Source organism: Manis javanica, chromosome X, assembly GCF_040802235.1.
Source record: "Manis javanica isolate MJ-LG chromosome X, MJ_LKY, whole genome shotgun sequence".
Lineage (NCBI taxonomy): Eukaryota > Metazoa > Chordata > Mammalia > Pholidota > Manidae > Manis > Manis javanica.
The window spans coordinates 100,379,551-100,523,729 of record NC_133174.1 but is presented as its reverse complement, the minus strand read 5'-3'; the positions used below and the strand labels follow the sequence as shown (position 1 = coordinate 100,523,729).

Genomic DNA, 144,179 nt, shown 5'->3' with positions numbered 1-144,179 from the left:
ATTGCCCTGGCTTTGGTACATGGTACCCTCTAGGACACCTGGAGAGCCTGGCTGTACTTTCAGGCTTTTCACACTATAGCCACATGGAAATTGTGCTTTCTTCTAGTCCACTAAAGTTGCCTAGTTGGTTCTACACTTTGTCCAGCCCCCATCTAACAGGGGAGGGGAATCTAATACAGACTAACACTACAGTTGACTTACTGCTGCAACACCAGAGCCTAAGACTCCTTAACTCACTTTGACGAACGTCATTGATACCTCTGTCTGGGATAGGGTTCTGTCTGCTGGCGGGGTCTAAATAGCCAAGTCAGGCAGGTCACTTCACTACCTCTTACTACTTATAAAGCTCAATGTAAAAGCAAATACCACTTTGAAGTAATAATTGTTTTTAAACCACTCTTACGCATTTTTGACAGCACTCTATACTTAATAGGAAAACTATATACAACAATTATCAACTTATTAACACAGAGTTACAAAAATATTTCTCATAGAATTCCCAAGACAGGCAGAAGACTACAGATGGACTCTTGTCTTGGTATGTCCAACCACTGGAGGGACATGCTGAATGAATGGGGGAGGGACAGCAAAAATGGAGTGAAATATGTTCATGAAGAGTGCCAAATGAGCAACATTGTGGTCTAAAAATTAGTGAAAGGTGTAATTAATTATAATAATAATTATGATTTTAGAATCACCTTTCTTACCATTTTCCCTCAGTACCAAAGTGCCAGAATCTTCCTGCCAAAAACTGTGCTTTGTTTTGCCCATATACCCACATCTTAACTGGGGTGTCCCAACAAGGGCCTTGACAACTTTTTCCAGGATTGGTGTTTGCTTTAATAGGAATGATTTTAAGTTCCAAATTTCAGAGAAACTGGATCAATGTCAGGCCCTTATTTGTCCCTTTTATTTTTTGCCAGGACTTATTGCCTCTGTTCTAATATTTGACACCAAAACTTCTCATCTGGTTTCTACCCCTTGTAACATATTCTGTGCCTGAGTTCCAAGTCCATTTTGTCCCGTGGTGTTTCAGAACTGCTTTCCTAGTTTCATACTTTCCCAAACTTTCACTTTTGTCTGGGTATCTCACTGTGGCCACTGTCTGACTCTGCTGACCTTTGGTATCTTGACCTGGTTCCAGACTTCCAGCTTTGCCATAACCATCTGTTGCTGGCATCTCCATCAGACATACCCTCCTTGTATATCCAGGTTTCTTGGACATCTAGCCATGGCATCTGTTTTTTATTCCTAGACTTTTGTCCTGGTGCTTGATATTGTCAGCATCCATGTTCTTAGTTTTGACAGAGTACCAACCTGTCTTTGGTTTGCCATAGGTAAACTGTGTGATAGGCACACTCCTAAGCCCTTTGAGCATTCATATGGATATGACCTTGCCTCCAATTTCAGGGACTTCCACTTCACTCCTCTTTCACTCATCCTTCCTGTATCTATACTCTTAGGTTATCCCAGGTTTCCAACTTTTCTAAATTCCTCTCTGTGGGTAAAATTGCAATATTTCCAGAATCTTGTATCTCCATACAATAGGTGTTTCCAGGGGGTGGAGAGGAGTAGCCATCTCCATATGAATAGGTAATTACAAGGGCTAGTGAGGGCTTATCTGGACCAAAGAGGTTGGGTGGGGGCTTCTTCTTCTGCAGCTTGGTGGTGAGAGACGCTGGGGAGCAGAAGTGAACAACTGCTTATAAGAAATCAACTTTATTTCTCCCTTTGACTGATTCAGTTTCAAAGGTATTTTGCTCCAGGATTTTCAACCCGGAGTTACACTCTCCAACAAACATTATCTAGCTATATGCCCTTATTTCTCACCTATACATTTCTAATAAACTAGTTCATGTTAATAGTTATCTGATTATCCCTTTTCACCCTGCAAATCTGTATGCACTTTAAATATGGACTTATCTAGAAAATGTTTTTACTTGAAAAAGGGGCTCTGGGGGTAGGCAGATTGTACTGAACTAGGCAGTTGTGGAAAGGCTTTGTGTAGCTGAGGCTTTGGTGCTTCTATTCAATCACATTAGCCTATCTATTTTTTAAATTAATTATTTTTATTTTTAATTGTACAGTTTGGTAGTGTTAAGTATATCCACATTTTTAAGCAATGGATCTCTAGAACTTGTGCATCTTGCAACTCACACTCATTAAACAACAGCCTCCTTTGTCCTCCCCAGTGCAGGGCAACCACCATTAGTGGTATATTTACTTTTGAATGGGGTTGGCCTCTGCTCATTATAAGCTCAAATCTGTATATTAAATGAAAACCACTCTCTGTTTTCCTTTTTAACCCCAAATGATGTACAGTAGTTATGGGTACAGTGGCCCCCCAAATTTACCAATTCTATCACAATAGGCAGAGGTGAACTAAGTAACTCTGCCAGTTGCCCCTAGTTTTGAAATTTGATGAACTCTAGAGGCAAAAATGAATGTTGTGGAAGTCCACTTTTTTTTTCATGGTTCCCTTGAATCTTAAAAGCGCTAAAATTTTTCTCTAAATGATAAGAATTCAGCCAAATATCAAGTCTAGGCTTTTCCTCCTGCCTTCATATAGTTGACATTTTCAGAATATAAATGTGACAAGAGAGGTTTTAGGGTGCTGATCACATTTCAACAATAAAAAATAATGCCATTAAGTCCATTCAGTGATAGGTGTGAGCTTTATATAGCCTTTGTATTGGTCTTTTGTAGCTGAATTAATATGAGAAGATAAATGTCTCCTAAATAGTACATGGATTGCCTTCCACATTTGTGAAGGAAAAAATTCCAAGAAAACTGAGGGAAAGTTTGCCTGCCTAGAGGGTTTAGCTTTTAAATCCTTAATCCAGTGAAGGAAGCTCTGAATCATCTGCATGTGTTACAGTCCCCGAGGTACATGAGTAAATCCCTAGAGCCAGAAAAAGGCTTTAAAGATGAGAATGGTCCAAAGGTTTCACTTGCCCATTCTTTCCCTGTGACTGTCTGAAAAGGTGACCTGTGTCAAATACATTAGTTTCATCTTGTATCATTTTAAATTACATGACTATGATTTGCTTACCATTCTAGGACTTCCAACAGGAAGCTCTCCCATATATGAAAACTTTCTATATGAATTTTCTACTAACCCACATGTTCTTCAAGAGGAGAACATCCTGACTCAATTTTTCAAAGTCACACCTGCCCTCTGATGCCTATTTTCTCTTCACCCTGAAGTATTCAGAAACACTAGGGCTGCTTTCCATGGCCAATTCTTTGGGACATGGGTAGCATCAGGGAAGGGGGTCATTCAACAGAATGGGACTTAGGAATATGAGGATTCAGATATTTAAAGTCAACACAGAGAATGGGTTAGAAGTCCAAGGGGTTAGACAAGGTGTGAGGGCTCCAGCAGTTCTTAAAGAAATGGGGAAGGTCACAAATCCAGGAAGGCATGGCATTTGAAGACCAGAGACCATGGTTACCTTTTAACCTTGTACCTCAGTTGTTATTATCTATAAAATAAAGGACTTAGATTGATCAATGTTGTGGGTTGAATTGTTTGCTCCAAAAAGATATGCTGAAATCCTAACTACCAGTACCTTAGAATGTGGAAATAAGGTCCGAAGCAGATGTGACAAGTTGATGTGAGATCATACTGGGGTAGGGTGGGGGTCTTTAATTCAATACACTGATGTCTTTATAAGAAGAGAATAGAGACACACAGAGAGAACTCCATGTGAAGATGGAGGCAGAGATTAGACCAGGAAGCAGCAAGCCAAGGAATGCCTGGGGCTACTGGAAGATGGAAGAGCCGAGGAAGAGTTCTCCCTCTTAGGGGCTTTGGAGTGTGAGAGGGTAAGTTCCTGTTGTTTCCAGCCATCCCAGTTTGTGATACATTTTCAGAGCAGCCCTAAGAAACTAATTCAGCCAACATTATATATTGATTGTAACTTTTCAGAGCTCATTTTGGAGAAAGCCTCATATTTTGCCTAAGAAGTGACATTTTATTCAGATCCATGTGAAGAAAACAATGTTTCCAGACTGAGTGGTTATGGTGGAAGATAACATGCCTGTTCTAGATCCACAAAATTAATGCTTTTTCAAAATGCCTTAATGCAGGGGAAGAAAGGAAAGTAAATGTCTGCATAATGTTTCAGGTCAAAGCAAAACAGGAAGCAAGAGTGAGAGGAGCCTAAGTCTGCAGTCATGAAAAGGAGACTGGAGGACCTAAGAGAAGAACAAGACACCTTTTTATTTGACTCATTATGTCATCCCTCAAAAGACCAAATTCAGGGTCCAGAGTGAGAAGGTATCATATGGAATGTGTGCAGATATCACAAGAAAAGAAGTCTCCTTCCTTTACCTTGATCCATAATAATAATAAATGATGATGATGACGCTGGTGGTAATTGTTGTGAGAAGCAATCTGCCATACATAGTCTTTGCATGCTCCTGTGTGCTCCTGCTGAGGGTGCCAATAATGCAAAGCTCTGACTGCTCTCTACTTGGCCTATTTCTCAGAGCTGCATTTGCAGAACACAACCCTGAGAAATGAGGCAATTTCTCTTCCTGGAAAAGAGCAGCCTTGCTTACTGCCTACTGTAAAAGCTATGACTTCCCCAAGCTCAATGTTCCTCAACAATGATGCAAACCCACAGTGTGTGCAGCATCTACCTGAGTTCCTGTGTGTCCTCCCTGTGGGAATTGAGGACAGAGGGAACCAATGCAAATATGCAGATGCTCATGTTTCTTGCTGCATGGGAGTAAAATCTTTTATCCCTGAACCCATAGTTTCATGTCTTCTGTCAGCATCCATGAACCTGTAGCAAGCTAATTTGTTAGCTTGCCAGTGGGGTAAAATCCAAGACCCTAAAAATAGTGAGATAAGCTGTCTCTATCTACTGTGGATAATAACTGTAATAGATGACACTAATTTTTTTTTGAAAGGGCATCTCTCATATTTATTGATCAAATGGTTGTTAACAACAATAAAATTCTGTATAGGGGACTCAATGCACAATCATTAATCCACCCCAAGCCTAATTCTCATCAGTCTCTGATCTTCTGAAGCATAACGAACAAGTTATTACATGGTGAACAAATTCTTACATAGTAAGTTCTTACATGGTGAACAGTACAAGGGCAGTCATCACAGAAACTTTTGGTTTTGATCACGCATTATGAACTATAAACAATCAGGTCAAATATGAATATTTGTTTGATTTTTATACTTGATTTACATGTGAATCCCATATTTCTCCCTTATTATTATTATTATTATTATTATTATTATTTTTAATAAAATGCTGAAGTGGTAGGTAGATGCAAGATAAAGGTAGAAAACATAGTTTAGTGCTGTAAGAAAGCAAATGTAGATGATCAGGTGTGTGCCTATAGACTAAGTATTAATCCAAGCTAGACAAGGGCAACAAAACATCCACGGATGCAGAAGATTTCTCTCAAAACAGGGGGGGTGAGGTTCTGAGCCTCACCTCTGTTGATCCCCAGTTTCTCACCTGATTGCCCCCCTGCGACTGTGCCTGTCTTAGGTTGTTCCTCCCTTGAGGAATCTTACCTGTAGATGACACTAATTTTTAAAAATCATAACAATACCACTCATTGAGGGCTTACTATGTTCCAGCATTGCTTATGAACTTCACATTAATTATCCGAATAAGAAGTCAAATGAGTTGCTCAAGGTCACATACTTTGAAGGTGTCTTGAACTTTATCATCAGTATTCTTCCTTCCTTGCTAACATCCTCCTTTACTCCTTATTTCTACCTTCTTATTATAATTCCTTGTTCTCACAATCAAAAAGATTATCATACAAAATTGATGCAAAACTCACTTACCCAGAAAACTCTTTGGTATCTCACTTTTCTTCTTCTTAATATAGTAGTTAATAGCCCCAACTTTGGAGCCAGTCTTCACTCACTAGCTAGGTGACTCTGAGGCAAGTTATATAATCTCTCTGTGTCTCAATTTCCTCATTTGTAAAATGGAGGATAATAACACTACCTACCTCATAGGGTTGTTGTGAGTCTCAAGGGGGTTAATATATGTACAGCGTCTACAATAGTACCAAACATATAGCAATGGTTCAATTAAAATGAGCTACTCTTCTTATTCTGCTCCTTTTCTGAAGGCAGAATATTCCTGAATCATCTTTTCTACCATAAAAATTTCTGATTGATTGTGATTGTAGTAATCGTGTTCAATCTCATCATATTCAACTGAGTGCATACCATTTGCAAAGTAGATACTACGTTTACATAAGAATGATATTCCATTTCAGTCAAAGAATGTATCATATCAGGGACCCAACACAGCTAGATGCAACAGGAAATGCAAAGCAAGTTGAAGGCATTGCTTCAGCCCTAAAGAACCTTACTATCTATCTGAAGAGATTAAGTAAACATGCATGAAATCATTAAAGGAGAATAAATAATGATTGGTATGATATTGCTCATATAAATTCAATATGAATTTAGAGAAGGGTGACAATAGTGTGTCCATAGCAGGCCAAGGAACTTTCATATGGCAGAAGTAAGAATCATGCTGAGTCTTTTTTTTGAAGAACATTATGTTTACTAGACTCCCCACATCACCAAGTCCCACCCAGAAACCCTATTACAGTCACTGTCTATCAGCGTAGCAAGATAAGTTAAAATCACTACTTGTCTTCTCTGTGCAGCAGAGCCCTCTCCGTGGCCCTCCCACACAATATACATGCTAATCGTAATGCCCCCTTTCTTTTTCCCCACCCTTATCCCTCCCTTCCCACCCATCCTCCCCAGTCCCTTTCCCTTTGGTAACTGTTAGTACATTCTTGGGTTCTGTGATTCTGCTGCTGTTTTGTTCCTTCAGTTTTTCTTTGTTCTTATACTCCACATATGAGTGAAATCATTTGGTACTTGTCTTTTTCCCCCTGGCTTATTTCACTGAGCATAATATCCTCTAGCTCCATCCATGTTGTTGCAAATGGTAGGATTTGTTTTCTTCTTGTGGCTGAAAAATATTCCATTGTGTATATGTACCACATCTTTATTCATTTACCTACTGATGGACATTTAGGTTGCTTCCATTTCTTGGCTATTGTAAACAGTGCTGCGATAAACATAGGGGTGCATCTGTCTTTTTCAAACTTGGCTGCTGTATACTTAGGGTAAATTCCTAGGAGTGGAATTCCTGGGTCAAATGGTATTTCTATTTTGATCTCATTGAGGAACCTCCATATTGCTTTCCACAATGATTGAACTAATTTACATTCCCACCAGAAGTTTAGGAGGGTTCCCCTTTCTCCACAACCTCGCCAACATTTGTTGTTTGTCTTTGGATGGTGGCGATCCTTACTGGTGTGAGGTGATATCTCATTGTGGTCTTAATTTGCATTTCTCTGATGACAAGCAATGTGGAGCATCTTTTCATGTGTCTGTTGGCCATCTGAATTTGTTCTTTGGGAAACTGTCTGTATAGCTCCTCTGCCCATTTGGATCATTTGCTTTTTGTTTGTTGAGGTGCATGAGCTCTTTATATATTTTAGATGTCAACCCTTTATCGGGTTTTTTGTTCTATTGGTGGTGTCCTTTGTTGCACAGAAGCTTTTCAGCTTAATATAGTCCCAGTTGTTCACTTTTGCTTTTGTTTCCGTTGCCTGGGGATATATGTTCATGAAGAAGTCGCTCATGTTTATGTCCAAGAGATTTTACCTAAGTTTCTTTCTAAGAGTTTTATGGTTTCATGACTTACATTCAGGTCTTTGATCCATTTCGAATTTACTTTTGTGTACGGGGTTAGACAGTGATCCAGTTTCATTCTCTTACATGTAGCTGTCCAGCTTTTCCAGCACCAAACTGTTGAAGAGACTGTCATTTCCCCATTGTATGTCCATGGCTCCTTTATCGTATATTAATTGGCCATATATGTTTGGGTTAATGTCTGGAGTCTCTATTCTGTTCCACTGGTCTGTGGCTCTGTTCTTGTGCCAGTACCAAATTGTCTTGATTACTGCGGCTTTGTAGTAGAGCTTGAAGTTGGGGAGTGAGATCTCCCCCACTTTATTCTTCCTTCTCAGTGTTGCTTTGGCTATTTGGGGTCTTTGGTGGTTCCATATGAATTTTTGAACTATTTGTTCCAGTTCATTGAAGAATGCTGTTGGTAATTTGATAGGGATGGCATTGAATCTGTAGATTGCTTTAGGCAGGATGGCCATTTTGACAATATTAATTCTTCCTAGCCAGGAGCATGGGATGAGTTTCCTTTTGTTAGTGTCCTCTTTAATTTCTGTTAAGAGTATCGTATAGTTTTCATGGTATAGGTCTTTCACTTCCTTGGTAAGGTTTATTCCTAGGTATTTTATTCGTTTTGATGCAATTGTGAATGGAATTGTTTTCCTGATTTCTCTTTCTGCTAGTTCATTGTTAGTGTATAGGAAAGCCACAGATTTCTGTGTATTAATTTTGTATCCTGCAACTTTGCTGAATTCCGATATTAATTCTAGTAGTTTTGGAGTGGAGTCTTTAGGGTTTTTTATGGACAATATCATGTCATCTGCAAATAGTGACAGTTTGACTTCTTCTTTACTAATCTGGATTCCTTGTATTTCTTTGTGTTGTCTGATTGCCGTGGCTAGGACCTCCAGTACTACATTGAATAACAGTGGGGAGAGTGGGCATCCCTGTCTTGTTCCTGATCTCAGAGGAAAAGCTTTCAGCCTCTTCCTGTTTAGTATGATGTTAGCTGTGGGTTAATCATATATGGCCTTTATTATGTTGAGGTACTTGCCCTCTATGCCCATTTTGTTGAGAGTTTTTATCATGAATGCATGTTGAATTTTGTCGAATTTTTTTTCTGCATCTATGGAGATAATCATGTGATTTTTGTCCTTGTTTCTGTTTATGTGGTGGATGATGTTGATGAATTTTCAAATGTTGTACCATCCTTGCATCCCTGGGATGAATCCCACTTGGTCACGGTGTATGATCCTTTTGATGTATTTTTGAATTCGGTTTGCTAATATTTTGTTGAGTGTTTTTGCATCTATGATCATCAGGGATATTGGTCTGTAGTTTTCTTTTTTGCTGGGGTCTTTGCCTGTTTTTGGTGTTAGAGTGATGCTGGCTTCATAGAATGAGTTTGAAAGTATTCCCTCCTCTTCTATTCTCTGGAAATCTTTAAGGAGAAGGGGTATTATGTCTTCTCTATATGTCTGATAAAATTAGTGGTGAATACATCTGGCACGGCAGTTTTGTTCTTGGGTATTTTTTTTATTTCCAATTTAATTTCGTTGCTGGTAATTGGTCTGTTTAGATTTTCTGTTTCTTCCTGGGTCAGTCTTGGAAAGTTGTATTTTTCTGGGAAGTTGTCCATTTCTTTTAGGTTTTCCAGCTTGTTAGCATATATGTTTTCATAGTATTCTCTGATAATTCTTTGTGTTTCTGTGGGATCTGTCATGATTTTTCCTTTCTCCTTTCTGATTCTGTTGATGTGTGTTGATTCTCTTTTTCTCTTAATAAGTCTGGCTAGAGGCTTATCTAATTTGTTTATTTTCTCAAAGAACTGGTTCTTGGTTTCATTGATTTTTTCTTTTGTTTTATTCTTCTCTATTTTTTTTATCTCTTCTCTGATCTTTATTATGTCCCTCCTTCTGCTGATTTTAGGCCTCATTTGTTCTTCTTTTTCCAATTTCGACTATTGTGACTTTAGACTATTCATTTGGGATTCTTCCTCCTTCTTTAAATGTGCCTGGATTGGTATATACTTTCCTCTTAAGACTGCTTTCGCTGTATCCCACAGAAGTTGGGGCTTTGTGTTGTTGTTTTCATTTGTTTCCATATATTGCTTGGTCTCTATTTTAATTTGGTCATTGATCCATTGATTATTTAGGAGCATGTTGTCAAGACTCCATGTATTTGTGAGCCTTTTTGCTTACTTTGTACAATTTATTTCTAGTTTTATACCCTTGTGGTCTCAAAAGTTGGTTGACAGAGTTTCAATCGTTTGGGATTTACTGAGGCTCTTTTTGTGACCTAGTATGTGGTCTATTCTATAGAACGTTCCATGTGCACTTGAGAAGAATGTGTATCCTATTGCTTTTAGATGTAGAGCTCTATAGATGTCTACTAGGTCCATCTGTTCTAGTGTGTTGTTCAGTGCCTCTGTGTCCTTACTCATTTTCTGTTTGGTGGATCTATCCTTTGGAGTGAGTGGTGTGTTGAAGTCTCCTAAAATGAATGCATTGCATTCTATTTCCTCCTTTAATTCTGTGAGTATTTGTTTCACATATGCTGGTGCTCCTGTATTGGGTGCATATATGTTTATAATGGTTATACCCTCTTGTTGGACTGAGCCCTTTATCATTATGTAGTGTCCTTTTTTGTCTCTTGTTACTTTCTTTGGTTTGAAGCCTATTTTGTCTGATACTAGTACTGCAACACCTGCTTTTTTCTCCCTGTTGTTTGCGTGAAATATCTTTTTCTGTCCCTTGATTTTTAGTCTGTGCATGTCTTTGGGTTTGAGGTGAGTCTCTTGTAGGCAGCATATAGATGGTTCTTGCTTTTTTATCCAATTTATTACTCTGTGTGTTTTGATTGGTGCATTCAGTCCATTTACATTTGGGGTGATTATTGAAAGATATGTACTTATTGCCATTGCAGGCTTTAGATTCGTGGTTACCAAAGGTTCAAGGTTAATTTCCTTCCTATCTAAGAGTCTAACTAAACTCACTTAATATGCTGTTACAAACACAGGTTCAAGGTTAATTTCCTTCTTATCTAAGAGTCTAACTTAACTCACTTAATATGGTGTTACAAACACAATCTAAAGGTTCTTTTTGTTTCTCCTCCTTTTTCTTCCTCCTCCTTTCTTTATATATTAGGTATCATATTCTGTATTCTTTGTCTATCCCTTGATTGACTTTGGGGCTAGTTATTTTATGTTTGCATTTGCTTAGTAATTAGCTGTTCTACTTTCTTTACTGTGGTTTTATTACCTCTGGTGACAGCTATTAAACCTTAGGAACACTTCCATCTATAGCAGTCCCTCCAAAATACACTGTAGAGATGGTTTGTGGGAGGTAAATTCTCTCAGCTTGTGCTTATCTGGAAATTATTTAATCCCTCCTTCAATTTTAAATGATAATCTTGCCGGATAAAGTAATCTTGGTTCGAGGCCCTTCTGCTTCTTTGCATTAAATACATCATGCTACTCCCTTCTGGCCTGTAAGGTTTCTGCTGAGAAGTCTGATGTTAGCCTGATGGGCTTTCCTTTGTATGTGATCTTATTTCTCTCTCTGGCTGCTTTTAATAGCCTGTCCTTATCCTTGATCTTTACAAATTTTATTATTATATGTCTTGGTGTTGTCTTCCTTGGGTCCTGTGTGTTGGGAGATCTGTGCACCTCCATGGCCTGAGAGACTTTCTCCTTCCCCAGATTGGGGAAGTTTTCAGCAACTACCTCCTCAAAGACATGTTCTATCCCTTTCTCTCTCTCTTCTTCTTCTGGTATCCCTATAATGTGAATATTGTTCCGTTTTTATTGGTGACACAGTTCTCTCAATATTCTTTCATTCTTAGAGATCCTTTTTTCTCTCTCTGCCTCAGATTCTTTGTATTCCTCTTCTCTCATTTCTATTTCATTTATCGTCTCCTGCACCATATCCAACCTGCTTTTAATACCCTCCATCATGCTCTTCAACGATTGGATCTCCAACTGGAAGTCATTCCTGAGTTCTTGGATGTCTTTCTGTACCTCCATTAGCATGTTAATGATTTTTATTTTGAACTCCCTTTCAGGAAGAGTCACGAGGTCCATGTCATTTAAATCTTTCTCAGGACTTGTATTAATAATTTTACTCTGGACCCGGTTTCTTTGGCATTTCATATTTGTATATGGTGCCCTCTCCTGTCCAGAAGCTCTACTCTGGAGCTGCTCAGTCCCTGAAGCAATGTCGGAGGTCAGAGGGGAGCGGTATTGGTGCCTGGGAGGAGGAAAGAGCTGTTTCCTGCTTCCCAGCTGCTATGCCTGTCTCCACTGCCTGAACTAGTGGGCTGAGCACACAGGTCTGTCCCAGAGCAGCCGTATATGGATCCCTGCTTTCCACAGGCTGCTGGAATCTCAGTCTCTCCAGGAATTCTGCCTGTATTAGCTTTCCAACCCCATAATCACACAAGTATCATGAAAGCACCATGATATGTAGGTTTGTGCTTCCAGAGCAGATCTCCATAGCTAGATATTCAGCAGTCCCAGGCTTTCCAATCCCTCTCTGTTCCATTTCTCTTACTTCCGCTGGTGAACTGGGGTGGAGGAAGGGCTAGAGTCCCGCTGGGCCATGGCTCTTGTACGTTACCCCGTTCTGTGAGGTCTGCTCTTTTCTCAAGGTGTGTGCAGTCTGGCGCAGTCCTCTTTCCTGTTTCTTTCTCAGGATTAGTTGCACCGACTATATTTCCTAATTGTATGTGGTTTTAGGAGGAAGCCTCTGTCTCTCCTCTCATGCCGCCATCTTTAATCCCTTCAACCATGCTGAGTCTTAAAGTGTGGGCAACATTTACTGTGGCAGAGGGGGAAAATGTGAAGACTCTGAATTTACACACTTTTTAGTTTCTACAGTTCTTTTCCATACATAGACTCATTTTATCCATGTGTTCCCTTAGGATCAACAGAGAAGGCATTCTTATTCTCGCCCATAGGCAGATCCTGATGCACTGAATGGGACGTAACTTGCCCAAGGCCTAGAGTCAGTAAGTGGAAGCCACTTACCACTTCAGCTCTTGCAGAGCCTCTTCGTGCAAGGACTTTACACCTGTTAATCATGATTCTCATACAGATATAAAGTGAACATGTGTTCAAGATTTTATTTAACTCATTATTAGAGTGAGAATTGGTAAGATGCTACAATTGGTTCAAAGGAGTAGTAACAGATGCACAGATTTATATAGAGTAAAGAGACATTGAAATGAATTTAAAAATAGATAGGAAACTGCCTTTCTCCATGGGGGCAAGTGGAGGGAAGTCAACTGAACCTCCACCAGACAGAATTTATTTGCATGTCTATGGACAAGAATTATTCATTACTATCAGGTGGCTACAAGTTGCAGAGTTATAAAATAGCTCCAAGAAAATGAAAGACTGTGTTGAGGGGTGGAAAAAATTTCCCTCCACCCTTTAGGTTCCTTGGCTGGTGAATTGATGTAAGAAAGATTAACAGAGAAAGACAAATTTAATTACATATGTATGGGAGCCCCATGAGACTCAGACCGACAGGCAGTCAGGCAATTGAGGCTTAAAAGCCACAGAAAGACAATGGGATGCAGAGAAGAATTTGATCCCCAGGCCCTGCTGAGCTTCCCCCCAGCTTACCAAACCTAGCCCATACATATTCTTCATAGTTTTCTCTGGTGATAATTCTCTTCTTGAGCCAGGCCCTCTATCCAAATTCTTTGAGGCAGTTGATGGGGACGTAATAGCTCTTACTGAGTATCTTGGGCTTTGATTGACTTCAGTTCAAAGTCATCCACACACCAAAGTGGCACACTTTGGAGAGGCTTGTTTTGGACCCCTTCAACTACAATTAGGCAACCTAGAACAATCTGCTCTAAACAATGCATAGTTTCCATAGGAGACACCCAGTAATCTTTTTTGCTTATTTCAATTTTCCCTATTTACCTGATTTATAGACATAAACAGAATACAAAGGGAGTAATAGTAAATGTTAGAAGGCCATTGTCAGGTGGGAGATGAGGGCTAGGGGTACCTGGTTCCATACCTTAAGATCCCAAGCTGGTCTGGGGCTTTTTAGAACCACAACTTAGTCAAGATTGAGAGAAGCCATTTTGTGCTAAGAAAAGTCATTCAGAGAGATCTACTCTAAGCCAAGCCAGTTTTAAGTTCAAGGGAGGCTTGAAGGTAGGGTTCCCATGTTGCTAAGTGGTAGATGGTGGTAGGTGCATTCCAGGCTGGCCAATTTTATAATATCCAGATTCAGGGATTCAGATCACTATTTAATTAAGTTTATATCTAGAGCACCTTTTTCATTTCTAAAGAAAGTAGTAATTAATTTTATGGGCTCAACATGGATATACTTTCTTTACTACCAGAAACTACAGCTACCAGGTGATCAAGGAAGATGTTTTATTGGCATCCTAATGAGGGGTTTGCACAGACATGTACTTATGAAAATTGCATTTGTATCCATATATGTGAATATATAGCTCAGCCCTTAAAATGTAATTATGTACTTATGCAAGGTGATACAAATATTAATATACAGACTTGGCTTTACATGTGGGCAGCCACCTACATGAAGTGATCTGAGGGATGATTAAAAGACTCCTTGCTCCCAGATGTCTGCCTAGTGATCCGCCTTAATTTATGATGTTCCCACCATTGACGTTATTTCTTTGGAGAAAGAGCTCCAGAAGACACATGTTAAAATGCAACAGGCTCTTTTAAAAAGCGGGATGAGGAGGTTTAGAATGCAGGCAGATAGGTCAGGCCTGAGAAGGATGCCATGAGGGTAGCTCTGGAAAGTGCCCCAGGAGGTGCCATGGGAGCTCTAGGCACCTAGAAGGAATATCAGTGACAAGCAGGGCAGGAAAGGAAGACTGCAAGTATTAGAAGACAAAACTGATGCTACCACAGAGTTGTGATGTAATAGTATTCAATGATATGAACACATTAAGAATTACTCTGTAGTGTGGTGACAAATGGCAACTCTATTTATCGCAGTAATGTTTATAATTGTCGGATCACTATGTTGTACTCTTTAAACTAATATAATATTGGAAGTCAATTACACTTCAATGAAAATATAATGAACTTTAAAAACATTATTCCATTAAAACAAAGAATTGCTCTGTAGAAGAATTTAGTTTCAAGAAGTTAAGTCATATATTATACGACAGGCATCTAATGTTGGTATGTTGTTGAAAAGTATTTGGCAGAGAACTGATAGTCTGATACAAAGCTGCAAATCAGGTATTACCAGTGAGAGCAGTAGTGGGAAAACTGGTTTATCATCTAAGATTATCATCTAAGTATTATCTGGTACTTATCTACCATTAAGTAAAAACATTAACATAACTGAATATCTTAAGTCCAAATATCCAAGAGAGTTCTTTACATCATCTACATCCTCATCAATCTTTGGTTCAAACTAGTGTTAAGTATCTGTTGGTACACTGAGCAAATGAATAAGCCCATACACAATCCCCTGCCCTCATGGGATTTATAATGGTGCAGACAATTCTGTGGTGAAAGTAGAGTAAACAATCAGAACTTGAAAACTTAACAACTTACACTATCTTAATATATTACATGTTTTCACTGAGTACAAATAAGAAGGTAGGTACATTTACCAGAGAGTTGAGCAAAGGAGCTTGAATAAAGAATTACTGCCACTTTCTTAAGACTTATCTGATGGAAATAGACTCCCAAGAGTTGATTAAATGATGGGAAAATGAAGCTCATAGAATGGGATTGGGTGCATTTTCATAGACTGTTCAGAAGTAGGAACTAAATTAATGGATAAATGATACTACATGTTAGGGGAACCCCACTTCCCTTTACCTTACATTTCCTTAATGGAACATAAAGTTAGAGGGACACACATGGTCTCCCTGTCCTTGATCTTCCCTTACCTTCTACCAAATGAAGAAAGATTTACCTGAATAATGAATTTTTGAAAAGAGATTGAGGATGCTCTGCTCTGTCATGCCCTGGTCTTCTGTCTGAGGGTTTTATTGTGGTTTGCTCTTAGCTCGTGGGAGAAGGCCTGAGCTTGTCCCCCTGAGCCAGTGACTAGCGGGTTAGGCTCCCTAATTCAGGGGTGGAGGAAGGTACTAGTAAGACAGTTGAGGTTTCACATCTCAGTTTTGTCCCCCAGTCCAGTTTTGTAACTGATATTTTAATCTCCTGACTCCATTGTCCATGCCTTAGTTGCTTTCAATTAGGAAGTGGGAAGGGGGTATCACTGATTGTTGGCCTAAAACCCAACAGTGCAATGGGTAAATTTATCAGGAAGAGTGAAGAGGGCTGATAAGACAGATAGAAAACTTGCACAAACCTTGTGAAGAAGCTCAGACTTCACTGTCTTCCGTTTTTTTGACAGCAGTCATCTCAAATATATGCTATTTAGTCCAGTGTTTCTCAAACTATCTATAGTGAAAGACTACTTTCTTTTTCTTTTTTTTTTCTTTTTAGATTCCAATCCATCATGGACCAATGCTTTTTAAAAAATACAATAAAGAAAGAAATACTATAAAATATTAAATAAAAACCAAACAAAATACAAGCCCTAAGTTTTTAATCATTAGGTTCAACAGACATAAAAAATATTGTTACATTCCTATAAATGTTTTTAAAAGCTATCTCTCAATTTCTGACTTATCTCATTGCAGACCAGTAATATCTGGTTCATGCACCAACGCTGGTGGGCAGCCTACAATTTTTAGAAGCTTTGATCTAGTCCACTTTGGTTCAGGGACTCATCATCCTCCTATAAAAATGGGACACAGAGTAATACGGAGGTTAAGAGTACAGAGGCTGGTAACAGAATTCCAATGCCCAATGAATGAGTGGTGGAGTCAGTAGTAATACCTCCCTCATAGGGTTTGTGTGAGGACTAAGTGGGAATTTGTGTAAAGCACTTGACTGTTGAGCCTTTCATAAGTGTTCAGTAAATGCTACCTTTCCGAACCAATGTCCATCTTGAGTGGTAGGCTTCTGCTTAATGTTTTGGAAGAGGCCTGAATGGGTGTAAGTAAATATCCCATTTCACAATTCAGTTTCTGAATGAGTCAGATTGTATTATCTTCTAATAACTGGGGTAATTGGTTCTTTGTTTTTTCTTTTGCCCAGAGGCTGACACAATCTGTGCAACTGCATCAAGGGGCTTGAAGACTGGCTGTCAAGGCTGTAGTGGTTCATCCTTGAGACATAAATGTGACTCTCCTGGGTAAGTTCTAGATAAATAATCTCGACAAAATTATAGCCATAAATAGCATATATTGTCATAGTCAAATGTCCAACCTCAGTAGATCACTGTGTATGTTTTTGGGGGCATTTATAATGTTTGCTAGTGCTGCCTAATATTGTTTCCTAAAGTACTGGTGTTATTTCCTCTAAGAAAAGGAGGCTTGGAAGGCATTCAAGGAACTGGAGTAACTTGAAGTCAGGAGGGGTAAGTTGGGGATGCCCTGGAGCCTATAATGTACCTGACTGAGTTGGGTCAGGAAGCAAAGTGTGCCAAATGGCCTTGTAACAGGGTCACCCAGAGATTTATACTTGTCAGAGAGGCAGCTGACTGTTCCAGTCCCATCCCCACATTGTATTTCCTAGTCTGCAGTTTTCCGATGCCAGCTGAATTCACTTCATTATAAAAAGTAATAATAAAGCTATACCTGAACGGCGTGGAACATTAACTGTTTCTTCATATCAATCAAACAAACATGCTTTTCAGAAAGGCACAGCTAATGAAAGTCTGACTTGCTCTCACTCTCTGGTCTATCCACTCTGTAAGGGCCCAAACTGAGGTGGTTCGGGTCACAGGGGCTGTTTAGAGCACACTTTGGGCTTCACCGGGCCACTGAAATTCCTGCGCTGTGTTGAACTGAAGCAACTTAATTTTTTTTTTTGGTATCATTAATCTACAATTACTTGAGGAACATTATGTTAACTAGACTCCTCCCTTCTCCAAGACCCCCCCCCCCCCACAAACCCCATTACAGTCACTGATGAAACAACTTAATTCTGTCCAGTTTGGGTGGCAAAGCTATGAGTTGCATGTTCCAAATGTACTTCTAGACATTGCAAAGTTGACTCCTGTGTGGTTATAAAGGGAATACTATTTATTGAGAGAGGCAAGCCAACATTCTCAGAGATTACCCTTGCTTTTTAACAGAGCAAAGAGGCCCAATGACATTGGAGGACAAGAAGGAGGTGGGCAGTAGTGAGAATTCAGGGTTTCAACAAGTGGGATGTTGTGTTCATCTCTGAATTTAACAATTGTGAAGCCCCATGAATTCTCACCCATGGCAGGGAAGAGGGCCTAAGAACTACCAGAAGGGAAGGAAATTTGTTACACTGTTACATATATATATATTTTATTAAGGTATTATTGATATACCCTCTTATGAAGGTTTCACATGAAAAAACAATGTGGTTACTACATTCACCCCATATTATTGTCTCCACCCATACCCCACTGCAGTCACTGTCCATCAGTGTAGTAAGATGCCACAGATCCACTATTTGACCTCTCTGTGCTGCACTGTTCTCCTTGTGATCCCCCACATCATGTGTACTAAACATAATACCCCCAATCCCCTTCTCCCTCCCTCTCCACCTGCCCTCCCACACCCCTCCCCTTTGGTAAGCACTAGTCCCTTCTTGGTGTCTCTGAGTCTGCTGCTATTTTGTTCCTTCAGTTTTGCTTTGTTTTTACACTGTTATATTATAAAGAAACCTGAGTGATTAGTAAGACATCCCCCACCCCTCAAACAAGGCCATCTGGCAGATCTTTGGCAAAATTTAAAATGTAACATTAACGGTCAAATCCTAGTTCAAAATTAAAATCCTTTCTTGTTCCTCATCTAATGAGTAAAAACGGTTTATATTTACCTGGAATATGAACTGCAAGTGTCTATCTCATTGTCCTTGATTTTTTTGAGGTGAGTAGGAGGATAGCTATTTTAACAACTGAAATAAAATCAGTCTCCCGCTGCTCTCAGCCTCTCCCTGGGTGGTTTGTCATAGCATTTTCATTGAAATGAACCGTTTCCTGGTAGGAAGCTTCACCTGAGTAATCCTGCTCTCTGTAGCACATGTTCAAATTCAGTTTGGGAGACAATGAGAAATATTAGAAGAGGCATTTAAGGGCAAGTCAGTCTTTTGATAGGCCTGAACCAAAGTGTGTTCCAGGAGGCCTCGTGGTTACTTGTGACATTTTCTAAAAGGGCATGGCATAAAGCAGCCACTGGTGAGTGAGAACCTTGGTTCTGAGCCAATGGCGTCCTTGGATGGCTTAGGCCACAGTGAGAGAATAGTTGGCTAAAATATCCTTACAACTTAGAGCTGCCAAGCACACTGCAGAAGCCACTAATGGTCCCATGGCATTTAGCCCCCATCTACACCCCAAATTCCATATGCCACAGATGATTCACCTGACTGTGTTCCTCCTACCATATGAGCTGTTCTTTTTTTTTTTTTTTTTGGTTCACTCATTTATGCTTCATATTAAGTGGCATTAGCTGTGTGGGAGTCTTCTTTGGTTAACATGGGACAATCCTCTGAAGATTTTCTAGTCTTTATTTTTGGCCGAATGAACCTTCTCAGCAAGGAAGAGTCAAGAGTTCTAATATTTTGATATTCCTCTCTCTCTTGCCTCCTTGTGGTCTGGGCCTCCTGAAGTCCTCTGAGAGTTAATCCAGACCTCTAACCAGATTCTTGAACTGTCACTGCTTTCCTGGTGTCCTCATGTTTCTTGAACTTGGCCTAAGTGCAGGGTGAACCCTCTAGATACGGTAACTGTGGAGGAAAGGGTTTCAAAATCTTACTTGACTTTCAGAGGAAGTTCAAGGACCTCTTAACCCATTCTTGAATTTGAAGATTTGGGATGAGTATACTTAGCGGTCTAAAAATAGTTTTGGGGAAGCAAGGCTAGCCATCTTGTTACTAGCGTAGACAGAACATTTTTATTATACTTAACACTTGTACAATGTTTTATAGTTTTCAATGTGTTTTAACATCATTTATTAAATCCTCCCACCTTGTGAGGTGAGGGAGTAGATATTCCCATAAGGAAACTGAAGTCAGAAGGTTAGGTAACTTCCTCAAATGAGCTATTCCAAAGTCTTTCACCTGGAGAGGTAACTTCCAGCACAGAAAGGGATTTGTTTGTTCACATAACTGCGGGGGTACCTGGCAGCACCGAAATAAGAAAAAGTTGGCCAGGAATCAGGGCCTCAGAGATTGGGATACAGGTGTATTAGTGACAGAATTTGCTCTCCACTCATCTTTATTTCTTCTTGCCTCTACTTGGATTTAATTCTGCAGACAGGTTCTCTTTATATGATTAGAAAGATGGTGGGTAGTAGCTCCAGTCATATAACCTTACAACTCATGATTACAGTGAGGACTACTTTTACTTCAGACAACTTGGGGTAAGGATTCCAATTCACTTGGCTTGGGGGTGTGCCCTCTCCTTCAGCCAATCACTTTCCCTGGGCAATGCAGCGCTTTGGCTGAGCTAGGCTTGCATCACGTGCCCATGCTTGTCACTGACACTGGGACTGACAGCTTCACCAGGAAGACAAGGAATGGGGGCACAGTTTCTTAAAGGGAAAGGGGTGATGTTACTGGACAGAGAAGAATGGGAAAGTGTATGGGGTAGACAAAAACCACAACTACCGCCACCCACTACATCAGGATTCTAGAAAATCCACGTCCTGCTCCAAAACACTGCATTAGGAGAGAGTGGGGAGAAACAAACTCCTTGAACATGCAGGAGGGTGTTTAAGGAATTTTAGGTGGTTTTAGAACCCTTAGTCATTATTTTTGAGAAGTCATGATGAAGAGATAGGCCTGGAGATATGAAAAGTCTGCCCACAACCCATAATTGAAATGAGGAAACTTGTCTTGATAAGAATGATGTTTGGAAAGTTAAGAAAGCAGCAGTTCTCAAATAACATAGTCTGAAGAGCCCCTTACACTCTTAAAAATTATTAAGGACCCCCAATATCTTTTATTTACATGAGTTACGGCTATCCATGTTTTTAAAATTAGCAATTAAAGCTAAGAAATTTAAAAATACTTATTAGCTTATTTAAAAATAATAATGAATTGCATGTTAATAAAAATAACATTTTAATGTAAAATAATCATAATTTCTAGTTTCAGGAAGGACATTCTCAAGTGGAATGGCATTTCTTTTTCTGCAAGTGCATGGTGGTAAAGATTACAATGACTTGTATAGTTTCATGTCTCTGCCTTGATCCATGCTAAGGTACTAGTAGTTTTACCCACCACTACTTTTTCATTAGCAGCACAATGCCAACATTCTGAAAAAATCAAATAATATTTTAGGATTATTATGAAAGTAATTTTGACCTATTCAACCCCCTAAAAGGGTCATGGGAACCCTCCATCATTTGTGGACCACACTTTGAGAACTAGAACTGCTGCAGTAGGGAAGATCATCAAATAATCCATTTACCAAGCTAGACCAGCATCAAGTACTGGCTAGCAACCAGCCCAGTTTTGTATAAAGCAAGTCATTCTGTGACATTTTAAAAATTTCCTTCTTTAATAGAAAAGTAGGCCAAGGAATCAAGAGAGAAACAGTATCATTGTAATGAAATCACTTTGGAACTGTTTTAAAGTCTTGTTAGGTTTTCACAGTCATCAACATCAGAAAGCATACGTTAAACAGGCACTTCTCTAGAACAGATCCCTGTTTCTTCTAAGGGTTTAAAATGTAAGCCAGAATATGTGGACAGAACTCCCCACAGGAATAAAACTGTAAGAGAAGCAGGTAGCAGAATTAAAACAATTAAGAAAAGAGCTTAGATTTAAATAATTGAATTTATATATCGAATCCTCAGATCTGGTTTTTGCTACAGTCTTGTCCATTATATTATCCTCAGTAGCAAGTCATAAAGACTGGTCAATACAAACAGCACAAGGGGCTGCATCTGTCTGGAAGTTCATACCCAAAAAAGAGACCATTAGTGACTCTTTCTTAAGCTGGACGTGATGTGAAACACGGTTTTTCACAGGCTGAGCTCTGAGGATGATATATCAAATCTGCTTGTGATTTAAAAAAAAAAACAGAGTTGAGTAATGTATTTGCATATAGCTCTAACCAGGCATTTGGTTAAATTGGGATGGCATCCTGGGAACAGGTCAGGTAATTTAAAAAAATGTATCAGGCCAGTGGACAGAGTTTCAGGGCACAGGACTTCTGGAGGCAGAGTTTTGCAATTAGAGATTTATTTGTGTGTTTATTTAACATCTGCCTTTCTCATTCATCACAGTATCCATAGAGGCTGACAAGTAGTATTCAGTAAATATTTGCTGAATAAATAAATAATTGATTGCTACTACATGATCCCATATGGTATGACCTATATCTACCTTCCCAGCCGCATCTCCTACCAGGCTCCACCTGGCCATCTGGACTCAAATCAGTGATCTTATTTTCATTCCTTGATTCCTGCACCATACGTTCTTCTGCACAAGAGCCTATGCTGTTTCCTTTGCTTGGAACGGTCTCCCACTCTATTCCCTAATTACTATTATTTGTCTTATATATCAGCTCAAGTTTTAGGTTTAGGTTCCTCAGGAAAGCCTGTCTTGAACTGCACAAACATTCTCTTTTAAGTGGCAAAAGCTAGCTGAAGTGCAGGTTTCCATTTGTTTGTGTGGTTTGCTGACTGATGCAGGTAGCTATCCCTGCCTGATTAGACGGTAAGTTACAAGAGGCAGAGATCTGTTTTCTCTCAGCATAATCGATCACAGCACAGTGCCTGGGACATGGTAAGTGCTTCATCATTATGTGCTGAATGAAAGAGCGATAAAGTGGAGTGTGCAGTTCCCTGGGCATGTAAGACATCTAATACCATTTAGAATGGAGAAGGGACATGGAGGAGCTATTGCCTATCCTCCCATTTCTTCACTTCTCACTCCCTTTATTTCCCTGTCCAGTGTATTTGCTTTCTGTGGTTACTCAGCTGAAGTGGCCAGAATCATTTAGAGCAGGGGTGGGCAATCTATGACCCCTGGGCCAAATGTGGCCCACAGCCGGTTTTTATTTTTTTATTAAGGTATCATTGATAAATACTCTTATGAAGCTTTCACATGAAAAACATTGTGGTTTCTACATTCACCCATATTATCAAGTCCCCTCTATACCCCATTGCAGTCACTGTCCATCAGTGTAGTAAGATGCCACAGAGTCACTGTTTGTCTTCTCTGTGCTACAGTATCTTCCCCATGACCCCCCCACACCATGTGTACTAATCATAATACCCCTCAATCTCCTACTCGCTCCCTCACCACCCCTTTTCCCTTCTTGCAGTCTGTGAGTCTGCTGCTGTTTTGTTCCTTCAGGTTTTGCTTTGTTCTTATACTCCATAGATGAGTGATATCTTTTGGTACTTGTCTTTCTCCACCTGGCTTATTTCACTGAGCATACCCTCTACTCCATCCATGTTGCAAATGGTAGGATTTGTTTTCTACTTATCCACAGCCTGTCTTTGTAAATAAAGTTTTATTAGAACATGTCTATACCTTTTCATTTACATATTGTCTATTACAGCTTCTGCTCCACAGCACCAGAGTTGAGTAGTTGCAACAGAAACTGTCCTGTGTCCTAAATCATGTCCTAAAATATCTCCCATCTGGCCCTTTACAGAGAAAGTTTGCCAACTCCCTTTTTACAGAAATACATATATTTTTTAAAAAAGCCCTATATCTGAGTTTAACTTCCTGTATATTGCTGGACTTCCTAGTTACACACTTAAAATGATCACTGTGCGTGAGAGCTTAATACAAAAGGATATTAAGCAACTGAAAGTTTTTGCACACACTCTTCACAAAAGATGTTCTTTGATTTGTAGCCAGAGTTGCACCTTATAGAGCTTACAGATTTTGAATTCCTTGCATAATAATAGCTAACATTTATTGAGCACTTTCAATGAACTGGGTTCAGTTCTAAACACCTTACATGGGATTATCTCATGTATTCCTTACAACAAGTCTATGGTGCACCAATTATCATCATTATTACTGCTTTACAGATGGGGACAGCAAGGCACAGAGAGGTTATGCAACATGCCAGTGTCACACAACTTGTGGAAGTATCTGAGCAAGAATTCAGTTTGAAGGACTGTGACTCAGACGGGACATGTGCTTTTAACCACTTCATCATCTTATCTGTCTGAATCTTTTACTCCAAAAGAGCCACCCTGTTTCTGGTTTACAAATACTAAGACAGCTTAAGTACTATTATTTCCAAGTGGGACCACTTAGAATTTTGAGGCTTGGAGAGTAAGATGTGGAAAATCCCAGTGCTTGTCAGAGTACCAGACACATAAAATTCAATCAATATGTGTCTTTATTGTTGTTGGAGGTGTGATGATGTTGAAGAGGAAGAAGATGAAGACAAAGAATTCTCTACTAGGAGTTTCACCTCATCCTAGGTCATTGCCAGTGAATGAGGAAATAGTTCCAGGTATATTGGATTCACTGCTTAGGGATCTGGCTACTTCTGAGCATGTGAAAGAAAGTAGAATCGATATTTTGATTAGGTCTTCCCTGTAAACAAAATGGAAGATAGAAGCAAGCAGTAATTAATTGATGTACTGAATCAATAAGTCATACTCTTTAAGATTTAAAAATAATGAGAACATAGGTATAGAGAATTGACTGGTGGTTGTTGGGGGTGGGAGCAAAGTGGGTGAAGGCAATCCAAAGGTACAAACTTCCAGTTATAAAATATATAAATCGTGGTACTGTAATGCACAGCCTGGTGCTATAGCCAGTATACTGTATTGTATATTTGAAAGTTGGTGAGTAAATTTTTGAAGTTTTAATCACAACAAAAAAAATTTTGTAACTACTTGTGGTGATGGATGGTAACTAGACTTATTGTGGTGACTATTTCACACTGTATATATATATGAATTGAATCAATCATTATGTTATACACTGGAAACTAACATGATGTATGTCAATCATACCTCAATTTATAAAATGAGACCGTATTTCACTAAATGGAATGGGACTGTAGAATCTAACCTCTCTCATTCAGTTGTCTGATACGATTTAACGGACTTCATCAGAACAGCTCCGTCATGACTGCCTCCACAATCAATCTTCAGCTCTGTTTTATTCTTTCTGTATCTTGTTCATTGTTGTAATTGGTGTTGGTTAGTTCCATGAGGCACATGTCAAACCATACCCTCCTCTCATAAAATGGTCATATGATCTGACATCAATCATTGAAAGAACAGATGCCCAAATTTCAACAAATTGAGATACCCCCCAACAGATAGACCATATTGTGCTTCAGTTTGTGCACAAAGCTTTGCTTCTGCTTTCTGTGATGGTAACTGTACATTTGGGGTTAGCATTGGCAGCAGTAAATTTCCCTGTCCTTTTCTCTGGTTTTTGTGACAATCAATTAAGATCGTTTCAATGCCAGTAGTCTGGTTGTATTCCAGGATTTGGTTATAGGTGAATCTATCATGACAGTTAAGGCTAATTATAGCGTGTGACTGACCCCCACACATTTAATTAGCCAAGGTAACAAGTTTAAGGAATGCCCAGATGTGTTGTGCAACGCCCACTAACAGGCCCATACTGTTTTGGTGAAAAGGAACTTGTGAACCTACAGGAATTTTCAAGGCAGCCAGATTTAATCAAAAGTTGCCATTGCTCAGTTCTGTTGATGGCATTAAGGACTTCTGTTACGTCAAAATACCATGTGCCATCTTGACTTTCCTCTCCACATTTTTGCAAAATCAACCAATCCCTCATAACCACAGCAGCATCTACCTGCTTAGCAGCCCACTCTAATTCCTTGAGTTCATAGTTGTGAGATTCTGTGTTAAGAAGGATTTTGCCAGTCAGAGGAGCAGTAGGAATATGTTCTTTCATTCTGTCATTCAATAGCTGTTTATTGTGTGCCTGCTATGCACCAGGCTGTGTTCTAAGTGCTCAGGATACAGCAGTGGGACAAACCAGACAAGAATCCCCTGTTCTTGTGGAGCTTACATTCTTTTTGGGAGGAAAACAGAAAAACAAATATGGGATAGCAGGTGGATTATAAGTGGTATGAAGAATAATAAAGCAAGTTAAGAGGAGAGGGACAAAAAGGGGTGAGAAGTGTTGGGGGAGAGTAGTTAGGGAGTTAACTACATCCACTGAGACCTCAATGAAATGAGGGATGTCAGAGGGAATGGCCTTCCAGTTAGCAGCAGTGTGAAGGCCTTGGGGCAAGACAGTGGTGGGGTTGTTCAAGAAACAGCAAGGAGGCCTTTGCTAAAGGAGTAAAGCAGAATGAGGGAAGCGGGAGGTAGCACAAAGACATGGTTGGGAACTAGATAATGTAAGATGTTAGTCAAGGCCTTTAAACTCATGCCTACGATAAAAACTAATCTTGGTTTTATTCTTTCCGTTCTAGAGTTTCTGTTTGTAATCCAGACCATTGATTAATATAACAAGGTTTTATTTAGATATTTTGATATTTAGTTGCAGTGGTAGAAGCAGCCTGCATATATCTCAGTAGAAGCCTCTGTTTTCAAAGGAAACATGATTTGGAAGTAAGACATTTTGAACGGGAATTGATACATGTATAGTGGAACAAAGGTGTATCTTAGTCAAGACACTCTAGCTCTAGGTGTGGTTTACTTTTTAGCATGATAATGTCTGACACCTTCAAAATGCTTTTAAACCTGTGATCTCATCAGACTCTCATAACAGCCCCAAAAGATAGGGGGACAGGTGGTATTACTGATATGGAAACAGAAAACGTTGTTATAGTTTAACCCAAAATTACCCAGCATGAGTCACTATCAGAGCTGGACTTCCAACTCTGAACATGCCACCCCTTCGTCACTGCTAAAAGGATTATTAACCTTTTGACTCAGAGGTCAGAATGTTGAACTGACCAAATTATGAGCTGTTCCTTCTAACTCCCAAGGGCATAAATATAGGCATTATGCAATTGAATAAGGAGGACCCGGCTTGCTTTCTCTCTCTTATGTTCTTCCAGAGCAGGGTCAATGACTGACAAGCCTTTATACTTTGAAAGCATAGCTCTACTCTCAGAGAATGGCTGGACCTGTAGGACCTGACCACTCTGAAGATCACAATAGTTCAGGGGCTATCCTTTTCCCACCTGGTTTCTGAAACCACTTGGGAAGAGTACAGAAGCTCTCTCTTAGTCCCCTGTGTCTACGAATGAGGTTCAATACTTTAACAAGTTAAACTTTTGCCATCATATTCTCAATTTAACAGTAGGTTCACTAGCAACTTCCTAAATATATTTACTGAAAAGGAGAAGTGCCCTCTCATAAAGATGGCTCAATACCCTTCAACAAATGGAATGCTGATTTAAAGAGGGGAGAGTTATTTTTTGTATGTTATCAAGGAATGAAGTAGCAGAGTAAAAGAAAGAATTTAGGATTTCTGAATTCTGGAAGGGCAGAGATAATCCATGTATCATAGTGTTACAGCTACTTTTGCATTGCAAATGTGAACTTTTACTGATGCCCAGTCCTCAGCTGTCTCCCATCACCCCCCTGTGCAAGTTCACCTGCATCCACAGCTTAATTACCACTTGCACGCAGATGACCTACCCTATTTATACTTCCAGCTCATCTCTCATGCAACCTTCATACTGGTATATCTAGATGCCTACCCTACCTTTCCTCAAGGATGTCCCAAAGCCCTCTTGAACTCAGCCTGCTCCCCAAAGCTGATCCTCTTCCACTTTTCCCTGTGTCAATGGATTGCCCCATCCAGTTGTACCTGGGGATCTTTTGATACCTCCCAGTACTCCCCACCATCTTTGAAACTTGTTTTTCTTCCTTTGTTTTGTGTGTGTGTCATATTTTGCCTATTTTATTTGTTAACAATTTCCAGAATCTACCTATTTTTTATCTCCATGACCACCATCCTGCCATCTTCTCTTTCCTTTCAACTACAGCAATCACTCCTAATCTACCCACATTTACTCTGCTACCCTCTAGTCTGTTCTCTTGATCACAGCCAGAATGGTCTTTGCATAAGGCAGACCATAGTGTCCTCAGGCTTAAAAGCTCATGGCTTCCTATCACTCTTAAACCCCAATCTCTTTAATGTAGCCCACAAGCCCCTGCATGATCTGGCACATACCGATGTCTCCAGCTTCATGCCTCACTTGGCGTTAAGGCCACATTTAAGTTCTTATGTCATCATGCTTCCTTATGCTATGAAGCCTTTGCATATTTTGATTTCTGCATTCCTTCCTTTCTCACCTCTTACTCATCCTCCATTTTGAGCAACTCCTTCAGGGTAGCCTTCTTTGGTTCCCCCTCACTAGGTCAGCTCCAGCTGCATAGGTGTCAGAGCACAGTTACCAGCCGTTGTAGCACTTGTCACTGTTCCTCCTGACATTTGTTAGTGGGATGACTTGATTATTGCCTGTCTCCCCACTAGCCTGTTAGTTCCTTGAGAGCAAGAACTCACCACAGCATTCTCAGTGCCTAGCTCACAATCTGTGCCTGGCACATAGTAGACACTTAATAAATAGTTGAATGAATGACTAAACATGTTTAAGTATATGAGGTCAGACCTTTTCCCTGAAGAAAAAATACTGGACCATATTCCATAGCCATATTCCATATGGCCATATTCCATAGCCGTGGCCAATTTTAAATAATTGCCTATGTTTTCTAATAGCATTCAAGGATGGCAAAAAATAGACCTAGTTATGGTGCTCATAGATTTAATTATCAGGGAAATAAAAGGAATAGAGTTTTGTAACTGGAATTTCTGATGTAATCCACTGAAAAGAACACCACCTTATTAGTGCCATTAGAATAATTTTATTTGTAACATTTTGTCCATTGTGGGTTTTTTTTCCCTTTTAAATAGACTTCATTTGTTAGAGCAATTTTAAGATCATAGCAAAATTGAAAGGAAGTACAGAGTTTCCGTATATTCCCTGCCCCCACACATGCACTGCCTCCAGCATTATCAACATCCTGAACCAGAGAGGTACATTTGTTACAACCGATAAACCTACACTGACCCATTGTAATCATCTGAAGTCCATAGATTACATTAGGGTTCACTCTTGATGGTGTACATTCTATTTGTTGTGACAAATATATGACATGTATCTACCATTACAGTATCATTCAGAGTATTTTCACTGCCCTAAAAATCCTCTGTGTTCTATGTATTCATCTCCACCCCCCCTCACCACACCCCCATCGCCCCATCCTTAAGTAGGACAGAATGGGTGAAGGGGGCCCCAAGTGGGAATTTCCCTTCCCCGACATGGAAGGCTAGAGCAAGCTGAAACTGAGTATTTCCTTTCCCCCAGGTCAGTTACACTCTGATAAACTCCCAACACTGGAGGCTTGGGTAAAACAGAGTCTCTTGAGGGCAGGCCTTGTTAAGAAGAACAGAATGCTCTGGCCTATTTCAAAATGATTACTTTTCACCTTCCCCTGCCAAAAGCCTTTTTTCTTCACTATAAGAACTAGTAGAGTTCCAGGAGGTAAAACTCACAACAGCATGGAGTTCCCCCTGGAGTTTTTAACCCAGGGACTTGCCCACACTAAGTCAGAATCAGTTATGATTCCGGGACTGGTTCCTGTGGAGGGGTTTGCTTTGTGTTTCTGCTTAGGAAACTTGTGACTCTGAATCTGCCTGTCTGTATCTCCAATTTTGAGGGAAGCATTTCGCCCTGTGACCTCACTTCTTTTGTGGAGCTGAGAAGACTTGTGGATTTTTTTTAGTTTGTTGAGCTTTTTGCTTTTTGTTAGGATGGAGTTAGCAACTTCCAAGGCTCTTTACATGCTGAACAGGAAACCAGAAGTCCCTGTTGAATTTTAAATGCCACTTTCCAAAGTAGATGTTAACTTTGAAACACTTAGATAAAAATTTTAAAAATGAAAGAAAGTAATCTGGTCTGTGCTGAAGAGGAAATTGCTTATTGAAATATTGACAGGCTGGAAAGATAGGCACTTTATTGTCTACTAGGTGTACAGTTGATCAAACAGCTGTGATTCTCCCCACGCAAATGTTGTTTCTGTAAGAAAAGGACTTTAACTTCAATGGGTGGAGTCATAATGGTCCACTTTCAGAAGACAGGGATTACACCCCAAGCCATTCTTTTCTATGTTTCATTTGCTCCGTCTCTGCACCTCTGCATCAATGTCACTTCCTCTTGTACTACTTAAAGATACCACAGTTGGCAGAGTCCTTCCCATGTGGAAGAGTGACTAAAGCATCCCACCAGTGATGCAGTCCTCCCTGTACACATGTGTGTAAGGAGACCTAGCTGCCCCCCTTCCCCTGCCACTTAGTAGAGTGGAAGACCCATAACAACTTCTGCTTGTCAAGGGCTTGCTTGATGGCTGTCGTCCACACTGGCATGTCTGCTGCTATGGATGTCTTAAATCCTATAGTAATGGGAAAATCCTCGGAGTTTGGCTTTATTTTGACTTTATAGCATTTTCTTGGGAAGAGTGGCTGCCTGTTTATAGTTACCCAACTTGTTCTTGTGATGTGGAAACTGTCGGAACGTGCATCAGATCTAGTATAATTCCACTTACCTCCATTGTACATCCTCTTTTTTGGTGTTTCTGGTTCTTCATTTATTTTAAAGGCAATGATGATACAATTACTAAAGAAATCCTAGGCCCAATTCTGAAGCTCTTTGGATTGATCTAATGATTGATGGTGCTTTAATACTATGTCTGCTTACTTAATCTTTTACTTAGTCTAGACATCAGTTTTATAATTTTAGTTTTTTGCTTTGTCTAGGTAGCAGGACTTGTCACTAGTTTTTAGTCATCCATCTCCATGAATCTCTTAGGACGTTATGTAACATTTCCATGATAAAGTCTAGTACATGACTTTGGTAGTGTTCATATTTATTTTCTTGATCCTTTGCATGTCATCTTGTGAGTATTTTCCATGGCACACACTCAAACTACAGAGTACTTGGATCATGTATGAATCACATGTTAATTGGGAAGCAGATTGGAAACTTACTCCAAAGACTAGTTTCTGAGTTCCTTGTTGGGTTACTAGTCCTGACAGACAAAGATAAAAACGAACCTGCTACACAACCTTCTTTCTCATCCTTAGCAACACAGGGAAAATGGTCAGGGTACCAATATCTACAATATAACTGATTACATTGTTATGGAATCTTAAATGGATCTCATATGAACCTTAGCAACAAGACATGTGGCTAGGGTCCAGGAAATTTGTGCTAAATCTTTTGTCAGTTGATAATATAGTCTAGAAATCCTGGTGTTTGCTAAACTTTTTTCTGTATCTGCCACAATGCAAAGAGCATGAGTACCTGTTATCCCATGTGTACTAAACAGTGAAAATAAAGTGAGACAAAGAACAAAATAATGTTATACTATCTGAAAGTTACAAAAATGTGGATTTTCAGCAATGTAATGGTTTGAAGAGAACTACTTTCATAAAAGCAAACATTGTTTGCTGAGAGAGGCAGGTGGCTCCCTGTGGAAAGTGTTTATAAAAGGACAGTTAGAACTTACCAAGGGGGATAAAGCTAGGTGACACTTCTGAAGAAGTGTCTTTGTTGACTTAAGAGATTATCTCAAAAAAACAACCTCTATTTACAATAGCCAAGAAATGGAAGCAACCTAAGTGTCCATCAGAAGATGAATGGATAAAGAAGATGTGGTATGTCTACACAATGCAATATTATTCAGCCATAAGAAGAAAACAAATCCTACCATTTGCAACAACATGGATGGAGCTAGAGGGTATTATGCTCAGTGAAATAAGCCAGGTGGAGAAAGACAGGTACCAAATGATTTCACTCATATGTAGAATATAAGAACAATGGAAAAACTGAAGGAACAAAACAGCAGCAGACTCACAGAACCCAAGAATGGACTAACAGTTACCAAAGGGAAAGGGTCTGGGGAGGATGGGTGGGAAGGGAGGGAGAAGGGAGGGGAAGAAGAAAGGGGGCCTTACAATTAGCATGTATAATGTGTGTGGGGGCACGGGGAGGGCTGTGCAACACAGAGAAGACAAGTAGTGATTTTACAGCATCTTACTATGCTGATGGACAGTGACTAATGGGGTATGTGGGGGGGACTTGGTGAAGGGGGAGTCTAGTAAACATAATGTTCCTTATGTAACAACCTCTAGGGAATTTACAGAGGATGAGAGCTGTAGCCATTTACTAAGCCACTAGATAAGATAGAACTCTCAGTGGAAACTGCATTCGAATTCCTTTAGATCTCAGAAGGGAATGATGGTTTACGCTTGCAGCAGTATTCTAGGATGGAGGTAGGCCTAAGAAATCCCAGTTCTTATTAGAAGTGAGGCCTAGAAAACAAGAATTATGTAACACAAATATCCCTGACTTTTTCAGCTGGTAAAATGAGATCACATGAACACTACTATCCAAATTCATCAACTGTAAGACCCCACATGCTCACAGAGGAATTTAACCTGTTTCCAAAGACTCCTTAGTTATTTCTGGCCATCTTCAGCAGGGAGGCCTGCCACATGTACTCATCACAAGCTCACATTCCTATAGTCTGGCCTACTAGTCAAGGCACCTCATCACTGCCTCCTCTTGCTGATGCCCTTTGTGCAAATAGCACTGAGTTTCCAGTCCTTGATGTCTTGAGGTCTGGGCCCTATAACCAGCTTTATGTTAATTTGTCACTTTGGCCCTAAACAGCATTGGTTGAGCTTCAAATCATAGAAGGTCCTTCAAGAAAATGGTTCCTTCAGCTTTTGGTTCTGTCTTCTCCACTGGGCCTAGAATCCAAAGAACTAGCTAGAGCAACAGTGGTCTGTCTTTCTCTCTACTCTTTCCAGCTCTCTCTCTCTTCTATGTGAAGAAAAAAAAACCCCAACAAATAAAAGCCCAAATTACAACCTCTTCAGTCCAAACCCCAAAGTCTCCATGCATATAGACATGTGCTAACAGGTAAAAGAAGGGCTAAGAGAAAGTGTCACTTGATTTCTTCCAAAGTTCTAGCACTAGCTTAGGCCCAGCCAAGATACTCTGTTACACATAAAATAAAAACATAGGCTGTTTCTATTAGGGTCTGGGTGGGAATAGGAAGAACATATCAGAGGAAGGAAACAGTGCATAAAAGGAACCACCCCTTCAGAAAGAGAATTCAACCTTGAAAGAGTCAGTGATGTCCTTTACATTGTTTATTACTGCTCTCTTTCATTTTTCCAGGTTCAATTTCAATATTGAGTCAAATTCTTTAGTTCCTCCATCTTTAGATTCAGAGGAGGACATAAATTAATTAGTATTCATGGCTGAACAACCACTAGTTAAGATGGTTTTTCATCACTAAATGCTTTAGAATGTGATTGATGACCTTGAGTTTGGCAGACTTCTTTGCCTTAAGTTAATTCTATTTCATATCCAAAGCAGACCTTCTGTTTCATAAATCAGTGGAATACCTTTCCAGGCAAAGCAGCCTTAGTGTGAAGGCAGTATCATTTTTGAACTACAGTTTTTGCAACAGTGAAGAGGTGTAAGTAGCCCTTTTTAATTAGTCATCTCACTATAAACATTTTCAAACCATAAAAAAGAAACAAATAGTTGAACAATTACCCATATCTTGAAGTAGAAGAATTTACAGACTTGTTTGTTAGATATTGCTATTCATGAGGGAAATGACAGTTAACCCTACTCTAATTGGTATATTGTGAATTGCCAGACAAAAGTGAAGAAGAGGAAAGTTCTCGAAGCTACGGAGGATTTGGGAGATCTTAAAGTCGTAAGAAAAAGTATTGAACATCAAGGATTACTGACAACAAAGAGAAGAACCTGGAGTTGGTAAAATATAAAGGGTGGAAAGTGCTATAATGAAAAAGCAAATGGTTAGATTGATCTAGAGCAGTGGTTCTCAAGTGAGGGAGATTTTGTCCTCAGAGGACATTTTGCAATGTCTGCAGATTTTTTTTTATTAAGGTATCATCGATGCACAATCTTATGAAGGTTTCACAGAGCAACATTGTAGTTACAACATTCACCCACATTATCAAGTCCCCCCCCCACTCCATTGCAGTCACTGTCCATCAGTGTAGTAAGATGCTATAGAGTCACTACTTGTCTTCTTCCTGCTGCACTGCCTTCCCTGTGACCCACCCACATTATGTGGGCCAATCATAATGCCCCTTAATCCCCTTCTCCCTTCCTCCCCACCTCCCTCCCCAACCCCTTCCCTTTGGTAACCACTAGTCCCTTCTTGGATTCCGTGAATCTGTCTGCAGATTAAAAAAATTTAATTAGTTAATTTCAGTATACTTTTACAGTTACAAAAAACTTGCAAACACAGAGACTTCCCAATAAATTTACTCAGTTTCCCCTATTGCTAACATCTCACATTACTATGATATATTCCTACAGCTGAAGAAAGAATATTTATATATTTATAATAACACTATTGTTAACTAAACTTCGTACTTTTATTCAGATTTCCATAGTTATGAATTAATATCCTTTTCCTGTTTCAGGATACCATTGAGGAAACTACATTGCATTTAGCTGTCATATCTCCTTAGGCTTCTTGGTTGTGACAGTTTCTTGGACTTTCCTTGCTTTGATGATCTTGACAGTTTTGAGAAGTACAGGTCATCTATTTTGTAGAATGTCTCCAAGCTGGATTTTGTCTGATGATTTTGTCTGATGTTATTCTCATGATTTAAACTGCAGTTATGGTTTTTTGAGGGGAAGGATGATAGAGGTGAAGTGCCATTTTAGCACATCATATCTAAGGCTGTCAATGACTTATCATTGATGGTGTTAATCCTGTCTAAGATAGTGTTTATGAAGTTTCTCCATGTAAAGTTATTTTCTCCCCATTCTATACTCTACTCTTTGGAAGCAAGTCATTATGTGCAGCCCTTATTCGCAGGGTGAATAGTTATGCTCTAGCTCCTTTGGGGAGCAGGGGAGTGTCTACATAACTTATTTGGAATTCCATAATGGAGATTTGTCTCTTCTCCCATGTTTATTTATTCATCATTAATTTAGGTTATTATGGACTCCTGTATATTTATTGCAGACATTTAAAATTTTGTTAGAGATCTAAGGACGGCACTTATGGCATCTAGTGGAAGCCCAGAGATGTTAGTCCTATAATACAGAGGACACATCCCCACAATCAAGAGTTATCTCTCCACATCGCTAATCATCAGAGAAATGCAAATTAAAACAACAATGAGATATCATCTCACACCAGTAAGGATAGCCAACATCCAAAAGACAAACAACCACAAATGTTGGCAAGGATGTGGAGAACGGGAAACCCTCCTACACTGCCGGTGGGAATGTAAATTAGTTCAACCATTGTGGAAAGCAGTATGGAGGTTCCTCAAAATAGAAATACCATTTGACCTAGGAATTCCACTCCTAGGAATTTACCCTAAGAATGCAGCAGCCCAGTTTGAAAAAGACAGATGCACCCCTATGTTTATCGCAGCACTATTTACAATAGCCAAGAAATGGAAGCAACCTAAGTGTCCATCAGTAGAGGAATGAATAAAGAAGAGGTGGTGCATATACACAATGGAATATTATTCAGCCACAAGAAGAAAACAAATCCTACCATTTGCAACAACATGGATGGAGCTAGAGGGTATTATGCTCAGTGAAATAAGCCAGGCAGAGAAAGACAAGTACCAAATGATTTCACTCATCTGTGGAGTATAAGAACAGAGCAAAAACTGAAGGAACAAAACAGCAGCAGACTCACAGAACCCAAGAATGGACTAACAGTTACCAAAGGGAAAGGGACTGGGGAGGATGGGTAGGGAGGGAGGGATAAGGGGGAAAAGGGGGCATTACAATTAGCACACATAATGTTGGGGGGGCACGGGGAGGACAGTATATATAGCACAGAGAAAACAAGTAGTGATTCTATAGCATCTTACTATGCTGATGGACAGTGACTGTAATGGAGTATGTGGACTTGATAATGGGGGGAGTCTAGCAACCATAATGTTGCTTATGTAATTGTACATTAGTGATACCAAAATAAAAAAAAATTAAAAAAAGGAAAGAGTTATCTGACTGCAAATGTCAATAGCACCAAGGTTGAGAAACCCTGCTCTAGACCCTCTGATGTTCTATTCTACTCTGTTAGGTACTGCATATGGAAATCCAGCTCTAATTTTATAGTTGAAGTCAGTGAATAAAAGATGTGTTTTCAGGAGCTTTGTTGGAATGCATAAAATGAATAATTCTTTTGGTGTTATGTAGACATAAAGTGGGAGGTTTCATCTCTCTGAGGCTCTGTATAAACAAGATGAGCTGGAAAGCTGAGGCAGCTACCTAGATTGTTCAAATTCAGTAGTATCCTCTACCCGCCACTCTGCTATTAAAGAAAAATTTGGGCTTAATATGTACAGATTGGTAGTCTGCATTAAATAATTACTTAGTGTTACTGAATATTTACTTAGCCCCAGAGTATGAGTTCCCAGAATCAAGAAAGACTTTGGAATGAGTGGTGGGAAAGGTGAAATTAAAAAGACAATGCAATTTCCCTAGAAGTCTATCTCCTGTGCATGGCACCTTTTCACTGCCTTGCTTTGAAGTGGAACACTGATACTTAACTAAGGTCAATTTTGCATCCCTTCTGTGCAGACATTTAGCAACATCTGAAGATTTTTTTGTGGGGGGCGGGGTGGGATGGGGGGAGTCACAACCTTGTGGGAGGGGAGCTAGTGGCATCTAGTGGGTGAAGACCAGGGATGCTGCTAAGTGTGGTACAGTGCACAGGACAGCTGCCCAGATAATTATCCAGCCCAAACACTGATCGTGCAGAGGTTGAGAAACTTGGGACTAAAGGGGAAGAAAACAGTCTTCCAGGCTGATCAAAACTGTTTCCCACAACCAGAGAAAGGTGTAGTTAGTTGTCTTGGTATATCTCCTTTTAAATAGTATGTGTTTCACCAACTTTGTATAGCTACTGCTTTGGCCAGATTACTTTGATGCTGAAATACATTTCAGAGCACAGCACCTTCATAAAATCAAACTCCTTACCCTAGCCTGTAAAACCCTGAAAACCAGACCCTCCCTACCTTTTGTTCTTCTTTCCATGCCCCTTGGCCCTTGGTTCTCTTGACCCATCCAGCCGTATAAAACCCAAGCCCAGACTGGCTTTATGACCTTTGCACTTGAGGATCCTTCTGCCTGGACCACTCCTCCTCCAGACCAGTCATGGCTGGCTTCTTCCCATTTCAGGTAAAATGTCACCTCTTCAGCAAAGCCTTCTTAATCACCTTCTGTAAAGTACACCTCTACATAACACATAAACTTGATCTCGTACTTTTATGTTATCCATAGCACTGACCACTTTCTGAAATTATTTTGTTTGTCTTCTAGATTAGCATACAAACCCTCTAGGAGCAAAGACTAGGTCTCCTTAGTTCAGCTTACATCTGTGTGCTCCACACCCAGTCTGGCACAGAGTCAGAGTTAAATAAATATTTGTTTAATGAACAAACAAATAGATGAATGAGTTGGAATAAAGACAAAATTTCTGCAAATTTCTGAGTTCATAGGAAATATGTTTTGCTTCTTTAGTCTTTTAAGAAAAGATTGGGGAGTAAAATGTCATAATATGGGGAATTTTATTTTATTATTTAGTTATTTTTTAAGTTGAATTATAGTTGATATACAATATTACATTGGTTTTAAAAATATGGAGTATCGATACAATATCCATATCCATAGAATATACCACATTTTGTTTATCCCTTCAAAAATTGATGGGTATTTGGATTGACCACTTTTTGGCTATTGTAAGTAATGTTACTATGAACATGGGTGTACATGTATTCTTTTGAGCACCTATTTTCAATTATTTGGGGTATATACCTAGGAATGGAATTGCTGGGTTATATGGTAACTTCATGTTTAACGTTTTGAGGAACTGCTGACCTGTTTCCCACAGTAGTTACACCACTTTGCATCCCCAGTAGCAATGTAGGAAGGTTCTAATTTCTCCATTTTTATCAACACTTGTTATTTTCCTTTTTAAAAATAACCTTCTTAGTGGGCATGAATAGTACGTCATTGTGGTTTTGATTTACTTTTCCCTAATGACTGATGATGTTGAGCATCTTTTCATGTGTTTATTGGTCATTTTCAATGTAGATTATTTCTGACTTTAGAACTTTTCTGAACTTCTACAGTTTCTTTTATAAGTGTAGAAGGTAGATCAGAAGCAAACAGGATGAAGAAAACTGATGTTACATAAAATTATATTTGGGGAATGTTCCAAATATCTTCCTAGCCCTCAACCCCCAAGAATGTACCATTTTCTACAACAATGTAAGTTCCTTTCTGATAGCAGGGCTTACAGGCCTTGAATATTTGCTCATACAGTTAAATGAAATAGCAAGAAAGTCATAAAAATAGTAGGCAATGATAAATGGGACAAGGTATCAACTCCATCTATCTACTGGGTAAGGAGGAGGTTGTAATCTGGATTGGACCATGGTAGAGTACATCGAGCACATGCAGATAATCAACAAATGTACTGGAAAAGTTTGTTTGTTTGTTTTTTAACAAATTACATAAAGAAGAAGAAATCATCTTTCAAAATTTCCACTTGTTTCCTCAGACATTTTCCACATTAATTGAACAGATTTTCCTGTTTCCTTAGATATTCCTGATTTTTTTTGTCTGAACAATTCAGAGTACTTTAATAAGTGTGGTTATGTAATTTTGCTTCTTGCTAGATTGTTAAACCTCTGCGAAACTGATATGAGGTGGGCAATGTGGCAAAGTAGGATAAGCTTTGAGCCAAGAGTCAGCAAACCTGTGTTCCAATTGTCAGTTCTGAAATAACCAGCTTTGTAACCTTGGATAAATTACCTAACCTCTTGGAACCCCAGTTACTTCATTTGTAAATAAATGAATGATTGGACCATAGAATATCTTTAAAGTCTTTTATAAATCTAAAATTCTATTTGAGAAGTTCATGTGTCATGTACTTTAAATTTCAAAGGCAGATGGTATTCTTTGTTTGAATGTGTAGAAATTAAAACTGTTGCCTTAGTTCAAACTAGTATCAGCAGAATAAGTTTTAAAAGGGGGGGGAAAAAAGGCCCAGGGACACAGACTTCCAAGTTCTGAAGTCATATTTCTCTTTGTGTACTGGCCTAGTGCCTTGGCACACTTGTGTGTGTGACCATCTGCCTGCTGTGAGGTTTCTTAATCTACATTTTGCAATGTGTGTCATTGATGTTTGTGTATCAAACATAGCTCAACTGACTCAGACAGGACATTGCACTATTTCCTACTCAGTAGCTAAAATATTTCTCACCTTCTGAACATTTCCAGTTGTTCATTCTGTAACTTCTGTGACCTCATTTGAGGACACCTTGACTTTCACTTCATCTGATGATGTATTTCATTTTCTACAGGAAGATACTGGGTTTTGAAGCTTTTTTCTCCCTTCATTTATAGGAAAGTCGTAACAAATGGTCGGGTGATTCAGCCCTGCCACCAGAGGTCTTCTTCTAGGACTTCTAACACAGGCCCAGTGAGCTCTTGGCCATCTCATTGCCAGGAGAGTACAAATTGGCAGCTTTGGTCCTGGATGAGGACTCAAGAGTTTAAGATCTATCTGGGAAGAGTTATGTTACACTGAGGTACAAAACAGCATAAACTTATTCATAATCTTGGGATTAAAATCAAAGCCAATGGAAAGGGTGAAGCTAGTCATCATCTCAGATGAGAGTAGCTGACGTGGTCTTTGCATTAGTGTTTATTTCCAATTTTATTGGGTTTCTCATGTTAAAAACTCATAGATAAGATCTAAGGCTCTATCCAAATTTATCATTATAGAACTTTACCAGGGAACTGATCTGATCTGCATAATCTGAAGATCTGGTTTTGATCTTTTTATTACCTCTTAATTATTTAGTTTTTGTTAATTTACAGATATACCTTACATCACAAATTTTCTTGGGTTTCTGTATCTAGTCTTTCAGCCAGAGGTCAGCTTGTTTATTTCCCAAAAAGCAGCAGCTTCTGCTAAATGCTGGGAAATGGGCAGATATACGGTGTAGGGAGGGAGGTGTTATTGAAGCTGAAAGGAGTTAAAAGGTTAGTGTACTCTGTTCAATTAAGTTGTCTGTCCCCCAATTTTTTCCCTAGTAGATTGTTCAAATATTGTCATCCTGCCAAAAAATTCCCCAAATGCAAATCCTAAGCAAAAGAAACAACCTCCTTACCGTGAGTCAAATACTTTTTGTGTTGGTGACTTATTTCAAGAATTATTATATTCAATTTAAAATTACCTTTGTGATTTTACCACAGATCAGTGAATGCATTTGTTTTCTTATTGGGGTCTATTTGTCAAGGGACTATTATTATAGATTATTCTTTTCAATTTCTTTGAAAATCAGAGGAAAATTGTTTGGGTGATATGAGTCAATTATCTTAAAATGCATTATTTGATTCAGCAAATCTACATCTAGGAGTTATTCTAATAAACTACTTAGAGAGACACTCAAATTCATATTCAAGGATGTTCATAACAGCATTATTTATAATACTGCAAAAATTTAGGAACCAATCTAAACATCACACAAACAATAGGACATTAAATAAATGTGCGTATTTAAGATTATATACATATAATCTTATTATTTTATATATAATCTTATATATATAACTTATATAAATAAATTAAAAACAACTGATTAAATAAATGATGTGACATCCAAATGCTAGAATATTATGCAGCTTTAAAGAATTTTTAATAACATGGGGGAGAGCTCATGTTAAATGCCAAGTTAAAAAAGCATACAATACTATATATAAAGAATGGTTCCAATTTTGGAAAAAATATGCATAAGAAAACTGGAAGACAACATACAAAATATGCACAGTGACTCTCACAGGGCAGCAGAATTGTGGATTTAAAAAGCATTCTTTATATATTTTTGGTGTCTCCATATTTTCTATGGTCATTGAGAAGAAGGTGTGAAAAGTTATCAAACATTTTAATGAAAGCAAATTAAACAACAATGAGGTTGCATGCTTTGCCTATCAGATTGGCAAGGTTTTTAAAGATCAGTAAATTCAAGGATATTTTCAAGGATATGAGGAAAATGGCACTTAATACTCAAAGTTGGAGAATAAATTGGTATGGCCTTTTAAAAGACAATTTGATTATATCTTTTAAAATTTTAAATGCATGCAGTCTTTGACCTAACATCATTTGCAATTACAGGGCTCCACTATGTAGAGATGCTTGGACAAATACACATAAAAGTATATGCATAGAGATATTAATTTTAGTACTTTGAAAAATTAAGGGAAAATCCTATTTGGGATTCATCATATTCATCAATAGGAATATGACTAAATCATTACAGTATGCTATGGTATGGAATACTGTGTAACAGTAAACAAAGAAAGAGATTTAATCATTTAGGTATCTACATACAAACACAATGATATGGATTGATGTTTATGATGCATTATTAAGTAAATAAAGCAATTTGCAGGGCAATATGTATAACATATTCTCATTTTGAAAAAAAGAAGTGTATGTGATTATATATGTGCATGGGAAACATTTGGAAAGATATATACCAGATTGTTCACACTTGCTGTCTCCATGGAGTGGGACCAGGCATTCTTTTACCTTATATACTTCATCTGAACAAAACAAGTGAGCACACACTTCTTTTGTAATAAAAATAATAGTAACGAGACAATCAGTGGATTGGATTAAAGATGGTGGCATGAGAGGTGAAGCAGAAACCCCCTCCCAAAACCACATATAATATGAAAATATAACACATACATCTAATCCTGAAAGAGAAACAGGAGAAAAGGCTGTGGCAGATTGCCTACACCTGGGGAAAACAGCGGACCTCAAGGAAAAGTGTAAAGTACAAAAGCAGTGATCTGGAGGGACCCAAGCCCTTCCCCCACCCAAGCTCACTGGAGGGAGGAAGAGAAATGGAGCAGGGAGGAGGTGGAAGCCTAGGAGTGCTGAACACCCAGCCCTGGAGATCTGCTCTGGGAGCATGAAACTACATTACATGGTGCTCTGGAGATTAGTGGGGTTAGAAAGCTAAGACAGATGGAATACTTGTAAGATTGAGATTTGAGCAACTTGTGGAAAACACTATCCGCAACATGCCGCTCTGGGAAAAAAGAAAGGCAGGCAGTCTAAGAGACTTTCTAACAGTGAGAGGGCTGCTAAAGGGGAAAGGATTGCACAGAGCTTGCTTCTCAGGAGAAAGGACAGGTGGGCAAAATAGTCTGGGCACACACTGCCCAGCAGGTTGGAAACTTTCAGGAGCTTCAGGTGCTCAATCCCCCTGGCTGGCTATGCAGCTATGAGCACCCCCCACCATGATATGCAGCCTAATGAGCCTTCCTCCTGGCTAACACCAGCTCACAAGCAGGCTGCCCTTGCCATTGCAGAAGGCCAGCTAGAGGGTGGTCCTGTCTACAGCAGCTGCAAGCACAAAGCATAGAGGTTTCTCCCTGCATGCCTGGCCAACCAGTCCTAGCAGTGGCAGCAGGCACTGCAGCCAGGAAGCAGGAAAGAGCTCTTTCCCCTGACAGTCACCTGCACCACTCCCCTGTGACCCCCGCCATTGCTCCAGGGGCTGAGCAGCTCCAGAGAGTAGAGGTTCTGGGCACTAGAGGGCACCACCTACAAATATGAAATGTCAAAGGAACCTCGTTTAAATCAAAATCCCACAAACACCAAAAAGTAGGCCAAGTGAAATTGAACTCATTAATCTTCCTGAAACAGATTTCAAAATAAAAATTATAAACATGCTCATGGAGCTACAGAAAAATATTCAGAAACTAAGGGAGGAATTCAGGAATGAGATAGAAATGTTGAAGGATTTAAAAGCAGATTAGATGAAGTAGAGGAGATGGTAAACAAAACAGAAATTAGAGAACAGGAATACAAGGAAGCTGAGGCACTGAGAGAAAAGAAGGATCTCTATGAGTGAAAGAATATTGAGAGAACTGTGTGACAAATCCAAATGGAACAATATTCACATTATAGGGGTACCAGAACAAGAAAAGAGAGAAAATGGGATAGAAAGTGTCTTTGAGGAGGTAATTGCTGAAAACTTCCCCAACCTGTGGAAGGAGATAGTCTCTCAGGCCATGGAGATGCACAGATCTCCCAACACAAGGGACACAAGGAAGACAACACCAAGACATATCATAATTAAAATAGCAAAGATCAAGGATAAAGACAGACTATTAAAAGCAGCCAGAGAGAGAAATACGATCACATACAAAGGAAAGCCCATCAGACTTCTCAACAGAAACCTTACAAGCCAGAAGGGAGTGGCATGATATACTTGAACCAAGAATACTTTATCTGGCAAGATTATCATTTAAATTTGAAGGAGGGATTAAACAATTTCCAGATAAGCAAAAGCTGAGAGAATTTACCTCCCACAAACCATCTCTACAGTGTATTTTGGAGGGACTGCTATAGATGGAAGTGTTCCTAAGGCTAAATAGCTGTCACCAGAGGTAATAAAACCACAGTAAAGAAAGTAGAACAATTAATTACTAAGCAGATGCAAAATCAAATCAACTACCCCCAAAGTCAGTCAAGGGATAGACAAAGAGTACAGAATATGGTACCTAACATATAAAGAATAGAGGAGGAAGAAAAAGGAGGAAAAAAGAACCTTTAGATTGTGTTTGTATTAGCATACTAAGTGAGTTAAGTTATACTATTAGATAGTAAGGAAGTTATCCTTGAACCTTTGGGAACCATGAATCTGCAGCCTGCAATGGCAATAAGTACATACCTTTTGATAATCACCCTAATGTAATTGGTCTGAATGCACAATCAGAAGCCATAGAGTCACTGAATGGATAAAAAAACAAGATCTATCTATATGCTGCCTACAAGAGACTCACTTAAAACCCAAAGACATACACAGACTAAAAGTGAAGGGATAGAAAATATTTCATGCAACTAATAGGGAGAAAAGTACTACATACAAGTACTGTATCACACAACATAGACTTCAAAACAAAGACAGAAACAAGAGACGAAGAAGGACATTACATAATGATAAAGGGGTCAGTCCAACAAGAGGATATAACCATTATAAATATCTATGCTCCCAACATAGGATCACCTGCATATGTGAAACAAATACTAACAGAATTAAAGGGGAAATAGAGTGCAATGCAATGCATTCATTTTAGGAGACTTAAACATACCACTCACTCCAAAGGACAAATCACCCAGACAGAAATAAGTAAGGAGACAGAGGCACTGAGCAACACATTGGAACAGATGGACCTGACAGACATCTACAGAACTCTCCACCCAAAAGCAGCAGGATGCATTCTTCTCAAGTACCCATGGAACATTTTCAAGAATAGATAATATACTAGGCTACAAAAAGAATCTCAGTAAATTAAAAAAGACTGAAATTGTACAAACCAGTTTCTCAGACCACAAAGGTATGAAACTAGAAATAAATAGTACAAAGAAAACAAAAATCATACAAACACATGGAGGCTTAACAACATGCTCCTAAATAATCAAAGGATCAATGATCAAATAAGAACAGAGATCAAGCCTTATATGGAGACAAATGAAAACAAATCCACACCCGTAAATCTGTGGAATGCAGCAAAGGCAGTTCTAAGAGGAAAGTATATAGTAATACTGGCCTATCTCAAGAAAGAAGAACAATCTCAAATGAACTGTCTAAAGTCACAATTAATGAGACTAGAAAAAGAAAAAAGGGGCCCAAAGTCAGGAGAAGAAGGGACATAACAAAGATCAGAACAGAAATAAATGAAATTGAGAAGAATAAAACTATAGAAAGAATCAATAAAACTAGGAGCTGGTTCTTTGAGAAAAAGAAAAATAGATAAACCCTTAGCCAGACTTATCAAGGAAAAAGAGTGTACACACATAAACAGAATCAGAAATGAGAAAGGAAAAATCACTACGGACACCACAGAAATACAAATGTTAGAGAATAATATGAAAAATTATATGCTAACACACTGGATAACCTAGAAGAAATGGACAATTTTCTAGAAAAATACAAGCTTCCAAGGCTGACCAAGGAAGAAACAGAAAATCTGAACAGACCAATTATCAGCAAGGAAATTGAATTGGTAATCAAAAAACTATCCAGGAACAAAACAGCTGGACCAGATGGTTTCACCGCTGAATTGTATCAAACATTTAGTGCAGACCGAATACCCATCCTCCTTTAAAGAGGAGGGAATACTTCCAAACTCATTCTATGAGGCCAGCATCAGTCTAATACCAAAACCAGACAAAGACACCACAAAAAAAGAAAATTACAGACCAATTTCCCTTATGAACATAGATACAAAAATACTCAACAAAATATTAGCAAACCAAATTAAAAAATACATCAGTAAGATCATCCATCATGACCAAGAAGGATTTATTCCAGGGATGCAAGGATGGTACACCATTCGAAAATCCATCAGCATCATCCACCACATCAACAGAAAGAAAGACAAAAAACTACATGATCATCTCCATAGATGCTGAAAAAGTATTCAACAAAATTCAACATCCATTCATGATAAAAGCTCTCAACAAAATGGGTATAGAGGGCAAGTACCTCAACATAATAAAGGCCATATATGACAAACTCACAGCCAACGTCATACTTAACAGCGAGAAGCTGAAAGCTTTTCCTTTAAAGTCAGAACAAGAAATAGATAGATAGATAGATAGATAGATAGATAGATAGATAGATAGATAGATAAATAAATAAAATCAGAACAAGACAAGGATGTCCACTCTCCCCACTTTTATTCAACATAGTTCTGGAGGTCCTAGCCACAGCAATCAGACAACACAAAGAAATAAAAGGCATCCAGATAGTAAGGAAGAAGTTAAACTGTCCCTGTTTGCAGATGACATGCTATTGCACATAAAAAACCCTAGAGAATTCACTCTAAAACTACTAGATCTAATATCTGAATTCAGCAAAGTTGCAGGATACAAAACTAATACACAGAAATCTGATGCATTCCTATATACTAACAATGAACTAGCAGTAAGAGAAATCACGAAAACAATTCCATTCACAATTGCATCAAAAAGAAAAAAATACCTAAGAATAAACCTAACCAAGGAAGTGAAAGACCTATACCCTGAAAACTACAAGGCACTCATGAGAGAAATTAAAGAAGATAGCAATAAATGGAAATACATCCCGTGTTCATGGATGGGAAGAATTAATATTGTCAAAATGACCATCCTACCTAAAGCAATCTACAGATTCAATGCATACCTATTAAAATACCAATGGCATTCTTCAGTGAACTAGAACAAATAGTTCTAAAATTCATATAGAACCACAAAAGACCTCGAATAGCTAAAGTAATCCTGAGAAGGAAGAATAAAGCTGGGGGAATTATGCTCCCTGACTTCAAGCTCTACTACAAAGCAATAGTAATCAAGACAATTTGGTACTGGCCCAAGAACAGACCCACAGATCAATGGAACAGAATAGAGAGACCTGATATGAACCCAAACATATGGTCAATTAATACACCGTAAAGGAGCCATGGACATACAATGGGTTAACGACAGCTTCTTCAACAACTAGTTATTGGCAAAACTGGACAGTTACATGCAAGAGAATGAAACTGGATTATTGTTTAACCCCATACACAAAGTAAACTTGAAATGAATCAAAGACCTGAATGTAAGTCATGAAACCATAAAACTCTTAGAAGACAACATAGACAAAAATCTCCTGAATATAAACATGAGCAACTTCTTCCTGAATGCATCTCTTTGAGCAAGGGAAACAAAAGCAAAAATGAACACATGGGAGTACATCAAAGTAAAAAGCTTCTGTAAAGCAAAGGACACCATCAGCAGAACAAAATGGTATCCTATAGTATGGGAGAATATATTTGTAAATGACATATTCAACAAGGGCTTAACATCCAAAATATATAAAGAACTCACATGGCTCAATACTCAAGAAGCAAATAACCCTATTAAGAAATGGGCAGAGTATATGAACAGACAGTTCTCCAAAGAAGAAATTCAGATGGCCAACAGGCACATGAAAAGATGCTCCACATCGCTAATCACCAGGGAAATGCAAATTAAAACCACAATGAGATATCACCTCACAGCAGTTAGGATGGCCAACATAGAAAAGACTAGGAACAACAAATGCTGATGAGGATGTGGAGTAAGGGGAACCCTCCTACACTACTGGTGGGAATGTAAAGTAGTTCAACTATTGTGGAAAGCAATACGGAGTTTCCTCAAAAAACTAAAAATAGAAATACCATTTGACCCTGGAATTCCACTCCTAGGAATTTACCCAAAGAAAATAAGTTCTCACATTCAAAAAGACATATGCACCCCTATGTTTATTGCAGCACTGTTTACAATAGCCAAGATATGGAAGCAACCTAAGTGTCCATCAGTAGGTGAATGGATAAAGAAGAGGTGGTACATATACACAATGGAATACTATTCAACCATAAGAAGAAAACAAATCCTACCATTTGTACCTACATGGATGGAGGGTATTATGCTCAGTAAAATAAGCCAGGGTATTATGCTCAGTGAAGTAAGCCAGGCAGAGAAAAACAAGTACCAAATGATTTTCCTCATTTGTGGAGTGTAACAATGAAGCAAAACTGAAGGAACAAGCCAACAGCAGACTCAGAGACTCCAAGTAGGGAGTAGTGGTTACCAAATGGAAAGGGGTGGGAAGGATGGATAGGGAGAGAGGGAGATGGGGATTGAGGGGTATTATGATTAGTACACATGGTGTGTGTGGGGTCACGGGGAAGGCAGTGTAGCACAGAGAAGACAAGTAGTGACTCTATAGCTTCTTACTACACTGATGGACAGTGACTGCAATGGGGTGTGTGGGAGGGGACATGATAATGTGGGTGAATGTAGTAACCACATTGTTTTTCATGTGAAACCTTCATAAGAGTGTATATCAATGATACCTTAATAAAAAAATTAATTAAGAACGACAACATTAACAAAACAAAAAAAGAGAAAAATCAATGGAAAAGTGGGGCTTACTGTGCGAAAACTGGCTTTAAAAATAGTCTTTCATGTATGTATTTGTCCACGTACAGTGATGTTTAGCTACAGAGAATTTGGACACCTTCACATTGGTCCTAATTTGCATCATGGCTCCATGAACAGAGGGAATAGGCAAGAGTTGATTCATACAGTGATCTGGATTCCCATACATAAATTTTGCCCAGTGGCTAACAAAACCAGATTTTTTAAACTCTTTCATAAATACCATTGAAATGAGCTTGTAGAAAGTTAAGGTTAGCCATCAGTTCTGGAAACTGCCTGTATAAATGGTCTGGTTTAGATACATATCATAGCTAAAAGTGACTCCCATAATCTATGAGTTCCACTTGTCAAGGCGCTTGCTACAGTATCTTTTCCTAGGAGGGAGTTCCCCCTGGGTTTATAGAAGTAGGACATTTCAAATGAGAGTTTGCTTCTCTCTCAGGTGGGCTTATGTGATAGTGAGATGGACATATGAAACAATACTTATTCAGCCATATACACACACTTTTTTTTCCCCTCTGAAATAACAACAGTATCTACTTAATAGGTTCTAGTCAAATGTTTGGGGCAGTGCCTGGCATATTCAATAACTGGTGTTCAATAAGTGGTAGCCATTATTATTCAAACATGTTGCCAAAGATTTTCAATTTGAATAACAATAACAGCTTGTACCAGGTGCCGTATATGGTTCAAGTGAAGGAGACAGGTTTATTACAGCATTTAGGTTTGAAGAAGGATTGCTTTGAATGAATGTTTGAAGGTTTAAGCCTTTTGAATATCTAGGTATAATGATGGGGTTTGTTCATTTCATAGAAGATATTAGCAGAGGGTATCTTTAGAGGACTGAAGGGAATAGGGGTTAGCTTGGAGGTCAGAGAGTGATTTAGTGAATGAAAGTGAAGGTGGGGGTTGTAGATCATTCTCAAGGAATTTAGCCTTTGGCTTTAAAGCAAGTCATTCAATAATTAGGAAAATTTGGAGAAAGACTGGTGTGGAATAATGGAAGAGTATGAGTTTTGGTTCTAAGCTTCCTTTTTTTCTCATTTGTAAAATGAGGAGGTCCAACTTGGTAATTAATAGCACCATTTTCTGCCCACTTATCATACGCCAGGTATTTTATGAGCATGATTTCATTTAATCCTCTTTCAGAAAAGCCTTATGAATGAGGTACCATTATTATGCCTGATTTATAGCAAGGAGGCTGAGGCTTGTATAACTTGGTCTAGGGGAGTCCAATTCTAAAGCCCGTATAGTTTCCATCTTGCTACTCTGTCTCTATGTAGCCTCCTGGCTCTAATAGTCAATGATTATGAGTAAAGGACATTTAAAAATTTTGTTGTTATTTAACTTATCTTTTAAGAATGGAAGATGAAATAGAATCTTGTTATATGTGAAAAGGAAAGGAAAGGAAAGAGAGATTTAAGCTGAGTTATGATATTGATGACCTGTCTTTTCCCCTAATATTACTAGGCTAGAATTGCTACAGAAAGTGGGCAAAAATATAAAAGGCATCTCGCTGGCAGACTTGATGACCACCACAGCCCATTTTATTTGCCTCTGGCCTTATGGATAAATATGAATATGCATATAATTTTTTTTCCTTTTTGAATGGTTGTTAAAGTAATTTGCAAGGATACTGCAGAGCATTTTATTTAGGAGATAGAAACTCACTTTTAAAAAGACAAAGAATGAGTTAGTGAGAGACACTGAAGTCAAGTTCCATTAAAACCCTGCTGGGATTTTGATTTGGATTACAGTGACTTTATAGATTAATTTGGGAAGAATTGAGTCTTTATAATACTGTCTCTTCCCCTCCAGATGCATTAACTGTCTTTCCATTTATTTTGGTTTTTCAATTAATTTAAAAACCTGTAAAATGTAATGGAATGAAAAGAAATGGTTATTTGAAAAGATAAAATAATCATTTCTCAGAACATCACATTTAGATCTTGCTACTTCGCCGTTGACCATTTTTGAAAGAAGTAGGCTGAGTTATTATTTATGTTCACAGTGTGATCCTCTTTTGTCTAGGTTTCTGATTTCACCAGTTGTTTCAGACACACTGTTGAAGACAATATTTGGCCTGGTTATTAGATCTGAAAAAAACAAGGTCTTGTTAATGATAAAACATAACATAACGTGTCTATACAAATATTATTATAAAGTCCTGCTGCTTATAGTTGGACCACAGGAGGACATTATTATCCTACAAACCTGTGAAGTATGTTTAACATGCAAAGGCTTGTTACACAGTCAATAATGAACAGTTGTTTTCTGCCTTTCCATAAATAACTAATGCCAGGAGCAGCCCAGCTATATGTTTCAGCTTCTTTTTACAGGACAGTAAATTGGGCAAGGCCTAAATATCAGTACCTGCAAACAGAGCTGTCCTGTTAAATTCTGTTTGGCTTCAAAGAGTTTAATTTTCATGCTTTCGGTGCTTTTTTTGTTGTATTTCCAAACTGTCAATTGCACTGTACATTTTCCTCTTTTCCATTCCATATGTTTATCTCTTTTGTTTCTAATTGGATTGGTAGTTCTGGGTAGGACTCATTACAGAGAAAGTCTGACATAGCCGCAAGCACTCTGGTCTAAATTCATGAGACCTGTGGTAGGAAATCCAGGGTCTGCTTGTAGTTACTTGTGTGACTGGACAAGTCATTTAACCTGTATCTCTTTCTCCAGCTGTCAAATGGAGAATTCTCCTGTCTTGCTCACTAGTAAACAATGTTACAAATGTTTTCTCTAAAGTGTCAGAAAGCCAGCTGGGGGGATATTTTGCTACTGGGTGGTATAGTTCTGGAGGGTTTCTGATGATAAGAAATTAAACAAGGTTTGTTTTGATCTTGAAAAAGTGAAAGAAAAAAAGCTAGAAAGAGTGTGGATACACTTTTATTTCCTCTGCATTCTGGGTGTGGTTAACTAGAGAGGAAAGGTGAGATATGATAAAGGTAGCCAGAACCTTGAGCATTAACGAATAGCTTAAGTGATAAAGATCTTGAAAGTTCAAGTAGTTTCTTGGTCTGATAAATATACCTATATTTTATTATACATACATGCATATGAATAGGTATGTACGAGACCTATTCATACACACAAACAAAAACTGATAGTTTCAGGCCCTTTCCTTTACATCATGTAAAGCTGGAAGAATTTCAGTAAGCTGAGGACTCCGTTCAGAGGAAATTACCTAATTGAAAAGGTCTGGGCTAAGTGACAGTAAAGGAAATTGACAAAAGAACTTTCAAGTTATTTTTCATCTTAGCACAACAGATTGATTATGTGTTGCTACACTGGGTCTGTACTATGTGTTTTAATTCTGCAACTAGACTCTTAAGTTTGTTGAGAACAAGGATATCATTCCTTAGACTTCATTCAAGTTAACCCTACTATAGATGACAGGACTCTGTTCACTGTAAGTACCCAGTGAATTATATAGCTGACAAATGATTACTTATTTCTGGTATTAGAAGACCTCATAAAATAAACATGACAATTAACCTTGTTTGAAGTCCTGAACTTTCTAGGTCAATCTGGGAAAAGGAAGTCAGGTGACTGCCATGGCAGTATTTATAGGTATATTATATATAAGTGGGTGGGCCTATTGGAAATTAGATGAGTAATCCCACTTCAGAGAAGCAATTTAAAAAGTTGTAGCTGTATGCTCTCCAACTGTGGGCCTACAGCCACCTATAATGGCACCTGGGATGTTTATTAAAAACTCAAAATTTTCTGCCTCACTCAGATCCAAATCACAATTATCTGGAGGTTGTAGCTCCAGGCACCCCTATTCTGACAAGCACCCTAGATGATTCGGATGCCTACTGAAGTTTAAGAATGACTCTAAATCTGTAATCTGAGGGGGTGAAGCACGCGCACACACACACTGTTTTTAACCTCCGCTAATTCTACGGGAAAATGGAAAATAGCAAGTGAAATGAAATGTCCAGGAAGAGGAAGCTAGTCTTCCATTATGTATCAGGGAACTGAAAGAATACTGGCACTTTATTTCTTTTGGTGATATATTCCTGGCAGTTTGTCGTGGCTAATTTGCAATTATGTTCTACTTTTTGAAGTCCTGAGACGGTTCCCTGAATTTTATTTTTAACGGCAATTTCTTGAATCTTTTGGGAACAGTATTTGTAGGACTGGCTTATAAGCAACCATCAGGGCCAGTAAGATGTCACAGTGCTGTGGTGACTTTTCCTTATCAGTTGTGGCCTCTCTTGCTGTGGTGGAAATACAAGGTAGGAAAGTCAAAATCCGGCACCCTAGTGAGATCTCATTAAGTGGGTGGGAGCGGGGGTCTTAACGCAGCGAGCGGCGAGATAAATGCGAGAGGCATTCACTTTGGCTTGGAAGAGCGGAATGTCTTTATTACAGAATGTTAAGATCTCTCTGTAAAGGAAGAGCAGTGAAGTCCAGAGATGAGTATCTTTAAAGAGCGGCTGGACGATAACCCGTGGGGAAGTTTCCTCCTGGAAAGCAAGCACAGGTGCGGGCGTGGGCGCATTCTGCACCTAGCGTAGATCAGATGGGCACAAAGACCTTCAGGCAACCCTTGATTACGCGGCCAACAGCTCAGCAGCGATTTGGAAACAGGAGCTAGAACCTGCGACAAGCCCTCGGGGAGCCGTTAGCGGTCTCGGCGCACCCGCAGCGCCCCTCCCTCGCCGCAAGAAGCCCTTTCGGCTCCGCCTTTTCAGTGACGTTAGGGGCAAGGGGAGGCGGGAGCGTGGGTGGGCCGAGGCGACAGCCGCCCGCGATTCGGCCGGCGCAGCCACACCACCGCGCAGCTCCGCTCCGCCCACCCCTCGGGGCGCGTCTTTTCCGGGCTCGCGCCTTGCCCCGCCTCCACCCGCCTTCAGGGTGCGCGCACGCCTCTGCGGCTTTTTCTCCGGCCTGCGCGGCGCGCCCCTCATCGCCCCAGCGGCAGCGGACGCGCGGCTCCTTTCCGTAAGCTTCCCGTGTGCTAGTGCCGGCCGGCTGCGAGGACGTGGTGGGTAGCGCCAACGGTGAGTAACTCCGGCCGCGGCCCTGGCTCTCCTGTGCCGTCGGCCTCCGGGGGTCCAGCGCTAACGATGCCACCTTCCCACGCCTGAGCCCGGAGGAGACTGAGAGGACTTTCCAGCTCCCTGAATTCGTTCGCTTTCTTCTTGAACCCGGGCCATCTACCCGCCCGCCTACTTCTGGGCCGGGAAGATCCCCGAGATCTCTGTATCTTCTCCTTAGCTGAAGGCTGGGGTCCTTGAGATGCTGGCCAGCCCCTTCCTGCCCCCCGACGGCCAGAAGCATCTTTCTGACCGGGGTACTAGGCTTTGCCACTATTCTTTCCAAAGGAACATATCAAGTGCTTGCCAGACCTCCAAACGACCTTTAGGGCGTCCCTAGACCTCAACTCCATTTTGTCCCCTCTGAGTCGTCCAGTATCCGAGGGCTCGGGGGTCTCTCTGGCCCTAGAGTCATCCGCATTTCGAATTTGAAGTATGCCCTGGCTTCCGATATCCTCTTGGCTTCCGATATCCTCTTAGCTTCCGTATCTTTAGATGAGTTAAGAAAACGTCAGGATTCTAGCAGAAACATGCTTTTTATTTTTTCCTGTTTTTTCTGACTACATCCCTGTCCTCAGTGGGTGCTGTATATTTAGCAGTAGCTTTATTCACTTCCTCTTCCTCTCATTTGAGTGCCCTCCAGAAAGAACTGTGGCTGATGTCTATAGCACATAGAAAAATCGAGGAGAATATGATTCATTGCCTAACCCCCATCAAGGGGTTACATATTTTAAACAGGACGTCATTTCTCCTCTTCACTCCAGCATCTCCTCCTTCAAAGTCCTTTTTTTTCATTCTCTTGAAATGAATTTTTTCCCTTCGCTCATTTCACCTTAAGAAATCAGTCATCGCTCTAAGAAACGACGGTGAGATGCAGAATAAGGGCAAAATGGCATTTAAATGAATACACTTGAAAAAGGAAGCAGTCTGCTTTATTGGTTAATGGTTGAATCAACGCTTCTCTTTCCCTGTCTGCAAAAATGAGGATGTTGGACTACACAGAGCACAGCTAAGGTTCCTCTAGTGTTTTAATTCTAGGACCTCTAAATTCATGCTTAGTAACATGTTGCTGCATAATGGAGATTTAACCTCATAAAAGCCCCATATCCCAGTAGTTGGTTGTCACTTTAGTTTTAATTTGCCTCTAACAAATAGTTAACTGTTCTTCATACGTAAAGCTGCATGCAAGTGGAGATTCAATTACAGTACCCTCAGTGAGCGTATGTATCAATGAAGATTTTAATAGTGTAAGGTCTCTTCCCTGAATTGTAAAATAGCTCATCTTTTCCACTGAACACTGAAATGAAAGACACTAAAACTCCTGTTAGAATTAACACCCTCTCTCTACTATTTGGGTGGAGGATGAAACATTAAACTGTTAGTATACTTGCACACCATAGAATAAAGTACCTTATTGTTCTGATAGGAGAAGTAATTTGACACCTGAAAAATCCACGGAAGTTGTAATACAACCATAAAAGCTTGGGTAAATTCAGTTTTTTTTCCCCTAAAAACCCTGTTTGAAGAATAAGTCATTCAGATTTTTAGGTGTTCATAGGGGTGGGGTGGGTGGAGAAAGGAGAGTATTACATACCCAGTTCATTGAGATGAGAAATGAATTGGGAAAGGCTCAGGTTCCAGTTCCAGCTCTAGATAGTTGTATAACCTTGAACTGGTCACTTCGCCTGTGTTTTTTTGCATCTGTAGAAGTGTCTCAGTGGTTGGCAGAATGGTCCATGAGTCCCCCAGTTTGAATAATTTGAATTCTTTGTTCTTACATTGAAAAAAAATATGATTATATGATGCAGCTTGCATTAAGACTGTGCCATAAATCCTTAGTTGTACCGGTTGTTTAGAATGTTTTTCTTGAAGATCTGCATATACTACTTTGAATTCATATATACATAATTCTTAATTCATCCTTATCAAATGAATTACTACACGTGGAAGTCTACAAATTGGAGAGCATTTTATAAAAATCAGGTATTGTTAAATTCTGCTTGCAAGTGAAATGTGTGGTTGCCGCTTTTTAAAAAATGTTCATGACTTAGAAATTTGTAAGGCAATGTGTATATACTGCTTTGAAACTGTAATTGACTAGCAACTTAACAAGACTGCAGGCATCTCATTCATTCATTCGTTTGCTTATTCAGTTTTTCTCTTCATGTCACTCATTTTGTGCCAGGCTACCAGGATATGATGGTTAAGAAGACAGTCCCTACCCTATGAATATATAGTCTGGGATGGTGGTGATTGTGGAGAGATAGATGCATGTACAGTTTACTAACAGCAACAGTGAAATCCAGGACAGAAACAAAATTATGGAGATGTTAAAGCTTCATAGGGGAGGGGGAGATGATTGTATTAATTGTAGGCCATAGAATCTTCTTGGCCTTCCTGTTTCCCCCCATACTCCTCTCCTTGGCTTTCAATTGCTGAGCCTTAAGCAAAAATAACAGCTTTTGGTTTTCCATTTCCGCCACTGGCTGGTCTCACAGTCTTTTTCTTTCTTTGTCTTTCAACTATTTATTTTGAGTTAGTTGTAGATATTCATACAGTTGTAAGAAACAATACCCTTTATCTAATTTTTTCCAATGGGAAAATCTTTTATCACCATAGTGTAATATCACAACGTGGAAATTGAAATACTCTCCATCCACCTGATTGAGAGATCACCAGATTTAAATGTACTCCTTTGTGTGTGTTTAGTTCTCTGCTGTGTTAACACCTTTGAATTCTTGTGACCCTCCCAGTCAAGGTACAGAATGATTTCATCACCATGAGGATCCCTGTTGCTCTTTTATAGCTGCAGCCATCTCCGTCCCTCACTGACCCCTGGCAACCACTAACCTGTGTAACATGCTTATAATTTTGTCATTTCAGGGATTCTATATAAATGGAATCATACAGTTTGTAACTTTCTGAAATGTGGTTTTATTTTTTTTTTCCTCCTCTTCCACTTGACATAATGCCCTGGAGATTCATGCAGGGAATGTATCTTGCATAGATAGTTCCTTTTCATTACTGAGTTGTAGTTCATGGTATGGATGTATTACAGTTTTTTTTAACCATTCTTGCATTGAAGGACATCTGGCTGTTTCCTGTTTTCTTTTTTTTTTTTCCAAACCTATGTGCATAAAGCTCCTGTGAACAACTGTGTAATGGATTTTGTGTGGGCATAAATGTGCATTTCTCTGGGATAGATAGATGCCCCAGAGTGCAACTGCTGATTGTATGGTAGTTGCATGTTTAGTTTTATGAGGAACTGCCAAACTGTTTTCCAGAGTGGCTCTGCCATTTTACACTCCTACCAGCAATGTGTGAGTGGTCCTCATCCTTGCTGGCATGAGGTAGTGGTACTGTTTTTTATTTAGCCATCGTGATAGATATCCAGTGATACCTTGTCGTAGTTTTGATGAGCATTTCCCCTCTGGCTAATGATGTTGAACATCTTTTCATGTGCTTGCCATCTCTGCATCTCAGTTCATGTATTTTTTTTTTCTTGTCAATTTTCTGTATTTCTTTTGACCATTGAGTTCTGAGAGTTCTTTATATATTCTAAAGAGTAGTCCTTTGTTTGCTTTGTGGTTTGCAAGTATATTCTCCTAGTCTGTAGTTTGTCTTCATCCTCTTCACAGGATGAGGTGCCAGGGTGTCCTATGTACCTTTTTTATTTAATTTTATTCCTTGTTATTCTGTTTAATACCCAATATTTTTGTAAGGAGAAATATTTTTCTTTCAAAATTTTCTTTAATCACTTTTTCCACAATTCTGGAGCTCCAATGTATTGTGTGAACAAGTGGCCTTGATGGCTTAGAGTGTGAATATATACTCACATGCTCTCACTGTAGTAAAATGGCTGCCATCCTTTTGTGCCTTAAAAATATAATCTCTGCCTTATCAGGTCGTCAAGTGAAATGCTAACATTTTAAAATTAAATTGACACAAGATGTGCCAAGGAAATTTTTGGTTTCACTTTCTAAATTAAAAATATTTTGGCAAAGCTGTGTAGTTTTTTTATTAAGGTTTCTGGTAAGTAATCCAAGAACAAATTTATGTTCTCATTTAAATGTATTTTGAAAGTTTACTTCTGCATCTTCAGTAGTGAAGCTGAGAGTCATGACCATGTATTTAGTAGGCTTTTTATGCTCACTATTGATTATCAAACTAATGAATAAAAGATGGTTGAATTTGTATTGCCAGACTGTGTATTTTCTTTTTATAGTAGCTACTCAATGTTCATTTTAATTATCTTTAAAAATGAATACTAGTTTTAAGGTGACTTAAAATTTTATATGTTGAAAATGTATGTCCTCATAGTTTCAGAAGAACTAACAGGAAAAGGGTAGTGATTAATTTGGGGATTATTCATTTCTGTGAGGCGGTACTGAAATTACTACTTGTCTTTTCAGTGTCACCATAGTTTCTCAAATAAGTGTACACCTAGGGTAGTGGATTCCTATTTGAAAAACATCAATTACCGGTGTAAGGCAAGGACCAGTGAAATACTGCTGGTGGCCAAATCCTGCCTACTGCCTGCTTTTGTAAATAAATAAGCTTCTTTTGGAACACAGCCATATAATATCCATTCATTTATGTAGTGTATGGCTGACTTCAAAATAGAATATCAGAGTTGAAACAGAATTTATGGCTCTAAAAGCCTATTACACTCTGGTCCTTAAGAGAAAAAGTTGGCCCAGAGAAAAAGCAGCCATATAAATTATTGAGTCTCTATGTTATAAAGGAAATCTAATGAGTTTTACCTTGACTTTTAGTACCTTTTAGTTCCATTTCCATGGAAAATTGTGGTTCGGAAGAGCATATTCATTTTCTTTACTAAGCTACAGAACACAACACTGTGGTCTAGGAGCAGCAATAAGGAATGGATAGGGAGTTCGGAAGGTTGATTCTGTTGTTGATTAGTGTGGGTTATTTCAGAGTAAATGTAAATTGACAAGGTATGGCAACTAGCGTGATTCAGTACAAGGCCTATGCAGCAGTGATGTCCTTTGGGTATCATGCTGTGACCCTGAGTAGTAATGACAGAGCCAGATGTGTCCATGCTGTTGATCTTGCTCCCAAAACTTTAAATACATAGTAGTTTGAGTGTCGAGCTGAACTTAGACTTTTGGTCTATTATTTTATTTGCACAGAGTCCTTTTGTCAGTTACAAGTTGACACTTAAGTTCTTTTAGATGCCCTATGGGTGATGTTGAAAATGGAAGTTGAGCTAGGACAGTTGGCTGTACATTTGGAAAGAAATGGCTCCCTGCCTCACATCATACACAAAAATAAATTAAGAATGTGTTTTAAAAATCTAAGTACACATTAAAAAAACTTCTCGAAAGCATAAGACAAGTGTAACAGTTAAAAAGGCAAGCGACTGATGGGGAAAAATAGCTTCTGCATATGAAGTGGAAGCATTAATTGACTTCCACTTAACTGACTCACCACATTAAATGATGCTCTTCATTTCCTTTGTAAAATACTCTTTGTACTGAACACTTGCTTTTAGTGCATTGGTCTCCAGTATGCCAGTATGCTTGTGGACCCACCAGTACCACAGATACTTTTAATTAGTGAACTTACGTATACTGGTGATTGTTTTTGTAAACATACAATTTGTTTTCATATTTCATAACTTGATAAAATGAGAACAGGTGTAACTTTAAGATACTGTGGATTCGGTTCCAGACCACCACAATAAAGTTATTCACAATAAAGCAAGTCAAAGTTGAGTTTTTTGGTTTTCCAGTGCATATAAAAGTTATGTTTATTCTATACTGTAGTCTGTACAACAGTATTTATTGTCTAATGGTAATATGTACATGCTGTAATTAAAAGTACTTCATTGCTAAAAAATGCTAAACATCATCTGAGCTTTCAATGAGTTGTAATGTTTTCGCTGGTAGAGGGTTGCCTGAATGTTGATGGCTGCTGACTGATCATGGTGGTGGTTGCTGAAGTTTGGACTGGCTGTGGCAATTTCTTAAAATTAGACAATAAAGTTTGCTGCATCAACTGACTCTTACTATCATGAAAGATTTCTCTGTAGGATGTGATGCTATTTGGTAGCATTTTACCCACAGCATAACAGTTTCCAAAAGAGGATTCAGTCCTCTCAAACCCTGCTGCTGCTTCATCAACTAACTTTATGTAATATTCTAAATCATTTGTTGTCATTTCAACAATTATCATGGCATCTTCACCAGGTATAGATTCCATCTCAAGAAACTGCTTTCTTTGCTCATCCATAAGAAGCAGCTCCTTCTCCATTAAAGTGTTGTCATGAGATTGCAACCATTCAGTCACATCTTTGGACTCCACTTCTAATTTTAGTTCTTTTGCTATTTCCACCACATCTGCAGTTACTTCCTTCACTGAAGGCTTGAACCCCTCAGAGTCATCCATGAGGGCTGGATCAACTTCTTCCCAACTCCTGTTAATGTTGGTATTTTGACCTCTTCCCATTTCTCATGAATGTTCTTATGGCATTTGCAATTGTGAATCCTTTCCAGATGATTTTCAATGTACTTTGCCCAGATCCATCAGAAGACTCTCTATGGCCCCTTATAGCCTTACGAAATGTATTTCTTCAATAATAAGACTTGAAAGTTGAAATGACTCCTTGATCCACGGGCTGCAGAATGGATGTTAGCAGGCATAAAAACATTAAGCTCATAGTTCATTGCTCATTGCCACCAGAGCTCTTTGGTGACCAGGTGTGTTGTCAGTGAGCAGTCATATTTTGAAAGAAATCTTTTTTTCTGAGCAGTAGGTCTCAACAGTAGGCTAAAACTATGCAGTCAGTCATGTTGTAAATGGGTGTGCTGTCATCTAGGCTATGTTGTTCCATTTCTAGAGCATAGACAGTAGCTTTAGCATAGTTCTTAGGGGCCCTAGGTTTTTCAGAATGGTAAATAAGCATTGTCTTCACCTTAAAGTCACCAGCTGCATTAGCTCCTCACAAGAGAGTCAGTCTATCCTTTGAAGCTTTGAAGCCAAGCATTGACTTTTTTATAATGATGAAAGTCCTAGATGGCGTATTCTTCCAGTAGAAAGCTGTTTTGTCTACCCTGAAAATTGAGTTGTAGCCACCTTCATTAATGATCTTAGCTAGATCTTCTAGATAACTTGCTGTAGTTTCTGTCCAGCAGCACTTGCTGCTTCCCCTTGCACTTTAGGGATGGCTCTAGGGATGTTAGGGAGATGGCTTCTTTCCTGAAAGCTCATGACCCAACTCTGCTTGCTTCAAACTTTTCTTCTGCAGCTTCCTCACCTCTCTCAGCCTTCCTTGAGTTGAAGAGACTCAGGGCCTTGCTCTGGATTAGTTTTGGCTTAAGGGGATGTTGTGGCTGGTTTGATCTTTTATCCAGACCGCTAAAACTTTATTCATATCAGGAATAATGCTGTTTGCTTTCTTATCTTTGTGTGTTCACTGGAGTAGCACTTTTGATTTCCTTCAAGCATTCACAACTTAGCTGTTCGGTGCAAGAGGCCTAGCTTTCAGCCTATCTCGGCTTTCAATTTGCCTTCCTCACTAAGCTTAATCATTTCTAGCTTTTGATTGAAAGTGAGAGATGACTGACTCTTCCTTTCACTTGAACACTTAGAGGCCATTGTAGGGTTATTAATTGGCCTAATTTCAAGATTAACGTGTCTCGGAATAGGGAAGAGACTGGTGAATGGCTGGTTTGTGGAGCGGTCAGAGCACACACATTTATTAAGTTCTTATTCTTAAGTGGGTGTGGTTTGTGGCCCCCCTTCAAGCAGTTTCAATAGTAACATCAAAGATCACTGATCACAGCGCACCATAACACATACAGTAATTATGGAGGACTGAAAAATTGCAAGAATTACCAAAATGTGGCACAGAGACATGGTGACCAATTGCTGTTGGGAAATGGTGCTGATAGACTTGGTTGATGCAAGGTTACCACAAACCTTCAATTGGTGAAAAAAGCAGTATCTGCAAAGCACAATAAAGTGAAGTGCAACAAAACAAGGTATGCCTGTCATGGGAAATTGAAGTTGATTTTACTGAAAATTTACAGATCAAAGGATTTTATGTCTGGGATTTACTTTAAATTATGTAGGGAATGATGGGTGGAGGTGTGGATTGCATAAGAGATGTAAAAAATAAAATTCATGGATTATTGGTAAAGCTGGGTGGTGATAGTGATATTGTAGTTATAGCAAAACAAATTGTTTTAGAAAGAGTTAATGAAAGCAACTTATTACTGTCTAATTAGGTATAGGTAAGACAATGATAAAAGATTTGTATAAAATAAATATAAAAATCTAAAGGGTTCTTCACTCATTTGCTTTGCAAGTATCTTTTAATTTCTTTGAAGTTCTGCACTGCCTGAAGAATTCAGTTTAAACTTCTTTACAATCAGTGGCCCTGGAGCTAAAGGAAAAGGTCTTGGCCTCTTGGCTCTGTATTAGAAGTTTGATGAATCAGTGCACATTTACTGCTGATAAAATGAAACGAAGATAAATGAAATGTTTGTCCTGTGCATTTTTGTGTGTGTGATTGTTCACCTTAATTGACCTTTTCAGTGAACTAATCAACTTTTCCAAATACCATTAGATAAAAAGGCTTCTACTATATAATATCCGTAATATAGAAAGGACTTCTAAAAACCAGTAAGAAAAAGACACCTATTACAAAAAATGGCAGAGGGTTATGAATTGGCATTTCCCAGAAAAAGAAAGATAAACGATGAATAAAAAAGAAGAGGGAGCCTAGTAAACATAATGTTTTTCATGTAATTGTAGATTAATGATACCAAAAGAAAAAAAAAGTTACTCAAGTTCACTCCAGTTTTTAGGAAAATGAAACAACTTTTCACCAAACACACTGACTGAAACTAAATATATACATATACCCATTTTTAGCAAAGGTATGGACGCTGTCATACACTGTTAATGAGAGTGTAAATTGTATAACTTTTTGATAACAAATACCAAAATTCTCTCATTTTTAAATGTACATATATTTTGACCCAGCAGTTCTGTTGAGAAACTATTCTAGGGAAATATCTGCACATGTGTGTTTAAAGTTGTATAATATTTTACTGGAGTGAAACTGGTCATAACAGTAAAAACTTGGCAGCATCCTAAATGTCCATCAATAGGGGAATTATTTAAATAATAAATAATATGCTGTTGTATGGACTACCATAGGGCCATTAAAAGAAAGAAATGCCTCAGAAAGTCCTGTATAAACTGACATGGGAGTTCCAAAGTGTATCCTTAAAGGGATGAGGGGAGGAGGAGTCGTCATAGAACAGTCCGTATACCATGATTCCACGTAGCTAAAAAAACACAAAACCTTACCACGTAAGTGGGTGATACAAAAAGGCCTCATAGGTACACACCTTAAGTAGTTAGCTCTAGGCAGAAGGGGAATGGTGTTGGAGGCAGTATAGGTACACTTTTATTTTTTTTTACCATGTACAGTTCTTTTTCTAAATTACAGGGTAATAATATGAAACATTTATACATTGGAGAATATATACAATGTGATTCCTTTATTGTACATTATACAGTGATACTAGAAATGTAGTGCCTTGTACTTAGTGAGCAGTCAGTACTTTTTTAAAAATAATTTTTGTCCTTTATTAAAGTACTATTTGTATTTTAAAAAATTTCTGTACTCAAAATGTAAGTATAAAGAAGAATAAAAGTACCATAATCCCATGTCCAGAGAGATCTATTGTCAACTTGTGGGTACATATGCTTGTGCACATGTTTGAATACACGCATGTATGGATACTTGCACACGTGCACAAACATTTGCAAATATGTGTCCGATTTCAACAAAAATGAGTTCTTACAGTACATACCAGTTTGTTACTTACAGTACATACCAGTTTGTTACTTGCTTCCTTCAGCTTGACACTAGTGTGAACATCTTTCATGATTGGTAACTCTGAATAAGTAAAGATCCTGGTGGGAAAGAACCCTGTGCCATGTAAATATACTGTTCTAGTTAAAATAACTGGCTTCTAGGACAAACTAATCTTTAAAGAAGAAGTGATGGTCACCAAAAGTAAATAACCAAGAAATTAAAAAATTCTCCATGTTGAATCAGTTCAGTTCTGTTTTGAATTTGACTATGAACATGTTCTTTAGAGTGTAGTTACTAGTAATGATATGTAAGTGCAATATATTAAAATGTCATTAGGAATCTTTTGGGTGGAGTTGAATTTTACTAAGATTTTAAAACTGAGCTTGAACAGTTATTATGGCTCAAAGAAAAACCAACTGCTCATTTTTGGAAAAGGTGTGGGTTTATGTGTATTATTTGACTTGTAAAAGTAAAGAAAATCTAGGTGTCTGTAGTGACGTGACTCTTTTGTCTGTGGTATCTCAGTTGATAGTATATAAAACTGAATATTAGAACTGTTGGAGGACCAAGTTTGATGAGGGCAAGTATGTATGTATTCTGCTATCTCATGTCATCTAGAAACATTAAGCACATCTGCTGAAGACTCATTAACAACCTGTCCTGGGTTTATGCTGTGGTACTTAGAGGTGAAAATACATTATCTTACCACAAAGACATTTTGATTCTTTAATCATTTCCCATGAATGCAGTAGAACATTTAACAGAAGATTCTACCTTGTAGACAGTGGTGTTAATGTGAAGGCCCGGTGGAGCTGCTCATGTTTTTGTGTGGCGACTGAAAGGGCATTGCTGTTTTACGAGGCAGTGTGTGCATCTTGGCCTTTCTGGAATCGATTGCACAGTGCGAGAGTTTTTCTCTCGTCAGTGCTGGCACGGTTACAGATTTTATGGGGGAGTCAGGAGAGAGAGATTCTTTATTTCTCCCTTGATTAATGAGAGATGAGACTGTTACAGAGGTGTCAAAAACATTAATTGTGGATTCTAGTGGTGGTTATGGAGTTAATGCAGTGGAAGGCATGGCGAAATACCTGTTTTCTCTTAGGCATTCTGTTCGTTACCTTGAATATGTGTTTAAAGTATGTTAATACTATAAAAAAGGTAATGATAGGGATTTGAAGGACCACTCCCCTGGTGGGGGTTACCTGAGTGACAAGTCATCAAAGAACCTAGAGAAATGGGCATAGCTGCTGCTGCTGAAATGGTATGGTGATCATTCATTATGCTCAGAATATGTTAGTCGTTTCTGCTTCTCAAATGAACCGAGAGCTGCAAAACTTCCAGACACAAAACTGGAATTTGGTGAATGAATTTCAAATTCAGTTGTGGCTTAGAAAACCAAAGAGAGGACAGAAGTAACACTGATATCTCATAGGATGAATCCAAATAAAACTTGCTATGATCCACATGACCACTGAAGATACTAAGTTGAGAAGTAGCTTAAAAGAAGAGTTGAAAAATCTGAACTTGACTGACGGGTAGACCTGGGCACAACTAGCTATAAGAACGCTCAGCTGATGAGTTTCAGACAAGTAGGGTAGAAAAGAGAAAAGCAGACCAGGGATGATGGTATTATACCTGGAACCACAGAAACCTTTAGGATTTCTAAGTTGCAAGGGTAGTCAAGGATGGTTTAAAGTCTGGTAAAATGTTTGGGATTCACTCTGTGCCCAGACAATTCCTTATAGAAATAGGTTTGAGTTTCTGTGAACCTGGAAACTAGAAAAGGCAGGGTTCAGGCTCACTGTTGGTGAATTATAGCAATCTGCAGATGGAAGCTATGTTTTATTTCCCCAAATAGAAAATGTCAGCATTAGCATATTCATTCAAATATAGTTACATGTTACACATTTTCAAGCAAAATGACTGAACTTGTAAGGATGTTACACAACTCAAATTCAACCCTAGAAACTTTTGGATTCCTTTACCTAGATTTTGTTTTTAGCATCAAGTATAAAGGCCAGGATTTTTATGTGGTAGCAGGTTTTTAGTTTATACACATACTTATGTTAATTTTAATATTCTTGACTACCAAGAAATTGTTGAGTATTGAAATATTTGTAGGGGAGTAGTTTTCTTTAGGAAATGTCCCCAGAGAATTTACTTCATTACAGGTGGCATCTCTTCAAGTAGCTTTAGAAGAGAAAACTGCAGAATGGAAACCTTCATTGTGAATCCGCTACCTCCTTTTTTATTCCTGTTCTGGAGTTCCCTCACTTCACTTTCACAGCATTTCTTTTGGGACTGGGTGGTAGAACCGGATGAGGGATGATTCTTGACTCCAGAAGTACAAAGTATTCAGTGGGGTTAGAAAGACCCTTGAACCTGCTCAGTGAGGTCGGCCTGGAGCTGCTGTAAGCCTAATTGTTTTATAATAAGGTGGCACATCTAGCCCTTGGGAGGAGAACATTCCAGTGCTCAGATAGCTCCCCAGTCCCCATCTTACATATCGGTGGTACCCTGCATTTATGCCATTGTTCTTTGGTTACATGAAACATTTGTGTGGAGTGAGCGGCTTATGGTTGCAGAAGCATGTGGTGACACTGGGACAGTTGTTTTGAACACAACTTTGAGACAGTCCCTAACCCTAAAGACTAGTTTTTAAACCTCATACAAAGAAAGTGCTAGCTTACAGACTTGTTTCTAGTTGTCCCTAACTGGGGGCATGAAGGGTCCCTAACTGGGATTGAAGGGTCATATTACTTAAGAAAGGAAATGGTGGCAGGAAAGAGGAGGTGGATGCTCTACTAGGGCATTACCAGAGGAGTAGGAACTGGCTGTGAATATATGGGCTGGATCCAGAGTGTTCCTTGAGTTTTCAGAACATGAAATCTCAACTCCAGCTTCTACTTTAGACATATTTAAAAACAAGTTGTAGCCTGTGGGGTTCCTTAAGCCGAGTACAGTAGTCCCTCCTTATCCGTGTATCATCAGGAGGCCAATAGTAGCTTCATGCTGTGTCACAAATTCACCTCTTTGTCTCATCACTGAGCATTTTATCATCTCACATCATCTCAAGAAGAAGGATGAGTACAGTACAATAAGATATTTTGAGAGAGATCACATTCATGTAGCTTTGAGTATATGTTTTTTTATTAGCTACTGTTAATCTCTTACTGTGCCTAATTTATAAATTAAACTTTATCATAAGTATGTATGTAGAGGAAAAAAACAGTGTATGTAGGGTTCAGTTACCCACAGTGTCAGGCATCCACTGCAGTGTTTGGAAGGTATTCACTATGGATAATGGGGACTACTGTATATTGAGAACCCTTGCAGGGTTTGGTGATATCACAGTCTCCAGAGGAAATCTGCAAAATTGAGTCAAAACTGTCTTTTTCTCAAAGGTGGGATTATTGTTTGTAACACATTTATTTTAATGCTTTAATGAGATGCAGGCTACTCATTTTGAAGCAGCTAATTTGAGTTGAAAGAATTGTTATTCAGACAATTGATTTCTCTATTTTGCATCATTCAGAGCTTATGTAGGACTAAAGTCATTTTATTTGTCTATTCTCTTATAGATAAAACAATTTGTCATGAGATCATGAAGAATGTTTCTTTTTCATTGGGAGGAGTGATTAGGAATTTGTTTAGGATGGAAAATCATTTCTTAGATTGCTTCTGCTGCTGACCTCTACCTCCTGTGTGAAGGAAAATCAATGACGTTTCGAAGTTGCATAAAACTGTTCTGTGGAATGATGTAAACTTCTACAATTTGTATTGAGTTTGGTACTTAGCCAGGTCTGGGGCCATGTCCTGCTATTGCCAGGCCTTTTTTTTTTTTTTTGCTTTTACCTGCACTGCCCCATTGCTGCTGAAAGATCAGGATATGGCCTGGGCTTTGCTCCAGGTGCTGAACTTCAGTGCCTTTCTCTTCGACTTTCGGGCTAGCAGCCCTGGAAACCAATAGATGGAGGTGTTGGAAGCATTTTGATATGGTATTAACCTTTTCTTATTCTTTAAAAATCTGGCTAGTAAGACACTGTCACATAACCATCAGACCTCAAGATGCGTGGTAATAACTTTTGTTTTCAAAACTTCCTATGTGTTAACCTTTGTTGTGATTTTGAAGAAGAGTAAGCAGTAGATTGTCTCATATATATGAGAAGGCCAATCACTTTCTTGCCTTTTACTACTTACTGCTCACATTGGTTGCAGATGCTTCAAAGAGGATGGAATTATAACCTAGCTTAAAGATATATTTTGGATTAAATAATCACAGAAATCACTGCAAAGGGACATCTTAAAAGGCAAATTGCAGTGCAGAGGCAGCAGAAGTTAAATGCTTCAGGGGTAAACGGGCAGTAGTATCTACTAGGAAATCTCAGCACTGTTGAAATTATAGCAGGTTTCTTGGCTGACCTTTGTATGGGAATACATAACTCCCCTTCCTTAGGCAGTATTTCACTGAGATGGGAAAAAGACTCTTGCTCTGCTGGGGATTTTTTAGTACTCTGGTGCTTTTCTTTAAATCTGTTCTTGAAATTCTTGTTTTGGATTTCATCTTCTGCAAAAGTGCCTTATATTGAGGCATTTCACATACTTAAGTAATGAAACCTCCCAACTAATTAAACCTCCATTGGGTGTGTTCAACAGTGGAACTAATGTATTCCAAATTTTACACTTGCCGGAGTATTATTATAACCAGAAGGCAGTGTTGTTTGTAACAGCTGGCTAGTAGTCTGTAGATGAAACTGATCAAGACGTTTTAGTTAGTTTTCTGTGTGTTTTGGGTCTGCAGTTTTCTTTCTTTTTCAGAACCAGCTTTCATCCTTTGGCTTTACATACTTTTCCTTACCCCAATATTTGAAGGAAGTTTAAAAACCATAAATTTTTAGGCAAGCCAGATGATTACCCAAGCAGTAACAAGTATAATTAGTAACCCCAGAGGGCAGCCATTGCTATTAGCTGTTTAAAAAATATATAATCATCTGGTTGGGCTATTACTATAGGGTTGAGGGTTGTCTCACGGGTGACCCTTCTTTAGTATTCTCACTCTTTGTGTTGGTCTGATAGCTAGTTAAAATATTATCTTGAATAGTATGCTCCACCAGGACAGGGCATAGTATATGCTTACTAGATAGTTCTTGAACCAAATGCGTGTGCCTGTAGTTTCTCCTCATTTGGGAAACTAGATTTTTAAAAATACTATAAAGGAAAAGAGTTGTTATTGGCTATACCTTTAAATTCCTTGTTATGGTGGTTAGTCTTCAGCAATGATGACTACAAAACAAGAAAATAGGGACTTAACCATTTGTTTCCTGTTTCAGAGGGTCTGTGCTCAATAGGGTGATACCACGTTCATATTTAAGAGAGGCCATAATAGTCTTTACAAGTTTCTGTTACGCTAGAAGCATAGTGATTGACTACCAGAGAAGTTTTATTCCAACATATTCTTGTTTCTATGTAGGGATCTCTTAACCAAATGGATTCTTTCTTCCAGAGTCTTAATACATGGCTTATTTTTTAAAAGAAATATTGCATTTTGGAATAATTTTAGATTTACAGTAAATTTGTAAAGATAGAGCTTTTGGATATCTTTACCCCTCTCCCCTAGTGTTAACATTTTACATAACATTGGTGCAGTCCTCTTAACTATAAAATTTATTTGAATTTCCCAAGTTTTTCTACCAGTCTTTTGTTTCTGTTACAGGATCCAGAATTGTTATTCACATTTATTTTAGAAAAATAAAAATAGATAAAGAGACAAAGTATGGGTAATCTCCCTACCCAGAGTCAGCTAATTTTTTTTAGTATATTTCCCTCTGTATTTTTTTCTATAGAGAATATAAATCCATTTCAGAAAAAAACTGCATTTCCCTAAGACAGGTTACAAAGTGTGTTTAACATACCATTTTGTAATTTGCTTTTTTACAGTTAATACAGCATTTACTTTTTCTGTGAACGTCTCCCCATGTCTGCTTTTTATAGTTTAATCTGTTCCCTATCCTTAAGTACTTTGTGTTTCCATTTTTTTGCTTAGTTAATTCTTCATGACTTAAGGCCAAACTGTGCATGTGTTCTTAACCTTTTCAACAACAAACCTGAGAAATATGATACCCCACAGTAACAATGGCTCATTAAGCCAGTGATTCTAAATATGTGGGTGTTAGGGTGAACTGTTTGAATTTGCTGTTTTTTGTATGTGTTTGGTTTTTTACTATTGGCAGTTTTATATGGTTCAACCTAATAGTTTAAAGTTTGAAAAAGCTTCCTAGGCTATTCAGATCCCTTTTTCTCCTCACACCAGAATCCCTATCACTGCACTGAGAATCTCTGCATTATTATGGTGAGTTGGCTCTGAAACAGTTTGGCCAGGCAAAAATGTTGACAAACTCACCTTTCAGGTGTTTCTAATTAAACACTACTTCCTGAAGACCGATGCAGAAAGGTTGAACTCCAGTGAAAATAAGGCTTTTGAGCATTCAGCCTAATCTGCAAGAGAGCCAGGGGCATGGTTGCCACCCAGTGGTACTTTAAAGACCAGCAGCTTATGTTGCTCTACCCCTCTCCAACATACATACCAAATACTTCTCTTTCTTTCTCTTATGCTGGTCCATGTTCATGGTCTCACTTTCCTTTTCTTCTCTCCACCCATGCCAGCAGCACTTAATGGGTTTCATTGGGCCCAGCTGATAATATTCAGGGAGGTACACTAGCCATGTAATTTTGCTAGTAGCCATATAATTTTAAATACCTTTATTTAAAGGCTTTGGAATATGAGACACGAAGAAGTGTAGACACACTGAGTAGACTGTTACTTGCTATGCTTGTGTGAAGTTATGAGGCCTACCAATAATGGGCGTAAAGTTTGTGCTATATCAGAGTGTCATTTCTCATGTTTAATTTCAGACTTGAGATGTGAGAGGAAAGCACTCCTGTATATCTCAGATGTGAAGAGGCATAAACTTCGACTTACAGTGATAGATTTAACTCAGAAATCATTTTTTGGTTTCTTTTCTTTTCAGTATGACTTGTTATTTTATCCTACGTTCATTCAAGTACTATTTAGTAAGTACATACCTGTATTGTGCTAGGTTCTGGGTATTATCGTGATGATGAGGATAGCCATGACCTCTGCTTTAAGGAACTTGCCATCTACCAGGGGAACAGAAACGTGAACAAGTTTAGGTGCTGTGCGCTATTCGTGCTTGCAGAGCAAATAGCAGAGGCACCTGACATAACCTGGGGAGGTCAAGGAAACCTTTTTAGAAGTGTCATTTTAAGACCTAAAGGAAGCCAGGAAGAGGGAGAAGAGAATGTTCTTGGCAGAGGGAAAAGCGTGTGCTGGATGTAGAAGTGAGAGATTAAGCTTGGTGCTCTTGAGAAACTAAAGGAAGATTATGATGGCTACAGCTGTGACGTCGACTGTAGGCTCTCCACAGTCCTCATAGGTAGTAGTCGTTGTCCCTCCATTTTAGAGTTGTGGCAAATGAGCCAAAGAGGTTATAGAACCTGCCCGAGGTCACGCTACTGTAGTAAGTGGCATAGCCAGGAATTGGACCCAGGTCACCTGGCTCCAGCACACTGGCTCCTCACTGCCATTGTGGACTGTCTCTCACTAGGGCGCATTGTGTTACACTGGAGCGTCGTTGTCTACCTCCCTAGCCTTTGATGAAGGATAGCGCCTTATCCTGTTAATCTGTGGGGTTTTTTTTCTGATGGGCCAAGTTAAATAAAACCATTCTTAGTAAACTGAATGTTAGACTGCACTAGGCACAAGTTATTCCAAGAGCTGGCATTTATAAATATGTGAAGAATTGCTTAAGCTTTTCAGCATCTGGGTCTGCCCAGAAACTCCCCAGTTGGCTTTAGTCCTTTCTCATTCATTTGGAATCAAAAATCTCAGTTGAAATGCAATTCTAAGGTTGCTAACCTGTGTGTTCCTGAAAATCATGGATGGGAAGTTGTAATTGGTGGTTTTTTGTGCTAGTATAAGATACGCATTCCCCACGAGGCTAGAATGTTTGGTTGCTGACATCAACTTGGCCATCTCCTTTTCTCTGATTTTTAAGTTAGTAAGAGGGCAAACACTACTTCATAAATAGGTTTATAGTTTAAGAACCTATAAAATAATTTAAAAACCAATAAATGGAGATAGTACTTTCTTACGGTGGATCTGATTTATCCTTTATGTACTTAAAATACAAGTGTCGTTTTGTAAGATGATTTAAAAACCTATAAATGGAGATACTACTTACGGTGGATCTGATTTATCCTTTATGTACTTAAAATACAAGTGTATGTTTTGTAAGATGAGGAATTGAATTCAGTTTGAAGTTATCAGTGAAGGTTTAGCCTAGATTTGAGAAGCTGGACTATAAATATCCAGTTGTACATGAACTATTTATGATTGTTGTAATTTCATATTGTTGAAACACTTGGAATAAAGAGTCGGGTGTGTGTTTGTGTAATGGCACAAAGCTGGTGCTTTCATTTACTTGCCCATTTGTATATGACTGGATTCAATCAGGAGTTTAGTACATGGAAGGGTCTTGTAGTCAGTTGGTTTCTGCTCATGTAGCTACACATTCTTGCCTTGTTCTCTGTCAGACTGGTTAGGGTTATTACTAGAGTCATCACTAGAAATGTCTTTGCCAAAAAAGAAAGGGGGGGGGTGTCTGATAACAATTGTGCCAGGATGGCAGGGAAACCTTGGGGACAGACTTTGGCGAGCTTGGAAATGTGATCTCTGTCGTTTTAACCAATTCATACAGATACCAAATTTGTGAGCTTAGCTTCAGAAGCACTGGCTCAACCCAGTCGAGTTAACCAGCAGCCACAGATAGATTTTCCTTTACTTTGGAGATAAAACATTAATTTTCAAGTAAAGGTGTTACTGTATATTGCAGTGTCAACCATATTCTTTTGATAATTTTTGGTCTTGGGAACTCTGTGCTGCCTAGGCCCCATGGAGGTTATTGCAGGACACATTTGTGGCTGTGTGGGCCTTAACAGGAAGTGAGATTACTTAATGAATGCTTCAGTGTTGCCTGAAACATTTTGAAATGAAAACTTGGAGGGAAAGAAATGATTCAGCCTTTTTTCTGCCACCTCCGTTTTGAAGTCAGCTAGTACGCATTTGTAACATGATGTCATAGTTGATGGGAATGTCTGAAGCAAGACAGTCTTAGGTAAGATGATAGCCTCTGAAGTTCCCCTAGAGTTCAGGTTGTAAATAAGTGGGTACTAATGGGTAAACTACCTGACATCCCCCTCGCTCATAATCCGTTCTCCTGTGTAGAAAGCAAAGAATTAATACCCATTTGGTGCCTTGTCCTTGTGATAACCTCTCCTGGGAACAGGCCCCAATTCACCCAGGGGCTGATTCTGCTCAGCTGAAAAACATTTTCCTTATGGAGCAGAAGAGTGTAAGGATTAAGTCTTCCCCAGATACCATCTGGCATTAGAGTTGTTTTAATAGGATAAGTGAGTGGAACACTGGGCTTTAAAGAAATGATTTAGATTCCGTCTGTGTGGAACCCCTCATGATTGTCTGGCCATTTGATACTGTCTATTTGCTTGCTAGCAATTGTCTCATTTTGATATAGGAGACCACAAGGAAGTTTAGCTTTAGGAAACATAGTTATAGCAAGAAAAAAGAAACTTAATTTTGTTTAGCTTCGTAGATATTACATGAGCAAAAACATTTATTTTACTTTGAGTTTAATTTATAACAGAAGTGTCTTGTTCTTTACACAGGGCAGTTTTGGCTCCTTTAACAGTATCACTTTGCCACTTGGCATAGGGTGTAGGGCAAAACACCTTATGAGGCCATGTGCACTGTCATTTACCAACATACACATACACAGACACACACTAGAATTAATTGAAAGACTGGTGCTATATTTTCTACTTATTTATTAAATGATGAAAGTTATGTTCTCTGTAGAAGTTTTAGAAAATGTAGGAGAAAAAAATACAAGAAAAAAACTGTCACCTGTAATTCTACATCCCAGAGATTAACATTTCAGTTTGTAGCCTGCATGTATTTAAAGAAGTTGATACTGGAAGTTTCACCTTAAACCAATTTCACTTAATATATCTTGAGCATTTTCTCATATCCTTCAATATTCTTTGACAATGTTGCATTTGATGACTATAGTATTTGATCATATGGATACATCATTATTTTACCAGTTTCCTTTTGGGCCTTTGAAATTATTTATAGTTTTTCTGTTGTCTACATCACAGTGATGATTCTTGTCTACATTTTTTGTGTGTGTACTTCTATTTCCTTAAGGTATTCCTAGAAGCAGAAAGTGAAATTACTAGGTCATGAGGTTTGACTTAAGGCCTCTTGATGCATATTCCCAAGTGGCTTTCTTTAAAGCTTGTACCAATTTATACTTCTGTCAAGCTGTATATAAAGTGCCTTTTTGTATACATTTTGGCAGCATCGAATAATTTCTTTATTCTTAATTGGCCCTCCTTTTGATGGAACCCAGTGCATTACTGTTATTTTATTAAATGAAAATTATTTGCGGCAGAAATGGAAGTGAGGATGTAAATAAGCAGTAGTTCTACAAGGAACTGGTAGCCCCAGATGCTTTGAGGATCATGAAAACTAGCCACATTTTAGCTCTAAGAGCCTGTGTTCCTAAAAATATATTTTCCTCTCTCAATTAGTTTATCAATCTCAACTTTAGGGGAAAGTGCTAATTTTTTCCTCCTAAAATTATTGTTCCATGAGTACTTCTTGTTTATCATAGGTTAGTCCTTTCTGTGCATATATTTATTAAGACTTGTGTTTTTGTTATCTTTAAGAACAAAATACAACTTCTGGCAAAAATTGCACGGATTTTTGGGAAGTTTATACGGGAGTAATTTCTGGTCAAGATCACCTAAAGTCACAAACACTTCTTTCAAGTATTGTTTTAATGAAAGCCTTATAAATACAGAATCATCCATGTATCAACACACTTGACTACACTTGGAAGAGATTTGGTTAAGTCCAGTGTTTGATATTATGTAATCTATTTGTTCCAAAAGTTTAAAAGTCAGTATGGTAAGATTGTTGGTCCTGAGTCAAGATTTACCAGTGCAACAGCAATTTTAATCTTTTAAAACATTTTTTCTCCAGCGGTTATTTCATAATAGTCGTGATATATTAGGTGGACCTTGCAAGTGATTTATTGATGTTTGTGACTTAAAAAAAATTCTTATTTAAATGCAATTGGTATATTGAGAATTTTTAAAGAGAATGTATTTTTCCCTCTTGATACTGCTCATAGTTTAATCTTCGGTAACCAAAGGGGTAGGAGTAGGAGTAGTACGTGTTTTTGTTGTTTTCTAATATTCTCACATTCATCTTTACAATAAAACTAATCAATACTGATAAGAAAGAAATTCTTAATTTTACTGTATGGGGAAAGCACATAAGATTCTTTCCTAATGTTCTAGAAAGCAGACCCTATTTTTGTTTCCATGGTCATTTGGAAAGGAAAGTGGGAAGAATTTCTTTTTAGAGGCTAGTTCACTAATTTTATTTTAAAACCTATTTTGGTTCTGAAAGTCTACAACCTTGTATGTGAAGAGTAGAATTTATATGCATGTAGTCTATCTTCCTGTTCCAGGTAAAGTCCAGTACTGACATTGTAGGCTAGGTGCTATATATATGTATATGCACACAAAATTCACACATATATGCATACATACACATAGGTACACATAATATGCATATATGTATATATATTTAGTTTGCCATACTAATTATAGAGGGAGCAGTTATGTAACAAAATGGGTGATAACAGAATTCTTAGGTACAGTTGGAATATTTCTCTTGGCACTCAGACTGTCTTTCAGCTTCGGTAAAGACAATGGGCGTAGCATAAATAAGCATTTATTCAAAACTGAGAAAGTGAAACAAAATACCCCAGAATATTACAGGTTTAAATATGCAAAGAAATATCCATTTTTGCCATGTATATGCTCTTCCAGCACTGAAAATAATAATTTTTGAATTACAATTAGAATGAATTCTGTTTGGCTAAAATTATCATCATTCCAAAATATAATGGCAGTTTTTTGTTAAAAATACTTTCCCCACATATCTGCTGAAGAGGATAATGGAGGATACTGTAAAAAAAAAATCCTATCTTAAAAAGAGTTACAAATGAAGTGAAGGCTGATATTGTGAAAAAAAAATAATGATTTAAACCAGCTGTATTCTCTGACAAGTGTTAGGTAATTTCTCTTATCCATTCCAACAAATATTTGATGCTATTTCTAAGCCAAAGGTCATAGAGGTAATAAGACACAATCCTTGTCCTATTAAACTTACTGTTTAGAAAAGTGATTAAGATAAATTCACATATGAGGCAATATAATACAAGTTTAGAGCTGTTAGAGGAGACTTATAAATTCAAAAAAAGGCTGGAAATTTTAGCTTGAGGTGTTAGGGAAGGTATCCCAGAAAAGGTGGCTTTTAAGCAGAATTTTGGGTAGAAAGAAGAGCATGAATAAAGTCTCTGAAATGAGAACTTTGGAGAATGTGAATATGACTTTTTCTAAGGCAGTAAGTGGTTTATTTTGGGTGGAGGAGAGGTTGGGTAAATGTTCTTTTAATCTTGATTTAACATTAATATTAAAATTTATAGGAAAATATTTAATGCATACTAATGGAAGTATAATTAGGTACAGCCTTTCTGGAATGTAATTCTGTAGTATATATCAAGAGTTTTGTCCCACCCACCATTCCACACATACCAAAGAAAGATCTATCTTTGACCTGGTAATCACACTTTAAAGAGGTATGAGGGAATAATTTTTAAATTTTGAAGTAGGAAAATGACCCAGAAGCCACAAAGGAGACTACTGATGCATATTACTGCTTAAAACTTAAAAACCAGTGTTTGGCCTAAAGCACCCAGAATGGAGAAATGCTCTACTGGGAAAAATATTTATAATACATCATATAAATGTATTATATATATATATATACACATATATGTATATATATATATATATATTAAGGAAATGCTTATTTAATATATAATATATAAATGCTTATATATAAAGCATAATATACTTATATATAAAAGCATAATATATAAATGCTTATTTCCTTAATATATAAAGGGCTTTTATGCATCACTAAGAAAAAGCGAGTAATCAAATGAAAAAAATGGATGAAGGACTCGAAGAAGTTATTTATATAAGAAGTTCAGATATAGTGAAATATTTTCTTAAGTTCATTGAAAAATACCAAGTTAAAACTGTTTTTGGTACCTATCAAACAAAGGTCAATCCAATCCAGTGTCTGAGGGGATGTGGGGAAATGGGCACATTAATATACTCCTGCTGGGAATGTGAAATGATACATTCTTTTTTAGAGGGTGTTCAAAAATATTTCTAGAAATTAATTTTAGACTTTCACAAGAGAGCTGCTTTAAATAGCACACCATTTCCATGGACTGTACACCTAGCTCCCCCTAATGTTAGCATCTTACATAACTATATTATAGTACAATTACCAAAGACTAAGAACTTAATGTTGGGACAATGCTATTCATTAAACTACAGACTTTATTCACATTTTATTAGTGTTGCTACTAACATTTTTTTTCTGTTCCAGGATCCCACATTACATTTAGTTGTTGTATTTCCTTCATCTCATCCAGTCCATGACAGCTCCTCAGGCTTTTTGTCTTTTATGACCTTGACAGCTTTGAAGAATACAGGTCAGTTACTTTGCACACTGCTCCTAATTTGGGTTTACCTAATGTTTTTTCATGGTTAGACTTAGATTATGCAGTTTGGGCAAAAATACCACAAAAGCGATGACGCGTCCTTCTCAGTGCAGTATGTTGGGGTACTTGATGTTAGTGTGCCTTGTTACTGGTGATCATAACCTTGGTCACCTGGTTAAGGTAGTGTCAGCTATGTTTCTCCACAGTAAAGTTACAGTTTCTCTCTTTGCAGCTAACAAATATTAATACTTATATTATATTATATTATATTATATTATATTATTTATATTATAGTTATATTATTTATTATATTAATGCATATTTGAGGGAGCTACTTTGAAACCATGTGTATATCCAGTTCCAGCTTTGAGCTTTCACTCACCAGTGTTAGCATCCACCAGTGGATTTTGCCTGTATCAGTTATTACTGTGGCATTCTAATGGAGATTTTTTATTTCCTTTATTTCTTCCATATTTATTAATTAGGATTCTTCTATAAGGAAGACTTGTGTCTTGTCCTTCAGTTAGTTGTTTCAATCACATATTTGTATTAGTATGGACTCATATGCATTTATTTTGTTCTTTGGAGTATAATCTAATACTATTGTTATTTCTTTTGTGCCTCAAATTGTTCCAGCTTTGATCACTGGGAGCTCTTTTGGGTCGGCCCCTATGTCTTTTAAACCTGTCACACCTTTTTTAAAGTACTTCCTTAGTTTCTGGCACCAGAAGATACCAGGCTCAACTTTTATTTATCCTGACTTGGCTCTGAATCAGCTACCTCTCCAAAGAGCCTGTTTCTTTCTGTTGGAGAATGGTAATTGGAAACCCAAGATTTTGGTGCTAGATATGGTCATCGCTATTAGGTGTCTTCTGCTTCTAGACCTGGGAGGCAACTTTAATAGACTAGAATCTAAAATAGTATGCCCTTTTGATCCAGCAATTCTGCTAGAAATACATCCTATAGAAGCACTGGCATAAATATATTACTAAAGATGTTCATTGCTGTATTTCTAATGATGAGAAATTAGAAAAATGAAAAATGTCAATCAATAGGAAAGATTGGTTAGACTTAATTTGATATGGTCAGATCTGTGTGCTCTATCATGGAAAAACCATGTAAGACCATGTACAAGAATAGTTTTTTTTTTTAAAAAGAAGGTTGCAGGCCCTCAGATAGTATGATTCAATTTATGTTTAAAAATTGTGTGTGCGTGTATTAGAAAATGCTTAGAAAAAGTCCCTGATGGTATCCACCAAACTATTAAAAGCTGTTATTTATGGAGGATTGAATAAAAATGATCCTTTCACTTTGTATTCTAATTGTGTTATGTTTGAATTTTTTGAAACTGCTTTATTGAGATAATGAATATTTTAAAAACACTTTCTGTTTTAGATTACCTAACTTGTTCGTGAAGCAGCCTTCTAATCTATGCCTCTCTGGAATTATCTCCATACTCTCAACACTATACAGGATAGATTTTTGGCAGTTTTACTTAGGTTATAACATTTCTTTAATAACATTTTAATTTGTATGACTCAAGTGACCCACAATCTTAAAAACATTTAAGACTCCTGGGCCACTCATACTCTAGTATGTTCTTAAGAGGAAAACATTCTGCTGTAGCTTAGATTCTCAGCAGTCCCCTCCAGTAGTTTGGATGGTGTGGTTGTCTCTTAGGCCAGTTTTAAATGAGTTGTTTCCTTTTTTATGATTTTTAAAAATCAGTTTTTATATAAACAGTTTTTATGGATATTCTGGAAGGTGATGATGAATCAGCACAAAGAATAGAAAAATCTTAAACATGCCAAAAACTCAAAAATATTAAAACATAAAATTTACCTGTAGTCCTACTACATAGCAATAACTAGCATTAATATTTGGTGAGTATCTTGCTCATTTTTCTGTGAATATGTACCCACTCAAAATATACGTGTGTATAATGTAGTCATACATACTCTTCTGTACCTGTGTTACTTCTTGATTTCAACATTTGTAACCTTTGAATTGCATTTGAGTATGGCAGTTTTCATCCACTAAGTACTTAGCACAATATATGACATACGTATTTATCTAAAACAAGACCTATTATAAAAGATCATTGCTGGGAATTGTCTTGTAAGGGACTCACCAGAATTTACTTTTAGATTTGAACACTAAGTGCATAGGACTTTGTTAATAGTCCTTTTCTGAAACATACTCTTTTAAACTTAATAAGATTGGTCCTTGAGACATTAAGTATGGGGGTGGGGCATGGGGATTCATCGTGCTTGAAACATTTTGAACAAGTGCTATCACAAGTTTAGTATTGACTTCTGGAAGAATGTTTTCAAAATACTGGTTAACAGACTAACTTACTTTCAATGAGGGCAAAAACTAAGCACATAAATTGTTTGTTTTTAAGTTTGTTTCAAAATATGAGGGTTGTTTGAATGAAGTTGAACAACATTGCCTTCTATGTGTATTGTTTTCCTCTTTGTCACTCTCTTGTTAGCGGCTTGGACACTGTTTTGCTCCCTGGTGTTCAGTGAGTAAGGCTTTCTCAGTGCTGCCTCATTCCCTGATTGAAATATGACAAATTCTAGGTGCTGTATTATTTTTTTCATGCCGCCAAGTAATTGTTAAGGAGAAACAAACCATATTATATGCTTCAGTCTGCTTAAAAATTTGCTATGCTAAGGGTTATAAAAACTTGCATACCTATGAAAGTGAAAAGTATGTCTAAAATTTGCATTATAATTTTAGCTGAATCATCCCTCTTACCATTCCTCTGTAAATAGAAACTTCATGGTGATAATCTGCTTTGGTCTTTTATATTAAATTATTTCTGCAATTTATTTTAATAGGATAACTTGAAGAGGAGGGCCCTGTTTTGTAGGGGTGGGTAAGAGTGGCCATGAGAGAGGTCAGCGCAAGGTCAGTTTTTGTGTTGTGTAGATAAACTTAATTAGGCTAGGTTAGGAAATGTGATTTGTTTGCCTTTTATCTGCTGGGCAGCTGTTTCTCTATCTTTTTTTATGATGAAAGAAATGACCTTTAAGGTTATAGGCACTGAGAAAAATGATGTCTGTCTTTTGTATTGAAGAACCTCTGAGAGTTGCTTCATCTCCATTTGGTCGAGGGCTGTAAGGCCGCAAATAAGTAGAAGGCTGATACTGAGAGAATTCTCTGACAATTTTTAATATCCTCTCCAGCTTCTCCCTCCATTGTGCCAATAACCAAGTGTTAACTATCCTTTGCAAATATTTACTGATGAAATGACTTTACAAATTAAGCAAACTAGTGGTTAGTTTTTCACATCCCCTGCCCCATAGGTCTTCAAATGATTTTATAGAAGGTGGTTTTTTGTTATCAGTTATCTGAATTAATCTGTGAGGGTAATACATACATTTATATGTATATATTTATACATATATAGAAATATATTTTCCTTTCACAACATTCTCTTTTGAGCCCTTTGGATTTCATTTTAATATGTGTATGTACAGTTTTAGTCTCTTTGTGTTAATATCAAATGTTAGCCCTCTGGGAGGAAAAAAGAAAATGTTGAATAGAATGCCTTCTGTTTATAAATAGTCTTAACCATTTGTGTTCATACATGTACTGATACTGTCACCAGCACCCTCTGCCCAAAAGTAGATTGTGGATATTGAAGTTGAAAAGTTGTTCTGTGAAACAAAACAAAAGGTATACTCAGTTAGTGATAGGTCTGGGTATAAATCATTCTTTACTTTCATCCTTCTAATGGAAGCAAAGGAGAAAATTAACCATCTGAATTAATGCCAGCTAATTAGTGTGGTGATTAGTTATATGGTTGTTTGTTTTGAGACTTCCATTTGGGGTATCTAGATTAAAAACAACAGTTGAAGGGTTATTCTCATAATCATATGCAAGTGATGCTGGGGTTCTTGTTCACAAAGCCGAAGAATGAGCTTCACAAACAGTCAAGGTAGGAGAGCAAGGTACAGGCTTTATTTAGAGATAAAGTGAAAGGACAGAGCTCCTGGCTCACGCCTGGAGGGGACAGGAGAGTCCCTAGTGGTGCGTTGTCTAGGGGGTTTTATAGGCAGTTGGGGGTTTTTCCAAGAACATGAAAAAAACTTAGGGGTGTGGGTTTGTTAAGTGGTCCCTGAATATTTAGAATTAACTTAACACAAGCAACTTCCTCTGATGATTTCTCTCTGAGATACCAGCATCTTGGTCTGGGAGCATATGAAACAAGGCCACCTGCTCAGCCCCCAAGGTGGGCTGAGGTATTTGCTAAAGAGTAAGTTAAGAATTTCTAACGTTTTAACTTCTTGGGTATTAAAATGCAATCTTATCTTTAAGGTGGAATCCTTCTTGCCTTTTACTGTGTTGTTTATGCCTGTGCTTAATTGCTATAAATTAGGTGCCCAGTTTGCAAAATCACTTCATCAAATCTGAAGGAGGAAAGACAGCACATAGGCCTGGGGCTTTTAGTATGCTAAAGTGAATCTTACACATGATTATAAATGGTTAGCATAATAAAACATTGCTACTCTTCTTTATGTGGGGAACATTAACTGATCTCACTGAAGAATGATTCTAGAGCTTAATGTTTAACGTAGAGTTTGAGTAGGGGGGTTTCCTTGCATGTAGTTACATTGCTCTGATTGCAAATATCCCGCCCTGCCCCCTCCGGAGGCCCTCACCCTACTCTGACTACATCCACAGTCCTTGTCTCACAAGTAGCACTGAGTACTACTGGATGAAAATGAAACCTCAGTTCTTCTTCAGAGTCATATACATAATATGCCCAGGGCATTCATGGTGGTGAAATTTAAGTAAACAATATCAGATGATTGAAGCGCATTATTTTACTCCTCTGAGTATTCAGATGATAAGTAGTTTTCTCCTACATTGTCCAAAATAGGTTAATCCTCAACTGTAAACTGACCCTAAACCTTCATAGCATTTGTATCTTGAAGAACATCACAAAACGGAGTTGTGTCTTGAGGGAAGATGAGAATATCTCGGTTTCTACCTAGACCAGTGCTGTATTTGAATTTGGAAAGAGCTTTGCATTATTTAAAGCAAATGATTCATTTTTGGTTTTAATGGGAAAATAGCAAGGTGCCTGCAGGCATTTGGGGGTGGTGATGTCTGGGAAGATTGACTGACCAGTTTCCTACTCCAGTTTCCTAGGTCTGACAGCTTTTGTCTTTGAAGTTGGCTCCTGTCCTGACTGCGGAGGATAAGAGGTATAAATAAAATGATTAAAAACATGATTCCTGCTTCTTGCCATTTTCTTTTCTTTTTTTATTGAGATATAATTGACAGATAACATTGTATAAGTTTAAAATGTATTGATTTGATACATTTATGTGTTACAATATGATTACCTCTATAGCTTTAGCTATCACCTCTATCATATCACATAACTATCATTTCTTCTTTATGGTGAGAACATTCAAGACCTAGTCTCTTAGTAACTTTGAGGTATATAACACAGTACTGTTGACTAGAAACATTATGGTGTGTGTTTGAGCTCCAGAACTTACTTAACTTCTAGTTGCAATTTGTACCCTTTCACAACATCTCCCAAGTTCTCCTACCCTCCAGCCCTGGGAACCACCATTCTACTCTGTTTCTAGGACTTCAGCTTTTTTAGATTCCTGTGTAAGTGCTAATGTTTGTCTTTGACTTACCTCAGTAAGTATAATGCCCTCAAGGTCCACCCATGTTGTTGCAAATGGCAGGATTTCCTTCTTTCTCATGGCTGAATAATACCCCATTGTATTTATACCACATCTTTATCCATCTGTTGGCAGACACTTAGTTTATTTACATATCTTGACTACTGTGAATAAATATGGGATTGCAGATATCTTTCTCTATCCTGTTTTCATTTCCTTTGGCTATATATCCAGAAGTGGGATTGCTGGATTATATGATGGTTGTATTTTTAATTTTTTGAGGAACCTCCGAACTGTTTTTCATAATGGCTGAACCAATTTAAATGCCCATGAACAAAAACAGTGCACAAGGGTTCTCTTTTCTCCATATCCTCGCCAATACTTGTTATGCTATGATGATGGTCATTCTGACAGGTGTGAGGTGATCTCTTATTGTGGCTTTGATTTGCACTTCCTAATGATTAGTGACATTGAGCACCTTTTCATGTACCTGTTGGCCATCTGTATGTGTTCTTTGGAAAAATGTCTATTCAATTCCTCTTCCCATTCTTTAATCTTGCCATTTTCCTATAGAGTTGTTACTACTAGTTGTTATAGTCAGGCTCAGTTACTTTTCTGAGATTGTGCTAGAATTACTTCTGGTCAGGCATTCATCTGTAGTCCTTTCTTGTTTTTCCTTTGGTACCTGTCTCATCATGACTTAAGGTGTACAGGTAACATGAAATGGCACTTGAGTTTTTTTCTTTTTTTTTAAAATAAAAATATCATTGACATACAGTCTTATATTGGTTTCAAATATACAACACAGTGGTTCAACAGTTACATGTGTTACTATATCCTCACACGAGTGTGATAGAATCCGCACACTCTAGTTTGGTCACTATCAGCATCATAAGATGTAACAGAATCATTAAGTGTATTCTCTGTACTGTACTACTGTTCCTGTGACCAGCTTATGTTGTGATTGTGAATTGAGTTTTTTTGAAGGGGTTCTTTTCTCATGTCACTGAACCCATAAATGTTGTCTCTTATTGCAGATTGAAATCACGAAAGATAAACGTGTTCTTAAGAGAAAAAGAGGAAATCTGTAAGTACTGCTTGAAAAACCTAAATTTGTCATTTTATCAACTTTAGTAGGAAAAAATTAAGTGGGCATACTAACAGGCAGCTTGACTATTTTTCTAGTGGGAAAAAAACCTGCCAATAATTCTGTCTATGTTAGAAAGGCAGTGTGTGGAAAAGTAAAATAGGAAAACTTTTTATCCTGTGCAATATCCAAAATTTTAACTGTATGTCCTTCATTTATAAATTGGAAGTAATGATTAAAATCTAAATGAAATCTTTTTCTTTGAGTGATACCAAAAAATGAAGTCATAGATTAGAGATCCAATTCTGAGTACTGAGGCTTATAGGCTGTGTGTTTTTGGCAAGCTGTTTAGCTTCCCTTGTCTCAATTTCCTCATCTGTAAAATGGGCTTAATAGTAAGTGTCCAGTGAATGGTTCATTATTACTGATGAAGTGAAATCTGTAGTAGTGTATACTTTCCCCCCAAAATTGAGGTTTATTCTAGTTACTCTTTCTCAAATTGATTTAACTGCATTCCTGACCTTCAAAAATTTAAATGTTAGCACTGTCCCCTTACTTAGGTACCCGCACTAGACTATAGTATGAAATAAAAGAAATATAACAGAGGACCTAAAATTAGAATCATAGGGTTTCAGCCTTGAAAATTGCCTAATCCAGTAGTCTCCAAACATTAATTTTTAGACTGGTGCTGGTCTCTGAAGAGTTTTTACTGGTCCATAGTAGGTAAAGTGAGAAAAATAAGGACAACAGGCCATGAGTTCTTCAAAGCTAAACTTTTTCCATTTAAAGGATTGTTTATTATTACAAGATATAGCCTTGTAATTTTGTGGAGTTAAATATGTTTGGTATTTTTTGAAATGATGTTGATAGTAAATGGTAGGTTTTAAAAAAATGTTTATACCTGACAATTGTCAACTGTGTCATTACCCCCATGATCCTTCTTTGTTTTAAAAACTTGATTGTCTGTGATATCTTAAAATTCAAATCCAGTTTTCTCATTTTACAGATGAGGAGATGACAAGTTATTAAATTTGGTCTAGGTCTTTACAGCTCAGCAAGCTGCTGAACCAGGACCAAAACTCTGTATACAACGTTGCCTCTCTTGCATTTCTGGTCTTCTGAGAATCGCTTTCATTAGAATAGATTATGAACCTGAAACAGAAGATCTAGTAGTTCTTAATGTGCTAATAAATATTTTTGAATTCCAAGTATAAAGATATTCTAAAGACTTACTCTTCTGGTATAGCTAAGTGCTAAAGCCTGCTGATTAGCTTGCATTAGAAAAATCTTAAACATGGCAAAAGATTTTCAGCAGCAGACCAGAATTAGCTGCTCTGAATTCAGCTACTTAGGTAGCATGCTACCCTGTGGTTGACAAAGGAGGTAAGATACCAAGAAGGTTAACATTTCCTTTGACAAATAGACTGTGGTACCACTGTGAGTAGTATTCAGTCTTGTATAGTTAACTTATCCACAGAGAGTCTGTTTCCTCTGTCTGTCACACAGGCAGGCACACTCACATATACACACCCCTGCACACGCAGTTATACATAGCAGTTGGCCTGCAGGCTCTCTAGATGTCTAAGAGACACACTAAAATGGTGAAGAGTAGTAGTTGCTGGAAGCATTTGCAGGAACATCTGGTCAGTAGTTCACAGATACTTTCGAGAGTCCTCTTCAGTTGGCATATCCCAAAATACACTTCAAAACAGAAATACCTAATTCCCTTATCTTCCTCACCTTACTTACCTTAGTGATGCAGGCGTGGGCCAGGTAAACGAACATGAGAGAGAGAACAGAATGGAAAGTATTTCCCAAACCTAGCGTGGAGACGTTAACTCTAGGAGCACTCTTCCATTTCTTGTATTTGGCTTCACGTGGCTTCCTTCTGTAGTTGAGACTTCTTCAATTTCTGAAATGTCACATACACCCATAATGAAATGTTAGGAGCAAAAATACATTTTGAATGATCTGCTGTCTTTGGAATATCTGTGCTCATCTCTCCTTCATTAGTGCTAATATTTGAGAGTTGACTGAATGGCCACAAGATTTCGGTCTTTAACAGATTTATCAGTCTTTGAGTTCTTTTGTTGGTCTCTCTTATAAGGTATATTTAATCCTGAAGAGTAGAGTGAATTTTGTTTCTTAACTCAGTACAGTTTTACATTATGGTGGCCAGGTGGCTGAATGGTAGTGACTAATTTGGCCATTTTGTAAGAAAATTGCTGTGAAAATAATTTTTAACAGTGTGAAGAACTGGGAAACAACTTTAGCAAAAAACTAACCTGTTAAACTGGCTCTTCCTTAAGCAAGTGTGCAGGGTAGGTCATGTGGCAAAAGAGGTGCAGTTGCAAAATTCTCTCTGTAATACAAGATGTTTCTCTGGGAAGATATTCCTCTGCTGGTTAGATTTTTTTGAACCTGCACTCACAGTTGGTAGCCCACAGTTGTATTACTTTATTATAAAAAATAGGTAAGATGACGAGATGTGTGACAAATAGGTAAAATGACAGAGGACAGATACACAGTCTGGAAATCCCTCACTCATACAGAACACATTTATTCTAACTGTAAGTTAATTTTAAAGTTCTGTAATGCAGTTATTTGTGATCAACTTGTGTTAAAATCGTAACTGTGTACCCATAGAGAAAAATATACCCAGTACATATAAGACTTTTACAGACAAAATTTAAGTTTATACCATGCAATGGGCTGATTTAGCAGTAAGGTTTTATCTACAGGAACCTTTAGCAGTAGCTGTAGAACACTGAAATTCCTATTGTACTATCTACTATCTACTCCCCTTCCTACAGCAATGAACCCTTTATATGTCTCTCCAAACACATAACTTTCATAACTTACCTTTTTTCTCCATTTTTCAAAATGTCTATTTAATAAAGTTGGATTGTCACATCCCATGCTTTGTCAGTAGGTGCCACTTCTGAATATGATTTATTCATCTCAAAATTCCTTAAATAAAGGTTTTGGGTTAAATTGTGTATAATCAGCTTCTGACTTTAGAAAGCTACATGTTTAAAAATCATGTGTGTTGTGATCACTTAAAATGAGGAGTATATAACGTAATTATCCGCAGTGTCTGGAGTATGTAGGCAGCAACATTGGCTCCTATATCTCTTCATTTCAAAACATTAAGTTGCCTCATTTCAACACATAGATAGGATCCTAATTATAAAAGGCTATGACCTAGGGAAAAAAAAACATTCTGATGCATGCTGGGAATGTTCTTAAGGCATTATGGGAGGGAACTTGTGCTAGAGCTTGAAAGAGCATCTTCAACATGGCAGCTGAGGTGCTTTCTTTGCTGGGAAAAGCTGGGAAGAGACTGGCAGGATGGCGACTTCAGGAGTTAATACCTTTCCAGGTGATGAAGTAAACAGGTTCTGTTAATCTTGTTAAAGACGCACCCACATATCAGTCATAGTTGTGAGACGCTTCTAGTTAAAGTAGCTGGGCACAGGTGCAGTGCCGTGTGTTGGTATCAGTATATGTTCAACCTAGCTTTTATTCTCATTTTGCTTTTTTTCAGTTTTCAAATGTATTTCTTACAATTATTGTATACTGGATTTATTTTTGATTTTAACAGTGTTTCGTATCGATCAGATTGGTCTAGCAATATGAGTCAGATGAGAATTACAAGGAGCAGATGGATGTATGTTTCACATGATCAGTCTTGCAGACTGTGATAGGACAAGATCCTGCTTGCTACTCTTAATTCCTTTTATTATCTTCAAATATCAACATTTTAAAGTTTTTATAATAAAATATAAAATTCATATTGTAGCACCTGTGAAGTTTGATTTCTTTAACAAAATGGCAACCATCCTTTTTTCACGTAATATTTGAGCTATCTCCTATATGTTTTAAAAATCATTTGGGACTTTTTAATAGTGTGTAAAAGAAAATAGGATTTTTAAAAAAGCACTCCACCCTTTACAAAAGTCTTGGTGATGCAATGTCTGTGTAGAAATATGATCTTTTGAAGTACAGAAGGTACGCTTATCTGTTTAATCTCTTGGAACTTTTATAATGGTTTTGTGATTTAATGTTTAGTCGATATAGTTTATCCTTTTTGGGGGGCAAATTACCTCTTTATTTGGCATTTAAATTACACTTGTATGATGTGTGACTTGAAAATGTGATTTCTTAAAGTTACCACTTAACATAGTTAATCATTGATTTTCACATCGATAGTTTTTACATTTTCATAAGGTCTCATGTCAAGTTTTGATGAAGTTAATTTAATTTGCCCTTACTGTGTGTCTCAACTTGGCAGATGCATGGATCCTTGCTTGGTTTAGTCCATTTCCTGAAACTTTCGGAAAAAATGTCTTGGCATTAATTGACTTCAGTTTCTTAGTTTTTCTCTTTCTTTCTTAAATTGATGCGTGTCACATGCTTCTGGGGGAGATGATTAAATTGAGACTTTAATCAGTATTTATAGTGTGGTTTTTGTTTACTTTGTGTACTAGAGCTTAATGTATCACTAATGCTTTTTTGTGTTTAACCTATCATAATGTTTGAAGTAACTGGAATGAAATACTTAATGTTAAACTCGGCCTCAACACATAAAATAAAATAAAATTGCATCTGATTTTTCACTAAAACTAGGACCCCTAAAGGGCTTTTTTTTTAACTCCTATAAAAATGCCTTAGGAGATCAGTGCTCAAAATTGTTGCCAGGATATCTTTATATACAAAGTTTATCATTCTCGCCCATTTAGATTATACCAGTATGGCAAGCTCACAGACAATGTAGCCCAAAACATGGACTTAAAAATCAGATAGATCTGGGTCAAAATTCCTACTTAGTTTTGTTCTCTTGAGCAAATTATTTACTATCAGTAAAATGCGGGTACTACTTCAAAGGGAGGGTTTTTTTTTTTGAAGGATTAAATGAGATAATGTATCTAAAGGACTGAGCAGAGGACCTAGCCCATAGTAAATGCTTAATAAGTGGTTATTAATCTGATTCCCGGGTGGATTGGTTAACATTGACAGGAGTGATGAACTATCCCATGACTGAAAATGATAGCCTGCCCTTTTCTGGCTGACATACAAAGACATTACTTGATTTTAGGGAAGCACAACTCAGGTTTCATGTCCTACTAATCATGGGACAACAGCATCACTCTTCCTACCCGGAAGGATGGCATACCTTTGTGAAAGGCATCCATGAAAATACACATGGTACAAATTATGTAACCTTTAAGTGTTTATAACACCAGTCTTTTCCCTCTGTGCAGCAGATAGTTTTTTCAGTTCCAAATTTTCTATTAAATTTAAGAATATATCATTTCCTAGAATGTTGGCATGGACAGGTGATTTTTTAAAAAAGGACAGCTGAGGTTGGTGGCCTTTGGGCTGTTGCACTTGTATACCTTTTTGCTAAATTGTAGTTCATAAAGTTATGGAACTGCCACCAGGTGGAAGTACTGTTGTAGTTGCTGAGGATTCGGCAACCACAATAAACTCTGCCTCAATGGAGCTTACGTTCTGATGGGGACATTGATAATAAACATAAAATAAGGCATATGATGTATTAGTGATAAGTGCTAGGAAGAAAAATAAAGTGAGAAAGGGATTGGGGTGCAGTTTTAGAGTGGCTGGAGAAGAACTCACTGAGAAAGGTGATAACTGAGTAAAGACAAAAAGGAGGCAAGAGAGTAAGCTATGCAGGTATCTTGGAAAAATGTTTTAAGTAGAGAGAATAGCAGGAACCAAGGCCCTGAGGCAGGATCATGCTTGGTGTATTACGGAAACAGCAAGGAACAAATGAAACTGTAGCAGAATGAGCCAGGGGAAAGCATAGGAAATGAAGTCAGAAACTTAAGAGATAGGAGAAAAATCCTGTAGTCTGAGTGGTCAGAGTAAGGACTGACTTTTCTTCTGAGGAGTCATATGGGGATTCTTTGAAAAGTTTTGTGCCGAGGAATGATACGATCTAACTTACTTTAAGTGTAATTTAAGCTGGATAAGACGAGGGTTTCTGTGGTAGCTGAGTGTCAAATTTATTATATAGGTGGAAGCAGGGGAGATCATACTGGCTATTGTATTTATCCAGGTGTGACACATGATAGTGGCTTGAACCAAGATGGTATTAGTAGGAGTGGTGAGAAATAGTTGAATTTGATACCTGTTTTGTGAATAGAGCCAGTAGGATTTGCTGATGAATTGGGTTTGGAAGTGTGTGTGAGAGAGAGTGAAGATGTAAATTGCAAGGATTTTGGTCAAAGCAGCTGAAGTTACGGAGACAGGCAAGACTTGGTGGGATAGATCTGTGGAAGGACAATCAGTGCTCAGTTTTAAACATACGAGGTTTGAGGTGCTTAACTGAAATCTAAATGAATCTGTTGAGAAATAGTTGGGTATAGAAATCTGGTGTTTAAGGGAGACTTCCAGGTTAGGGGGAGAAATTTGGGAGTCTATATATATATATATATATGCTATTTAAAGTTGTGAGACTAACTGACATCACCATGGGAATGAGTATAGGTAGAGAAGAGGTTCAAAGACTGAGCATTATAGTGTTTAGAGGCTAGGGAGACAAGGAAGCAGCAGAGAAGATGGAGAAGAAATGGCCACGGAAGTCAGAAGAAAACCTTAAGAGCATGGTTTCCTGGAAGCCCAGTGAAGTTTCAAGCAGGGAAAGGGGTCAACTGTGTTAAAAGGCTGCTGGTAGGTAAGGCAGATGAGGTCTGAGCTTTAGTTGACCTTGGGATCTGACAGCATGGAAGTCATCAGTGACCTTGATCAGAGCACTACAATCGGAGCCAGAATGTAGTGGGTTCAAGAGCAAATAGGAGGGGGAAACTGGTAGACAGACAGCATAGACAGCTCTTCTAAGGAGTCCTGAAGAAAAGGAGAAGAAACTGTAGCCAAAAAAGAAGGTAGAACAGGGAATGGTTTGTAGATGAAAGGAACAATAACCCATTATGGTGCTGGTGGGAATGATTCAGCAGAGCAGGAAGAATTATTGGGGCAGGAAGAAAGAAATCAAGGAATTGGTAGAGCTGCAGCCTCAGGCCTTTCTTGTATTGGCAAGGGTGTCATGCACCAGTGAAGGGGTTAGCTCTAACTGGGAGCATCACCAGTTCATCTGTAGTCACAGGGGAGGACTGAGCAGGTGGCCACTGATCCCAGCAAGGCAGGTAGAGTGGGAGGCGTCTGTGGAAGATCTCTTCAGACTGGTTCCATATTCTCAGGAAGATAGGAAGCCAGGTCAGCAGCTAAGAGCCAGGATGGAGAGGGGAGGGGCGTTGGTGGTCTGAAGAGAGAGAACAAACTGTGAAGCCCAGGAGAGAAGGCCAGTGAGCACACCAGAGCAGGGTAGTGTGGTTTCTGTGCCGTGAGGAGCAGTCATTGACTTGGTGGGGGGTGGGGGGGGAGAGGGAGCATTTGGTGCCATCAGGTTTTTCTCCAGCTGCATGGGTGCAGTTAGAGATTAGGTGGAGAATTGGATTTAACCAGGTTATGGTTTAGCCAAGTAAGGACAACAAAGGGAGAGGGAGGCAAGAGAGATAAGGGTGTATTCCAGGGGCTGATTATTATTGCCCATGCAACTTAAGCTGGATAAGACAAAGGTTCCTCCCCACAGTACCATGAAGGAACTAACACAAGCAGTGTCCCTGTTTCACACATTATGCCACTGATACAAAGCGTCACTTAACAGCAGATACTGAGCTTAGAAGCCCAAATTTCCTCACTTGGTTTAGCCCATTTATCACCTGGGAAAATGAGGCTTTCTCTTCTTTAAAGAAGTATTCATTTTCCCTTAATACAGTAGCAGGATGTTTAATCTTTTTTGTTCTTTTACTTTTTAAAAATCAAACTATAGTTGTCATATAATATTGGTTTAATGTGATTCAATAAGTATGTGTGAGACAAAATGCTCTTCACAATAAGTCTAGTTGCCATCTGTCACCATACAATGATATAACAGTATTTTGACTATATTCCTTATGCGGTGCTTTCATCCCCATGATTTATTTTAAAATTGGAAGTTTGTACCTCTTGATCCTCTTCACCTATTTTACCCATGCCTCCACCCTCCTCCCCTGTGGCAACCTACCAGTTCTCTGTATTTGAATCTATTTCTGTTTTGTTTGTTCATTTGTTTGTTTTGGTTTTTGGATTCCACACATGAGTGATGTCATGGTATGGTATGTGTCTTTCTCTGTCTGACTTATTTCACTGGGCATAATGCCTTCTAGGTCCATCCATGTTGCCCAGTTTAATCTTGAGTTGCCACAGCAGCAACTGCATGTCTCTTGTTGTATAAGCTGCCTTCTAGTAAAGTTGACTGAAGGATTATGTGGAGAAACAGCAGAAAGTATCAAAGCATTTGCTAACCTGGCTTGCTGTTTTTCAGATCCATCCTGTACTGTTCTGCCTCTGTCCATTAGCTTATCCATTTGTTCTCTCTGCTCAGACTGTACTCATATCCTAATCTTTCTTCTCTCCTTTTGAAAACATACCCATCCTTCGCACCTACCTCAAGTACTGTAATTTCGTGAAAACTTTCTGGATGGTTCTACTTCCTCCCTCATCTCTTTTTTTTTTTTACTCTCCACACTGGACACAATTAGCCCCTTTTTGAGTACCTTTAGCATTTTGTTCTTGCTATTCCAATGGGATTTATCATATTCTACCTTGAGTATTTGTTAACTGATCTCCCTGCCCCCTCCATACATATGAACGCATATGTACTTGCATACATGCATGTAAAGGATCAAGGGCATGTTTTACTCATCTTTGTATTAAGTGCTCAAAACTTACACTTAGTAGGTGTTCCAATCTTTTTTCAAAAAGAATTTATCAGTAGATGTGAATGTAACCCTGGAAAACCTTTCACAAGGAAGGATCTTTATTTATTTATGTATCTATCTATTACTTACTTACATATTTATTTATTTATCTATTCATTCATCCATCCACTTATTTGTCCTTTTATTTATTTATTTATTTATTTATTTATTTATTTACTCATTTCTTTATTCCTTTACCCCTTCCCTCCCCTCCCCTCCCCTCCCCTCTTTATTTTTTATTTATTTTTATACCATTAATCTACAATTACATGAAGAGGGAGGATTTTAAGATAGGCAAAACTGGGCAGAGGCTGGCTGGTGTGTTTGAAAGAACACTGGACTTATAGATGGGCCTTGGTTACAATTTGCACTGTCATTCATTTACTTCCCTGTGAGATAAGTGATCAGACAATGTCAGTGGGTCAGATACTCAGATGAACTGGGGGTCCCAATAGTCCCTTCAGGGGCTGTTGCAGCCTTCCCCACCAAAGCAGCTATGCTTTTGCTTTTCTCTTTTTTCATTTAAATTTAATGTTTCTTTTACCACATAATAAATACATTCTTATAGTTCAAAACAAAACAACACAAATTATATTGAGAAATCTAACTTGGGCCACTTTCTACATGTAACCTAGATAATCATTTTTCCTCATCTCCACTGCATCCTCATCATATTTCTGCTAACAAATTGTAATAATGCTTTTTTTTAAGGTATTATTGATATGCACTCTAATGAAGGTTTCACGTGAAAAAGCAATGTGGTTACTACATTCACGCATGTTATCATGTCCCCCGCATTCCCCATTGCAGTCACTGCCCATCAGTATAGTAAGATGCCACAGAGTCACTATTTGCCTTCTCTGTGCTACACTGTCTTCCCCATGATTCCCCCCCCCCCATATACCATGTGTGCCAATCATAATACCTCTCAATCCCCTTTTCCTTTCCTCCCCACCTGCCTTCCCCCACCCCTCCACTTTGGTAACTGCTAGTTCCATCTTGTAGTCTGTGAGTCTGTTGCTGTTTTGTTCCTTCAGTTTTGCTTTGTTGTTATACTTCACAAATGAGGGAAACAATTTGGTCCTTGTCTTTCTCCACCTGGGTTATTTCACTGAGCATAATATCCTCCAGCTACATCCATGTTGCAAATGGTAGGACTTGTTTGTTTCTTACGGCTGAATAGTATTCTATTGTGTATATGTACCACATCTTCTTTATCCATTCATCTACTGATGGACACTTAGGTTGCTTCCCTATCTTGGCTATTGTAAATGGTGCTGCAATAAACATAGGTGTGCATATGTCTTTTTGAATCTGAGAAATTATATTCTTTGGGTGAATTCCTAGGAGTGGAATTCCTGGGTCAAATGGTATTTCCATTTTGAGTTTTTTGAGGACCCTCCATATTGCTTTCCACAATTGTTGAACTAGCTTACATTCCCACCAGCAGCGTAGGAGGGTTCCCCTTTCTCTGAATCCTCGCCAGCATTTGTTGTTCCTAGTCTTTTTGATTTTGGACATCCTAACTGGTGTGAGGTAATATCTCATTGTACTTTTTATCTGCATTTCCCTGATTATTATGATGTGGAGCATCTTTTCATGTGCCTGTTGGCCATCTGAATTTCTTCTTTGGAGAATTGTCTCTTCATATCCTCTGCCCATTTTTTAATCAGGTTATTTGCTTTTTGGGTATTGAGGCATGTGAGTTCTTTATATATTTTGGATGTTAACCCCTTGTCGGATATGTCATTTGCAAATGTATTCTCCCATACTGTAGGATGCCTTTTTGTTCTGTTGATGGTGTCCTTTGCTGTACAAAAGCTTTTTACTTTGATGTAGTCCCATTTGTTCATTTTTGCTTTTGTTTCCCTTGCCTGAGGAGATGAGTTCAGAAAAAAGTTTCTCATGTTTCTATTTAGGAGATTTTTGCCTATGTTGTCTTCTAAGAGTTTTATGGTTTCACGACGTACATTCAGGTCTTTGATCCATTTCGAGTTTATTTTTGTGTATGGGGATAGACAATAATCCAGTTTCAATCTCTTACATGTAGCTGTCCAGTTTTGCCAATACCAGTTGTTGAAGACGCTGTCATTTCCCCATTGTATGTCCATGGCTCCTTTATTGTATATTAATTAACCATATATGCTTGGGTTTATATCAGGTCTCTCTGGTCTGTTCTGTTGATGTGTGGATCTGTTCTTGTGCCAGTACCAAATTGTCTTGATTACTGTGGCTTTGTACTAGAGCTTGAAGTCAGGGAGCATAATCCCCCCAGCTTTATTCTTCCTTCTCAGAATTGCTTTGGCTATTCGGGGTCTTCTGTGGTTCCATATGAATTTTAGAACTATTTGTTCCAGTTCGTTGAAGAATGCTGTTGGTATATTGATAGGGATTGAATTGATTCTGTAAGTTGCTTTAGGCAGGATGGCCATTTTGACAATATTAATTCTTCCTGTCCATGAGCATGGGATGTGTTTCTGTTTATTGTTGTCTTTAATTTCTCTTAAGAGTGTCTTGTAGTTTTCAGGGTACAGGTCTTTCACTTCCTTGGTTAGGTTTATTCCTAGGTATTTTATTCTTTTTGATGCAATTGGGAATGGAATTGTTTTCCTGATTTCTCTCTCTGCTGGTTCATTGTTAGTGTATAGGAATGCAACAGATTTCTGTATATTAATTTTGTATCCGGCAACTTTGCTGAATTCAGATATTAGATCTAGTATTTTTTGAGGGGATACTTTAGGGTTTTTTACGTACAATATGTCATCTGCAAACAGTGACAGTTTAACTTCTTCTTTACCAATCTGGATGCCTTTTATTTCTTTGTGTTGTCTGATTGCCGTGGCTAGGACCTCCAGAACTATGTTGAATGAAAGTGGAGAGAGTGGGCATCCTTGTCTTGTTCCCGATCTTAAAGGAAAACCTTTCAGCTTCTCATTGTTAAGTATAATATTGTTTGTGGGTTTGTCATATATGGCCTTTATTATGTTGAGGTACTTGCCCTCTGTACCCATTTTGTTCAGAGTTTTTATCATGAATGAATGTTGAATTTTGTTGAATGCTTTTTCAGCATCTGTGGACATGATCATATGGTTTTTGTCCTTTTTGTTGATGTGGTGGATGATGTTGATGGATTTTTGAATATTGTACCATCCTTGCATCCCTGGAATAAATCCTACTTGATCATGATAGATGATATTTTTCATGTATTTTTGAATTCGGCTTGCTAATATATTGTTGAGTATTTTTGCATCTATGTTCATCAGGGATATTGGTCTGTAATTTTCTTTTTTGGTGTGGTCTTTGCCTGGTTTTGGTATTAGGGTGATGTTGGCTTCATAGAATGAATTTGGAAGTATTCCCTCCTCTTCTATTTTTTGGAAAACTTTAAGGAGAATGGGTATTATATCTTCTCTGTATGTCTGATAAAATTCTGCAGTAAATCCATCTGGCCCGGTGGTTTTTTTCTTGGGTAGTTTTTGATTACCGCTTCAATTTCTTTGCTGGTAATTGGTTTGTTTAGATTTTGTGTTTTTTCCTTGGTCAGTCTTGGAAGGTTGTATTTTTCTAGGAAGTTGTCCATTTCTTCTAGGTTTTCCAGCTTCTTAGCATATAGGTTTTCATAGTAGTCTCTAATAATTCTTTGTATTTCTGTTGGGTCCGTCGTGATGTTTCCTCTCTCATTTCTGATTCTGTTGATGTGTGTTGATTCTTTTTTTCTCTTAATAAGTCTGGATAGAGGCTTATCTATTTTGTTTATTTTCTCAAAGAACCAGCTCTTGGTTTTCATTGATTTTTTTTCTATTGTTTTATTCTTCTCAATTTTGTTTATTTCTTTTCTGATCTTTATTATGTCCCTCCTGCTCACTTTAGGCCTCATTTGTTCTTCTTTTTCCAATTTTGATAATTATGACGTTAGACTATTCACTTGGGTTTGTTCTTCCTTCTTTAAATATGCCTAGATTGCTATATACTTTCCTCTTAAGACTGCTTTTGCTGCGTCCCACAGAAGTTGGGGCTTTGTGTTGTTGTTGTCATTTATTTCCATATATTGCTGTATCTCCATTTTAATTTGGTTGTTGATCCATTGACTGTTTAGGAGTGTGTTGTTAAGCCTGCATGTGTTTGTGAGCCTTTTTGCTTTCTTTGTACAATTTATTTCTAGTTTAATACCTTTGTGGTCTGAAAAGTTGGTTGGTAGAATTTCAATCTTTTTGAATTTACTGAGGCTTTTTGTGGCCTAGTATGTGGTCTATTCTGGAGAATGTTCCATGTGCACTTTAGAAGAATGTGTATCCTGTTGCTTTTAGATGTAGAGTTCTATAGATGTCTATTAGGTCCATCTGTTCTATTGTGTTGTTCAGTGCCTCTGTGTCCTTACTTATTTCTGTCTGGTGGATCTATCCTTTGGAGTGAATGGTGTGTTGAAGTCTCCTAAAATGAATGCATTGCATTCTATTTCCTCCTTTAATTCTGTTAGTATTTGTTTCACATATGCTGGTGCTCCTGTGTTGGGTGCATATATATTTATAATGGTTATATTCTCTTTTTTGGACTGAGCCCTTTATCATTATGTAATGTCCTTCTTTATCTCTTGTTACTTTCTTTGTTTTGAAGTCTATTTTGTCTGATACTAGTACTGCAACACCTGCTCTTTTCTCCCTATTGTTTACATGAAATATCTTTTTCCATCTCTTGACTTTTAGTCTGTTCATGTCTTTGGGTTTGAGGTGAGTCTCTTGTAAGCAGCATATAGATGGGTCTTGTTTTTTTATCCATTCAGTGACTCTATATCTTTTGATTGGTGCATTCAGTCCATTTACATTTAGGATGATTATCTATAGGTATGTACTTATTGCCTTTGCAGGCTTTAAATTCGTGGTTACCAAAGGTTCAAGGTCGATCTCCTTAGTATCTAAGAGTCTAACTTAACTCACTTAGTATGCTGTTATAAACACAATCTAAAGGTTCTTTTGTATTTCTCCTCCTTTTTCTTCCTCCTTTCTTTATATATTAGGTATTAAATTCTGTACTTTTTCTCTATCCCTTGATTGACTTTGGGGATAGTTAATTTAATTTTGCATTTGCTTCATAATTAGCTGTTCTACTTTCTTTACTGTGGTTTTATAACCTCTGGTGACAGCTATTCAACCTTAGGAACACGTACATCTATAGCAGTCCCTCCAAAATAGACTGTAGAGATGGTTTGTGGGAGGTAAATTCTCTCAGCTTTTGCTTATCTGAAAATTGTTTAATCCCTCCTTCAAATGTAAATGATAACCTTGCTGGATAAAGTAATCTTGGTTCCAGGCCCTTCTGCTTCATGGTATTAAATACATCATGCCACTCCCTTCTGGCCTGTAAGGTTTCTGCTGAGAAGTTTGATGTTAGCCTGGTGGGCTTTCCTTTGTATGTGATCTTATTTCTGTTTCTGGCTGCTTTTAACAGTCTGTCCTTATCCTTGATCTTTCCCATTTTAATTACTAGTGTCTTGGTGTTGTCTTCCTTGGGTCCCTTGTGTTGGGAGATCTGTGGATCTCCACGGCCTGAGATACTGTCTCCTTCCCCACATTGGGGAAGTTTTCAGCAACTACCTCCTCAAAGATACTTTCTATCCCTTTCTCTCTTCTTCTTCTTCTGGTATCCCTATAATGCGAATATTGTTCCACTTGGATTGGTCACACAGTTCTCTCAATATTCTTTCATTCTTAGAGATCCTTTTTTCTCTCTGTGCCTCAGTGTCTTTGTATTCCTCTTCTCTAGTTTCTATTTCATTTATTGTCTCCTCCACCGTATCCAACCTGCTTTTAATACCCTCCATTGTGCTCTTTAACTATTGGATCTCCCACCTGAATTCATTCCTGAGTTCTTGGATGTCTTTCCGTACCTCCACTAGAATGTTGATGAGTTTTATTTTCAAGTCCCTTTCAGGAAGAGTCACGATGTCCGTATCATTTAAATCTTTCTCTGGAGTTGTATTAATAATTTTACTCTGGAGAAGGTTCCTGTGGCATTTCATGTTTGTAATATGGCGCCCTCTAGTGTCCAGATGCTCTCTTCTGGAGCTGCTCAGCCCCTGAAGCAATGTTGGCATTGCAGGGGAGCGGTACTGGTACCTGGGGGGAGGAAAGAGCTGTTCCCTGCCTCCTGGCTGCTGTGCCTGTGTCCACTGCCAGAACCAGTGGGCCAGTTACAGGTATAAGTTTTTGTCCCAGAGCAGCCGGATATGGATCCCTCCTTACCACAAGCGGCCGGAATCCCAGTCACCCCAGGAACTCTGCCTGTATTAACTTTCCAACCTGGTAGGCATGAGAGTCTCATGAAAGCACCATGAAATGTAGGTTTGTGCTCCCAGAGCAGATCTCCAGGGCTAGGTATTCAGCAGTCCCAACCTTCCACTCCCTCCCTGCTTTGTTTCTCTTCTTCCTGCCATTAAGGTGGAGTGGGGGAAGGGCTCGTGTCCTGCGGAGCCACTGCTCTGGTACATTACCCTTTTTGGTGAGGTCTGCTCTTTTCTCCATGTGTATGCAGTCTGATGTCATCCTCTTTCCTGTTGCTCTCTCAGGATTAGTTGCGCCAACTATATTTTCTAATTGTATCCAGTTTTAGGAGGAAGCCTCTGTCTCTCCTCTCACGTGACCATCTTTAATCTCCTCTCTCAAAGGTGTTGTTTTTTATAGGGTTGAGAATTTTGGGTCTCAGCTCTGTAGTCAGGTGTTTAGATGTAGATGTTTGGAAATCAGGGGTCCAAATTGAGAGGGAAATTACAAAAAGGAAAGATTATTGAGGATTTGGATAGTCATTAAATGTCTGATGGAGGAGAGAATTGTTAGAGGTGATTTTGCATATTGAGGACCAGGCCTATGATGGATACTTGACATACCTTATCTCAAAGAAATGAATGACCAGACATATTAGAGAGAGTGAGAAAGCAATTTCTAGGTAGGGTAAGTCATAAAATTTAAGTTGGAAGGGCCCCCCATAAATTGTCCAGGCCAGAAATTCTTAGTTCAGAGTTGGTGGCACCGTTTGGGGTTCATGGATAGATTTCAGGGAACTCATGAATTCCCAGAAATCATGTATATCATTTTGCATACCTTTCTGAGGGGAATTGGGATCATAGTTCCTATTAGATTCTCAAAGGGGTCCAAGCTTAAAAAGCTAGTTAGTGACAGAGATGGGAACTGACACCCAGGCCTTTTCATTTGTAATTTCTTACTTATTGCAGCACCTTAAGTTGAAGGACATGGAACAAAAATGGAGACTGGATTAAGCTACCATTTTAGTAACTGGCGTGAAAGTGAACAACTGTCCTGGGGCCGACAGTCTATTTCCACACCAGTGGCAGAAGGATGACCTTCAATTTGTCTCTTCACAGTGAACCATTAGTTTTATAGTTGAAATAATGCTACCAGTCACCATAATAGCTTTCTCAGTTGAAGCTCCTCGAGAGAGATTATCCGTGACACAGTTTCTGCAGTTCCTTTCCAGTTCATACCTTTTCTGACCTGCAGTGGCCCCCAGTTTTCTGCCTAATCAAATGAAAACTCCTTTGCCTGATTTGTCAGATGCTATGCTACTATAGTCTATTTAGCCAGCGTATACTCTGTGTTCCCATCAGGCTAGTGTCCTTATGATTGGCTCTCCATACTGTCCCACGTCTGTCCTTCTCCCCTACCTCTGTAACTTTTCTCATGTGGTTCCCCTGCCTACAAAGCCCTCCATTTATTCTCTTTCATTTCCACATCCCCAGCAGGGGTCCAGTGCAATTCTGCTCTCCACAGAGCCTCTCCTGGTTGGCCATTTTGTACTTCCTCTGAACACCTACTGCATTTATTGCTTGTACTGCACACATTAGTGCTTCAGTATTTCCACAGGACTTTTCATTGGAAATGTTTCCATGATCACCTTAGTAGTGGGGTTCAAGGATGTCCTAGGTGGGACTCTGGACACCCTCAATCCCTACTTCAGCCAGAGCAATTCCACTTTAGTTTTATATATAGGAAGTCTGTGAATTTTTTTTTGAAGAAATGTGCCCCCTGCCTAGCCCCTCACTGAAGCTTGGAAGACACTGGATCTGTCTTGTGTGCTGACTACGTCATTACTGTTAACTCGTAATGGGCAAGGACTAGGACTTACACTACTTTGAACTTAATATTACTATTCCCAGGCAACTGGTGCAATTTTGAGCATAAACTAGACACTTAGGAAATGATATTATTGTATGGCTCCCGTTTTGGGGATAGGAAATAGTGAATAACCTTACATCAGAAATTTACCTTAACGAAGCACTCAGAATAGTATTTCAGGGTTGATCTTTGAGAAAGAAACTTAAATTTGTGGTGGTCTTTCCCCTTTTGGATACAAAACCTCATTCTATTTAAGCTGCCTTACTTATGTATACATGTTTAAGACAAATGTCATTATTGGTATTCCCTATCTTCAAAAGTTAACCAAATTTAACTGTCACATTCATGCTTTCATATAAGCATTATGGTAGCATTGTGCAATTGACTTACAGAATGATCAATATCAGCATACCTAAAAATCTAGCAAAAATTAAATTCAGAAGTTTTTGGCAAGAAATGATTAAAAATGGAAAATGACAGTGTTTCAGACCAGTTATTTCAGCTTTCTGAATCATATCAATTATATAAACCAATAAAGACCTAAGTATTTAAATCAGTGGTACTATCAACTTGTTAATGCTCTTTTGTTTTGTTTTGTTTTGTTTTTCCTGCTCTCTGCCTGGTTCATTGTCTTTACCTACAGGTGTACTTTATTGTCGGCTTCCAAAGATTACTAACTTTTATCTGTATCGTTAAAATTGAACTGCCTTGGCTAAACTGCTACTCTTACCTGCTGCTTCCATTATTGCCTTCTTCAGCAAAATAAGGCTCTCTGAAGCCCAAGAATTACAAGAAATAAACACCATTTTTAGAAGCCTTGCCACTATGAAACTTAAGCTAAATGTGCTCACCATTATTTTGCTGCCTGTCCACTTGTTAATAACAATATACAGTGCCCTTATATTTATTCCATGGTATTTTCTTACCAATGCCAAGAAGAAAAACGCTATGGCAAAGAGAATAAAAGCTAAGCCCACTTCAGACAAACCTGGAAGTCCGTACCGCTCTGTCACACACTTCGACTCACTAGCTGTCATAGACATCCCTGGAGCAGACACTCTGGATAAATTATTTGATCATGCTGTTTCCAAGTTTGGGAAGAAGGACAGCCTTGGGACCAGGGAACTCCTAAGTGAAGAAAATGAAATGCAGCCAAACGGAAAGGTTTTTAAGAAGGTAAAGCATATTTGTGCTTTTTAATTTTTTTTTAAAGGGGCAGGTACATTCTACTTTATCATAAATCAAGTGAATTTTAAATATGCTGGCTTTCCATGACAGTGCTGTGTAACTAATTCTCAGAAGGAGCTCATAGCTTCTGCATATTCTTAAGGGCAATTTTAGAGTTCGACACTTTGAACAGTATTTCAGTTGCATGTTTGAATAAATATACTGATCCTTCAGAATGTCTCCCTTTAACAGTTAATTCTTGGGAATTATAAATGGATGAACTACGTCGAAGTGAACCACAGAGTGAGTAACTTTGGTAGTGGACTCACTGCTTTGGGATTAAAACCAAAGAGCACTATTGCCATTTTCTGTGAGACCAGGGCTGAGTGGATGATTACAGCACAGACCTGCTTTAAGTACAACTTTCCTCGTAAGTGTCTTGTTTTTTTTGGCAAGGGCTTTAGTTATGTATGAAAATGTCTTGAGAGCCTCTTGTTTTCAAAGTTGGTGTTCCTTTTTTTCTGCATAATTTATGTCCGTAAAACAGTATGTAATGTATTTATAAGATGTCTGATAACTCCTGTTAAAGATAGTGACTTCTAATTGCTACTGTGAGTATTGGCAACTTAATGGATTGAATTTAGAATTTTATTTTTCATTTGGAAATGAACTGTACCTGAACAATTTGGGGTTTGGGATCTTTTTTAGGCAGTGGCATACCAAATAATGGTTTCAAAAAAATTGTGGTTTAGGATAATTCTAGTTCATTGCTTCAAGGCCTCTTATTTGACTTACTCCATTTTACATGTGAAATAAGTTTGTGGCAACTTGAGCTGTCATTAGATATGTCAGCCAGAAGATAAAAATGGGTATATTTCTGATTTATAAGCATTCATTTTTGCCACTGTACAAGAAATTATTTTAAAAAATCAGAAGTCCAGAACAGTGCCTGTCACATACTGAGCACTCAATTATTTGTTGAATGAAACAGGACACTGTAGGTATAGTGTAAGAATCAAGAGCATGCATTTCTTTTTTTTTAAATTTTTTATTAAGGTATTATTGATATACACTCTTAAGAAGGTTTCACATGAAAGAACAATGTGGTTACTACATTTACCCATATTATCAAGTCCCCACCCATACCCCAGTGCAGTCACTGTCCATCAGTGCAGCAAGATGCCACAGATCCACTATATGCCTTCTCTGTGCTACACTGTTCTCATGATCCCCCCACACCAAAGAGCATGCATTTCTAACAAAAATGGATAATATGAAATGCTGCCCTATGTACCTTTTGCCCAACTTAACAATCAACAGCTTGTGAAAAGTGGCTCTTGAGCATATTACTGTTTTGGTAACCAGCCTAGAGCTGAATTTTCAAGTCTAATATAAATTTAGCAGATGTCTTTTGATTCTAACTAATCTTGGTTTTAGTTAGGTTTTCATTGTCTGGTAGCTTCTAAAGAGTAGATCTCCTTGACTCCTCCAATTAAGGCTTAGAGGTCTCTAGTCAGCTTGGATACTGGTCCCAAGAAAGCTTTCTGGAAGGAGTTGGGAATCTGATTCTAACTTGAGATTCTTAAAATTTGAGCAATTTCAATGACTTATCCATTATTTGGTGCTATATGATGATGATCAGTGAAAGTCCTGTCGGGTAGAGACTTCCATTTCATAGGGGAGTCCTAGCAGGTAGTTCTGATTTGTATTATCTGTTCAGCCAGAACCTATTGACCTTGAGAATATTAACTGACTTTTGACCAGTTGTGGCACTTCAGTATTTATGGGTTTCTTTAGGCTTAGAAAGTTAGAATCCTGAGAATTTTTAAGGAAAAATTGGGGCTACCAGAAAGTTTGAGACAGGGTTGAAGGGAGACTATGAAGTCAAGTTAAATTATAAAATCCCTTTGCGTCTGTGAATGTACCTATCCTTAAAGGCTGACTTAATATATCTAATAACTTTATCATTTAATTTTTGTGTTTCTTTTTTATTATGTAGTTGTGACTTTATATGCCACACTTGGCAGAGAAGCTGTAGTTCATGGGTTAAATGAATCTGAGGCTACCTATCTGATTACTAGTATTGAACTTCTGGAAAATAAGCTTAAGGTAAATACGAAGTTTTCTTTTAATTCATGTTAGTGTTATCTGACAGGATAGAAAAATGTTCAATAATTGAGTTTATTGCAGACCCATACTTAATAGTTGGATTTTCTTTCTGCTCAACAGGCTGCATTGTTAGATATCAATTGTGTTAAGCACATCATTTATGTGGACAGTAAGACTATCAATAAAGCAGAATATGCTGAAGGATTTGAGATTCACAGCATGCAATCAGTAGAAGAGTTGGGATCCAAGCCAGAAAACTGTAAGTAACTCAGTTAAAACAAATTGATTCATCTGGTCAAGGTTTGTTATTTCAGTAGGTTAGGAAAAGAAGTAACAAGTGAAAACTGTAAAGTTCTTTGATTTAAAAAAAAGCTTAAAAATGTCCAAAAACTATCAAGACTGTATTTGATTAAGGTTTTTCCCTCTATTTCTCCTCAAAAAGGTAACTACTGTTTTAAAATTTACTAACTATTTGAGATGTGCTCAGTGGTTCACACTTAGAGCAACTGCTATCAATTTCCTTTTTTCAAATAACCTATATTATAACCTTCTAACTTGGACCTTCCATGAGGAAAAGATCTCAGGCCTTTCTATTCAAATTTTTTAAGGCTCAATGCTAGCGAATTTAATGATGTCTCAGAGGATGCAAAGCTGTTTGCCAAGATCATGCTTGAATTTATTGTACTACTGAGGTATGGTAGTTGGTATATAATTTAAATCAAGTAAATGGAACTTGTTGCAAAATGTCAGTTGGTCATCAGACAGAGGGCTGTGGAAATTAAATACTCCATTTAAATAGTATTTTTTTCTCATGTTTAATGTGAACATCATAGTACTGTACTAGATGAAGAAAGGATTCATTCTGACAGGATAACATACTGGTTATTAGCTTCTGAATATTTGACAACTAGGGACTGAACACATGCTTGCAATAACAGGTATAGATTATAGCTCTCTACTGTGTGTGGGGTATGGCAAAGAGGTTGAGATTTTACCTACTTGCAAGCAAATATATGAGCTGGCCACAGTTTTTGGGAAGCACAAGACTCCTGGGTCAGAGATGAGGAACAGTTTTTTATGCATAGCAATTACAGTAGGCAGAGTATCAGCATTTATGTTGCTTCCCAGCACCCTTTTCCACCAGGCAGTGCCAAGAGGGGTAGATGACACCTGTACACACAGTGCGTTGTGTTAGAGGAGAAGACTGTGCTTAGGGAAACCCAACCTTTTCTAATGGGCAGTAAGTATGCCTGCCCTTTGCTCTAGAAGGAGAGATTATCTCTACTGTACTGGACAGTAAGCATGCCTGCTCTATGTGCTGGAGGGATGCACTATATCTTCCAAGTCTGTTCACTATGCAAACATCCTCGAAAAGATAGTCCAGAGCAAAGTCAGTGCCTGTGCTCATAAGGTGTGCAGAAACTCAAGAGACTCATGGAAAATAGTCTCTCAATGCCAGGTTGACCCTGTAAGATTGAGGTAAACTTGCCTGTGAAGTCCTGATCACGAGGGATCTCTTGCTAATTCTGCTGGTTCACCAAAGGATATTGGCACAAAACTATGGGAATTTTGGTTCTCATCATTTTGTGTGAATGATAACATGATAGACCACATATCCTCCAGGTTCCATTCATTTCTACAGTAGATAAGACATTTTTTTGTGAAACTTTACCTGAATAGAAAGTTGTTGTTAGGATGATAAGAATGAAGTGTCTCGTTGTGAACATAGACTGAGAAAAGGTTAACATATCTATTGCTGCTGCTTCCATTAGTCACCCAAGGAAGGATGTAGTTCCTATTTGCTTGGTCTATAACCTGTGACAGTAGATCTCTTTAAAGAGCATTAGCATTAGCCAGTTTAAGTATAACTTTATTTTTGGTTATTTAAATGGTAAATCACATTGAAGTTTTAACTGGCACATAAAAATGTAATTCATTCTTATAAACTGATTTTTAAGAAAGGGTTTATTTTGTATAGCAGTTTCAAGTTTACGGCAAAATTGAGGGGAAGGTAAGAGATTTCCCATGTACCTCCTACCCCTACAATGCATAGCTTCTCCCATTTCCACCAGAGTGGTACATTTGTTACAACTGATGAACTTACATTGACACATCGTTATTACCCAAAGTCTGTAGTTTGCATTAGGGATCCCTCTTGGTGGTGTATGTTGTATGGGCTTGGACACATACATAATGATGTGTATCACTATTATATTATCGTAAAGAGTATGAACTGATTTACTAAATATAAACTATCATAGTAAATTTATACTTAATTCTGATAACACATCTGTAGATTCTTGGCCATTTTGGTGTATTCTGGAAAGAAAAGGAGGTTACTAGGTTAGCACGATACACTGTCTTGAGTTGGAAGTCTCAGTATGCTGTTTAAAACTTAGGATTTTAGAATTTTAGAGTTGAAGTTGATTTAAAGATCCAGTCAACAACAACAACAAAGAAGCACAAGGACACTTAGGGAATTGATGGATATGTCTGTTACTGTGGTTGTGGTGATGGTTTCACAGGTGTTTGCATATGTTCAAGTCATCAAATTGTATACATTAAATATGTTCAGTTTTCTGTATATCAATTATGCCTAAATAAAGCAATTTAAAAAAAAGGAGCAGTTTAGATACTATCTCTTTAAGGAGCACTGTTGTCAGTCTGGCCCAGATTACATAAATTAACAGCAAGAAACAAATTTATGTCACATTAAAATTCTTAAACATAGATATACAGCATTTTTTTAGATTGTGCATATAAGCATTTAAATGAGGAGTTGCAGCTTCACTCAACTTTGTGTTAGTTTAGCATTGTGAAAGGACGAAAATTCTGTAATAGTAATTCTCTTTATTAATAGGCTAAAGATGTTTTCAAGTAACAGCATTTGCAGTTTTTAAAATTCTTTTTCTGTGTATGTCTATTCTAATTATATTTATTAAAATGTAATTTTTTGTCTGTGTAATCTGAACATGTTAGGTTCATAATGTCTTTTTTTGTTTTTCCAGTAATGCATTTTCATTCTATTTTACAAAAGCATCTATCCATAAATTCATTGAGAAGGAAAGAAAACATCCTCACAACAGATAGTTCGAAAAAGCATAACTGTAGTGCACAGGTTAGCAAACTATGTACAGCCTGCCATCTGTTTCTCCAAAATAAAGTTGCATTAGAGTCCAGTCACATCCATATCTTTAACATATGGGTCCTTTGATTATACAACGGCAAGGTTAGGTAGTTTCGGCAGAGACCATATGGCCTTCAAAGCCTAAAATATTTACTGACTGCACCTTTTGCAAAAAGTCTGCTGACTGCTGCTCAAGGTGGCTAAATATGATCTGCTGGGAAGACCTGACAGGACAGCACTGGGGCTTGGGACCCTTAAGATGATGATTCCTACCTTCAGACAGTGAAGTTTAGACACTGATTAGATACTACCTTTGATCGAAATGAAGGGCATTTAAACCCCTCTACAGTATCTCTGTCTCTTGGTATCCTAAAATTCTTGTCTAATTTTGATTAAAAAGAGTCACTATGGTCTCATCCAAACAGGGGAAGAACCTGTAATTATAGGAGTGTGTGTTTGTATGTGTGTGTCCAGAAGAGAGAGAAAGGACTTCCTGCTTTAATTTTTATTTAACTATACTTTGAATACTTTGAAAAATGATTTCCTATATAGATTTCAAGAAGCAACAATCAAAACAGTAGAGAAGATAATTTTGGTTTAATGTCCTTCGGATTTTACTTGCTATTTGAAATCTAATCTTACATGTGTTTAATGTATAATGATGTCATTCAGTGTCCATGGTTCAATAACTTTAAAATAAAATGACATTTGTAAAAACTTAAAAAAAAATCCCAGTCCAGAGGTTATCATTCAGGAGTGTGTATGAATGTCACCTGTGAATACTTTGATCCATCCCAGACATAAAGAATAAGAATTTTCAGAACTAGGGTCGAGAGAGAGAGTATTTTGTTGAAGTTGCACAGGTGATTCTCATGCCTATCCGTGGTTAAGAACCACCATCTAGTCAAACCATCTCATTTTAGAGATGAAAGGTCTGAAGCCTGGGTAACTTAGGCTATGTCTTCCTGATTCTCCAAAGTCCTAGAAAACTTTCCCCAACACCTTTCTGTATGCAAGACTGTGGAGAGGCATGAGCAGACAGGGATTAGGCTCAACCTGCAGAAGATGGGCCAGATGGAGCTTAACATTCTCATTGCAGACCACCAGAATTTTATAACTGTTTTTGTGTTGATTATCAATAGAGAATATTTGTTTTAAATAGTTTTATCATTATGTACAATTATTATCTTTGTTTAGTAATTTAACTTTTACACTGAAGAAAACCTGGTGCTTTCTCATTCAGTGAGCATTCCTCCAGCTAGACCAACTCCTTCGGACTTGGCTATCGTCATGTATACCAGCGGTTCTACTGGCCGACCTAAGGGGGTGATGATGCATCATAGCAATCTGATAGCTGGAATGACAGGCCAGTGTGAGAGAATTCCTGGCCTTGGGTAAGATAGAATTTTTCAAATTGCTTCTTAGAAATCAGAGCTCATGTCTGGCATTCTCTAAACTATTTCATTAAAATGTTAAGGTATTGACCTTTTTAATATACAGTGTTTTTTTAAGAATGGCTAAAATGTTTCTCTTATTTTGTTTTAGACCAAAGGACACATATATTGGTTACTTGCCTTTGGCTCATGTATTAGAATTGACAGCAGAGATATCTTGCTTTACCTATGGATGTAGGATTGGATATTCTTCTCCACTTACACTCTCTGACCAGGTGACAAGCTTTTCAGTATATTGGCATGAGCATATTAACTTATATTGTTTGGCTGCGAAGGTACTGCTAACACATGAGATATTTTAATTTAGCTAAAATTTTCTCCTTAGCTTGAAAAATAGGTCCCATGAGCAATATGTAGCTGTTGTAAATACCCTTGTGGATTTGTTAGGATTGCTTTATCTATGTATTTTTAAAATATTTTTAAACACAGTTATTTTCATCTTGTCTCTATTAGATTTTTACTTTGGATAGCTGGCATAGAGAATATAAATACATTGAGCCTTTTTGACATATTACCCATGAACAGTGGAGTTTTTTTTAAAGGAAATGTGAGATTTTGACCCAGTTTTGCTCTGAGTTTTCTCTAGAGCCGTGCCATCCAATATAGTAGCCACTAGCCACATATTGAAATACAGATTAATTCATCAGATTAGGAATATTCAGTTGTTCAGTTTCTCCAGCTACAGTTGAAGTTCTCAGCTATGTGTGACTAGTGGCCGCCATATTAGACAACGCAGATAGCAAACATTTCCATCACCATGGGCAGTTCTGTTGGCCAGCGCTGCAGCATGTGTAGACGCAGCCCTCAGCTTTCTACTCTGAGTCAGGGTTCTCTTTTCTCCCTGTCTTTCATAGCAGGAAGCCGAACACTGGGTAAGGCTAACTCATGTCAATTTTGAGCCCACTTGAAGTCACACATCTAATATCTCCTGTGCACAGTTCTGTTTAATTTCTTCATTGGAGTAGTAACTATAGAAAAGCTTCAACGAGACATTGTGGGGAAAAAAGAGCTCGTAAGGGAACCGTGGGGTTCAGAATGCTGAAAGAGAAAGCAAGTATAGGTAGGAGTGACATGATTCTCTGTGTGGGTTCTCCCACTGCCATCACTGGAGGCCTGTTGGTTATTTTTCAGAACCCTAGGCAATGCTGCCTTTTTTGGGGGAGTCTTGACAGGGTGTGGATTTGGTAAGGAGATGTGCCTTTGGTGTGCACACTTAGAAATTGTAATACTTTTTTCTTTTCTTGTAGAAATACCATTTTAAGGAGAGGTTAGGTAGGGTGTGTAATATTAAGACAAAAAGTTAAATACATTTTTTTGGATTTATTTGAGATTCCAACCATCTTTTTTCTGCATGTTAAAGTACACGGATTTTAAGTATAGTGCCTGATTCAATTTAATATACACATACATATGTAGACCTCTGTGATCATCACTGTCTAGATCAAGAAAAAAAGAACATTTCCAGCACCCCAGAATGTCCCTTGTGTCCCTTCCTAGTCATTGCCACTCCCCAAGGAGAATCTAACTATCTTTTAAAGTGGCTTTTCCATAAGAAGATGTTCTCTGTTCTAAATGACTACCTACTTTGTACTTTAAGGAACACAACCTATTTGTAAGACGGAGAGCTGCTGTACTTAACCATACCACTCAGCTAAAAGGACACAGTTAAAATCCACTAGAGTAGTACTGGAGGGAGTAAGTAAACTGTCAAGTAAACTAATAAATAAATAGGACTTAATCTACTGTAAAGTCAAAACAGACCTGGGAATAAGAGTGGGGCTTAAATTAAAACAAAATTTTTACAAAGATCTGTGGATACATTCTGATGCCTCATAGTGGGTTTTATGATCAGCGATGTTTTCAAAATGTGAAAAACATTTCAGTAAGCTTTGAGCATGATTTTTTTTCTCTGTTGGCCAAGTTCAGAGGCTGGAGAGTAGCAACCCTTGTTCTCATTGCCTTTCTGAAAACAATAGCTAGTTCAGTGTGGGGGAGGGGGAATTGAAGTTTGCTGCTGGTTGGACTTTCATCCTTGCTGGTCTCATAGGCCAAGTAATACATTAGAAGCCTGTTACAAAAATGTTGGGGGCATTCACTCATACTTGCCTTTTTAGTGAATTTGATAATAAAGAGTCTCAATCATACATAAGAATCTAAAACCCAAGAGTCTCATTCATGTAGGAAATCAGTAAAAAGGTGGGAGACTCAAGGTACCACATTTGAAGTCAGATGATAGCTGTGTTATTATAACTAGAGTTACTCTCATAATTAGGCAAGAGAACTGATAACATTATTAAGAGTGATAGAAAAAGCAAGAAAGGGTTTCTTGTAGCTACTGCTACTCTGGAACTGCTCTATATAGTAAAAACTAGCCAGCAGCTCTGGCTTGAATTTGAAGGACATGAAAGCCCATCTTTCTCTACAGGGCACTCCACCCCTGTGTGTAGTGGGCATGTAAGGGTGTAGGTTTCCACTCAAAAATGCACACGCACTTGCACATAAAACACAAGGAATAGGATAAAAGCAATTGAGTTCTACCAGCAGAACCTTCTATAGGGCAACACTGGTGGTACTGGTGGATCACGTAGCTTCTTAAGCTGGTTTTCTTTTTGTCTGTGTTAGTCATGGCTAACGCATGATACAGCTAAACTTACAGACTAAGGAAATGCATTGTAGCAAATTCTTATTTTTGTCTACCTTTTTCACTAGGTGACTTCATCAATTTTTCTACCTACTGATTTAATATTTGAAATCCCAAATAGTATTTACATGTATAAGAAAGAAAATAAATGTATGTGCATTTATGTATATATATGAATATCCCCACATGGTCTCTGTCCATGTCTTTAGTATTCTGTCAACCAAAATGTTACCAAATTAATATTTCTGTGTCATATTAATTGGTGTTCATAGTGGTGACTTTGAGATGTGGCTTTGCCTTTTGGTTATTCAGAGAAAGTTAAAAATTTCAATTTTGTTTTGCTGTTCAACCTACCTTGAGACTTTTTTGTTTTGAAAATGGATAGTTTGTGCTATGTTTGATGAAATGTTAATACGAAAGCTCAACTTACCAAAATATATCATTCTCCTTTATTTTGGATCAGAGTTTCTTCTCTAAGGAAGGCTGAAATGTGCTAGAAGAAATTATCTATAGGATAAGGCGCTAAAGCACTTACACTTTAGACTTGTAGGTTATGATAGGACAGTTAACATGCAGAGCAGTAAAGGATCAAATTCCATGTGTAAATTTTTGTCTTAGTTATTCTTAATACTTGAGTTAGACATTTTTATTAAGGTTGGTTTTCCTGATCCTGTTTACTTGTTTTTTAATGTAGTCCAGCAAAATCAAAAAGGGAAGCAAAGGAGATTGTACTGTACTGAAGCCTACACTCATGGCAGCTGTTCCAGTGAGTAGAATATAAATGTCATTTATTGCTTACACTTGGAGTTTTTAAAAAGTAATACTTTTAGATATTTGTGTATGTTTTAAAATAATTTTACTTCATTGTAATTATGGTAAATGTGTTCTTAAAATCTTAGGTAACAAAATGAACAGAATTGCAGTAGACTTATGACAGTGAGAAGTAACTGGTGATTACCATGGGGGAGGGGTTGGGATGGGTGGGTGGGGAGGGTGAGGGGAATAAAGGGGCACAAAAATTCTCAATCCTATTATAAGTTGGTCAGTATGAGAGGGGGATGGTAGTACAGCATGGAGAATATAGCCAAATAAGTTCTGTAACATCTTCCTGTGTTGACACACAGTAACTGTACTGGTGGGGATGAGGATTTAATAATATGGGTAACCGTTGAACCACTGTGTTATATACTTGAAACCAATATAAGATTGTGTATCAACTAAACTTCAATTAAAAAAAAACTTAGGTAAGTGTTGGGAAAGATGAAATGGCCAACTTCAGATATGTATACCTATTAGTCTTTGATAATATTTGAAAATCGGTGATAAAAATGACCTAGTTCAAATTACCTAGCATGAGAATTGGTCATAATATTTAAAGGTAGAACATACTTTAAAGATAATTTTGTTTAGTCACTTAATTTAAAGATGAGGAAACCATCCTGGTGAACTGAGGCAGCATAGCCAAGGTTACAGAGCTGGTTAGTGACAGAACTGAGTCTAGAATCCAAGCCTCCCGACCCTTATGGTGACTAAAAAAACTCATTGGAGAGTGCTCCCAAAGAAAAAAGTTTCATTCTAAATATTCAAAATCCTCAGGTAAAATACAACCTTTTACAAAAATAAGCTGTTAACATTGCATAGCCTTATGATGACAAATTCGAAATCATTTTATGCAGTGTTTCAAACGTCTATAATCAGATGCATTCTTGTGCTTTTATGCTTCAAAAACGCCAGTGGGACTGAGTGTCACTGCTGCTTGTATTATGATCAGATTAAATCTTGTCCTAGTATCTTTCACAAAATTATATTAGCTCATGTCAAGTCTGAGATTAGATAAAATGAAGTGTTCAGTCCAGGTTTCTCTAAGAATTATGGATGGAAGACACTTAGGGTTTTTTTAGCTTTTAATTACAAAATTACCAAATAACCAAAGAATCGAAATAGGTCAGAGTAGCCTTTGCCTTTTTATTTAGAGGTGCTACTAGAGTTCATTAAGGTTACACACTGAAAGGATAATCTTTTGATGTTAAAACATAACAGTGATGTTAATAATAGGTAGCACAGTATACTGTTTTCCAGGCACTGTGCTAAAATGCTTTAGATAGATACCTCATTTAATCTTTCCTGAGACTTTGCAAGGTGGGTCCTCTTATTCCCATTTTATAATGAGAAAAGTTTGCCTAAGGTACAGAGCTCATAGGTAGTAGAGTGTAGTTTGAATTTTCACCAGTCTGAGCCCAGAGTCAAACACTGTGGTTGTCTCTGTAGGGTTTTTGTTGTTTTGTTTTGGGAAACAGTATATTGGCTTTATTACCCAAAGTACAAGAGTACCTAGTAAACCACATCAGAGAACACAGGGAGGGGTAAAGGCTGAGGAGACTAGGAAGTAATGTCTGAATGTGGGCCTGAAGGATAAGCAGTTGTCCATTCTTTACTTTGTGCCTTGGGAGGCTGACTTCTGTGGGTAAAATACCTGGGCTTGTTTGCTTTCTGATCTCTGGTTAGGTTCAGCCAATTATTGGCACTCCTGAGAGATCAGTGGGTGGAGGGAAAAGAGAGACATCTACATACTTAACTGCCTTCGCTCCTTCCTTGCCAGGCTATGATTTTTGGCCTCTGTCCAGTGCCCATTGGACAGTCTCTTAACCATTGGCTATAACCAGGTTTTTCCCATGGCTGTAGTCCTCCCCACATTCCAGGAATACTTCTCTCCTCTTAGCTTCTTCAGGCCTAGGGATAGTAAATGACCTCCCGTGTTGCTAGTTCACTGATGCTCCACTGAACTTTGTTGACTCCCTTGGCATCTCCCACTCCTCTTTAAAAAGATGTTTTTATGGATATTGTTTCTGATACATTCTGCTTCTTGAGTTTCTTTTCTGAGTCACAATAAAAGATTCTTTTAATATTGTAATATTCACATACAGTGTATGAATTCAGAATAAACCACAACTTCTTATAAGCAGTGACTCAATTGAACATCATAGAATAATAGGTTGAGATAAAGGGTGACTTAATGTGCTAACAATAAATCCTGCCAACTTGTTACAGCTGTATTGTGTTCTTACTCTTTGAGGCCTTTCCTTGTCTGTGATTGGTATCTAGTGTTGGAAGGAGCAGTGGAAAGGGTCTCACCCATCTGTGTCACTCCCATACGATTTTTTTCCATAAAACATACCATACATTTTTAAAAGAGGGATAGCTTTAGCATGTTAAAGTCCTTTTGGGATTTCTCAAGCACAGATGTGGACAAATATTTCACTTATACAATAGTGATTCCTTTTGTGGGTTTTGAGAAAACAACATTGTACCATGACTGAATGGGGCGGTAGCCTTTCCCCCACCTAGCTTTATTGAGATATAATTGACATATAATATTGCATCAGTTTAATGTATACAACCTGATGATTTGATGTATGTATATATTGTGAAATAACTACTGCAGTAATGTTACTTGGCACACCCATTAAGTAACATAGTTAACCATTTGTGTGTGTGATGAGATTTAAGATCTATTCTTCAGCAACGTTCAAGTATACAGTAGTCTTGTTAACCGTAGTCACCATGCTGTATATCAGAGCCCCAGTATTTAACCTTCTACCTGGAACTTTGTACCCTTAGACCAATATCACCCCATTCCTTCCACCTGGCACTCCTGGCAACCACCGGTCTACTCTGTTGCTATGAGTTTGGTTTTTTTGATCCCACATATAAGTGAAGTTATTTGTCTTTGTCTTTCTCTGAGTTACTTCACTTAGTGTAATGCAAGGGGTGGTTCTGCTGTCCTTGTTTGTGAGTGGCTTTATTCTACTATTGAAAGAGCCATCCATGAAGTTATTAGTTATAGCACAACTGAATTTACACTAATTTTTATACTAATTGCTATTTTAAATATTTAAGACTAGATATTTTTAAATAAGTGTGCTTTATGTGTAGTAGTTCTTGTTAATTTCTGCTAAGTAATGATTTAGTAATAGTCTGGGCTCTGTTTTTTTGTTTTGTATGTATTAGCTTGGGAGTCAGTATATCCCAAACCTAGTCCTACTTCTAATTTTCCAAAGAGCTATGAGCAAGAATCCTCTTCTTTAAAAAAAAAATTTTTTTTTATTATTCTTTTGCTTTTATTAAAGTATCATTGATGTACAATCTTATGATGATTGAAATACACAGCTCAGTGGTTTGGCATTAACCAATATTATCAAGTCCTTACCCCCTCCAGGGCCGTCAATGTCCATCAATGTAGTAATATGTTGGCACATCTTATAGAGTCATTAACTATATTCTCCATGCTGTACTACCATTCCCGTGACCAACCTATATTGTGACTGCGAATTATTGTGCTCCTTAATCTCCTCCTCCCTCCCCTGCCACCCTTTCCAGCCCCTCCCCTTTGGTAACTGCTAGTCCCTTCTTGGTGTCTGTGTGTCTACTGCTATTTTGAAGAATTCTGTTCTTTTCGTTATTGTTGCTATCTTTAGCTTATATTAAAATGGAATAGAAATTCCTAAATTACAGGGACATAAGAATTTATAAGAAAATATAAAGTTCTCTGCCATGCTTTAAGAGTCACAAGGTAGTAATAATAAAGAGAAAAACATCAGGATTTAGATTCAACATAGTTGAGTGTTTTGGTGCTATCTGAGAATAAGTGAATATATTTGAAAGAGAATAATTAAAATCTTCATGTGAGAGGTGAATGAATTGTTTGCACTGTCATTAACATTTTCAAAAGTTGTAGATAAACTTAGTATATAGATGGGACTGCAGCAACCTCTGTACTTCTTGGCCTTAGTCTTTTTGAAATAGTGAATGAGTAAAGTCAGTGAAATTAATTACATAATAAACTAAATATATCCATTATGTTAAAGACTTCTACCTAAGATGTTGTAAATAAGGTATTTTAACTGGACTGTCAGAGTTGGTGTAATTCTTTTCAGATTATTGAATATTTTGCTTACCTTTTAGGAGATCATGGATAGAATTTATAAGAATGTTATGAGCAAAGTCCAAGAGATGAATTATATTCAGAAAACTCTGTTCAAGATAGGGTATGATTACAAATTGGAACAGATCAAAAAGGGTTATGATGCCCCACTTTGCAATCTGTAAGTACATTTCATAGACTCTATAATGTGAACCTTTAAATCTTTTTGTGTTTTTATATCTGGAACATGAATAAGTAAATGGCAAGTTAATGTAATTTGAGTTATCACCACCATGATCATAAGGTCACACTTCTAAGTCTTCTACTGTAAGCAGAGGACCCTACACTCTGATCTTGGCAATTTACCAAATTTTAATAACAGTAAATATTTAAGATTTAGTTACAATATTTGGTCTCATGAAGAAAAACTAGAATAGACCTTTGAATCAAGACATTTGAGTTTAAAAAAGTATAATTTCTGACTAACACTGATTTCCATGATTCTGTATGAAGTTCTCTGATTTATTGTATTCATATAATAGTGTAGTAAGTATATGAATATAACAGTTACTTTAAATGCAGTGCTGGGCAGTGGAGATGAATTTTTCATTGGAAGGGAACTAAAATAGACAACTCAATATTTCAAAGATAATTAAAATTTTTTTTCTTTGACTTCATCATTTTCTTTCATTTACTGTGTGACAAAGCAGTTTCCTGACAGGGCACCTTTTTTTTTCATTTTAAAGAGTTTCTCTGGCATTTCTTCCCAAGGTGTTGCTTTGTTATCTTCTCATTGTCACCATGGTTCTGAAATTTTAGATGTTCAACTAAAGCTGAAATCTTTCCCAGAGCTTATAATTTAGTGTATCACCAGGAATCATGTATGTATGTATTAAAATAATTTTTCCCCCTTTTTATCAAGGATACTGTTTAAGAAGGTGAAGGCTTTGCTAGGAGGGAATGTCCGTATGATGCTGTCTGGTGGAGCACCACTGTCTCCTCAGACACACCGGTTCATGAATGTCTGCTTCTGCTGCCCAGTTGGCCAAGGTTATGGACTGACAGAATCGTGTGGTGCTGGGACAGTTACTGAAGGTAAGTATTCTGAATGTGGCAAATAATAGTTGCTACTAAACAAATCTATTTGCATTAACCTTGGGAACTATTGTAATTGTATACCTCTTAAGTAATATTAGGCTGAATGCAAACCTATATAGTTTTAGTTCCAGAAACTTTATTAGTAGAGTATCATGTATACCCCTGATTTTTATTTTTTTTAATCAAGGTATTGTTGATATACAATCTTATGAAGGTTTCACATGAGCAACATTGTGGTTACAACATTCACCCATATTATCACGTTCCTCCTCCCCCCCACCCCCATACCCCATTGCAGTCAACTGTCCATCAGCGTAGTAAGATGCTATAGTCACTACTTCTCTGTGCTATGCTGCCTTCCCCATGACCCCACTACATTATGTGTGTTAATCATTATGCCCCTTAATCCCCTTCTCCCTCTCTCTCCACCACTTTCCCTTTGTTAGCCACCAGTCCGTTCTTGGAATCTGTGAGTCTGAGTCTGTTTTGTTCCTTCAGTTTTGCTACGTTGTTATACTCCACGAATGAGGGAAATCATTTGGTATTTGCCTTTCTCCTGGCTTATTTCACCATGCATAATACCCTCCAGCTCCATGCATGTTGTTGTAAATGGTAGGATTTGTTTTCTTATGGCTGAATAATATTCCATTGTATATATGTACCACTTCTTTATCCATTCATCTACTGATGGGCACTTAGGTTGCTTCCATTTCTTGGCTATTGTAAATAGTGCTGCGATAAACATAAGGGTGCATATGTCTTTTTGAATCTGGGATCTTGTTTTCTTTGGGTAAATTCCTAGGAGTGGAATTCCTGGGTCAAATAGTATTTCTATTGTTAGTTTTTTGAGGAACCTCCATATTGCTTTCCACAATGATTGAACTAATTTACATTCCCACCAACAGTGTAAGAGTTCTCTGCATTCTTGCCAGCATTTGTTGCTCCTTGTCTTTTCCATGTTGGCCATCCTAACTGGTGTGACGCGGTATCTCACTGTGGTCTAATTTTCATTTCCCTGATAATTAGCAATGTGGAGCATCTTTGCATGTGCCTGTTGGCCATCCAAATTTCTTCTTTGGAGAAGTGTCTTCATATCCTCGACCCATTTTTTAATTGGGTTATTTGCTTTTTGGGTGTTGAGGTGTGTGAGCTCTTTATATATTTTGGATGTTAACCCTTTATCAGATATGTTATTCACGAATATATTCTCCCATACTGTAGGATGCTTTTTTGTTCTGTTGATAGTGTCCTTTGCTGTACAAAGCTTTTTAGTTTGGTGTACTCCCATGTGATCATTTTTGCTTTTGTTTCCCTTGCCTGTGGAGATGTGTTCAGGAAAAAGTTGCTCATGTTTATATTCAAGAGACTTTTTTGCCTATGTTTTCTTCTAAGAGTTTTATGGTTTCATGACTTACATTCAGGTCTTTGATCCACTTCAAGTTTACTTTTGTGTATGGAGTTCGACAATAATCCAGTTTCATTCCCTTACATGTAGCTGTCCAGTTTTGCCAACACCAGCTGTTGAAGAGGCTGTCATTTCCCCATTGTATATCAATGGCTCTTTTATCATATATTAATTGACCATATATGGTTGGGTTTATATCTGGACTCTCTTAGTCTGTTCCAGTGGTCTATGGGTCTGTTCTTGTGCCAGTACCAAATTGTCTTGATTACTGTGGCTTTGTAGTAGAGCTTGAAGTCAGGGAGCATAATCTCCCCAGCTTTAGTCTTCCTTCTCAGCATTGCTTTGGCTGTTCAGTGTCTTTTGTCATTCCATATGAATTTTAGAACTATTTGTTCCAGTTCATTGAAGAATGCTGTTGGTATTTTGATAGGGATGGCATTGAATCTGTAGATTGCCTTAGGTAGGATGGCCATTTTATGCCCTTTATTTTTAAGCCTTATACATATTTATGCCACATTGTCCTTCCTCAAAATTCTGCAACCTGCTCCTTTAAGCTTCTGACTGTACATGATCACTTCCTTGGAGAATTGCACTGTTAGAATCAATTTTTGTGTTCCCCCTTGAGTCTGTATTCCTGGCCTGACTTCTTGTTTGCTTTCTCTGCTGTTTCATTCAACTACCTCTGGCAGGGTTTCTCAACTTGGGTGCTGTAGAAATTTGAAGCAGGTAATTCTTGAATGTTGGGGACTCTCCTCTATACTGTAGCATGTTTGGCAGCTGGGCACTTGCAGTAACCTGCATCCCTCAGCTATGACAATGGAATATATCTCCAAACATTACCATATATCTATCTCCTGAGGGGCAAAATCACCCTGGGTTGTGAAACACTGGGATATGGTAGTTATTTGAGGAGTGTCCCACTTTCACTTCAAGCCCACTGTGTCCAGCACCAATGCTACCATCCCAAGCCAAGTTGCTTGTGATAGTGGTATTACCATCTGTAAAGTAATTCAGGGAGTTTTCTTGTAAGTTATCTGATTGTTTATGTTTAGTATGTTTAACTTTCATCAGGTCTTCCTATTTCTTCTTTGGATTGCTCCCTCCCCTGCACACCACCTTTGGCATCCAACCTTTATTATTTCACACTGCTCTGAGGTAGCAGCCTTCCAGCTGCTGTGTCTCCCTGCTCCTGTTACATCAGTTCTGACTGATCCTGTTTGCCTGTTAGACAGACACATGCACCTCAAACAGTGCCTCACACCTGGCAATCCTGGCTTTCAAGGCATCTTTCTCCAGCACCATTGTATCTGTTCATCGTTATTTTCTGTTATTTGTCACATATATACACACACCTGGCTCTTTTGTCCCGACAAGCCAGTCTCCTCACTCTTTTGCATGCCAGAATTCTTGCTGTCACCTCTGCGTATTTTCTGTTCCCTTCTCTTAGAATACCCTTTTTCCTTACTGGTCACAGCCATCGTTTAATGCCCAACTCTCCAATTCAGTCTTTCCCAACTATTTCCTTTTACATTGAGCATTCTGGTTTTTTAAGGCACTGTTCTGTTCACCATTAGTATCATGTAGCTTAGTATTTAAGTGTGTGCAATTCTTCCCAGGTAATTTGTAACTCACTGAGGGTAGAGTCTCCTTATTCTTTATGTGCTTTGCTCAGAAGGCTTAATATAATGCTAGGTTGTCTATAAATACTGCTTGATTATTGATAGCAATAAACAAATTACAAAAGGATAATGTAATCATCATGACCATCATGTTTGATAAGAGCAGCTGTCATTTGTTGAATACTTAGTTTATGCTAAGAAGTGTTACTGTCCATGTGTCATCTCATTTAATTCTCAATGAAATAGGCTCCCTTACTATCCACACTTAATATATGAGGAAATGGAAGCTTAGAGAGATTATGTAATTTGTCCAATTTGCACAGTCAATTGACAAGTGGTAGAGAAGGAATTGCAATCAAAATGTCTTACCAAAATTCTACGTAGATAGCGGTAGAGCCAGCTCTCCCCCTTTAACAAAGATTTCTGTACTTAATAATCTGAACTATAGCCATGAGAAGTAAAAATGACCTAACAACATTGAAATTGATGCACTGTTGAAATGATGTTGAAATGTTGAAAAATGATCACACTGCACTCCTCTCACCATGGCCTCATCTTTTGTCACATGTCAGACTCTGGCTCTCACTGTTAATGCTGATCAAACATTGGTGCAAGTCTGAAATGTGGTATGCTACTACCTTTGTTGTGTTTTCCTTCACAGTTACTGACTATACTACTGGCAGAGTTGGAGCCCCTCTTATTTGCTGTGAAATTAAACTAAAAGACTGGCAGGAAGGTAAGAATTTTATGAGAAACACTAGTGCTTCTGTATACACTGAAAACCACTGTGAGCCTCAAGCGTCCATCTACAAAGTGTATAGCAAGTGGGCTGTTGCTTTTTCTCTGTGTGTTCTTTTCCTCAGTAACATCTTTAGGTTCCCAAGAGGAAAAGAAGAGCCTTTAAATCTAGGCATGATGATTATGAATTTGGGATACTTGATAGGAAAGAGGAAAAAAATCTTAGTGGAGCTTGCCCTGGGATCGGAGAAGGATGTATGTCCTATCTTTGAAGCTCAGATTTGCTAGTGAAGAAGTTTGAACTAGGAAATGAAACCCCAGATTTTCAGGGGCTAGATGACTGACTAATCACCCCCCCCCCACACCCCAACTTCTTAGCTCTTGAGCCCAGCAAACATTTTTGTAGTTGAAATTCACCTGTTCAGCTATTTGTATACCTGAACTTTTATATGTAACTATTTAAAGCAAGCCATTTAGTGGAAACCCCGTTTTACAGACATTGGTGATAATCCTTTTCATAAATGAGCTGAAGGCAAAAGTAAACCAGTCTTCCTATTGTGAAATTGTAAGAAGGACCAAACATATATATTAGGTGCAAAATAAGTAATTAACAGCCTAGCCTTGCTAGACAAAAGAATAATAATTAAAAAGCTCTTAAGATTTTAAAAGGGAATTTTCATTTTGGGATGGAGCCATAGACTGAATGTCCATTAACTGAAGGACCCGTTAGTTCTCCAAAATGACCCATTGCTTAGGTTGCTAAAACTCAAGAAAAGGGATGGGCTTTATCTGACATAAACTTGAAATTTCTAAGTTTTTCTCCTATATGACTTTGTTATGTGCATTGTTGTCAGTACTCTATGGGCAAATGACCATTTCATTTGAAAAAATACATTTAAACGTTAGTTGCATTCCCAAGAGTTTTACATCTTGGGAATAAGTCTCCTTTTTTCTCCTAGTAATCCTTTCCAGTTTTAGAGTGAAAAATCTGAAGAAAATTTAAAGAGTGTGTCTGTGTGCATTAGGTATCAGCATCAAAATTGTTTTTTTGGATGGGTTATTTTTTAGGCAGTGGAATCAGAGAAACAAGGTATATACCACAAACTTGGTAAGGAGAATTTTGCCTTTAATTTTTATTTTCTGATTGTGTGGTATTGTGCCTTAATGTCAGTTTTGGGGAGTGGGTCCATTTTTGGAGATATATTTGTATTTGGAGGGTTTTTTTTGCTATGATGGAAACTTGGCTGTATATAGTAGGAATGTATCTTAATATTTTACATACAGTAGGTTTTGTCATAGTAACGTATTGAATAGTTTTAAATTTATAAGAACAGCTAGCAGCTGAAAGCCATCTGCTTTTAATCCTTTCATGACCTAAAGTATAATCAACATCTCAGTTTATAAATTCAGATTTTTAAATATTTTCCTTAAAGTAAACTCTATTCAGTAATAAATAGGTAATGAGTGGTGATAAAATATTTTAGTAGTTATTGTCAATTATTTGTTCTAACTTTTATAGTAGTCATGACTGGCCATTTTAAGAAAATAAAATTTCCCTCCTGTTTCCCATAGCCTCCCTTTCCCGTTCACTTAATGCTGGTAAATGCTGATGCCTTTGTAGGTACCTACTTTCTGCTCTTTCATTAAAACCTGCTTAGAAGAAATCAGAAATTACATTGATGTCAACATACTAGTAATTTACTTATAACAGCTTCTAGTGTTACCCTTCTTGGGGGGTGTTTTTATCTTAACAGAGCTCTATGAACCCTAAGCTTTAAGGATGTTCTAAGTGTGAAATTTTATGGTCATGGGAAGGTTTGAGATGGGTAGCACTTGGTGATTATCAGTGAGCCTTCCCTGGCACTCCTAAAATCATAGTCACCCACCATCCTCATATAAATCTTAGTAAATAAAAACTAATATTCTCCCATTAACTGATGCAAAATTTGATCAGAAAAATATTAGCAAAGTATCTTTAAGAATTAACAACTAATTTTGTTTTAGAACAATAAATGATTTGCTATAATGGCTTCCAGGTGGTTACACAGTTCATGACAAACCAAACCCCAGAGGCGAAATCGTAATCGGTGGACAGAATATCTCCATGGGGTATTTTAAAAATGAAGAAAAAACAGCAGAGGATTATTCTGTGGATGAAAATGGCCAAAGGTGGTTTTGCACTGGTGATATTGGAGAATTTCATCCAGATGGGTGTTTACAGATTATAGGTCAGTGCATTCTCTTTCTGTGCTTTTCTTTACTTGTTGTTACTTCAACATATATAAAAGGTAATATTGGTCAAGGCACTGATAGGGTTATGATTCCATTGGTTTAAACTTTGGGCAAATTATTTAACTTATGTCTGCACATCTCCATTTGTAAAAGAGGGACGATACTACTGAGCTGGTAGGGTTTTTGTTAGGATTAAATGAGTTGATCTATGTGAAATGTTCAGAGTAGGGCAAGGCCTGTACTGTTAAGTGGCAGCAGTGGCAGCATTGAGAGAGGATGGGCGGGAAAAGAGCAGATTTGTAATGAGGAAACAAAATTAGAAGAGGTATTATTTTGGGGGGAGGGGCACGTCCATGTGGTTCTATAAAACCATCTACTGTAACATACCCAAAGCTAGGTCTTCCTCACCATTTACCTCCCTAGCCAAGAGGCAGTATGGAGCCCTTATTTTCCCTAGTGACCATTATAGCATTCTAACTAACCTTGAATCTTGGAAAATTATAATATCAATCCTCAACATGAATCTGTTCTTCTGAAAATATCACTTGGTTTGGCACTGCCTTTATTGAGCCTACTGAAGTAGACTTTTAAGTTCAAAAAGGTCCTTCTGCTATTCACTTTAATCAGGCAGAAGTTAAAATAAAAAAATTGACTGGCTTTTAAGGACCACCCTTTAGGGCTCACATAGCTCCTTTTCAAGCCGTAAAATTTCCTCAGTTATTTCTCTGGTGTTCCATTTAAATCTATCTCTGGACTCATATCTGACCTGAATATAGTTAGAGATTTCCTGGGAGAATTGGTTCTTCATCTAGAAGTTTGATCTGCTAGGGAAATTTGCAGGAAACATGGCTCAGGCTAGAACCAGTTACCCCCAACTCCCACCCCTGCCTTTGTTTTTCCTTGTCCTTAATTGCATGGGAATCAGCGGTTGTTTCTGTTGGCAAGTGGAATGGGTTCCCAGGCTATGGGTACACAAATCAGCATTCATATGAAGGCTATAGCCAATCTGATGATTATCCAAGCTGGGGCATTCTGTGCCAGCAGTGTCATTTTAACAAGATGTCATCAACTATGGAAAATGGAGAATTAACATTTATTGACTATGTCCTGTATGCCAGACATTGTGCTACTTGTCTATATGAATTAGGCATCATTATCCCTGATAAAACTGAGGGCTGGACAGGTCAAGTGACATTCCCAGGATCACATAGCTAATGCTCCAGAGTCCTCATTCCTTCTACTAACTTCATGATAATATTTAAGATTATAATAAGTCACTGAAGCTTTTGGTATAGAATGTAACATTTCAGCCAGTTCATTTTTAATTAGGTGTTTTCTTTTAAACTGAACATGTATGGGCAAGCATTATGTATAACACGATTTTAGACGTATCTTTGTAATTAAAGATTAAGGCAATGAGGTTGAAAGAAAGAATTCTGCATACTTTAAGAAGACAGACTGTGAATAACAACATTCTCCATGGCTTATAGATCGCAAAAAAGATCTGGTGAAGTTGCAAGCAGGAGAATATGTATCTCTTGGGAAAGTGGAAGCTGCTTTGAAGAACTGTCCACTTATTGACAATATCTGTGCTTTTGCCAAAAGGTAATTTTAAAAGGTGCCTTTGTGTTTATCATATACTTAGAGTAAAATGATAATTGGGAAACAATTTCAATTACGTATGATCATGAGGGAAACAATGAACTTTCATCAGAGTTTGGGAGTTTGTTAAAGATTTCTGAAAGTTCTTGAATTCAGTAGCTTGAAGATCTTTTGAGATAACCCAGACATTTCAGTTATTTTTTGGATACTTAACTATATCTTGCTATTAAATACTTAGCTATGTCACAAACTGAGACTTAGGATAAGTAATTTTTTCCAAGAAGAAAACATGGCTAATAACAGTTTTCTAAATCAAAAACATGAGAGATTGAACAATATTCTGTTAATATGCCTTATTTTTAGAGCTCTATTAATCCCTTAAATTTAATTTTAAAAAACATAAGACATAAAATTCACCTTCTTACCATGTGTAAGTGTGCAGTTCACTAGTGTTACATATATTCACATTGTTGTGCAATCTCCAGAACTTTTTATCTTGACAAATTGAGACTCCGTATCAGTAAACAATTCCCCACTTTACCCTTTCCTCCAGCACCTAGCCACCATCATTTACTTTCTGTTCCTGTGAATTTGACTGAATTGTTAAAATGACTTTAGATATGTCATGTAAATAGAATATAATATTTGTCTTTTTGTGTCTTATTTCACCTAGCATAAGGTCCTCAAGGTTCATGGATGTTATAGATTATGTCAGAATTAATTTCCTTCCTTTTTAATGCTGAATAATATTCCATTGTATGTATAGATCACATTTTGTTTAACCATTCATCCATTGATGGACAGCTGTGGTTGTTACTGCCTCTTGATAATGATGAATACTACTGCTATGAACATTGATGTGCAACTCAAGATCCTGCTTTCAACTCTTTTGGATATATACCCAGATGTGGGATTGCTGGATCATATGGTAGTTTCAGTATTTTTTGAGGAGCCTCCATACTGTTTTCTGTAGCAGAATCACCATTTTTACATACTCATCAGCAATGCACAAAGGTTCTAATTTCTCCACATCCTCAGCAATGCTTTTTTTTTAATAGTGATCATTATAATGGGTGTGAGGGCATCTTTCATCCATAATGATTAATGATGTTGAGCATCTTTTCCTGTGCTTGTTGGCCATTTGTATATCACCTCTGGAGAAATGTGTAGTTCAGCCCTTTACCCATTAAAATTTTTTTCTCTTATTTTCAATTATACAATACAGTGTTATCAGCTGTATTCACTATGTTTTACATTAGATCCTCAGATCCTATTCATCTTATAGCAGAAAGCCTGTACTCGGTTTTATTAACCTCTCCCTATTTCCCCCACCCAAAGTCCCTGGACCACTTTTATACTATTTCTATGAGTTTGACTCTTTTTTCTTTAAGATTCCACTTCTAAATGATACCATGCAGTACTTGTCTTTCTGTCTGATTTATTTCACTGAACATAATGCCCTCAAGGCTCTTCCTTGTTGTTGCAAATGGCAGAATTTCCTTCTTTCTCTCATTGCTGAATATTCCACTGTATGTATGTGTGTGTGTGTATACACACACAGCCCACATCTTCTTTATCCATTCATCTGGTGATAGACACTTAGGTTGTTTCTGCATCTTGGCTAATTTATCTAGTTTTTCCTTTTGTTGCCTGTGCATTTGGTATCATAATCCAAGAGAGCATTGTCAAATCCAGTGCCATGAATCTTTTCTTCTGTGGTTTCTTGTAGGCATTTTATAATTTTAGCTCTTACACGTTTAGGTCTTTGATCCATTTTGAGTTAATTTTTGTATGTGGTATAAGGTAAGGATCCATTTTCATTCCTTTGTAAGCAGATATCCAGGTCTCTGAACACAATGTTGAAGAAACTGTCCTTTCCCCATTGAATCATCATGGCACCCTTATTGAACATCATTTGACCATATATACAGGGGTTTATTTCTGGGCTCTTTATTCAATTGGTCTATATGTCTGTCTTTATGCCAGTACCGTGGACTTTATTACTCATTAATGAAACTGGAAATAAGAGAAATATGTATTTGGATTTTCTGTATTGTTCCATTGAATAGTTTATGAATAATTGTTCTTAAATGTTTTAATTTCTATTTTATTTTCTAATTTTTTTAGTGACCAGTCCTATGTGATCAGTTTTGTGGTTCCTAATCAGAAAAGGTTGACACTTTTGGCACAACAGAAAGGGGTGGAAGGAACTTGGGTTGATATCTGCAATAATCCTGCCATGGAAGCTGAAATACTGAAAGAAATTAGAGAAGCTGCAAATACCAGTAAGTAAGAAATTGCTTGTCTCTTGAAATCCCCAAAAGTCATTTAATGATGTATTGTGCATTAAGTTCTTCCTGATGTCTGTTATTTGTTTTAATAATAAAATACAGGGTTTTAAAAACCTGCCTCTTGCCTCTTGAATGAATATATATATATATATATATATATATTTATTATATATATATTATATGTTGGGGGAGCGTTGTGTATTTTCCTCGGTTCTTGTCCCTGCCGCGACAAAGAATTGAAGGGCAAAGACACAGTAGTGAAGCAGAATAAAAGTTTTATTTAAAGTTACTCAAAGAGAAAAAAGTACAGGCCACCTCAGCAAGGAGAGGCACCCTGAAAGGTTGGAGAGAGAAACTTTAAGATTAAAAAGTTTAACACTCAGAAAGTGCGGGCGACCTCAGAGAAAGGTCCCTCTCAGAGGTTCCCCATTTAAGGATTCTTCAGGAATGTGACTACAGGCTGGGTTGCAGACTTGTTAAGTGGTCTCTGAATATTTAAAATTATCTTAATACAAGAAATTTACTGCTCTGATTTCTTGCTGAGATACTGGTGTCTTGGTCTGCGAGCGTATCAATCAAGACTGCCTGCCCAGCCCCCAAGGTGGGCTGAGTTATTGTCTGTTTGCAAAAGAGCAACTTCCTGCCTTTTACTATGCTGTTTATGGCTGGGCCTGCATGATTAACCCAATAAAGACATGGGCTGTGCTGAGGTACTCTCCTTTACCTGGGAAATATTCAGACATTCCAGGCTAAGTTGCTCCTGGCTTTTTGAGCTTTAACTGATTAACTCTGGGTCTTTTTAGTGGGTTTTCCTGGCCTTATTCTCTTTCTATCCTGCTCATATCTATTTTCCTGCCTAACATATATGTAATGAATTTTTATGTTGGAGGGATCCTTAAATGTCATATAGTAGAATAACCTAACTAGTTATTTTTTGCATGTCACAACATCCCTGCATCATCTAGCCTGTGTTGGAATTGTCCATCTGTTCTGATAGTTCATAATGATGTGTCCTAGTGTGGATCTCTTATTGTTTATCATTGTCTGTACTTATTTAGTGTGGACCCATTCAATCTAGAGATCTCTGCCTTTCAGTTCTTGGAACTATCTGTTTATCTTTTTTGTTTGCTTTTTCATAGTTTGTCTCCTCCAAGTTCTGTGTTTATGCTTTTATCTGTTTAAGTCCGGGAAAGGAAATCCTGGGGCAAAATATGCCTAAAAACCAAAATCAGTCAAAGGGAGAAATAAAGTTTAAAACCTGTTTATTTCTCACAAACTGCAGTCCCAGTCCATCTTTCTCTGCTCTAGCAGCAACTACACCGGCCCTCCCCTCCTCCTCACCTCTCAGGTATAGATAAGCCCTCTGTTGCCCAGGTAATCACCCATTGATATGGAGATGAACTTCTCCACCCCTGAGGAAAGATGCAAATGCACTAAAGGCATACTTTCCACCTCTGAATGCCTGTTGATATGCAGATACACCAAAGCCAAGCGAGAGATTCTGGAAATGTTACAATTTTACCCACAATCTGGAACTTTTATATGGTTGTTGGACCTCCTGCTTTTATCCTCTATTTTTATTAATTTTTATTTGGCTTTCTATCTCATCCTTTTCATTTTATATTCTGCCCAGTTTATCATCTCTTCTGTCTATTGAATTTCTAATTTCTAATATCATAATTTTAATTTTCAAGAGCTCTTTTCCTGCTTTCTCAGTGTTCTTTTAGTAGCATCCTGTTGTTTTTCATGGATGCAGTCAATGTGCTGCTTCTTATTTCTGAGGATGTTAAAAGGATTTCTTTCATAAAGTTTTTTTGTTACTGTTTCCTCCAAGTTCCACTTTCTGCTTGCTTTGGTGATAGCCTCTCCTGTATCTGCTGATCCTTGTCTGTCCATTGTCTTTAAGAATGAGGTACTAAAAAACTCTTCACTAAAGTTATTCAAATGTTAATGTCTTGGGTCATTCCATTTCTCCAAAGACTTCTCCAGTCTCTTGCCTGGGGGATATATTAGCCTGACTGCCAGTATTATTCTGATAGCCAAAAAAAGGAAATAGGAAAGGGGTTTGGGCTGCCTGGGTGTGTCACACCCTCACTGAATCCTCTTTGAGCTGTACTCCCTCCATCTATTGTACCTAGTGTCCTTGAGTCCACAGTCTCTGTAGGGCAGTTTTTCCAAACCGTATATCTGTCTCCAGGCCAGTTGAGGAAGAGCAGGATGAGGGAGAACTGAGAAGTACCCTTTGAACAGGCTGGGGGCCAGCTTTCCTGTTTTCAGCGTACCCGTCTGTCTTCAGAGGCGTGGGCTCAGGAGGTCAGTTTGCTTGTTGTTGGTGTCCTCTGCTGGCCATTAGCTTTTAGCTCTCTTGGCTCCCAATCAGTTACTGCTAATCTGTTTATTTTTGGTCTTCCAACGTTTTGTTGTACTGTCTCATCTAGTGTCCTGTTTCTGTTATTTCAGTTTTTTCCTTGTGGTGAAACACCTTTTTAATTTTAAAAATATTTTAGTCTGTTTAAATTATTTTTCTAGGGGGAGCAGAGATAAATTTATACTCATGTTTAATTGGAAACTGTTAGCCTAGTTTTAATCTGTTGCTTTCCCTTCTAAAAAATGAAAATACCATTTTTCTGATTATAGATTAACTATATTTACTATAAAATATTGGACAATACAGGAGATTATAGAGGAGGAAGTAAAAATCACTTGATAGTAGTTACCTTTGTGTGGTGACATTACATTCTGGTGTGTATACTTAACCGATCAACATCATTGAGATTTTTCTAAGTCAGTAGATAAAGAATTTGCATTACCATTTTTAATAGCTAAATAGTATTTCAGTATAGGAGAATGCACTTAAGTCCCTGTTAGACTTTTAGGGTGAGTTCCACCTCCGCCACACTGTAAACAAATATAACACAGTATCTTATATACTCAGATTCTTATGTAATTACTTTCTTAGTATGAATCCCTAGAAATAGAATTTCTGAGTCAAATAAAATGTTTATTTTAAAAGGCTTTCCCCAGTTGTGTCGCCAAATAACTCCTTCTTCCCCCAGAAAAACTGGATGAGTTTATACTCTTGTCAGAGATACACAAGCCACACATATTTCCCTACCAGGGTACTCCTATTTATTTTTTAAATTAATTACTTAGGTTACATTTTGTTTTAAAAATGTAATTTGTAATATTAGTTAGCAAGTTGAATTTGGAAAAATATTTTTTCCCAAGAACATGCTTATAGTTAACTCTGAACCTGTGAAGTTTTAAGTTGCCAATTGATATAATCAGATTGAAAAGTAAGTTACTTGTAACCATAAAGACAGTGGCTTAATGTTTTTTTCTAAAAGATGGCGTTAGTTTTGTTGTAGTGATGTATTGCAGTTTTTATGTTAATGTCTCCAGGCTTCCAGAATTTTCTTTGATACAAATCCAGATTTTTTTTCTTTAAATGTCATATTGATGCTGGGGTTCTTGTTTGCGGAGCCAAAGAATGAGCTTCACAAACACTCAAGGTAGGAGAGCAAGGTACAGGCTTTTATTTAGAAATAAAGTGAGAGAACAGAGCTCCTGGCTTATGCCAGGAGGGGACAAGAGAGCCCGGGGTGGTACATTGTCTAGGGGATTTATAGGCAGTTGAGGATTTTTGGAAATTGAGGGTTTCGGGTGTGGACTTGTACCACCTGCCCTGCCCTCAAGGTGGACTTGGTTGTTGTCTGTTTGCTAGGGCTGTTTACAGTGAAGTCATGGGTTATGCTGAGATACCCTTGCGGAACACTCAAACATTCCAGGCCAAGTTGCTCCTGGCCTTTTGACCTTTAACTGATCTCACTGAAGGTGTCTATATTCTTAGTCTAGTATCTTTACCCTAGAAAATTAGTGTGACCTTGAGATTGCATAATGCTGAACACAGAGTTTTGATAGCAACTTTACATTGTTACATTGCTTTGACTGGAAATATCTAGCTTTGCTTTTTCCAGAGGCCCTCACCCTACTCTAAGCCCATGGTCCCTGTCTCGATATTTCAAAAAGTATTTCAGCTAGTAGGCTCTTTTTTTAGTCACTCTCTGAATATACTAATGGAGTAGAATCTGACTTGAATAATTTGTCTTTGCATATTTCGTTGTGTAAAAGCAGTGTTGGGAAGAGATGAGCTGGATCACAATCAGATGGAAAATGGAATAAGGTTATAGGACTTGCTTGGCCCCAGAACTTTGCTGTGCTTGAATTGAGGCATGAAATTGAGCAATTCTTAAATGTGTAAATCATAAGCTTTTCTGTATCTCAAAAGATTTATCTTGCTAACTTACCTTTTGCTTCAAATTATAATTTCAGACTTATGCAAAAAAGCATAAAATAGTCTTGATTATGTTGAGCTAAATCTCTGAAATCATACATCTTTCATAGCAGACCTCTTCATGTTTTAAATGTAAGTACTAGGTATAGGTAGTTATAAGAATACAAAGTATGGTTAATCTTTGAACAATGCAGATGTTAGGGGTGCTGACTCCTACAGTTGAAAATCTGCATATAACTTTTCATTCCCCCACAAAACTTACTGTTAGTAAGTAACCACTTACTAATAGCCTACTGTTGACCCTACCTTTAACAGTCAGTTAACACATATTTTGTATGTTATATGGATTACATACAATATTTTTACAATAAAGTAAGCTAGGAAAAAGAAAATGTTTTCTCAAATTGTTGCAGATCTCCAAAAAATTTTCCAATATGTTTATTGAAAAAACCTACATATAAGTGGACCCATTGTAGTTCAAACCCATGTTGTTCAAGGGTCAACTGTAGTTGTGGGGTGATTTGATAACTATCAGTGGCTAGAAAAATTGACATTTGCTGCCACCTGCAGGTCACATTTCATAATGTTCTAGGTAATTTAGATAAAAATGCCACCAGTAAAATCATATCTGTGTTTTCTTCCATTAATCTTTCATACTTGTCAGCAGTTTATCCTCTATAGCAAACTACATGATTGACCATTGCTGTCTATAGCTTGTGGTACTAGATAATGTTTAGGAGTCTAAAAATGAAACCTCAAATATAGCCTTTTTTTTTTGCATTGAGCATGAATTTAGTTAGTAAAGATTAAATATAAATGTAGGAACTTCTGTAAATACACTTCATTTGCTTGTGTGCAATTGAAAGAAGGTATCTGCCTTGTCCCAAGTTTGTTAGCATTTCTGGAATAGGACCTGTTAAGTAGGGAAAGTAGTATGAAATAAAAATTATGGATCCAAATCTGTAGTTGAGAATATAACTGTTTGCTTGAGATTCAAATGTAGCCTTGGGATTGGATGGGCTTATTTCAGTCATTTCTGCATAACTGAGCTATAGTGTATCAGCTATGTAGACAAGGCCAAGTTGAGCAAGTTTTATATTCCTTTACTAACTGTTCAGGCATTGCTTTTAGGAAATTGGTTCTAAGAAATTTGAGAGATTGTTTTCCACATTCAGCTTTACATTTTTCTCTCATTTTAATGAGTAGTTCACTAATTTGACCAAGCTTTCATAAAGCTCAGACTAGTATTAGAATGAAAACTTCCATGAATTTGAATTCTTTGTGCTTGTCATTGATCCAAGTTGTTTTATAAAGTCAACTACGCTATTTAGCAGTTTTTAAACATACAGTTGTTTGCTTCTTTGAAATTCCTATTTGAAGTGATTGTTTATAAAATAAAGCTCATCTTTAGATTAACATTACTATTAATGGGCCTTGAGAATTTCAGAGATGACCAAGTACTAATTATTAAGTAACTTGATGGGATATAATTTACTGAATTTAAAATTAATCAAATGCTGTATTGTTTTTGTCTTTATTTTCTTGCATTTCTTGCGACGTGTTGTCTAACTCAGATACAATGTGTGTTGTATCAGTTCTGATGCCACTTAAAAGCATGAAATTCATGACCCCCCTTTTGATTCTTATTTGAATGTATAGTAAAGTTTATTAAGGACAGTTGTCTAGAGGCTTAATTTGCTATATAATGAATTAATAAATGTGAATGTATTTATTGAGGCCTCAGTATAGACATATGACTGGCAGTGGGAAAAAAAACAAAGACCCTGCTTTCATGGAACTTACATTTTAGTAGATGAAACAGATAATATAACATGTTGGGTGGTGGTAAGTATTTTGAAGAAAACGTGTAGTGTACGAGGATATAGAGAGACAAAGGAAGTTCTGTTTGGTTTCGAGTGGCCAGGAAAGTCCTCTCTGAGGAGGACTTTGAGCATTTGAGCAGACACTGTATGAAGGAAGGATGTGAGCTATGCAGCTGCAACAACGGAAGACCTTCCCAGCCAGAGGCAACAACAAAAGAAGGACTCTGGAGAGGAGGGTGTTTACGTGTATACTAGAATAAAAACTGCCTAGACTAAAACTGTCCAACTGAAACAGTTTATATATATTTAAGAAATATGAATTGAAATTGTAAGGTAGTAGTATCATTAAGTTTGCCTTATAACCTGCATCACCTAGGTGAATCCTGCAAAATTCACATCTTATTGTTTCTCCCCCTCCTTCCCACTGTCCCCCCCTTTCCCAAACCTCCCCACTCTGCCTCTACTTTTCCCCTCTCTCCTCTCTGCTGCCTCCCTACTTCTCATTGCAGTGAAATTGGAGCGATTTGAAATTCCAATCAAGGTCCGCTTAAGTCCGGAACCATGGACCCCTGAAACTGGTCTGGTCACTGATGCTTTCAAACTGAAGAGGAAGGAACTGAAGAACCATTATCTCAAAGACATTGAGCGGATGTATGGGGGCAAATAAAATGCTGCTCTCTTACTTAGACTTGTACAGGAGGTGGCGTGAAGGTTTTTCAGTTTGAGAGTTTTAAGCCTCATTGAGCTGTCAGAATGTAAGGTTTATCATTTTAAATACATAAAAAAGACCCAAAGTGATTAAAATAGCTCTTGAGTCTACTTTAACATAGTTTGCATAGTTGTAGTGAAGCTGAATGAAGTTGGAAAGTTATTGCCCTTTAGCTGTGTTAATTTTAGAGCAAAAATTCTGTTTTTAAAAGTTAGCCTAAGGCATACTTGTTCTCCTTTCACTGTGTCCCACAGAAGTTGGGGCTTTGTGCTGTTGTTGTCATTTGTTTCCATATATTGCTTGATCTCTATTTTAATTTGGTTGTTGATCCATTGATTATTTAGGAGCAAGTTGTTAAGCCTCCATGTGTTTGTGAGCCTTTTTGCTTTCTTTGTACAATTTATTTCTAGTTTTATACCTTTGTGGTCTGAGAAGTTGGTTGGTAGGATTTCAATCTTTCTGAATTTACTGAGGCTCTTTTTGTGGCCTAGTATGTGGTCTATTCTGGAGAGTGTTCCATGTGCACTTGAGAAGAATGTGTATCCTGCTGCTTTTGGGTGTAGAGTTCTATAGATGTCTATTAGGTCCATCTGTTCTAGTGTGTTGTTCAGTGCCTCTGTGTCCTTACTTATTTTTTGTCTGGTGGATCTGTCCTTTGGAGTTAGTGGTGTGTTGAAATCTCCTAACATGAATGCATTGCATTCTGTCTATTTCCTCCTTTAATTCTGTTAGTATTTGTTTCAAATATGTTGGTGCTCCTGTATTGGGTGCATATATATTTATAATGATTATATCCTCTTGTTGGACTGACCCCTTTATGTAGTGTCCTTCTTTATCTCCTGTTACTTTCTTTGTTTTGAAGTCTATTTTGTCTGATAAAAGTACTGTAACATCTGCTTTTTTCTCCCTATTGTTTGCATGAAGTATCTTCTATCCCTTGACTGTTAGTCTGTGCATGTCTTTGGGTTTGAGGTAAGTCTCGTAAGCAGCATATAGATGGGTCTTGCTTTTTTATCCATTCTTTTACTCTGTCTTTTGATTGGTGCATTCAGTCCATTTACATTTAGGGTGACTATTGAAAGATATGTACTTATTGCCATTGCAGGCTTTAGATTCATGGTTACCAAAGGTTCAAGGTTAGCTTCTTTACTATCTTACTGTCTAACTTAGCTTGCTTATTGAGCTATTATAAACACAGTCTGATGATTCTTTATTTCTCTCCCTTCTTAATCCTCCTCCTCCATTCTTTATATGTTAGGTGTTTTACTCTGTACTCTTTTCCATTTCCTTTGACTGCTTTTGTGGGTAGTTGATTTTATTTTTTGCCTTTAGTTAGTATTTGGTTGGTCTGCCTTCTTTGCTGTGATTTTATTTTCTCTGGTGACATCTATTTAGCCTTAGGAGTGCTTCCATCTAGAACAGTCCCTCTAGAATACCCTGTAGAGGTGGTTTGTGGGAGACGAATTCCCTCAAGTTTTGCTTGTCTGGGAATTGTTTAATCCCTCCTTCATATTTCAGTGATAATCGTGCTGGATACAGTGTTCTTGGTTCAAGGTCCTTCTGTTTCATTGCATTAAATATATCATGCCATTCTCTTCTGGCCTGTAAGGTTTCTGTTGAGAAGTCTGATGATAGCCTGATGGGTTTTCCTTTGTAGGTGACCTTTTTTCTCTTTCTGGCTGCCTTTAATACTCTGTCCTTGTCCTTGATCTTTGCCATTTTAATTATTATGTGTCTTGGTGTTATCCTCCTTGGGTCCCTTGTGTTGGGAGTTTTGTGTGCTTCCATGGTCTGAGCAACTATTTCCTCCCCCAGTTTGGGGAAGTTTTCAGCAATTATTTCTTCAGATACACTTTCTATCCCTTTTTCTCTTCTTCTGGTACCCCTGTAATGAAGATATTGTTCCTTTTGGATTGGTCACACAGTTCTCTTAATATTGTTTCATTTCTGGAGATCCTTTTTATCTCTCTCTGCGTCGGCTTCTCTGTGTTCCTGTTTTCTGATTTCTGTTCAATTAATGGTCTCTTGCATCTCGTCCATTCTGCTTTTAAGTCCTTCCAGAGATTGCTTTATTTCTGTATTCTCCCTCCCAACTTTATCTGTTAGCTCTTGCATTTTTCTCTGCAGCTTCATCAGCATGGTTACGACCTTTATTTTGAATTCTTTTTCAGGAAGATTGGTTCAATCTTTCTTGCCAGGTTCCCTCTCAGGGGATGTCTGGGTTATTCTGGTCTGTATCAAATTCTTCTGCCTTTTCATGGCGATAGAGGTAGTCATGGGTGGGTATTTGGCGCATGTGTCAGCTGGGAGAACAAAGTCCCTTCCTGCTTGCTTGTCGCCTTTCTCTCCTGTGAGCACGGTGACCCCTAGCGGCTTGTGCTGGGCAGCTGCACCCTAGCGGGTTCTCTGAGTCTGACCTTGGCGGCTGTGGAGTAGGCTCCGCGTGGCTGCTGTGGGCGTGGCCAGTCTCAGGCTGTTGCTCCGCTATGGCGGGGCCAGGCCAGAGGGGGAACGGACGGGAAGCCGTTTATCATCATGAGGGGCCTCAGAGCCATGCTGCCACCCAGGGGATTAGGGCGCCTGGAGTTCCCTGGGATTCCCAGCTGCTGGGCCGAGTCCGCCAAGACGCTTCCATCCAGCTGTGAGGCTCCTGTCCCTTTAAGACTTTCAAAAGGCACTAGCTTTTCTTTTGTCCCAGGAGCGCTGGCTGCGGGAACCCGTTCACAGATTTTATTGTTCCCTTTACCTAGTATCCAGCACACCACGCACTGTGTGTCTGCACTCCCAGTGCGGATGACTAGGGCTGGGTATTTAGCAGTCCTGGGCTCCCACTCTCTCCCCACTCCGACTCCTCTCCTTCCCCCTGGGAGCTGGGGTAGGGGTGGCACTCGGGTCCCGCTGGGCCGTGGCTTGTATCTTACCCCCTCCATGAGGCGCTGGGTTCTCGCAGGTGTAGATGTAGCCTGGCTGTTGTACTGTATCTTCTGGTCTCTCTTTTAGGGATAGTTGTATTTGTTGTATTTTCAAAAAGATATATGATTTTGGGAGGAGATTTCCGCTGCCCTACTCACACCGCCATATTGGCTCCTCCCTCATACTTGTTCTCCTAAACACAAATATTTAATGTTGAACATAATAAATTGGAGTTGGAGTAGAATGTAGTTTAAGGAAATTTGCAGCTTCCATTTGTCTGTTGTCTTCCTAGTTCAGAAGAAACTTCGATGTTAAGCATGAAAGGAGTATGTATTAACACTATTCAAAGCAGAATGCTGCAGGGCTTCACAGTTTTCTTCCAACAATTTATCTTGAAGGGACAATTCAATCATAATATAATAGAATCCAATAATACCTTGGAAGCTGTTTTAGGATTCATAATCGTTGCATAGGTTAGACATAGAAATGTTGTAATATTGTGAATAATTACGGTGCCTGAAATAAGATAAAAACCACAAACACCAAAAAAAATCCAATTTCCCTTTAAATACATTATTAAACTTTTTTTTTTGAAACTTGCAGGTCTAAAATCAGTAACTATGATTATTGGAATGACTTAAAAGTAAAGTACATTTTAAAAAATGCTGAAAATTGCCATTCTAGGTTTGTTCAAAATAAAAAACTGAGACCAAGAGTAAAATGATAGAAAGTTTATAAAATTTTAACAGGAAGCATTTTCTTTTAGTAAAGTGACAAACTCTTAAGTATTTAGAATTACAACCCTTCCACAGCACTGAATCTGGGAAAGGATGTAGACTCTGAATTTGAATTTATCTTTAATAACAGGGATTGATTTTAAGACATACTTCTATTGAATTAACACTTGTAATTTAAGGTCCATTTGCTGTTGCTGATTTGATTCTTGATCAGTAGTTTGTATTTCAGAAAGCCTTTCATTTTGCTTTAATTTTAGCTAAGTGGGTTATAATGAATGACTTTCCCAATATCTTGTTTGAATCCTTGCATGATTCATGGACTTGGATGAGTTTTGGGAAGTTAAAGGGAAGAACACACCATTACCACTTTTTTCCTGTTTGTGAGATTTTAGAAACTGGAAATGCTAGATTTGGAAAAAGAGAAGTTACTGGATAAGGGACTGATTTGTGCAGTAACTTGGCGCATGGGCTTCTTTTTGAATCTTTAATTAAAATCTGGGATTATATATCCCTGAGAGATACTCACTCTTGAACCACAATTACTGTAAAGCAAAAATTCTTAATACTGTCATTCTTTGCACTTTTTTCTTAGTCATTTTAAATATATACATATATATATATATGTGTGTGTGTGTGTTGCATACATTGCTTTGTACAGATGTGGGCCACTACTGCAAAAAAATACATTCTTTTTGCTCTAAAATATTTATAAAGAATATTTAAATGTTATGTATATGGTGGTAAAAAGGAAAAATATACCTGGTGTTACTATAAGCAAGAATGAAGGTTTTTGTAAAGATTTCTGTTCAGTGTTTTACAGTGTAAAATTCAAGGCAGGTTGTCCCTAAAGTTCTGTGTATTGTGAGTATTCTCATTCCTCCCAACTTGCCTTTGAAAAGTGAAAAAGCATTGTTACCAAGTAGACTACTGTTTAGCTTCTACTGTTCTGGCCCACTGGTGATCGTTTAAGGATGATTTCCTTAGACTTTTTCAATATGTGATCTTTTTCCCCATTTGGATGGTGATTTTTATGTGTGAGTGCATGCATACTCAGATATTTGCACCCCCACCACTCCCATCTCCCAGAAGCTAGAACACTGCCAACTAATCTGTTGTACAGGTCGTTTAGAAACACGTGATTAACACTTATGGTTGGGTGCTGCTAATTATCTGCAAAAATCCAAATATTGTTACGGGACCAGGGAGATGCCACTACCCCTTGATTTTTCATCTAAAAATACATATGTTTATGTAAACAGATCTTTCCATATTCATAGTGACTTTACAAGTATTTAAGCTTAAAGATTTTAATCCTACATTTTTATACCTGTTAAAATTGTTCACTGTTATTAAGTCAGCCATCAAATAAAGTTGTACTTACAAATGTACAGAATTGTACTGAATTTTTTAAGTTGAACACTTGTGACTTTTGCTTTAATTACATGAAAGTATCTTGCCTCCTGGACATTTGTATTGATTGCTTTTTCTTTTCCTAGAGTGGAGATACAATTGTATAGATTTACAGAACTGAGATACAGCTGAATGATGAAAAAAGTCAGAAGTTAAGGAGAGTAATATTTCTTTGGTCATAAAGACTGACTAATGATTCTTGCCTTTATTTTCCTGGTAGCATGACAAATGCTTCTGAGGTAAAAAGATGAGAACAGGTCAAAGATTGTGTGATATTTGGTATTTGGAGAGAGAGATTTAAATTTTCAAATGTAGTGACAGAGTAAAATATTCATATTTATACTTCTGTTAAAATGCACGATCGCAAGATTGTTTCTTATGTTTTTGTGTTTATTCTTGATGAAAAGCTTTGTTCTCGTTTTTAAGTTTGCACTCAAATCTTAAGAAATAAATCCACCCATGTTATCAAGCCAATTTGTGCTTAATTGTGTGCCAATACAAAATCTCCAAGTTTGAAGAATAGCCAGACTTTTAAAAAGCACATATTTAAAAAGTACTCATCTCCAGGTTTGTGGAATTATGTTAAGCAGTTAACCTGGCTTGTGTGAGTCCCATCCATTAGTTCAGAGTATTTGAACCCCAAGCTGTTACTCTGATATAGTTAATAGAGTAGAACTCCTTTGTAGCACTGATACTGTAGGAGAAAACATAGTCATGTTGTAATTAGTAGGTGCTGATAACTTTAATGCTGATTAAAATTCAGGGAGAAGTTAATTTATCTGAGTTCTATGAGGGTGTATGTAAAATAGTGTTTTGTTCTGGAAACAGACTGCCTCATTCTATTTCCTGACTTTGCTGCTTACCAGGTGTGATTTCTCTATCTTGAAAACTGGGGTTGACAGGTATCTACTTCATAGGGTGGTTGTAAGGGTTAGAAAGTGTTAATCCATATAAATGTTTTGAACATGGAAAGCTTACATTAGCTATTGTCATCATCCTTGCTTGTATCCAGACAATAGTCACCAGTCATGTTGTTAAACAAATGGGCTTATACACTTAAAGGATTGCCTGCCCCTGAAGACTTTGTGGAAAGAGTTCTGAATTTAGAGGTGAGGAGACCTGGGCTCATTCTGTCTCTAGCTTTGTAACCATGAACAAATCTTGTAATAACCTCTTTGCCTTAGTTTCTTCTTTCCATATTGAAAAAAAGACTGGGCTTCAAAAAAGATACCCTTTTCAAGAAGGGAATGATGAATGACAGAAGAAACTGGGGGTGACTCAGGGTCATCAAACCTAGCTTTCGGTATTGTGATTATGCTGTCCCAAGGCGTTTTGTTATTCAGGTGGAATATAGTTGATAATACAGTATTAGTTTCAGGTGTACACATAGTGATTTGACAATTATATACATTACTAAATGCTGACCATGATAAATGTATTTAATATGTCACCATACAAAGATAACTCCAATATAATTGACTGTATTTACTTTGCATTCATCCCTGTGATTATTTTATAATTGGGAGTTTATTTCCCCTTACCCCCTTCACCTATTTCACCCATCCCTCTACCCCTTTTGGTCTTATTTTTTTAATGACACCCTAGATTCCAAGTTTCTTATAGGGATACAAGGCTGTGGCTGATTCCATCCCAAGAAGTGAGGACCCCACCTAGGTACAAGGAGTCTGTCTCATGTTCTGTTTTTTAAAAACCAGGGTCATGCACACACACGTTTGAAGCGCTGCTTTCAAACTTCATTACTGCGATCCACAACACTGCATATATGCTTATAAACTGTCATAAAATATTGTTTTACACATGTGAGAAAATACTAATGAGATACTGACGTTCTATTCAATTTCATGTATTAAGATGCTGGTTGTCATTTGCAACAACATGGATGGAGCTGGTGGACATTATATACTCAGTGAAATAAGCCAGGCGGAGAAAGACAAATGCCAAGTGATTTCCCTCATTTGTGGAGTAAAACAATGAAGCAAAACTGAAGGAACAAAATGGCAGCAGACTCAGAGACACCAAGAAGGAACTAGTAGTTACCAAAGGGGAGGGGTGTGGGAGGGTGGGTGGGGAGGGAGGGAGAAGGGGACTGAGGGATATTATGTTTAGTACACATGGTGTGGGGGATCTCGGGGAGAACTGTAGCACAGAGAAGGGACATAGTGGATCTGTGGCATCTAGCTGCACTGATGGGACAGTGACTGCATTGGGGTATGGGTGGGGACTTGATAATATGGGTAAATGTAGTAACCACATTGTTTTTTCATGTGAAAACTTAATAAGAGTATATCAATCATACCTTAATAAATTTAAAAATATATATAAGCTCCTTATCAAAATGTTAATCTTTTACACATTGAAAAAAAGATGGTGGTCGTGACCCTCTAATTCATTTCATGAATCTGCAAAATGGTGCTGTCCAATAGAACTTGCTCTGAAGCCTAGTAATGTTCTGAATCTGTGCTATTACCAGAGCCACTGCCCACATGTGGCTGTTGAACATTTGAAATGTGCTGTGACTGATGGTCTGAAGTTTGAATCTCATTTCCATGTTGGATAGCACAGCCCTAGAGAGATTGGAGAACACACATTTCAAGTCAGCTATCGTACAGTGTGTATGAAAGAAAGCTATCCCCTGCGTTCATCTTCCCTACCTCCTCTACCTCAGAGGCAACCACTTTGATGTCTTAGTGGGTTGTTTTGGTATTGATTGTCTTATGTCTAATGTGCTTGTATTGCTACTTCTCAGCCTAGTCATTATTTATTGACCTCACTATAAGAGGCACACTTCTCATCCTCCCAAATTAGATGTATAGCTAGATCAGTAATTAAATTCACCTACAGTAACTATGCTATTCAGAGCTGAAATGTGTGGTATGAAAATCGAATAATTTTCCTTTCCTGAACTTTTAACCCCATGGCACAAATAATAGTCTGTCTTGGCATTTGCTTGGTTTTCTGTGCACTGGTCACTAAGAATTTAACCTCAGACTCTCCAGTTGTCTATATCTCTTAAGATTTGCAGATGATAAAAATTCGAACAACTTGGTTTTCTGAAAGAAATCTCTCCTAGAACCTGCTGACCTAACTTCAGTCTAGATCATTAACCCTTCTTTATCTGGTATAGGACCATTATTTTCAGATCTACCTGCACTATCATCCTGAGAGTTCCCTTCCCTTTTATTTTGTGTTGGGTCTCTTGTTTCCTTTATCTCATCTTTTTCTTACCTACATTATTCCCTCTTTTTGATGGAACACATCCTACACTGGCTTACCAAGAAGGGATGTATGGGAGGTGCATTTGAGACTTTAATTGATAATTTGGTTGGGTGTGGAATTCTATTTGGAGAATTTCTTCTGTGTTGAAAGTATTATTCCATTGACATTAAGCTTCCAGTGTTAATTTTGGAGTTCAAATCCATTCTCATTTCTCCCATCCCTTCCATAGGACTTGTTTTTCCTCTCAGAAGCTCATAAAATCTTCTCTGTATAATCAATTTCATGATCAAGTGCTTTGATGTGGATTTTCATTTATTGTGCATAGCCATTTCAGTCCAGAAACTCATGTATGTGTCTTCTGGGACGTTTTTTTGAATGATCTGATTTCTTTTCCTCCATTTTCTTCTGTCTAAAACTTCTGTTATTCAAATGATCAATCACCTGTGCTAATCCTTTAATATTCTTATGTTTTGTTTCTATTTTTTATCTTTCTACAATTCTACCTTCTGGAAATTTTTCTCATTGCTCAGATTTCTGGCTATTACAACTCCTGTCAAATTTTTCATTTCTGCTAGCATGTTTATGATTTCTAAGAGCTGGGTTTTTTCTATATATTCCTTTTTTGCAGCTTTCTATTCTTGTTTAGTGGTAGTTAAAAAAATTTCTTTTAATGATTTCTTTATCCTGCAGAGACAATTTACTCCAATTTGTTTTCTTCTGCTTACTTTTGTCTCTATTTTTCAATGATTTGGTAATCCTTGCCTGCTTATTGTAGAAGACAGTACTGGACAGCTGACTGGAAGGTCTAAGAATGTGGGTGGAGCTCATGAAAAGACCTTTACTATGAGGTGATTTTGGCTTGGCCATTTTGGCAAACCCCATGTCAGTATCTTTAGGTTTTCCCTCTAGGAGAGGGTCAATCCAAGTCTCCAGAGAAGTCTCTTCCAATCTCTTGAATGGAGTGTAAATTTTGAACTACCAAGTGTTTTCTGGGGGAACATTTTATAAGAAGAATGGGGAGGTGGTTGATTATACATTCATCACACATAGAATTGCTTAATTACTGGTTTTCTGTACAATACCCTTGTCCTTGTGTCAGTGTTCTGCTGGGTGAGAGAAGGGGCAGTCATCACCCCAGTGGTATGGATGAGGCAGGTGGTTGATGGATCTGTGTTTTGTTTTAATTAAACAGCTGTCTCAGTCTTTGGCTATAACAGAATACCATAGACAGTGTGTCTTAAACAGCAAACATTTGTTTCTCATGGTTTTTGAGGCTGGAAATCTGAGATCAGGGTGCCAGTATTATTGAGTTCTTAGTAAGGGTAACCTTCCTGGTTTACACACAGCCAATCTCTTGTATCTTCACGAAGTGGAGAGCAGAGAGAACAAGGTCTTGTGTCTCTTCTTATAAGGGCACTAATCCCGTTCGTGATGGCTCCCCTATCATGATGTAATTACCTCCCAAAAGCCGCATCTCCTATTGCCATCACATTGAGGGTTAGATTTCAATGTAGGGATTTGGGGGGTAAACAAACGTTCAGTCCATAACAACTTTCAGCCAGTCCTGATTTTGGCATTAGCCTCTATTTACACTTTTAGAAGTACCTGGTGCTGCCATTTCCAGAGTCTTGGATGTTCGACACAATGTAAATAGGTTAGTTCTGTTTCCCCCACTGTGCACTTAGGATTCTGTTGAGATTCAACTTTGCATCAACCTTCTTGTCTTACAGAATAGAGTTACTATTGTCATTTCTATTTCCCTGTCCTTGTGGGTTTACGCCTTTTAAAGTTACTGTAGTTGTAGTCAGCTTTCTTTCTTTCTGGAACTCCAGTGTTCTTTATCCAAAAATCACTCCAAGGTTTCTAAAGCAAGTAGGAGGTCTGTGTGTAAGTTATTAAAGGTGTTTAGCTACAAACCAGAATAGCTAAACTTGGAAAAATTGACATAACTAAGTGATAGAATGTGGGATGAAGTATTTGAACTCTCCTACATTGCTGGAGGGAGTGAAACTTGGTACAACTATTTTGGAAAGCCATTTGACTATAACTATAACTAAATATTTAACCAGTGATGTAACCATTCCAGTCCCAGGTACATACCCAAGAAAAATAAGTACTTCTGTCCACATACAAGAATTATTATAGCAGCACTATTCATAATGATCCCAAATTAGAAACAACTGAAATGCCTATCAGTGGGAGAATGGATAAAGAAATTATGATATATCCATACGAGGAACTAACAGTACACAGCAAATAAAGACAATTACTGCTATATGCAAAGCATGGATAATCTGATATAATTATGTTGTATGAAAAAAGATAGTCACAAAAGAGTGAGTACATGATGATTCTATTTATGTGAAGCTCAGGAACAGGCAAAACAGATCTGTGGTGAGAGAACCAGCATAGTGGTTTTCTCTGAAGAGGGTGGTGGTATTGCCTGGAAAGGGGCATGAGCACACCTTCTGGCGTGCT

The 144,179-nt window shown here is 37.9% G+C and overlaps 1 protein-coding gene across 9 annotated transcripts; it reads left to right on the top strand.

Moving 5' to 3' along the window:
- Positions 1-52,649: 52,649 nt before the first annotated feature.
- Positions 52,650-138,933, top strand: ACSL4 (acyl-CoA synthetase long chain family member 4). Of its 9 annotated transcripts, none has more exons than XM_017641735.3 (18): positions 52,650-52,836; positions 76,365-76,470; positions 81,638-81,701; positions 83,174-83,223; positions 100,818-101,350; positions 101,594-101,771; positions 103,341-103,450; positions 103,571-103,709; positions 107,821-107,971; positions 108,123-108,246; positions 111,367-111,438; positions 115,635-115,774; positions 116,516-116,688; positions 120,377-120,451; positions 122,490-122,681; positions 124,176-124,290; positions 126,415-126,572; positions 133,205-138,933. In XM_017641735.3, the coding sequence occupies exons 5-18, from the start codon at positions 101,000-101,002 to the stop codon at positions 133,360-133,362; spliced, it is 2,136 nt and encodes a 711-aa protein (XP_017497224.1). In that variant the 5' UTR covers positions 52,650-52,836; positions 76,365-76,470; positions 81,638-81,701; positions 83,174-83,223; positions 100,818-100,999; the 3' UTR covers positions 133,363-138,933. The 9 variants fall into 9 exon arrangements, with proteins under 9 accessions (XP_017497224.1, XP_017497225.1, XP_073084094.1 ...); XM_017641738.3 differs by having other exon boundaries at positions 52,654-52,836; positions 101,114-101,350; XM_017641737.3 differs by having other exon boundaries at positions 52,655-52,836; positions 101,111-101,350.
- The last annotated feature ends 5,246 nt before the right edge of the window (positions 138,934-144,179 follow it).

What these genes read in the sequence shown, in the direction of transcription:
- ACSL4 (XM_073227993.1), top strand. Translation starts at nt 101,000, where the DNA reads ATGAAACTTAAGCTAAATGTGCTCACCATTATTTTGCTGCCTGTCCAC. An exon ending in GATGCCCCACTTTGCAATCT is followed by an intron (nt 115,775 to 116,515) that starts GTAAGTACATTT and finishes CTTTTTATCAAG; the next exon opens with GATACTGTTTAAGAAGGTGA. An exon ending in ATCTGTGCTTTTGCCAAAAG is followed by an intron (nt 124,291 to 126,414) that starts GTAATTTTAAAA and finishes TAATTTTTTTAG; the next exon opens with TGACCAGTCCTATGTGATCA.